Raw genomic sequence first — 144,179 nt, 5'->3', positions numbered from 1 at the left:
AATTTGAGGGGATATATTTAGGGCAGAGATGAGGAGTAATTACTTTGATAATTGATCATGAGTTTATTGTCATACATATAGTGCAATGTCCATTTGCACCATAATTCTTACTTGCTGCATCTGAACAGGTACTTGTTCAGTAATAAAATAGTAATATAATAGTAAAATTCAAATAAAAGAGCAAAAAAAATACAAAAGATATATGATAAATATTCACATTGATGCAAAAAAAGTGACTTTCCCCCAATGAGGAGCAAATCTATGGAAATCTCTACCCCAGAGAGAAGTAGAGGCTGCTTTGATAAATATATAGGACAGAGTTAGATAGATTTTTGCTATTTTTGGAGGAAATAGTCCACATGCTGAGTCCACAGGCAGACCAGCCACGGCCAAATTAAATGGGTCACCCACCCCTGTGTCTACTTCCCAAGTTCTCCTCTGTGGTGCGTCAATTTCTTCCCATATACCAAAGGTGTGCTCGTTGTTAACTGATTATTTTAAATTACTCGAGTGCCGGTGGGTGGCAGAAGTAGAGGGAGTTGATGTGTATCCGAGAGAATAGGTTATAGGATAGTAAGTAGAGGAATGGGACAGATGGGAATGCTGCATGAGTCAAAAGAGGCTCGATAGGCTGAATCCTTTTTTATCATAAGAAAGTAGAGAGATAAAAATAGGAGAAAATCCATAAGGTGCATAAAGGTTCAAGGGTATGGAGCAAATAGGATTAGCCCAGAAAGAAAACTTAATCAACATTGTAGCGATTATTATCCATAAAAGCCGTTTGGAGGCTAGATGGGGCTCTTTACTCTGCCACATTTGATATAATCCACTAAGTTCAGATGAGTTTTTTTTTAAATAAACGGTTTATTGTTGAACACAAAGACTTGAAACAATTTATTATATTGTAGACCGAATATTCCAAGTAGCAATGTCTATGTTGAAACAATCTATTACACAATGATCCATAATAATAAAATTTTAATCCATGGGAACAGTCAACAGAAACCCTCGTCTCTATAACCACCAAATTGTTCAATGTGGGCTAACTAACTGCTCCAATCACGTGCAACTCCGGCACAGGCGCCAACCCCCCAGTCCATAGCGGAAGATACCGAAAGTGTGCCGCCTCTGTGTCCCAGTACGCTGCCGATATCGGCAGCCAGAGCAGCAATGGGAAGCAACGAGCCTTTGGGTCTCATAGGCATGGTTGAGTTAGGCAGAAGAGCTGGCTCTGTAACTGCTCCATGACTCAATGGATGTCATTCTTAACCATCTTTATCTATATATGCTTCCAAATCCACCAACATGGCCAACCCCTAAACGCTCTCATATCGAGGATGTTTATGGATGAAAAATAAATGAAACCCAACCAGCAAAATCCAAATCCGATGAATTAATGAGAACTCCCCACTGGAGATGACCACTCCAGGCCAAAACCAACAGGAACTAGCATCATTGAGTTCTGGGAGAATTGCTTGCCAACTGAAATATATTTGACCTTCTGTTGGAGTTTATTAGATTGGTAACTTGCTTTGAGATATTATGTTGAAGGCATAGCAATTTATAGAAAGAAGCAAATTAAATTTCACTGCACCATTGCACTTAAATTTATTTCAGTTTATTGGAACACCAACTGCGTCAACTATTCAATGCACTGAAAGCTGAAACACAAACAAATAAACAAAGGATATGAGAAGTAATTTCATCTCATGGCAATGCAGCCTTTGTAAACATGAACCATTTAAAGGTCAACTTGAAGAATAACTACACTGCAGGTTTTAAGTGCCTCAAAAACTCTCACATGACTTACCCAAGGACCCATGGATTACTCCACTGAAAACCAAAAGTACTGGTGGTATCTTTACTCAACCCCCCTTCCTTAACCAGTTTCAATCCTATTTGCTGCAAACACCATACACGTTACTAAATTCTGCATTCCAATATTCTGGTAAAAATGGACCTTTGGATGGTTTAAACTCTTGTCGAGAGTCCTCTCCAAATGGCTGAATGAATCATTTATTAAAAGGGATATCATATAAAGTTTTAAATTAATGATGTAAACTTGATAACTTCACTGAAAAGTCTCTGCCATTTTAAATGAACTTGGTTCATGGCCCGACCAGCTGATGTTCCTTAAGACTCTCTTGTTACTTTCCTTTTGGGGTTTTGAAAGCTATTACGACGACTATGCGAAAGGCACTAAGCTGAGGGAGCTCCTCCGTTGTCAATAGTGAGGTATTGCATCAAAATGCCATTTAGAAAATTACGTTTATGCGCATTCAGTGATCTCTGAACAATTAACACCTTAATATCTGAAAGGGAACCATCACTGGCATAGCTGAATGGCTGTGCACGACAGGAGTTGTCAGCAGACGAGCCTGCAGCTGACGTGGACATTACCCCTCCGTAAATCTTCGTCCGCGAAGCCAAGCCAAAGAAGAAAGACAGGAGTTGTAAATCTGGAATAAAATGGAAAATGCAGGAAACGTAGCACAGCAGAAAGCATCTGTAGATAGAAACTGTGGTTAATGTTTCTGGTCGACGATGGAAATAATTCACAGATTTTAAGCTTTTCCAGCAATTCTTGTTTTATTTTAGGATTCCTTCACCACTTTCCACATTTATGACTCCGGGAAATAATTCAGAGTGCTCTCAACACCATCATCATTGCACAAAATCCTTCTCATGTGCCAGCAAAAGGGTACTGCGATTTGTTCTAACTGTGTAGGTCTTGCCAAGATCTTTTACCTAAACTGCACAATTAGAAGGATCTGATCATTGCTAAGAGAATATTTCAGGGAATCATTTTGCAATTACCCATCTTTAGCATCGTTAGTCAGATTAATGAAGGGGATTGCTGGTTTTGTATGCATTTTTCATGATCAATTGAAGGGAAGGAGGTCAGGCACTGGGATGGAGAACAAGCCACTGAATATCATATTCCCATCAAGTAAGTGCTGTGGGCAATTTTACTGAATTCTAATTGAGCTAATGTCTTTCAAAGTCACTAAATCACAGAAATGAATAATTGCTTATCTGCAGAGAACAAAGTAATGAATGCTCTAGGCAAATAAATTAAACTGTTTGCACATGACAAAAAATGTCCACAGAAAGATACTATTAAGCGTCAATGTTCCTGCTACCATTGCCACAATCATCAGAAAGTTTACAGCAAATTAATTATCGTTATATGAAGACATTCCTTTGAATAATGACCCACATGTGATCCTACTTTAATCAATGAATTTTCTTTTTTTACAAACTAGGATGCTCTATTTTAGTTAGGCATAGACATACAGTGGATGGAACCTGAAACTGGTTAGAAGTACTTCCCAAAGGCAAAACCATGGATGAAAAAGTATTTGTATGAACAATACAAGAAAACCCATCAGGCATAAGAGCCAGTGCTTTGAGACTCAGACACCGGGCATTGCTGGTTTAATCAATCAAGGCAAACAAGTGGTGATTCTGGCAATAACGTACCAGTGTAAAATCGTGTCGTTCATATTGTGTTATGCACACACTCTGATACATCTCAGCATGACTAACAGTTACTTGCCCTTACAGACGGATACTTCATCTGACGATGCCAGTTAAAAGGGCATGTATCTGTCACAGTTGACTAGCAGTCCATGTGCGCTAACTGTGAAATGCATGTCCATAGTCTGCAAAAGCTAAGGTGGGGGGGAAGGGGTGGGTGAGCAGCTAGGCATCCATATTGATGGCAGTTGAAAACAGAACAAGTTTCAAGAATGATTAATGCAATTAGAGTTGATGCGACTACCTATGAACCTCAAGAAATCAATGAAGATTTTAAACAATTTTATTTTGCATTATATAAATCGGAATCGCAGAGAGACGATAATAAAATATATTTTCCGTCACAAATAAGGCTACCAAGGTTAACTTTACAAGAACAAGCAGAACTGGATGCCCCTTTCACCCTAATGGAGGTGAGCGAAGCATTGAGCTCATTATAAAGTAATAAATCTCCAGATGGTTTCCCACCTGAATTTCATAAAGAATTTAAAGATTTGCCGATTTCTCCTCTTATGGAAGTATTAGATCAGGCAGTGGTTACACACACTCTTCCAGGCTTCCAAACAGGGGATACATAGGTCCAGACAGCGATGGGAGACAGATTTAAATATTAACATAGATGAACCAAATTGGTCAGACTTATGTCAAGATAGCATGAAAAATATTATAAATGCTAGATACAGGTTAGTTCAATATAATATATTTTTAACATCAATCACATTTCACTCCACAAAAGTTAAATAGATTGAAATCAGATTTATCAGACCAGTGTTTTAGATGTAAGCAGGAGATAGATACTTTTTTTTACCTTCTACTTAGTCTCATCCTAAAATGAGATCTTTTTGGTTAAATTTGGCATTTTTTTTAAAGAACAGCTTACAGGAATTAAATTCCCACAAAACGCAATGTTATTTTTATTCGGTAATATTGAAGGGATAAGACCAAAATTGAAATTATTTATATAATTTAATTATATTTAATTATAATTTATATAATTTATATAAAAAAGAATTTGTAAAGATTGCCTTGACAGTAGCAATATTTAGCAGTAACATGGAAATTGGATACCCACCTAGGACCAGAGCGATGGAACGCAGAAATGCATCGCTGCATTCCTCGCGAGAAGATTACTTATAATCTGAGAAATAAATTCGATGCATTTTTGAAAATTTGGCGCCTGTATTTACAAATTGAGGGAATCAATTTATAGGTGTTTTCCTTAAGCTTTGAACCTCGGTAACCTCCTTTCAGCCGTGTTGTGAGGCGTGTCCTCTGGCAACCAAGTTTCTATTCTTGTTTCTATATGCTTTTCCTTATTTCTACTTCTTTTCTTTTTTGGGGATTTTGTTTAGAGGGGGGAGGGGGTTGTGGTTGGGGGGGGGGGGGTTGGTGTTTTATACCATCATGTATAATCAATTTGATACCAGTATTTGACCATTGTATTTTGCATTTGGCTATGATTTTGTGTGGAAAATGAGTAAATATTTTTTTTTAAATAGGTCACATGATGAGGAGGGAGTAATAAGACAGACTCCCAAGGCTCCCGAATCAAATTAAAAGAAAACCGTTAAAATAGAAAGTGCAGTACTTTAAAATAACTAAAATAAAACTATAAAAGACAATTCCTTAGAAAAATTTGGAAAACATAACAGGAGGAATACTGCTAAAATTGTAGGACTGAAAGAAGGTACAGAAGGGAGGGATCCAGTTACATTCTTCCAGAAATGGTTGCCTGAGATATTCGGGAGGGAGAAGCTAGGAGAGTCCAGGGAAGTAGAGTGGGCCCCATTGGTATTACTTCCCACATCTGGACCCCGGTCAAAGGCCACACTCGGTTTTGGTGAAGCTCTTGGGTCACCAGGACAGAGCAAAAATTTTAGGTGCGGTGGCTATCGGGGCAAAAATGAAAGGGGACTGATAGGGCTGGAAGGAAATAAAATTCTATTTTACCCGGACATTAGTGCTTCCTCACTGAAGCAAAGAAAAGAATTTGAACCAGCTAAAATAGCCAAGGAGAAGGGGTATGTGTATTAAGATACCTGGCAACATTGAAAATTTAGGGGTGGGGGGGGAGGAAAGAATAGAAAGTTTTTATCTGAAACCAAAAAAGGACAACAATTCGTCAAAACACTGCCAGTTCATCGATAGCAGCTGTTATATAAGACTGCAATGTAAATAATAGTTATAGGATGATTATTGATTTAACTGTTTAATGTAGAAAAACAAAATGGTTCAGGAGTGCCCAGGGGGTATGGGTAGAGGAGTGTGGAAAATTCACAACCTGTGGTGTAGAAGGAGATGGTGACAAATGGAAGGGGGCAACCATTGGAGAGGGTAGGAAGAGAGGAATGGAAGAAGTAGTATGGTGGGATGTTTTTGTGTTATATGTTGTCTTTTCTGTCTTTTTTATTATTTCTCCTTTCCAGGATTCATTACTGACTCAGTGGGCTGGAGCGCATGGCTGAAGGAAGTGGATTGGATGGATGGCAGACATGGGGCAGTGGGAAGACCCAGACGTGAGGAACACCTGGGGCAATGGCCAATAGCATCAAATGCACGTTTTAATGTAAACAGACTAAACAGGTGTGTGAAGAAGAAAAGAGACGTGTCACACATTTTAAAAAAAAGGGACAGATCTGGCCTTTCTCCAAGAAAGGCATTTAACAGAACAGGATCATCAAAAACTAAAAAGAGGATGGGTTGGCCAGGTGGTAGCCTCCTTGTTCAGTTCTAGTGCAAGGGGAGTTGATAAGAATTTTGATAAGAATGTTCCAGTAAGAATGGAGAAAGTGGTCACTGATACGGCTGGAAGATTTGTAATGGTTCGCTGTCAGATATATTCAGAATCCTAGTAAATATATACACCCCCAATGGCTTGAACTCTGTGGTTGATTTTGTATGTGACTATAATTATATTTGTAAATATTTTAATATGGAAACTGAGTTTGAGTTTGAAAAATTATATATACTCAAAAAATACAGATGGATAAATATTGATGATACATGTGCAAAGGGGAGAGGGTGAATTTTAGCTAAGTACTGTGGTTGGTGGAGTATGGAGATCTTGCCGATCATGTGAGGTCACTGGAATTTTTGCAGTACCCTAACTAGCTCCTTGCAACTTGACCCCTAACCTTAACCCTCACGCCTATTTAACCCACTGCCTTCTGAGTGAGTCTCATCTGCACCCTTGTAGATACAGGGCATCTCTCAGGCATTTCAATTCTATCAAGGTTTTTGATGCAATGTTGGAAATAGTCTTCCCACATTTCCTGGGTCAGACTAACTTCCTGTGTGACTGTCACCTCCTCTATGTTCAGTGTCGGCTGACTTTAAACTGGAGATTGACACACAAAACACTGACCTCTGATTTAAAGAATCTGGGGCCAGTTCCCCAGAAGGATGGGCCAATGTTGCTGGGTAATGAATCCATCTGCATTTATGACAACCTAGGATATTAATTTCAAATCTGAAATATCACACTTCATGGCAACACTGAAACTGTTACAAAACTGTCTGGCTCACTAATCCTCTTTCAGGAGTAAAAACTGATTAGATCGATATGTGACTCCAGTTCCATGCAATTTGGTCTGCCCGACATAATGCCTCAGCCAACCACTCAATTGTACAAAGTAGCTCAGAAAAGTGGTTCACCACCATCATCTCAGGGCAGCAACACCCACTCCCAGCAACGAATTAAAAAGAACGATAAGCAGTTAGCTTGAGAAGAATAAAATACATCCTTATTAATTAAAGGAAAAGCTGCAGTTGCCATGAAAAATATGATGTTCAATCTATCTCAACATATCCGGCCATGACTCAACCTGACTGGGAAGGTCTGGTGAACATTGAAACACTGTGTTGCAGATGGCTTTACAATGCAAGCAGACTGCAAATTATAAAGCTCCATTTAAATGAGACCCATGTCAGTTGTTGAAGAATTAATGAGGCTATAGTGGATGACTGAGTAAGCGCGACTGTGAGATATGAGACAGAGAGTTGATTGAAGTGACTATTCCAGTGTGGCAGCCATTCAATCTTAAAATGCAGCAAATAAATCATGGTTCGAGCTACCTGTCCATCCTGGGCAAACGATTCTGTTGGTAGTTTCTGTGACCATGAGGAACTTTGCACATATCCACAATTTTTTTCCCCCATGTGTGTAAAAAAAAAAAATTGTTGGACTGATAGAGGAAGATCAATCAAGAGGAATTATTTGGTGGCTCTTCTGAAATGCTGGCACAGTCACAGTGGGCTGAATGGCCTTCTTTCTGTGCTGGAGAAATGGTTCTAGTGCCAGGATTGCATTATACTTCAGTCTTCTGAGATCGTAAAACTAGTCTTCCCAACCTGGAGCAGAACGGTGATGTTGTTTTGCTTCTCTTGGAAAATGCTGATTAAGCATTTGTCACTCTTGATACTCCAGCAGACGGCCCAGAAAGGTGGTGGTATTCCCTGATCAATGCTCTTAGTGTGGCACTGTAGAAGAACCTGAACCATCTTTTTGTTTTTTGGGAAGCACTCACGGTCTTAAACAACAAAGTTTTAAAACCATAGCACTGACCCAGGAGTTAAGTTAAACAAAGAGCTAAATTCTTGGCATTGACCCCAACGCCCCCAACTTGGGCCAAAACTATTCCACCTCCAGCAACATAAGCACACCATATAACCAGGATATTCCCAACTTCATTGTCCCCCTTCATCCAATTCCCTGCAATCCAAACTCCTGTGTCTCTCTCCCCCTGACATCCCAGGGAGGGAGCTGTTGAGATGTCTACCTCTCCTCAGAAAGCGAAGACTGTAAGTGACCTCATTCTCCTTCCCTTTCAACTTCATCTCCCAGAGAGAATGCCATTGTCTCCAATCGCAGAATGTTTCAATTTCTTTGGAACAAATATCCCCAATGATCTGACCTTGGGAGAGATCCCAAAACACATCAACAGCTCTAACTTGGAAGTTCATCAAGTCCCTCAACCTCTTCTACAGATGCACCAGGCTTACTGGATGTACCACAGCATGGTATGGGGGCTGCTCCCCAAGGATGGAAGAAACCACAGGAGATGGCAAATGGAGCTCCAAATACATTGAAAACTTCCGGCCTCTCCGCAGACTCCAGCCACATCTCTCACTACCGAGGAAAGGGAGCCAACATACTGAAAGACCCATCACACCCTGGACACCCTCTCCTCTCATCAGGGAGGAGGTGCAAATGTGTGAAAACATGGCTTAAAGACAGTTTCTTCCCTGCAGCCGTCAGGCTCCTCAATGAACCCCATAAAAGTGCTCTCGTGCTGCCCTTACGATGCTAATTGATCTCCTTTTTCATTGTAATCCCAGTCTCTGTAAATCGTGTTTTATAAACAGCTGTATGTAATGTTAGATTATAACCTGTTGGTCTATTTGCAAAAGAGCCCTTCTCACTATACTCAGTATGTTGTGAGAAGCAAACTTAAAAAAAAAGAAATGTTGAGATTCTAAGTCCTCAGCCCCTCGAATGACTAAAGATCAGTTGGGGTTGTGGTTAATCTCATGAACCCCTCCAGAGCGACACAAGTTTGAGCACAGAATGTAATGTAGTAGGACAGCAAATGAGGCAGCCTTTGTCCCACCATCTGCACACCCTCATAACCGGACATCTGGGCGAGCTCAACATGATCAGTCCTCATTTGGTCGAACCCTCATCGAACTTGGTGCCTATAGATGTGCACGTGCATGACGTTGATCCTGGAGAACACAGCAATCGACCTAATGTGTGTTCCTCAGCATTCTGCTCAAATGACTTTCAGTCATTTTGATTTTACCTTTGCTATACCGTAGGTATTGTACTGCCCCATACACTGCACCTTGTTTTGTCACACTCAGATCTCGCCAACTTTTCCTCATTGTTCCCCGGCTGGAACCTTTACCCATTTCCACTGATACTTGTAGTCAATCTATTCAAAGCAAATTCACACATATTGTGACAATGACCATTTACAACTGCTCGAAAGAACATGGACCAACTAGGCCTTCTACTCTTGTAACTTAAAAATGCCCTCACGACATATTTTGGAAGATCGAAACACATAAAAGAATTTATAATCTAATAATGATTAATTGGTTTATTGGACTCCAGCAAGGTCCATTTACGAAACTGATTATTAAATGCACCCCATTGTGCGATAGACTAGTTCTAATGTGCGTGCAGCCACAAAGGTATTATCACATGGACATCCGAATCAGTATGAGAGGAAGTTGGGAAGATATTCCCATCTCTTGCGAGCTGATACCCTGACTGCTGCAGGGAATGAGCAGGCAGCGCTGCTTACTGCGGAATTATTGCTACTCTTTAGGTTTGTCACTTTTGGGCAGGCTTCTAAATACTGAAATGTGTAGGATAGTCACATTGCATTGAAAGCAATAAAAAATAATAGCCTGACAGTAATAATGTATCATTAACCTTACATTGGCTGTGCGTTGACCTGCCTCTTTGTGAACTCAGAGCTGTCATTGGAAATGCATTGGTCGGTGATAAATAGGCTTGGAGAGGTTTCAAGTTGTAATCCTGATGTTTACTCCAGGACAGCTTTCTCACTGCAAACCCTCCTAGGTGACCCTGGGAGCCTTTCACACAACACCATTATTTGCAGGTAATTCTGCAGCTCAGGATTTTAAGAGGGAGGAGGTGCCCGACTCCAGCGATGATGTCACGAGTGATGCAGTACGTACTTACCAGAAATCCAATTGTGCAGTTAGTAACGGAGAACGGATTTGATTTTCGACTGCTGGCAAGTCTCGTCAGCTATAGTTATCAATGCTGTGTTGGAAACACTGGCCGAAGAAGACTGCTGTTTCTTGGAGCACATGAGGAGAATCAGGGAGGAGGAAGAGGCAGATAGGCAGGCTGAGTTGTATATTTGTAAACGGAGGCTTATTTGGACTTAACTAGACACTGACAAATTTCCCGCCGCTGTGACGCATGCACGCAGGCACTGACGTCACTGGACTGGTAGTCATTTCATGCTGCTGGAAGGTGATTGATGAGTTAACTCAGCTGGGCTCAGACTCTTGCCCTCTCCATATATTAGAGCCCAGTTGAAATCTACTCACCCTGCCCAGTTATGTAATTTCACACCACATGGTTTGGCCCACGACATTGGCAGGTTAACTTAGAAAGGGGAAACTGATGATACTCACTGTTAACTCCACTGGAGTCAGAGAAGAAAGAAATTGAGGAAAGTCACTTCTACATTTCTTTAGTGCAGTTGAATATCTACTAGTCCCATAAATACAAACATAAAGGAGAAAGGATAATAATAAAATAAATATCGACTGTCCATTTCCTTCCACATATGTGACCTAGCCTGTTGAATCCATCCAGCTTCTCATACATGCAGGAGGAGGCTGTATGGCCTTCACCGGCACTTAATTCGATTTTGACCTCAGCTCCACTTGCCCTGTAATCCTGGACACCAAAAATTACCTGTGTCTCAAATGATTCAGCTTCCACATCTCTTTGTTCAGAATTCCAAACATTCATGAGTCTGTGAACGAAGAACATCGTGGTTGAAATTTAGACACCTCATTCTAGATTGTCCCATAAGAGGGAGCATCATCTCAGCATCTACCTTGTCAAGGCCCTTCAGGTAGGTCACAAAGGTAAAGGCCTCAACATCACAGTATAGGAGCAATGGGTTTGGGCTGGAGGGGGGGGGCTTAAGCGATTCACCAGGATGCTGTATGGATTGGAGGGTTCCAGTTATAAGGAGAAATTGGATAACTTGTTGTTTTCCCTGCAATGAAGAAGGATGAAGGCCTCATATGATGAGGTATATGAAATTATGGGAGGTATTGATGGGGTACATAGCAATGACCATTTTTTCCCATGTCAGAGTAAGATGGGAGAGAGGAGATTTGGAGTGGCATTTTTCAGACAGTGAATGATTTATATCTGGAACACTCTCCTGGAGAAAGGTAGTCTTACACAATAAAAGGGACACTTAGATAGCCAAAGTATAAGCCATAGACCAAGCGCTGGCAAATAGGATTATAGATGTGTACAATGATCAGCATGGATGTGATGGGCTGAGTGGCCTGTTTCTGAGCTGTGTGACTCAATAACTCAATACCTGGCTAAACTTGTAGCTCAGTGCCATTTTCCTTCACTCTCTTTATAACCTTAAATCCTTTCTTTTTTTTTCTTTCTTTGGCTTGGCTTCGCGGACGAAGATTTATGGAGGGGGTAAATGTCCACGTCAGCTGCAGGCTCGTTTGTGGCTGACAAGTCCGATGCGGGACAGGCAGACACGGTTGCAGTGGTTGCAGGGGAAAATTGGTTGGTTGGGGTTGGGTGTTGGGTTTTTCCTCCTTTGCCTTTTGTCAGTGAGGTGGGCTCTGCGGTCTTCTTCAAAGGAGGTTGCTGCCCGCCAAACTGTGAGGCGCCAAGATGCACGGTTTGAGGCGAGATCAGCCCACTGGCGGTGGTCAATGTGGCAGGCACCAAGAGATTTCTTTAGGCAGTCCTTGTACCTTTTCTTTGGTGCACCTCTGTCACGGTGGCCAATGGAGGGCTCGCCATATAACACGATCTTGGGAAGGCGATGGTCCTCCATTCTGGAGACGTGACCCACCCACCGCAGCTGGATCTTCAGCAGCGTGGACTCGATGCTGTCGACCTCTGCCATCTCGAGTACTTCGACGTTAGGGATGAAAGCGCTCCAATGAATGTTGAGGATGGAGCGGAGACAACGCTGGTGGAAGCGTTCTAGGAGCCGTAGGTGAAGCCGGTAGAGGACCCATGATTCGGAGCCGAACAGGAGTGTGGGTATGACAACGGCTCTGTATACGCTTATCTTTGTGAGGTTTTTCAGTTGGTTGTTTTTCCAGACTCTTTTGTGTAGTCTTCCAAAGGCGCTATATGCCTTGGTGAGTCTGTTGTCTATCTCGTTGTCGATCCTTGCATCTGATGAAATGGTGCAGCCGAGATAGGTAAACTGGTTGACCGTTTTGAGTTTTGTGTGCCCGATGGAGATGTGGGGGGGCTGGTAGTCATGGTGGGGAGCTGGCTGATGGAGGACCTCAGTTTTCTTCAGGCTGACTTCCAGGCCAAACATTTTGGCAGTTTCCACAAAACAGGACATCAAGCGCTGAAGAGCTGGCTCTGTATGGGCAACTAAAGCGGCATCGTCTGCAAAGAGTAGTTCACGGACAAGTTTCTCTTGTGTCTTGGTGTGAGCTTACAGACGCCTCAGATTGAAGAGACTGCCATCCGTGCGGTACCGGATGTAAACAGCGTCTTCATTGTTGAGGTCTTTCATGGCTTGGTTCAGCTTCATGCTGAAGAAGATTGAAAAGAGGGTTGGTGCGAGAACACAGCCTTGCTTCACGCCATTGTTAATGGAGAAGGGTTCAGAGAGCTCATTGCTGTATCTGACCCGACTATTTGGAATGAACGGAACCTCGCTGCCATCCAGGATAAAGCCCGCTGTCTTCTGCACAAAAAAAATTATAAAAATGGCCGAAATGGGTGCCAGCACTGGTGACAAGACCATTGTCCAGTAAATAGGAAGCTCCCATCTTGCAAGCTGCCTGATCTGTCATAAACGTAGTATGACAAGCAGATAAAATTCCCAAGGAACCATATCTCTGCTGTTTCTTGGTGGGTTCCTGCTGTTTCATACCAGGGAATGAAGGCAGCGAGAGAGGGAATTAGAGTCATAGAACAGAACACACTCTTTGGCCCAACTTGCCCTTGCTGACCAAGTTGGCGCTCTGGGTGAAGTCGTATTTACCTGCATCGACCCATATCCTTCCAACTCCTTCCAAGCTCACGAAGTTAAACTTAAAGAGCCTGCAGCAGGTGAATATGAATAAGACTGATGGATAGAGAATTGAAGTTTGTACAAGTTTTACTTCAAAACAGTGGGAGATCCCTACTGATCAGAGTTAGCTCTGATTTTTCAAAAGCTGCTCTACTGCTGAAAAACTTAATTAAAACTGATTTTAAAACAAGCACAGCATCCAACATTTGGATACCTTTCAGTTACTGCGCTACCAGGGTCTGCAAACTTCACTGAATGTCTGGAGGACAGAAAAAAATAAGGCCTTTACGATATTTCACAGGCTTCTGATCAGACCCACTTCCAATCCATGCTGAGCGAACTCCGCAATAAACAATTGTTTGCTCTGGACCACTGAAATCAACATTTTAAAGACAGGATACAAGGGTGAGAGCTGATCAAAAAGCTGGCTTTATTTATGCTCACATAGCATGGGACAAAATGCAGCGCTGCCCCCTTCTCCAAATGCAGAACAGTTAAAAAAAAACTATCAGGAAGCAGAACCTCCTATGAGTGGGTGTCCTTTGTGGGCGGAATTACACTTCAAGCTGCCACACGCTCACGCAAAAAGGAAATCGGCACACACTGGGAAACAGCCTAATGCAGCAATATTCACTGGAATCATGGAAACACAGCACAGAAAGAGGCCATTCGATCCATCATATCCATTCCAGGCAGTGTGCTTCCGCATTTTCCACTTGGCTGTGAGAAAGAGTTATCATACATTGTTTCCAATGAAATCAATCACTAATGTATTCTCTTCTCTCTGTCTGCCCCACCAACAGTCCTTCAGTCATTCTTTCTCTGTTTTTAATATATATATATATCACATATACAGTGTATATCTCGAGTACTTCAAGGTCGACAGCATCGAGTCCACGCTGCTGAAGATCCAGATGCGCTGGATGGGTCACGTCTCCAGAATGGAGGACCATCGCCTTCCCAAGATCGTGTTATATGGCGAGCTCTCCACTGGCCACCGTGACAGAGGTGCACCAAAGAAAAGGTACAAGGACTGCCTAAAGAAATCTCTTGGTGCCTGCCCCATTGACCACCGCCAGTGGGCTGATAACGCCTCAAACCATGCATCTTGGCGCCTCACAGTTTGGCGGGCAGCAACCTCCTTTGAAGAAGACCGCAGAGCCCACCTCACTGACAAAAGGCAAAGGAGGAAAAACCCAACACCCAACCCCAACCAACCAATTTTCCCCTGCAACCGCTGCAACCGTGTCTGCCTGTCCCGCATCGGACTTGTCAGCCACAAACGAGCCTGCAGCTGACGTGGACTTTTTACCCCCTCCATAAATCTTCGTCCGCGAAGCCAAGCCAAAGAAAAGAACAGTGTATATGAAATGGAGAGGCATGCCAATTTTAAACCTGTATTTTTTTTTACTTATTTATTTTCCATGAACTTTTTTGTCACTTTCTCGTCGCTTGAAGTCCGGATAACAAGGTTTTACTGTATTTACATTCACACACAGTCCTCCAGTCATTCATTCTCTCTCTCGCTCTCTCTTTCTGCACCCCCACCTCCCGGGGGAGAGGGCACAGCGGGAAGGGGGAGGGCTGGAGGATGGTGAGGGAAAGTGGCGGGGAGGAAGGAGCAGGGGAAGGGGTGGGGGGAAGAGGGACACACTGAGCTCCAGCGACCCAGCACCGAGCCAACGTGGCCAGGGCATTTGCACCGTTCTCCCCTCATCCCTCGGGGAGCTGCCGTTCCCGACCCCCACCCCCCAAAGTAAAGCCTCACCCGGTCGGGCCTGCGCGTTCCCCCCCAGAGGTCCGCGCAGGACCCCCTGATGTCCGCGCGGGTCCCCCCTGAGGACCGCACGTGCCGGCCCTGGGCTCACCCAGGGGAGTCAGTCACTCCAGGGGACGTCAGCTCGTGTGGAGTGAGTCAAGGGCGACGGCGATACCCCCACCCTGGAAAAATCCTCAGGTATTTTGTCCGATTTTTTTTCCTTTTTGCTTTGCCCGAATATTCCCCACCATTTTGTCCGAATTGGGAGGGCAGTTCCCCCCTCCTCCCCCCTCTCCCCCCCTTCCCCCCCCTCTACCCCCTTCCCCCCCTCCTCCCCTCTCCCCCTCCCCCCTCTGCCCCCTCTCCCCTTCCCCCCTCCCCCCCTTCCCCCCTCCCCCCTAATTATTTAATTAGATTGAAAAGCGTGTGCAGCTCTGCTCAGCACATGACAGGAAGAACATGATTGCTCTGGAGAGAGTATAGAGGATGTTGTGGGATCGGAGGACTTCATTTATGGGGAAAGATTGGAGAAGCCAGTCTTTTTCCATCAGGAGTGAAGATGTATAGAGGATTATGAGAGAATTGATACAAAAAAGAGTCAAATCTCTTTATTTCCTGTGGTAGGGTATCGAAAATTAGAGGGCATGTTTAAGATGAGAAGAGTGCGTTTTAAAGGGGATCTAAGGGGTAAGTGTTTCTCCACAGCAAGTAAAGATGGTTAAGGTAGAAACCACCAGGTTGTTTAATGGACACCTCGACAGAGGCAAAGCATGGAAGAATACAATCCTAACTTGGGAAAATGGGGTGTAAATCAGCAGAGGGTGGACATGGATGTGATGCACCAAAGAGCCCATTTCTGTGCTGAACGATGCCTGTCTCGGTGACCCAAGTTACGTTCTGAAATTCACTACCTGTCGGGATGAGGGATCACAATCATTGTCTTTGAGGAAGAATGATTTGCAGTGGGAATGAGTGGGATGATGGGGTTGGCCATTGGGCTGAATGGTCTTCAGCTGTACTAAATCCATGATGGTATGACTGTGCACGCTGCTGAAGTGTCTGTAAAGCTTGGATGATATTTGCAGGAAGCTAAGATTTTTAAATATTCAGAAATTACAGGCTCCTTGTTTCTTGGTTGCTAGTTTGACCTGAACTGACCTGATCTGGCCGATAATTCTGCTACTTGGATTTAATTTATCCCTCTGGTACCATTTCACGGAGAAGTGAAGCATCCAGACTGTACATGCTAGCTGTGAAAGGAGAAATGCCCCAGGCATGAGGATTAGTGAGGATGTGAATAACATTACAAATGCTTACACGGCACTTGCTCCTTTCTGAGTTCAGAAAGTGATACAAATGCAGGCTGCACCAAAAGAGATGATAAAGTACCTTCTACGGTACTTAATTTAAGTTGCTTGAGCTGAATGAGTAACTTGCAATTAGTCAGTAGCTTCAGTAAAAGCACAGAAAGCAATTTAAGTCTTTATTTCATTTTCATTGCAATTGCTTTGAACTTTCCGGCTAAACCACTATAATTTAGTACTTCCCCACAGGATGAAAATAAGCAATGATGTCTTCCATTGTAATTTTCTTTCACTGAACAACGGGCTTATCAGCATATCAACGATTCACTACTGTGCAACCTCAGGAAGAGGGGAAGCACGTACTGATAGTTTTTAAAATCCAAAATCAATTGTAACGTGACCTTACGATCATCGTGACACAGGCCTGTTTTAAGAATAAAATGACATGCTACCCTGAAATATCGTGGCCAATTACCAGGTAGTCACGGAGCTCAAAGCCTGCAGGAATTCTCCTTCCACTGTTCGAACACGCTAAAAGAAATCACACATAGGCATCATTCACTCTTCATTGCAGTGGAACCAAGTGAATCTCAGGCCAGAGGGACTGCCCAGGATATCGTAGGATTGGTGTGAAAACATAACTGTTAGAACTTCTCCATGGTTCCTTCTATTGTCAGATAGCACCAAGACAGCAGTAATAACTCCTTTCCTTAGTTTAGTTTCAGGATGTGAAGAACAAATCTTAAAGAACCCATGGAAGACAGTCAAATGATGAGATAATGACAAGTTTTGGGAATGAAAACTTGAGACAGTGTGCTGAACAGAAGTGTGGGTGGTTTTCTAATTTATTCCCTACCTGATATCCTTATCCTTCTGGTCGGGATATTTACAGTTCATCCTCTTACTGATGGAAGCCTGCCTGCTATTTCACAGTAGTAACTCCCAGCCTCTACCATCTATACTGAAGTCTTTTGCTATGAGATGCAGTGGCCTTGATTTCTCCCTACGTGAAGCGCTTGTCTAGTTAATCCAGATGGATCAAACATTAACTAAGACGTGCATAAAACAATTTCACCACATCAAAAGCATGTGGTGCCGCAGTAAATTTTGTACTAATGATTTCCAGTGGTAGGATTAATTCAGAAATTACCTCAAGGGCAAGCTTGCGACTGAACAACAGAAAAATTATATGACATTAAAGCCCCTGGTATGCCAAATAAGTGAATTTTTCAGTAGCTTGAGATTGTGTGATCAGTGAACGAGGCACACCAATTTTAAACTTCCATTTTTTTAACTATTTATTTTCTGTAATTTTTTTTTTGATGGTTGTTTGAGGATGCCGGTTGCTTGAGAATTCCAGATAACGGGGGTTTTACTCTACTATGAGAATGATGTTTATTTATTAAACCATCACAATTTTGTTTTTCACAATTACTCTTAAGTTTTGTGGGTTGTGATAATTTTTTAATTATCTGAAGGGTTTTTTAAAATCCCAGAATGGTGTGTAAGGCCACAAATAGGGGAGATCATCAATGATAATCTGAAGTGATCAGTTCTTTTATCATAATTATCTATCATTCTCTATGAGATACAATATAAGTATATCCAGTGAACCCAATTGTGGAGCCAATTTCCAACATGTCCACAATGTTATGGGCCTCCCAGTTTCTTCATGGCCAGGAACAGGGCTGTCATCACATCCAATCTCGCTGCAGACAATCACAGATTAGTTTGATCTGTTTTAACTATAAAATTTGGTACTGTCCACTGCCTCCATATAGTTCCCAACACTGTTTCGTAATGAATTTTAAGGCTAATTTGCAGCTTGCATTATGTCTATTTTCAAGCAATAAGGCCTTGTGCTCTTGAGAGCTATAACCTGAACGTAGTGTACGAGTGGCTAATGTAACACAGTAGATAGAATCGTATACTTCCTCCACATTAATATTAATCCCCATTCATTCCTGCAAAATGTTACAGAAGTGTGTCACCATTCATTCATGATGCTGAACCTACCTCCTGTAAAACTGTTACCATATGATGACAATTTTTTAGCCAAAGTGCAACAGATTGCCTACCAAACAAACTTGGATGACTGCATTGATTTGTGAATGAGATTGATTTGATGAGCAGAATTGACATGCAGCCATTCTCAGTGTATTTTTTGAACAAAAATGTCCTGTTTTTAGTGGGGAAAGTTGTCATTTCTGTTGTAATCGGGTTTCCTCAAGTTTGCATAACAGTGTCAATTAGTTGTAAGAAAATGGTGCTCTTTTCTATAACGCAGTGAAACCCCTCTGGAAAATTTGACATAAGCTTGAAGAATGGGATTAAGAGTTTTGCAGTCAAACCTTTCCTGCTATTCACATGAATTCTTGAAGCCAGTTGACTTCTATTTTTTCAAAGACTTTATTTATAAATTTGTAAACCACAATATAATTACATTCCATTCAATTGTAAACTGTTTTTTTTAAATATGTTGTTTTAAATATTGTACTCTCAACCCCCTTAACCCACCTCTTTAAAAAAAAAAGAAAAAAAGAAAAAAAATTAAAAACTGGAGAATGCCAAGAAATTAAAAATGTATATAGAGAAATCTATTGGAGGTTACCAAGAAGTGAGGTCTTTAGTGAATCAATCATACAGGCAAACTAAAATGTTGTAAATATGGGCTCCATATTTTCCAAAAAATATGATATTTATCTTGCAAATTATCTCCCTAATGGTATACAATTACAAAGTTCTACAAGTCCATCTTTCCATGTCTAAATCTATTTTTGGTTTCTATGATATTGCTGTACATTTCCTAGCAACTGCTAAAGCCATTAACACAAATTCAATTTGATAAATATTTAAATTTAATTTTGGCCTTATGACCTTAATATTACTCCGTAAAAATAGCATAGGGTCCTGTGGAAATTTGACCCCAATAATTTGTCCCCAAAAAATTGCCTACGCCTAACAAAAATTAGGACAATTTTTTTTCAATTCTTAAGATTTGGAGACAGAAGGGTATTAAGCGGATTGAAGATTGTTTTGAGGATGGAATATTTATAGCATTTGAAAGAATGAGGAAAATATTTAGTGTACCTAGTAATACTTTATTTTGTTATTACCAAATTTAATCTTTTTTAAATCTGGCAAAATAAGTTCTATTTTTAAGTTACCTAATCAAAGTGAATTAGAATTACTGATTTCTAACACTACTGTAAATAAATTTATTTCAGTAATGTATAATTTACTTCTAACTAAGGCCCCCAAAATTGGGGTGCATAAATCAAGATTGATGGGAATTAGATTTAAATACACAAATAAGTGAAAAGGATTGGATGGATTTGTGCAAGAATGATGTAACTAAATTTATAAATGTAAGATGTAGGTGAGTTCAATATTAATTTTTTCATCAGTTGTATTTGACTCTGCAAAAATTAAATAGATTAAATCTTGCTGTATCAGATTTATGTTTTAGATGTAGATTTGAGGTTGGAACTTTTTTTCATTCAACTTGGCAATGACCAGTTGACTTCTTCACCAATATATGAGATGCATGATTGACCATTGCACATTTGGTTTGTGGCCCAGCACTTTGCATGCAGCTCAGTCAGCTCATATGAGGATGGCTGTTGTGAAGGCTTCAATTTCCTCTGACAGATGGTCCTCGGGCCTTCCTGATGAGTGCTCTTAGATAAAGCGCAATATGGTCTTTCCATGTGGGCTGTATTACCGAGGAGACACACAGGTTTCTGTCTGTGAACTTTGGCTGCCAGTCAGAACTGGCTTGATTACAGCAGTAACATGATGAAGCCTTCCGCAATTCCCTTGCATAATCTAAACTGTTGGCAGATTCATTGTTTGCCTAGAGAATATGCACGGCCTTCCAAAAATGCTGAAAGACAAAATACAAGTTTATGGAGGCCAAAGGTAGTTTTGATTGTCCAGAATTCAAGCAACCAGCAAAAACTTACAGAAAATAAATACAAACATTTAAAATTGGCACCTCCCCCAGCCGTAGCTTCACCAATCATGGAACACACAATCTCAAACCACCAGAAAATTCATTTATCCAGCATCTACAATCCCCATAGGTGCCATAAATTGGGGGTTTTACAGTAGTTTCATTCTCAGGGCCAATTTCACTATTGTTCTGACATTATTTATTTTCTTTCAATTATTCACAATCTTCTTTGGCTTGGCTTCGCGGACGAAGATTTATGGAGGGGGTAAAAGTCCACGTCAGCTGCAGGCTCGTTTGTGGCTGACAAGTCCGATGCGGGACAGGCAGACACGGTTGCAGCGGCTGCAGGGGAAAATTGGTTGGTTGGGGTTGGGTGTTGGGTTTTTCCTCCTTTGCCTTTTGTCAGTGAGGTGGGCTCTGCGGTCTTCTTCAAAGGAGGTTGCTGCCCGCCAAACTGTGAGGTGCCAAGATGCACGGTTTGAGGCGATATCAGCCCACTGGCGGTGGTCAATGTGGCAGGCACCAAGAGATTTCTTTAGGCAGTCCTTGTACCTTTTCTTTGGTGCACCTCTGTCACGGTGGCCAGTGGAGAGCTCGCCATATAACACGATCTTGGGAAGGCGATGATCCTCCATTCTGGAGACGTGACCCACCCAGCGCAGCTGGATCTTCAGCAGCGTGGACTCGATGCTGTCGACCTCTGCCATCTCGAGTACTTCGACGTTAGGGATGAAAGCACTCCAATGGATGTTGAGGATGGAGCGGAGACAACGCTGGTGGAAGCGTTCTAGGAGCCGTAGGTGATGCCGGTAGAGGACCCATGATTTGGAGCCGAACAGGAGTGTGGGTATGACAACGGCTCAGTATACGCTTATCTTTGTGAGGTTTTTCAGTTGGTTGTTTTTCCAGACTCTTTTGTGTAGTCTTCCAAAGGCACTATTTGCCTTGGCAAGTCTGTTGTCTATCCATTTTAAGATTTGCTCAATTTTATTTTTAGTTAAGGGTAGGTGCAGATGTGCATATTACTTGTAGTAGTCAGGTTCATTTCAGCCTCCCCCCCCTCCCCCTCGCCCCCGACTTAGGGCAGGTATTTCATTTCATGAACTCAATTACAACACTCCCATGCAAACTAGAAATGATTTGGAATCCTCTGGTGATAAATGACCATGGGTTGTTTGAAGGGCTAGCAACCAACTATAATTGTGGGTTGGAGGGGTTTTCAGTTGGCCTTTTTATGGTGCAACCCCATATTAAACCCGGCTGAATGGCCGAAATAAAAGGTGAATTCACTTTTTTATGCAGAAGGTCTATAAGGCAGATCCAGCATTGCCTTCTTCTGGAGCTGTCTTCCAGAGCTGAAGGAGTTGGGGCGAGTGGTGCAGTAGCATCGCCCGTTGCTGCGCATCCGTATGCTCCAGCAAGTGAAAAATTAATGCAGACATTCTCTCCCACCCAAAAATAACAAAAAACTTTAGCCATGAGCAATGATGTTGAATAATAAGTATCTGAACCCACTGAGTGCTTTAAAATTCCTGCTCCTGGGTCGCGGGCTGACGATGTCATCAGCCGGCCCCTTTGCAACCGCTTTCAGCGGCATTGCCTTTGTGGTGGAGGTGGATCAAGTCGCCCTACCTCTGTGTGTACCACCTAGACGGATTGGAGTTTTCCTGGTGAATCCGCCCTCAGAACTTTTATGAAGGTAAATGAAGCGATTGTAAAGATGGAGAATATCTGCCTTTGCATTCATTTTTTTTTTAAACTCTGTAAAATGGCCTAAAGGGAAGCCATGCATTATGTCAAGAAGCAAAAACACAATGTTAGAGATGCAATGTTTTTTACTTCAACCACAGTTTCAGAATGTAGCAAAAATATGTATTATGTCAACCTGAAAATTAGAAGACAACTTGAGAATACAGCAAGGTACATAGAAATAAATAAATGTATTCCATTAGAAAAAATAACATATAATTTAAGAAATAACATCACAATATTCGAACAAATATGGGAACCGTACATGAAATACAATAGAGAAATCCTACCATGAACCTCCACCACCTAAAATGACAGAAGGAGAAGACAACGAAATGAACTGACTCAGTCTATAAGAGTAAAAGATAAAAATTTCTTTTTTATTTTATTAAATGATGACATTGTTTAACAGATTTAATGTATCTTATAGATTGAACTTTGAATAAATGGGAAGGGGGAGAGAGGGAGGGAGGGAAGGGAGGGGGGGAAAGGGGAGAAAATGACACTGTATATATTCAAGAGAAACATGTCTGTATGTATTTTGGTCAGTATGGTTTATTGTGTGAAAAATTAAAAATTTTTTAAAAACCACAGTGTCAGAAGACTTCTGTGTTTTACATTATGCCAAGAAGCATTGCTTTTGCTACCTGAAGACGTCCTGACATTCTATCCCATTAGATGAGCATCACACCAAACATAGTGGGATGATAGGAATCTGTTATCCTGCGTCAGGGGACTAAAGGCAAGTCAATAACCACAATTTTTAATTGGATGGATTTTCCCAGATAGTGGCCACTTAATTCTGTTTTGTATTCTTCTGGGTCAACCCACACAATCGGGAAATACAACCAAGGACTTCTAGACGCGAGTTATTCTTATGACCCCAATGTATTTCCCTTGCTAATAACAATGTGCAACCTTCCTGTGGCGCCATTGCAGGGGAACTTGTACTGTATTGGCCTTGGGCATTTCCAGCACAGTGATTGTTTTAACCTCTGCGAGTTGACCCCCCCGCCCCAAAACCTTCATGAAAAGGCACAAAGGATGCTGGAACCCAGAGCAAACTTCTGGAGGAAATCAGTGGAGGGGATGAAATGGTTAACATTTTGGGACAAGACCCTGATAGCAGAGAGGGATAATAAGCCAGCATACAGGGGAGTGGATCAGAGTGAGGAGGGGGCAGTAAATGAACCTTACTGGGGTTGAGGGCAGATGGGGGAGAGTTGGAGGGGAAAAGCTGGGAGGCGGGGGCTCGGAGATGGAATAAAAGTGGGAATAAATGAGGTGGGGGCAGAAACAGCAGAAAGATCCAGGTGGGGAGAGGGGAAGGTGATGAGTGGAGGCATGAGAGGTGCAAGTGCGGGGCTCTGATAAGTGAGGAAGGTGCAAATCAGCAGGTGCTTTCACTTAACACTCTCGACCTTCACCCTCCACTCTCTCTCCCAAATGACTGAGATGTGGGAGGAAACTGGAGTAGCTGAGGTAATTCTGTGTAGTCACAAGAGGAACATGCAAGCTCCACACAGACAACACAACACGTCAGCATTGAACCTCGTGACCACGTAGGTTTCCTCTGGATGCTTCAGTTTCTTCCCACATTTCAGACATTTGGGTTAGTTGATCCAATGAGGCAGTGCAGGCTTGTGGACCAGAAAGGCCTGCACTTCTAAAAGAAATCTCCTATTTTTCAGCATATGCTCCTCAAAAAATGTTGTCACTTTCCACACACACAATAAACCAGACTGGTTAATTTCTGCTGAGTTATCCAAATCTTGTCCAGCATCCAGTACTTAATGATCACAGGTACCCTCCGACCAAACACCGAGAATTCCGAGGATACAGTCCCTGCCGGAAGTGTCCTCTCCCTGTAAATTGTGTGAAACTAATCTTGACTCCAATTTTGATCTTTCTCAGCTCTGTGACATGAATATAATTGCAACTGCAATTTTCTTCAGCCCTTCATCCAGGGGTGGCCAAACCTTGTTTGGTTGTGGGCCACATAACAAAAGAATATAAGGAGTCAAGGGCCAAGAAATATTAAGCCCGGCAGTTTTCAACCATTTCCACTGCAAGAAATGTGATGTCTTTAGACCAGAACCCCCCGTACCATTGAAAATTAATTTTATATATAAAAAAAACTATACTACACTACTGAACAGTTTAACTATTGACATCACAGTAATTAATTAATGTGCTCACATTATAGGAGGCATTTCTGTATCTACTGCTCTCCAATTGAATTTAAATTAATACAATAAAACTTTTAAAACTTTGTCCACTTTAATGATTATAATGCAATGTTTAAATCTGGAGATAGGGTATTAAAGTTAGCAGATTCCTTGTAAATGAAACAAACACACTTCCCCTTGACCTTCTGTGGAAAAAGTATTCATCACCATGTCTGAAATTTTCGGCACTCCCTTGCTATTTTCCACCTTTTCAGATCCATCATTTTTAATCAACTGAGGTAAACATTTTTTTTTAAACTGAGGTAAACATTTTCATCAGTGAGTAACATTTCAGGGATTGGTCTAGTAGTTGTTCAACGTGGCATCTCGTGTTGAAACTATGAAGTGCAATTTACTGTTATAGACCATGTTCTAATGGGCCATATTCCATTTTATTTTTAAAAATTCACCCTGGGTAATGGGTTGCAGTTGGCACCGGGGCCGTAGTTTGGCTACCCTTGACTTAAACCCTCCAAGAAGCCAGCAGAGCTGTAATTCTGACCAGGAATTTAATTAGCTATGCAGTCAGCTACCAAGATCTCAAGCTCAGGATGTCTCTTTCAAAGCCTCTCCAGATCTTTTGTCCTTCAAGATGTATTAAAATCTTCCAATTCAATCAAACCTTTGGGCTTTTTTTTTGTCTTTGTATGTGCTTCATTAACTATTGGAATGTTTCTGCGATATTAAAGCTGCTATTTAAACGAAAGTCATTGTTTTTCCAGCAGACTTGACTGTACATTTGTGAAAGGATGTACTGTACTGGCCACGCTGCCAAATCCAGGAAAGGACGACCTGAACTGGGCTGAATTGCATCCTTCTGTGCTGCAACCGTTGTGTGAGTCTGTCATTAAGTTTCATCGGGATTCAGTCTTGGATGAAATCCTAAATTTCTTGAACAGCTGCAGAAGACGATTTTTGGATTCAGAAAACTTGTGCATTAAGGAGCGTGATTAAAGTGTTACATAAATAAAGTCGAGATCAGCTTCCTGTAAAGGAAGGAGTGATAACACGTGAATTTATTTTTATTCCCACAGTGGCAGGGAGGAGTGTTAGTTTTGTTGTAATAAACTTAGCACATGATGAGAATTCTGCCTTCACGTGGGACCAACTCCAATTTAAAGCAGAATGGAGGACAGGGACTAAACCTTCCCTCTATATGTATAAACACAGAATGACATAGCAGTGTAATGCATGCTTTTAGCTGTATAATAGTGCAGGTCAGGATTGGTGATTTAATTTAGATTATTTACATTCATTAATTATATTAAGTTTATCACACTGTTCGGGTAAAATTTCCAAGAATACTGGTGTTGCAATCAAAATTATAAAAGATGTAGTGAATATATGTATTCAATGCTGTTTCTGCCAGTGGGATACTGCAAAAGAGTTTTGTCAGATCCCAAGTTGGAAAGCATTGAGAATGTTTCTATGATTATATGAAGCATACAAATGTGTCAGGAATGTCCGAATTATGGAAAATTAATACATTATATTTATCAGAATCAGAATCAGAATTTATTTTCACGAACATTTCGTGAAATTTGCTTTTTATAGCAGTATTACAGATGCAAATATTGCTATAAATTGCATTTATTTAAAAACAATTGTGGAAAAAGAAGAGAAAATGAGGTAATGTCTGCCATTCATTGTCCATTCAGAAATCTAATGGCCGAGGGCAAGAAGCTGTTTTTGTGCCACTGGATATTTGTCTTCAGGCAACTGTACCTCCTCCGTGATGGTAGCAATGTGAAGATGGCATGGCCTGGGTTGTGGGGGGCCCTTAAGGAAAGAGACTGCTTTCTAAAGACATCGCATCTTGTAGATGTCCTCGATGGAGTGAACAATGATGTCCGAGATGGCGCTGGTTGTATTCACAATTCTCTGTGGTCTATTCCTGTCCTGTGCATTGGCACCTCCATGTTAGTCAGTGATGCCTCCGGTCGGAATGCTCTTCAAGGGATGTACACCTGTAGAAATTTGCAAGTCTTTGGTGAAAGTGCATTAAAACGGGTAGAATTAATAAAGCATTTTGAATTTAGCGATTTGTTTTGTTCAGTTCATTCCTGTTGTGCGCCTGTCGGAATCTGTCAAACAACATAAATGCCAACACTTGTAAGTAGGTAAAATAAAAATAATTTTGTATTAATGGGGAAACATTCAATTTATAGTAGGTGGAGTGAAAATTAGGCTTGTAAATGCAAAATGTTAGGCATGCTCTTTTCTCACAAGTCCCTTTGACAGATTCCAAATAATTACAAATGTAGAATTATGTAATATTGGTCATGGCAATGGCGGTTACCTTAAGGTTGGCACCCTCTCAGGATTCTGTCATGTGACTCAATGTTTGCAGGAAGCTCCAGGGGCAGTCTGTGAAAAGATTTTGAATAGACTACACTTTTCTCATTTCTCATGTAAAAGTCTGTATATTCTTCATTTCATTTGTTTTTATTCGTATCCCTTTGGGAGACCATCAAGATGAAGGTATGTGTGGTGCACTGTTAGCCAGAATCAGACACACACAAAGATAAAGACTGTACAACAGGCTTTAATCCACAAAGACTTCCACAGAGCCGGGCTGGCTGTGGCTGCAGCAACTCTGAGTGAGGACTCGGGAGGCCGACGCAGACTTATATCCTGGAGGGTGATTGACACCCGACTGAGTGGGGCTTGATTCATTCAGGCCAACTGATTGACAGCTGGCCAGGTGTTGTCCTGTCCCCTTACACTCCTGCAGGTACAGAGGTTTCCCCCTGCAGTAGGCCGGTGGTGTACCACCACAGTATGGAAAAAATAGTCTCCAAGAATGAGACTTCAGTGAAATTGGTCAAGAAGTTCTCAGGCATATGCGAAGTGCAATAGGAGGGAAGGGTTGGGTGCATAACTGTTTTACGCAAAATTCTATTGTGTTTGAGACATCGATGTGACAGTAATAATGTCAATTTCATGTGTACAGTTACCCTTTGTTAGCTCTGACGTTGCAGGCTCCTGTGGTGATGAGATTATGGACTCATGGGAGAGGATCAGAATAGGGTGGAAAGGATTAGGGTGGGGGAAGGGTGCTGTTGGAGGGAGAGGATAGAAGCCAGAGTTGAAGGTGGTGTTTTTCCCTGCCAGGGAAATGGGTTTAGAGAATTGGTAACGCATTTGTTTTGTACATAACCTAGATATTTCCTTATTCTCTGCTATGAATGCATTTAATTTCAAGCTGGAATGGAGACAACATCTCTTATACGAGGCTTACTTCGTGGAATATGAACTCGTGAATTAAATGTTGTGGCTAGACTGTCTTTCACACAGATAGGGAACAACAAAAAATAAACTTCTCATTAGTGATCATAGAGTGGGCTTGCTCTGTGAACAAGGAAGATGTAGAGGACAGTTGCCAACATTCACAATACTCCTTCAAAGTGAATACAGTAATGGAGAATGATAAATAAATTTATAACTCTCGAGTCTAATCAAGGGATTTGAAAGAAATCCTAAAGGTTGAACTTGAAAGTGATATATGAATGTCGGTACAACCCTTGAGGACAGTACAAGACAAGGGAACTTATTACAAGGGCACTAATGAGGCTACATTTAGAGTAACGTGAACACCTTGGCCCTTTATTTAAGTAAGAAATGAATGATTATCAGAGGCAGTTCAAAGAAGATTCACTGCATTTTGGATGATTAGGCTGGATTAGTAAAATGATGGCATCATACAGGTTTTATATAGTTTGGTTAATTTTTATTTAACATCAGCGAACCCTTGGAGGTCTGTGCCCAAAATGGAGGTGCCCATGCTTGGCAGTAGACCACTAGGTTTGTAGTCTCTGAGGGGTTCACCGGAATGGTGCAGGACACCTGAGCGGGGAGAACGCCACCATGTCCTGGGGGAGGATCCTATAGGGGAAGGCGACCACAGCAGCCAACCAGTGAGGGGATCAAAGGCTGAAAGACCCACTGCAGGCTGCTGGAGGCAGGCTCCAGAAAAATGGGATTCATGAAGGGGCAGACGGCGAGCAGTGCTCCTGAATTGTCTTGGATGTTAGCAGTTCCCTCATCGTATCGGAGGTCCGCCACTGGACCAAACAGGAGGCCATGCTGCCTTAGGGAAGCGCAGGAGGAAAATCTACTGACACTCAGACTCTCTTTTCCTTCTCTTTCTCTTATTGATGGGGGCACCGGGCTACTAGAGCCTCTTTGTTTGCCTTAAATTAGATGTACAGCAAGCAAGAGTTAACAATTTCTTGGCAATAAGGGAATCTTGAACCTTGATTACGAAGGCCTGTTTTAGTCTCCTGCTGGCCTCATGTCTGAAATTATGCTTAAAAGTGAAACTTGAAAATCTGGTGCCCATCACAGACTCTTTGGCTTGGCTTCGCGGACAAAGATTTATGGAGGGGGTAAATGTCCATGTCAGCTGCAGGCTCGTTTGTGGCTGACAACTCCGATGCGGGACAGGCAGACACGGTTGCAGCGGTTGCAGGGGAAAATTGGTGGGTTGGGGTTGGGTGTTGGGTTTTTCCTCCTTTGCCTTTTGTCAGTGAGGTGGGCTCTGCGGTCTTCTTCAAAGGAGGTTGCTGCCCGCCGAAGTGTGAGGCGCCAAGATGCACGGTTTGAGGTGAGATCAGCTCACTGGCGGTGGTCAATGGGGCAGGCACCAAGAGATTTCTTTAGGCAGTCCTTGTACCTTTTCTTTGGTGCACCTCCGTCACGGTGGCCAGTGGAGAGCTCGCCATATAACACGATCTTGGGAAGGCGATGGTCCTCCATTCTGGAGACGTGACCCACCCAGCGCAGCTGGATCTTCAGCAGCGTGGACTCGATGCTGTCGACCTCTGCCATCTCGAGTACTTCGACGTTAGGAATGAAAGCGCTGCAACGAATGTTGAGGATGGAGCGGAGACAACGCTGGTGGAAGCATTTTACTTATTATGGGCGTCAGATATTTCTCTCCCATTTAACGTCAAGGATCACTGTTGTAGGTGACTCCTTAACCCTCTCACAATCAACAGTATTTGGTCATTTTACATTGGAAAGGCTAAACAGAATAGACCGATTATTACACATTGTTCACTCGAGATTACATATTATTATTGTGTCCCAGTTTATTATTACACATTGTTCACTCGAGATTACATGTTACTATTGTGTCCCAGTTTATAGATGTGGAAGTATAACTATTCTGTTGGATTATCTGGCTTTAGGTAGAATCAGGTTTATTAAAAAGTTAAAATTAGTCACAAGCATGAAATACAGTGTATGTAGCACATCAAACAGATTAGAAGATTCCACGTACAATTTGCTTTATAAAACCCTACGAAGACAACCATACTAACTCCTTAATGACGCAGGCTGGGCATGTAACCATGACAGAACATGTATTCGTATTCCCACTGAGCTTTCACATGCTCACCTCTCCACAGGCTGTAGCTCATTAGAACACAAAGAACTAATGAGAAAGGTTTCCCACTGACTTTGTTGCTCTGTTCCTTTAATCTCAAAAATTGATTGACAGCCTGAAACCATGCACAATTGAAGGATGTTATCAGGTTAGATTAACAACTTCCTCAACCCCATGACAGGCATTGGACTCCAATCTGTTCACACCTGGTCCAAGTGTTTGAATTGGTTGGTTTATGACAAAACAAGTAGATTTTCTGCAATGATTCACCTCAGAGCACGTTAGGCATGATTATAGAATTACATGGTACAAAATGAGGCCATTCAGTCCACTGTGAATATACTGGCTCTTTAAGACAATTCATTCCCTGGTCATTCCTCTGAGCCTTCCAAAATTTTCCTTTTGTAGTATACCATAAAACCCCACCGGTAAAAAGCATCCCATGGGGATTAGCAGATGCTGGATAAGTGAATTTTACGGTTGCTTGAAGTTCTATGTTGCATGGATTAGCGAACTTACGGCGAGGCGTGACCATTTTAAACTTACGTATTTTTTTTACCTGTTTATTTTCCACAAAATTTTTTTACCGGTGGCTTGAATTCCAGATAATAAGGGGTTTTGCTGTATATCCTTCTCCCTTTTGCAGGCTCAGAAAATATATGCCGATGTAATGTAAACTGAATGCTATGTTTTGCACTGAGAAGGTTGACAGATGAGTGTACCCCGTCTGCAGGTGCTAGGATTGTCAAGCGATACGCAGAAGTGCTGGACGATCTCAGCAGCAGTACCAGATTAACGTAGTAGCAAAAGAAGGATATGCTGTGGGGGCCCCCGCATTTTCAAGGGCCCTGCGCTCATTGCTTGCACTATTACCAGACTACTGGTAATATCTATCTATTCCTATCGTACTATATTGCCTTCAATTTTTATGAATAACTGGTGTTTAATCAGGGTTATTAACAGTAATTAATGGGAGTGTGGTATCTATGTGATACATATACAATGCACAAATATGAAGGTATTTGAAACTGAAAGTCATAGCCACGGCACAGAGATGAAAACAAAAATGGAATCGCGCCTTAGGGTGGGAGGAAACAGGAACGCCTAGAGGATGGGAAACATGGGGAGAACATAAAAACTTTTTACAGACAGTACCAGATTCAAAGCCAGGATTCTGGCATTGTCATTAGGCCGCTTTCAGGTGCATTCTCCGCCAAGAAGCAGATTCAGACCTGTGGAATGGTCGTTCAGGTGGCAGCTCTGAAAGGGACAGCTGCACGGGAGGTGCCTCAGAGCGCATTCTGGCTACTGTCCCTTCGGGGTGTCAGTGCTGGGGCGGCCGGTGCAGGCTGTCCCCACACAGATCCCACTGCCCCATGCTCTCCCCACAGCCCTGTGTTGGTTCCCACACTGATCCCACTTCCCCACTCTCTCCCTACAGCCCCATGTCAATTCCCACACTGTTCCCACTGGCCCGCACTCTCCCCACAGCCCTGTGTTGGTTCCCACACTGATCCCACTTCCCCACTCTCTCCCTACAGCCCCATGTCAATTCCCACACTGTTCCCACTGGCCCGCACTCTCCCCACAGCCCTGTGTTGGTCCCCACATTGATCCCACTTCTCTGCTCTCTCCCCATAGCCTCATGTCGGTCCCCACACTGATCTCACTTCTCTGCTCTCTCCCCATAGCCCCATGTCGGTCCCCACACTGATCCCACTGCTCTCCTCTCTCCCCATAGCTCTGTGCTGGTCCCCACACCAATCCCACTGCTCTGTCCGTGGTGGCTGCCCCAGCATCCCATGACGGCCACTCCAGTGCTAATAGCCCGCACCGGCTGCCCCTGCCCTGATGTCCCGCGCTGGGGGGGAGGTGGCTGCTTTCAGGTGCCGGGGGTGGGGGGGACCTAAGTGCTCCGGCGATTATCCCTCCCGGAGGAGGGTTACCGATTGCGCCTCGCAGGCGCCTCCTGCGCTTTCAGGTGGCCTCCCGACAGCCGCATAGAGGTTAAATATGTGGCTTTACATCAGGGAATTTTGACCACCTAAAAGTGTCTATTGTATTGCACTAAAGCACTAAGCTAACCATGCTTCAGTAGCCTTCCATTAACTTTGCAACCTGCTGCTGTGTAGCACCTCCTTAGATGCAAATGCAAACCTCACACTTCTCTGGATTAAAGTTAGTTGGTATCTTTTCATTCAATTGTCCAGACCATCCATATTGTTTTGTAATCTAAAATGCTTAAAGTTCTCTATTCCTTTGGTTTCACTGCTGTGTCTAAGAGCATTTGCAGTTTCCTCCCTTGCTGCTTTTAAAAGCCTGGAAAACATTTCATCCATTTTCAGAGCTGCTCAAGTCTGTTATGTATCCCCTCTTGAATAGGGGAACTGGTTGACCAAAGACCAAGTCAAACATCAAATTTCCCTGATCTCTGCAGTTTGAGGTTTGTGCTGTTTTAATGTCTCATTTGCACAGTTGCAGATTAGGAGTGGGCAAGAAGCAGGGGCTGGCATTGGGCAAGAGGCCAGCAACGCTTGTGGTGTGGCCTTCAGAAAGCACTCTGCCTTCACTGAGCTGTGCAAGGCAATCAATAGGAAGTAGAATTGTTTTACCTGATTAGATTTCTTCCATGCTGGAAGTTTTAACTGGATATTTAAAAAGCACCCAGTTCATTTAAGAAAAACAATGTCAGATCTAATGACACTATTGCATATATGTTTTCTTCCAGCTTCTGCCTATATTCCGACACCAGAAATAATTAATTGCCTATAAAGCAGCCAGACTTATAAAATTCAATAGAATGTAGTGAACTGGACTAAAAGAATTGATGGGACCATTTATTTTCATTGTCACATTCGACAAAAAAATTCACTAAAAAAAAGTTTCATCACAGTTCTACATATTAGTATGCACAAATCGTTTCTTTCTTTCAAGGCCACTTTTAATTGCCAAACTGAAATCTTTGCAGTCTTTTTTTTTGCTGCATAATTACCAGACTCTTCAAGCTGAGAATGAAGCGCTTGCAGGCACGAGAGGTTAAGTAATATAACAAGATCCTGAAGATTCCATTGCTGGTAAAGAAATCAGATGAGCAGGTACAGTAGGCAATTAACTCTGTGGCTGGGAAGAGCATCTCCTTAACCCATCTTGTATGGAAACTGCAAGAGATGGGCTGTTCACTGAAAGCTGTGGCATCTTCAAGGGTTAGTATAATGGCAAAGTGCAAGAAGACAGAAGTGTTCTGAAGCCACATGACCCACCTTACACTGAAGCTAATTGGACTACATAACTGAAGGCTGTTGACTGCAATGACTTCTGAAAGGACCCTTGATAATCAAGTTGATCATGTTAATTGTAGTCAGTGGATTCAAGTCAAGTCAAATTTATTGCCATCTGATTGAACAAGTACAACCTGACGAAGTAGTGTTCATCGGACCTCAGTGCAAAACATGCAGACCCACAACCAAACCCTAACACACATACAGATAAATAATACATATGCAGGATAAGTATTCATATGTACAAATAAATGAACATTATTTTGTAAAAATTAGCATTTCGAATGGTTAGTGCGAGCAGTTCCTTTGGTCGTTCATCAGTCTCACTGCAGGTGGGAAGAAGCTGTTCCTCAGCCTGGTGGTGCTGGCTCTGATCCTCCTGTATCTCTTTCCCGATGGGAGCAGCTGAAAGCTGCTGTGAGTGAGGTGGAGGGATCCTCAATGATTTTGTGTCCCTCTTCAGACAACAATCCCGGTAGGTTACATTGATGGGTGGGGGAGGGGAGAAGGAGACTCCAGTGATCCTCTCTGCCACTCTTATTGGCCCTGTGCATTGACCTCGATCCATTTCTCTACAGTAAGCACACCATGATGCAGCCATCCAGGTGATCCAGAGAAAAGGATTGGAGATTGAAACAAGCCTTTACCATACCTCTTAGTGAAAGTCAATGAACAATCACTGAAAGAATGAGCGAATAGATCATGAAATCAAGGCTATGCAAGACCAATTTCATGCCAGCGGCTGCTATCTTGGAGCATGGATATTTTTCATGGATATTTTTCATTGAGGTGAGTAGGAAGCACATTGCGGTGGGGGGGGGGGGGGGGGATGGTGGGGGGGGGGGAGAGGGTAGGGAGATGTACTTTTGATAAAATTTCACATGCTGCTCAGATGCCTAGAGATCAATTCCCTTGACTGAAGTACAGTGATTTGTTCTGCATCCAGGGCAGGTGTAGCAAACACCAGAGGACATTTGTGCAAAGTGAAGGGAGGCAAGTTAAGGTGAGACATCAGAGTTTAATTTTTCACACAGAGAGTTGTAGGTGCCTGGAATGTCTTGCCAGGGGTGATGGTGGATGCCAAAACAATAGAGGCATTTAAGAAACTCTTAGACAGGTACATGGATGGAAAATAAATTGAGGGTTTTAAGATTGGAAGGGTTTAAGTCCGTGGTTCTCAATTTTTTTCTTTCCAATCACATCCCACTTTAAGTAATCCCTATGCCATCGGAGCTCTATGATCAGTAAGGGATTGCTTAAGGTGGTATGCAGTTGGGAAGGGAAGGTTGCGAATCACTGCTCCAGACCCAATTGTTACTGAAATATTTTGTTTGAGAAAACTTGCCATTTCCTTCAGAGTTATGAAACCATGCACATAACGAGTCAATTAGATACAATTAAAACAGTGGTTTTCAAATTTTTTTCTTTCCACCCACATACCACCTTAAGCAATCCCTTACTAATCACAGAGCACCTATGACAAAGGGAATACTTAAAGTGGGTTGTGAGTGGATTAGGTTTTTTTTTGGTAGAACTATATAGATTGACACAACATCACGGGCCAAAAGAGCTGTACTGTTCAATGTTGTAACTCTGTAGAGTACAAAATTAACATTGATTCCACTCCTTCAGTACCCAGTCTTTGCTTAGTCCCTTATCTTTTTTTTATAATATATAAATAAACTTATGTTACACTGCATATAAATTACAATGATTCACCCTCTTAGTGCCTGTCAGCTGTCAGTCTTCCTGCAGTGCAGTGCTGCTGTTGGTGGATGGAGCATAACCATTAACTTTCAGTGCCTCATACAACACGGGATTCACAGAATTGCAGATGCTGGAATCTATGAGCAAACAATAAGACTATGGAGGGACTCTGCGGGTCAGGTTGTGTCCATGGAGAGGAAGGGTCAGCTTTCATTTTGGGTCAGGAACATCTAGCTGGTACCAGCCCAGCATGAGCAGCAATAGTTTTCGATGAGCTGGTTGACCCGCAGCTCGAGAGCACTGTGTGAGAAAGTTCTAGGCAGCATGTTCTAGTCAGCTGTTGGAAAGAGATTAATGTGTCCCCGTGACATCCTGCAAGCCAATCTACTCACTATTCCTGCCGTCATGACAGGAGAAGCCTGAGCTTCAGAGGTGTGGGCAGCTACAGCTGGTGCAGCAATGGAGGTGGCAACAGTGGTGTTTGTGCCAATGAAGTTGATCACAACATGCATGTTGCAAAGGATGGAGTCCAAGCATCTTCACAAAACACTGCTGACTTGGCACCAAGCTTTTCCTTGCACTTTTGATTCTGTACTTGGTCTTTCTGAGATTGGTAGATATGAAAGGAATCAAGAGATTCTGAATTATTGTTGGAAAGCATCACGAAGGTCAAAGATCAACTGTGATTTTACTGAAATGGGACAGCGAATATGAGGATCTGCTCCTGCTTTTTTTTTTAACGTCTTTTGGTCTAACAGGTGTGGATCAATCTTGGATTACAATCCCATGCCTGTTTCTGGGGGCTGTCAAATGTGGACACACTGCATTTCTTCATGCTAATAATAATTTATTTACTTTAATAAACTAGATTTATTAATCTTCATTTGTTTGGTTTTACCTGAGAGAATGTCTGAATGTATAATTTACAGATCTCTCTCGGTTCAAAGTGCACGAAACAGGGAGAAATGTATTCAAGGGTGCATTTATTGAGTTAGTTCTGGCTAATTTGTCAATGCCAAGCCCAGTTTTAGCAATTTAATTAAACTACCAGAGGTAGATACAAATGCAGTCCAACTTAATATAAGACAATGCCACCATCATCTTTTCTCATTGGTTCGGTGAAGTTATCAAATAAATGGTAGACTTTCAGACGATCTCTTGTTTGATCTAAACTCTCTCCTGATCTAATAGAAAGGACATTATAATTACCGGTAATCTGCATGCCACCAATGTTGGACTAAAGATGGAGAAATAGGTGTTCAAACACAACCATGACATCAAAATGATTTCAGTTCAGTTAATACAATTCTTCAGGATAAAAAAATACATTTGTAAAAAGTGGACGTTTAGTTGTTGGATTGTGGTAAAACCTCATCTGAGGGAAGGAAAGATATTCTCGTTCATTGTGTGACACCGAAGTATTCAGAAGACTACTAAGGCTGGAAATCTGAATCAGAAAGCGAAAATATTTGAAATGACCAGCAGGTCAGGCAAGATACAGGCAGGGTGGACTTTTTATCTTTTCTTCCGAACTGGTTTGCCAAGTATTTCTGTCACTTTAATCTTTTAGCCCAACATTAATGTGGGTGACAGGAATAGCTTGAGCAGCCATTAAATTGGACAAAACCACAGTGAAAGAATTCAGAAAACTGTGCATTTCCATTTTCTCAGGACAGTTAGGGATCTGGAATACTGATCTTGCTGGTGACTTCCAGGTCCGATGTGAGATAAAAGCCCTTTCACACTTACAAGTGATCCAAGGAATTAACGGGCATTCGGCCTAATGTGAAAGCAAAATCAGCTCAACGCCGGCATCAGATGACATAATCTCATGCCAAGGATTGATGGCCTCGACTCCTAGTACAATCACCGGTGTCTGCAGATGCCAGCATTGCGATCAGGCAAGTTTGGAACGGTTAATTGTGTTAATGACCCAAGTTTTAGCATGAGTGTAGGAACGTGAAGGAAGAAAAGATTAAAATGAAGGTATTAGAGAGAGAGAGAGAGAGAGAGAGAGAGAGAGAGAGAGAGAGAGAGAGAGAGAGAGAGAGAGAGAGAGAGAGAAGAAATATAGCAATAGTGTATAATTATTAAACAGCATGGGAAAGTTGGTACACTATAACGCACAATTTATAAAGACCTTGGGAAAATGCTACTAAATTTCCTACACTGTATAAATTGTCCACTAACTTTCCCATGCTGTTTAAAAATTGTCTGCTATGCTAGTACCTTCCCACAATTCCTCATAAAGGTTTATATAGGTCTGCACAACAACAACAATAGGTTTGAGGGCTCATAAAACTTAATTATGTAATAATTAGATGATTAATTTTGCTCAAATACAAGATCATAATACATTGATCAGAATTTAGGGCAGTTCCACCATCACTCGATGCGTCATGACGTCCCCGGTAGAAGGTAGATCAGTCCTAACCCCGGGGATGGCTCCTTGCTAGTGTGAAAGCGTTCAGTGTCTCAGTTAAAAATGGTCAAGCGTGAAAAGCCAAATCCCCCATTCCTATCCCGGGGCACAGAACGGCCAATTTAGTGGGATGCAAGTGTGAAAGGGACTAAAGAAGAAACAAAAAGCAGGAAAAGTCATTCAGGAACCCCTGTTCGTGACTCTTCATTTAATTATGTGGCCAGGAGATGGAAACAAGGCTAGAGATCAGACAGGTTACCTGAACTCTAATATTCATTCATAAATGACGAAAAATTGAACAAGAACTCCAAACACTGGGCCTGCTTGATCTTGCTGGTGACTTCCAGTAATGATCAGTAAGCTTTCAGAACTGGGCCTCAAAAACCAGTGGGGATTAAAAAAAAAAGAGTGGAGACACAAAAGAGACTGCAGAGGCTGGGGGGGCAACAAAAAAAAACTTATGGAGGACGTCAGCAGGTTGAACATCATCTGTGAGATGAAAAGAATGGTCAACATTTCGGGTTGAAGCCTTTCATCTTGATGAAGGGTTTGGATCTGAAACGTCGACCTTTATTTTCACCCTCTGATGCTCCGGAACAGTACTTTTTCCTCTGTGGATTTGACATTATAATTCAAAACATGCCAAATATTAAAATTAAACTTGTTAAATTGGCATATGTATAAGCTTGTAAATGAGATTGGACACAGTGCAAACTGATTGTGATTGTTTGAATAAAACTTTCACTCCAATGAATGAGACATTATGGACGATTTGAAAAAGCACAAAAGGGTAAGTGTTGAGTTGTACTTCAAGTGGCTGCTTACCCTCTTTTGTGGGTCCATTGGTTCCTTTTCACTTATTTATAGATACGTATGTGCTCTTGTAATTCCCTTCTCAGTACAATCCAAAAATTAAATCTAATAGGATTCCCAAAGTTGTTTCGAAGTACAGTAAAGCCCCTGGTATCCAGCACCAATGGGGATTGGTAGATGCCGGATAAGTGAATTTTCCCATTGCTTGAGATTGCGTGTTGAGTGATTGGTGAACTAACGGTGAAGTACGCCAATTTTTATATTCCATATTTTAAAACTTTTTTTTCCTGTGATTTTTTTTCCCCCCAGTTGCATGAGGCTGTCGGTTGCTTGAATTCCGGATAACAAAGGTTTTACTGTATTGTCCAAACCACAGTGGAGTTCACCTGAACACCAAGTGATTGGGATCAACCAAGAGTTGGAACCAGAGATGGAGAATATAAGGAACTACTGACCTGTTTATCTGTCAGGAAAAGGGAAAATGTCAAATCTAAACTGAAAGATACAGTAAGAAAAGATTTTGGAAAGAGATAACAATATTGAGTTGAGTAAAATAAAAACACAAATTACTAGGAAAAAGCTCCACAAGTTAGGCAGGATCTGTGGAAAGAGAAACAATCAACATTTTGCATCGTTTCGTGATTCTAGAGCCACTGATCTGAAATGCTGATTCTTTCTCTTTCCCCGTTGAGTGCTCTCAAAAATTCTTGCTTTTGTGTCCAAGATTCCAGCATCTGCAATTGCTTTGATTTTCATTTGATGTTTGGTAAAGGCAACATGAAAAGGAAAGCAACATTTGCTTAATCTACTGGGATCTTTTAAGGATATGACTTGTAGAATAGGAAAACCGGAACCTGCGTATTAAATTTAGACATACAGCACGGTAACTGGACATTTTGGCCCATGAGTCCGTGCCGCCTAATTTATATCCAATTAACCTACACCCCCAGTACATTTTGAAGGATGGGAGGAAACTGGAGCCCCCAGAGGAAACCCATGCAGACACTGGGAGAATGTTCAAACTCCTTACAGACAGTAGGAGATTCGAACTCTAATCCCGATCACGGGCGCTGTAAAGGTGTTTTTCTAACCGTTACACCAAATGTGTCACCACTGTATGCAAAGTGGACAGGGAAAAAGGCACTTTGAAAAAGTAGGCATGCATGCACAGACAATGGAGAACAATCACGTGGCATATGACTTGGTACTGTGCGACCAATCTCCAGCCAACGATAAGTACAAAGCTATCAAAGCTCTTCTTTCTCGTACTTTCGGAGTTTTCCACAGCAGCAAGGCTGCTTCATATGGAAGGCCTAGACGACCACATGCCTTCTGCACCAATGAATGAGATGCTGGCACTCATGGACGGGCACAGGCCCTGTTTTCTTTGCAAGCAAATTTTCCGGAAACTTGTGTCCGAAGACATCCATCTGCTCCTTACAGCAATCCCCAATGACTGGCTGCTCACATGGACGAGCTATGGCATGTTAAACAGCACAGGGAAGCTGTGGTGGCACCATGCTAAAGGGCGTGAGCTATACCTACTCCTGACAGGGTGCAGGGTCAGACTTGGCGGCGAGAGAGAACAGTGGTGCTATTATCACCAAAGGTGAGGAGCTACAGCTTTCCTGCACACACCTGGGAAATGCCGAGGCCAGCCATCAGTAGTAGCAACAACGGCTGGCCACGAGGACAGCCTCCTCTACCTGTGGGATTGACATTCAGGTTGGCATTTTCTCATTGACACTGGAGCAGAGGTCAGTGTTAGTCCCCCTCTGGCCTGGATACACATTCTAGAAAGAAAAGGGTCCTTCCCTGACAGTCCCCAACAGCCTCAGATGGTCCTTTACCATCGCTGACATGTCTCAGCCACTGCTGGGCACTAAATTTCTACAAGCACACTGCCTTCTAATGGATCTGAAAGGTCACCATCTGGTTAATTCCAAGATGTTTGAGTCACTCACTTTACGACCTGCTGCATTACCTGTATCATATCTTGACTCCGTGACCCTCTTGGAGAATGAGTAAGCCAAAATCCTGGCCAACTTTCCAAGTATCGTTGCTCCATAGTTCGTGGCGGCCCACCCCAAGCATGGAGTACAGCACCATATTCTGATGATTGCCAGCCTCTTCATGCATAAGCGCGCAGGCTGCCTCCAGATAAACTGCAGTTGGCCCAAGTGAAATTCAGAAGAATGGAGGAGATGGGCATAGTTTGACACTCCGATAGCCCGTGGGCGCTCCCACTTCATACAGTTCCCAAAGTATCTGGTGGCTGGAGGCCTTATGGAGACTATTGTCATCTCAACGAGATTTCAGCGGCAGATTGGTACATAGTTACCCACATCCAGGACTTTACAGCAAACCTACAAGGCACTAAGATCTTTTCCAAGATTGACCTGGTACATGCTTACCATCAAATCCCTGTTCATCCAGATGACATTCCAAAAACAGCCCTCATTACCCCCATTTGGACTTTTCTCCGTATGCCTTTTGGTATAGCCCAGACCTGTCAGCAACTCATGGATACGGTAGCCTGGGGCCTGGACTTTGTGTTTATATATTTGGATGGCATCCTCATCGTCAGCTGCTCCCATCGGGAGTACCAGGCATATCTTTGTCAGCTCTGTCAGTGGGACAACGAGCATGGCGTAGCAATTAATCTTGCCAAATGCCAGTTTGGCCTAATGTCCGTTGACTTCTTCGGTCATCCCATTGATCACACAGGGTGATCCCACGACCATCCAAGGTCAAGGCCATCCATAAGTTCCCCAAACCATCTACCATTAAGAGGCTGAAGGTATCTGTTGGCATGATAAATTTCAGAATAATGCAGCCACTTTTCAAGCTCTTGTCTGGACAACCTAAAGAGCTGGTGGAACTAAGAGCCCACAGCTGCGTTTGGAAAAAGCCAAAGTAGCACTGGCGAAAGCAATTATGCTGGTGCACCCACGGATCGATGTGCCGATGGCTCTCACCGTCAACGCATCAAGCACGGTTCTAGGTGGAGTACAGCTGATCAATGGCGCCTGGAAAGCCCTGGCCTTTTTCAGTTGCTACCTGAGGCAGCCTGAACAAAAGTACAGCATTTTTGACAGAGAATTCCTTGCTCTCTACCTTGCCATTCGACATTTTCATTACTTTCTGGAGGGCAGGGAGTTCACTGTTTTTACAGTCCACAAGCCGCTCATATTTGCTTTTGCCAAGATGTTGGATCCTTGCTCAGCCTGACAGCAATGACATCTCTCGTATATCTCGGAGTTCACACTTCTATACAGCACATTGCGGGGAGAGATAATCTGGTCACTGACACATTATCTCACCCAACCATTGCATCAGTCCATTCTCCAGTTCAAGGAATAGACTATATGGCTTTGGCAGTGGCTCAGCAAGAAGACGATGAGATGGTTGCATATCGCACTGCCATCTTAGACCTGAAATTAGAGAAAATTCCACATTGCTTTGTGATGTGTCAACCGGACAACAAAGGCTACTACCTGGCGACATTGGGTATTCGATGTCATATACAGTTTGGCTCTTAGTGGACAAATTCATGTGGTATAAATTGCCAAGTATGTTGGAGTTTGGTGAAGAACATGTATCTAATGTCAAACCTCCAAAGTTCAGCGCCACATCAAGCCTTCACTACAGACTTTCACCCTGACACAGAGATGGTTGATCATATCCACCTTTTCACTGTGGTGGATAGATGTACAAGATGGCCAGACATTGTTCCATTCTCGACACGTCCACTACAGCTTGTGCTCATTGACTATCCTGTTTCGGTTTCCCTATGGGCATCTCCTCGAATAGAGGGGCACAGTTCATGACCCAGCTATGGACTGCAATTACACAGTTACTGGGTATGCGGTTGTGCTGTACTACAGCCCATCATTCCCCACCTAATGGTATAGTGGAGCATTTTCATCGACACATGAAGACAGCTCTCAGGGCACACCTCAAGCATCCAGTTTGGATGGACAAATTAGCCTGGGTATTGTTAGGTATATGTACCGCACCAAAAGAAAATCTCATTACTTCCTCAGCTAAATTGGTGTAAGGAGTCTCCTCTAAGAATCCCAGGTGATTTCATCTCAACAGTGCTTGGGCATCAGGAGTCTCCTACTTCTTTTCTGACACACCCGAGAAAGAGGATAGGTGCATTGGCACGTCCCGACCACCCAGCATAGACTTCCAACTTCTGACTGAGCTTAAGCACTGCCAGTATGTGTTCCTTCATAGGGATGCCCACAGGATGCCATTGCATCAGCCATACGAGGGCCCTTTTAAGGTTCTGCAGAATGGCGCCACAACGTTTGTTCTCGACATGGGCGGTAAACAAGAGACTGTTTATCAACTTAAGCCAGCACATTTGGATGTGGAGCAACCAGTACAGGTCGCATGCTCCCCGGCACAGAGGGCCATATTAGTGAGACCGTGGTGTCACCTCCAAACTCCAGTTCTGGGTGGGGGGGGTTCATGTGGCAAGCCACACCACTCCATTATTGAAATGGCATCTGTGGTTGCGGGGCCCCCGTAGGATCTGGAGTTCCAGATGGCTGGGGAGTGCAAAGGACTCTGGGAGGTGAGTGACTTTCAGGGTCAGATGATGGTGATAGCGTGCCAACTGTTTTTATTTGAACTCCTTCAAAGGTTCCATTAAACAGTTCTGTTGGTTCATCTCACACACGACTCCTGTTGTGCTTTGTTCACTACACCACATGTTACAGGATATAAATTTTTTGGAATGTATTTGTATATACATTCATTAAGTGCTTTTTGAGTGATTTTGAAAAAAGGAAGTTTTCTAAACCAATATACGGAGGTACCAACTGGAGAGAGTGCAATACTGGAACACATATTGGGGAACGAGACAGGATAGGTGACAGAAATATGTGTAGGGGAACATTTTGGGTCCAGTGATCATAATGCCATTAGTTTCAAGTTAATTTTGGAGAAGGATGGGTGTCGGACTTGGGTTGAGATTCAAAATTGGATAAAGACCAATTTTGAGGAAATGTGAAAGGATCTCCAATGAGTGGATTGGGATAAGTTGTTTTCCGGCAAGGATGTGTGAGGTAAATGGAGGACCTTCAAAGTTGAAATTTTGAGAGTACAATGTATGTTTCAGTCAGGATCAAAGGCAAGGTTAGAAGGTATAGGGAACCTTAGTTTTCAATAGATTTTTGGGATCTGGTTCAGAAAAAGAGAGAGGTGTATAACAGGTATCGGTGATGTAGAGCAAATGAGGTATTTGAGAGTATTAAAAAATGCAATAAAAACATCAAGAAAGAAATCGGGAAGGTTAAAAGAAGACATGAGGTTGTTTTGGCAGACAATATGAGGGAAATCCTAAGGGTTTCTCTTGGTATATTAAAAGCAAAAGGATAGTAAATGATAACATTGGTCCCCTTGAAGATCAGAGTGGTCAGCTTTGTATGGAGCCAAAAGAAATGGTATATTTTTTTTAAACTCAGGAAACGGGCACAGAATTGTGGGAAATAAGGAAACCAAACAGTGAGGTCATGGAACCTATACAGATTAAAGAGGAGGATTAAAGTGCTTGCTGTCTTAAAGGAAATAAAGGTCGATAAATCTGCAGGGCCTGACAGGCCTTGGCTAGTGTAGAAATTGCAGAGCTCTGGCAGAAATAATTAAAATGTCCTTAGCTATGGCTGTGGTGCCAGAGGACTGGAAGGTAGCTTACATTGTTCCATTATTTTATAAAAAGGCTCCAAAAGTAACCCTGGAAATTATACGTCGGTGGGCCTGACATCAGTAGTAGGTAAATTATTGGAAAGTGTTCGAAGAGATTGGATCTACAATTATTTTGATAGCCAGGGACTGATTCACAATAATCAACATAGCTTTATACATGGTAGGTTATGTTTAACCAATCTTCGAGTTTATTGAGGAGGTTACCAGGAAAGTTGGCAAAGAAAAGGCTGTGGCTGTTGTCTACATGGACTTTAGTAAAGTCTTTGACAAGATCCTGCATGATTATTCAGGAAGGTTCAGACATTTGGTATTCATGGTATAGTACTGAACTGGATTCAACAGTGGCTGGACGGGAGAAGCCAGAGAGTGGTGGTGGATGATTGCTTATCACATTGGAGGCCTGTGACTAGTGGTGTGCCTCAGGGATTGGTCCTGGGACCATTGTTGTTTATCATCTATATTAGTGACCTGGATGATAAAGTGGTAAGTTGGATCAGCAAGTTTTTGCAGATGACACTGAGATTGGAGGTAGAGAGGACAGTGAAGAAGGTTTTCAAAGCTTGCAGAGAGATCTCGACCAGCTGGTAAAATGGGATTTTTTTTTATAAAACTGGCAGATGGAATTTAATGCAGACAAATGTAAGGTGTTGCATTTTGGAAAGACAAACCAAGAGAGGACATACACTGTAAATGGTAGGGCACTGGGGATTGCGGTAGAACAGAGGGATCTGGGAATACAGATATATAATTCGCTGAAAGCGGCATCACAAGCGGATATGGTTGTAAAGAAAGCTTTTGGCATATTGGCCTTCATAAATCAAAGGTTTGAGTACAGAAGTTGGGATGTTTGTTGAAGTTGTATAAGTCATTGGTGAGACCAAATTTGGAGTATTGTGTGCAGTTTTGGTCACCGAACTACAGGAAAGATGTCAATAAGATGGAAAGAGTGCAGAGAAGATTTATTAGGACGTTGGCCAGACTTCAGGAACTTAGTTACAGGGAAAGGTTAAACAGGTTTGGACTTTATTCCCTGGGGCATAGAATAATGAGGAGAGATTTTGGAAAGGTATTTAAAATTATGAAGGATAGACAAGAGTAAATGTAGATAGGCTTTTTTACATTCAGAGTAGGTGAGATTCAAACAAGAGGACATGGGCTAAGGGTGAAAGGGGAAAAGTTTAGGGGGAATGTGAGGGGAAACCTTCACACAGAGAGTGGTGGGAGAGTGGAATGAACTTCCAGCTGAAGTGGTAAGTTTTAACATTTAGGGGGTATTTGGACAGGTACATGGATGGGAGAGGTATGGATGGCTATGGGTTGGATACAGGTCACTGGGACAAGGCAAAAATTGGTTTGGGACAGACTCGAGGGGCTGAGGAGGCCTGTTTCTGTGCTGTTATTGTTCCATGGTTCTATTGAGTACAGGAATTGGGATATTACGGTTAAGTTTTATGAGACATTGGTGAGGCCATATCCAGAGGATTGTGTGCAGTTTTAGTCACCTAACTTCAGGGAAGCTATCAATAAGATTGAAAGAATACACAGAAGATTTACTAGGATGTTGCTTGGACTTCAGGGACTGAGTTACAAGGAATGGTTAAACAAGTTAGGACTTTATTTCCTGGAATGTTGAAGAGTGAGGGGAGATTTGATAGAGGTATTTAAAATTCTGAGGTGGATAGATAGAGTAAATGTAGACAGCATTTTTTCCACTGAGGATAGGTAAGACACAAACCTAATGGTGAAAGGGGAACCGTTCTGGGGAAACATGGTGGCAGCTTCACACAGAGTGGTGGGAGAGTGGAACAAGCTGTCAGTTGAAGTGATGAATGTGGGCTCTAATTTCCCATTGAAGAAGAATTTGGACAAGCACATGGAGGGTTATAGACTGGGTGAAGGTTAGTGGGACTAGGAAGAGCAGAGTTGAAGGACCAAAGGACTTGTTTTCTGCATTGTAATGTTCTATGGTTTTAACAGAGGCAGTATGAGTGGGATGTACACTTAACTATCCCCTTTGGTGCACAGAACAGAAAGGCAGAATCTATTTTACATCATGCACAATTAAATAATGTTGGCCTTCAAATGGAACTCAAGTGTTCTTGCCATGTTTACCTCCTCGGGATGTGGCACGACCTGCTGAGTTCCACACTTTTGTGTATTGTATGAGACCCCTGCACCTGCAGAATTCCTTGTATTCTTGTACATGAGTCACTGAAGCCAAGCATGCAGGAGCAGTGGGTAATTAGGATGGCATTTATCGTGAATGTTACAATGTTAAAGACAATTGCATAGATCATCAGTGAAACTCCACATGAATTATTGTGTAGAGTCTTTGTCTCTTCATCCAAAACAGGGTCGACTTGTAACAGGGGAAGAGTGTAAAGGACTGGTCGCAGAGATGGGAGAATTGCCAGAGGACAGAAGATTAAGTTGTCCAGACATGAATTCTCTTGAGTTTAGAAGAATAAGAGGAGATCTCGTTGCAAAACTACAAAATTCGTAAAGGGCTCGATAGACTGATGAAGAAGTCTGGATCCAGGGGGACGTGATCTCAGAGTGAGGACTATTTACGATGGAACTGAGGGGACATTTCTTCACAGAGAGAATGGTGAATGTCTGAACTCTCTTTTGACTCAGTCATCGATAGCATTCAAAACCGAGATCAATAGATTTCTGAATATGAAAGGAATTGAGAGTGTTATTGAGATAGAAGATTAGGCATGAATGGTTGAACAGGATAAACAGGCCAAAATGACTTATTCTTGTTCCCATTTCTTTGCTTTTGTGTTCTCAGGTGGTGAGGTAGCAGAAAAATAGTGGAACAGACAGTGGGTATGAAATGGCTAATCTCCAAGCTTCATTTTCTTTCCGAGACAACTGCTTGCTCATCTTCAAGGTGAGGATTTAGCCTTCTGTTCTCTGATAATATGCTCTTCAACCGGACGTGAGTAACAATTCGAGCGAACAATAAGTTTAGCCTTGACTGGTAGATTATAAGTGCCTGAAGTAAAATGATACATCATGAACAGAATTTACGCCTCTGCTGTATACAAATTTCTTGCGCTTCCCTGCAACTAGAATTATTTCATGATTGTTGAAACAAAGTATTGCATTTTGAATTCTGCATTGTCCTTTATGTTCCGAAGTTATCCACCCACAATGACAGTTAAAACATACACTTCCCTCAGCAATTGCATTATTTACTATCTTAGATCTTGGTCCTTGGATGAGAAAGAGGACAACGGCAGAAACTTGACTGTCTTAGCTAATGCTGGTACTTCTTCTGCAAGGAAATTTATAATCACATGAACAGAAAATGGCATCATCTCAGGGAACTGTTTTCGAATGGGAGAAATTCATCTTGAGGTGAGGGGAAAAACTGGGCATTATTTTCCGTACTTCATATGTGTAATTTTTTTTTTTCTTTGGCTTGGCTTCGCGGACGAAGATTTATGGAGGGGGTAATATATATTTACTAAACATAAGTACTTGTACAAACATTACATAAAATGACTAAGATTGCAAAATATTGGTGTGGATCAAATTTTTTGAGCCTCTGAAGTATAGTTCCTCGGGCGCAGCTCTTTGAGTAGCTTACAATCTAACAGGTGTTAAATTACAGATTGTGCGGATGGAACGCATTCTTTGACAGCACTCTTGCGATTTTGAGTTTCATTTTTGGCCAATTATATGAAAATTCTGGGAGGTTACTTGGCTGACCTGACTTGGGGGCAGTGTGAAGTGTCAGTTGGTCAGCTTATGTAGGCTTAAAAGACTAAATTTCTGATTCAGGACAGAGGGAGGAATTTGCTACTAAGTTTTCTATTTATACTTCATGGATAAGCAGTTTATTGGCACTGAAATGCCTCCTGGCAAATTTATGTGCCATGAACTGTGTTAACCAGTGGAAATCTCAGGGCCCATCGACATTTTGCATCAAGGTTTGCTTTGACAAAGGAGCCGTGAACATTGGTCAGTACATCAGAATCAATACTGACCAAAGTGCTTTCAATATCACCCAGCAGGAGATGTAGGTGTTTAAGTGCTCACTTAAAGTGCTCACTTATGCAGAAAAATAAAAGGTAGTTGATGGACACCTCAACTGGATGATATTAAAGGGGGCTCGCAAAGCCATGGCGGACCCCTACCAGCATCTTCCAGCTGCTCCTATTGGGGGGGAAAGATATAGAAGTATCAGACCCTGAACCACTAAGGTGAGGAACAGCTGCTTCCCACAGGCAGGGAGACTGCTGAACGACTACTTAAACAGCTCTGTGTCTCTGCTACTTATTAATAATGTTTATTTTAATATATGTACCTGTTCTATGGCGAGCTCTCCACTGGCCACCGAGACAGAGGTGCACCAAAGAAGAGGTACAAGGACTGCTTAAAGAAATCTCTTGGTGCCTGCCCCATTGACCACCGCCAGTGGGCTGATCTCGCCTCCAACCGTGCATCTTGGCGCCTCACAGTTCGGCAGGTAGTAACTTCCTTTGAAGAAGACCTCAGAGCCCACCTCACTGACAAAAGATAAAGGAGGAAAAACCCAACACACCAATTTTCCCTTGCAACCGCTGCAACCGTGTCTGCCTGTCCAGCATCGGACTTGTCAGCCACAAACGAGCCTGCAGCTGACGTGGACATTACCCCCTCCATTAATCTTCGTGCGCGAAGCCAAGCCAAAGAAGAAGAAAGAAGATATGTGAGGTACATCTGTATGCGTGTTTTATATTGCTCTGTACTGGTGAACGCTGTTCCATCGAGTTGCACAATCAGATGACAAATAAACGTGAACTATGATTTATTCGTTCTTTTATGAGCAAACCCCTAACACAGCCTCCTCATTCCATTGCATTTTTGAACAGCTTTCTTCATAGGTAATATTTCATGAGTTTCTTTAAAATATTGTTACATTTTGAATTGATGCTCTCCCAATTGAGACGATACAAAGTTCAATGGTCACATTGATATCCTCTTCTGCTGGTCATTAATGGACTGTTAGCCATTGATGTCCGGCAAGTGATCTATAAATGAAAGCAAATGCAGCAGGTTTTACATTAACCTGACTGCAACTCATCCATTCTGTTGTGTCAGCTTGAAACATAGAATTTTGATTTTGAAATATGATGTGTGCTGTATCTAATGAGTTTCTTTGCCCTTCCAGCAAGTTCATTCCATTGAACTCAATGCCATCTCATCTCCTCTTACAAGCATCAATAAAGGAAGCATGTTAACTATGACTGTTGTGTTACTCCATCCATAAAATGTTTGTAGTGAGATCCTTTGCCCAGAAGGATATTTAGTGGCAGGAGATCAATGCATTGTTCCATTATATAAACATTTGTAGCAACATCATAAGGATAAGCCTGGGAGAAGGCCTTACAGATGAGACCAGCGAGGGGCTCAGTGGCCAGAGGGCTAATCTGGTATTGAGGCCTGGATTTGCGAGAGTTCTGATGGCGAACAGGACCCCCAAAGAGCCTCAGGAGTTAACAGTTTCCTAAATGTTTCTGGGGTTTGGCTGAGGAGGGTGACTTGGATGTGTGGAGCTCAGGTTCATCACCAGAGCAAATTGGAGGCCTGCACTTCCCTTTGGAGGTTAGGGGAGTGCAGGAGACAGTGACATCGGCGGAGGTGGAGGGATCGGTGGAGATTCAATGAAGGGACTCACTTTTTGTTTCTCTTTCTCTTCTTAGTTGGGGTGCTGAACGAGAGGGACTCTGTATGCTTTTATGGGCAACAAAGTAAACAGATTTTGAGTAAAGGATCATGATCAGAATCTAATGTAAAGTGATGCCGAGAAGAAATACGAGAGGTATAATTGGAGATCATTAAAAACATGCCAAATCCATAATTGTGGTGTATTAGCTGAGTGACTTTGACCTTTACTCTTCCACAACACTACAGACAAACTGAATAAATTGGGTTTTCAAGAAAATATGTGAGTATGCTTACCATTAACATCAGAATGTATTTTCATTATCAGTGTAGCGGATAGCTTGGTTTGGAATCAGATTAGAGAATCTAACATGATAGAAGTTCAAATCTAATTATAAATTAATAGTGACTAAATCACAATGAGAAATATTGATGAAATATCCTAATTTTAATCTCTAATTGGGTAAAAAAATGTCTGCCATGGAATAGTCAGGTGCTCTGAGTGGGGGATTATGGGTAACAAAAATGGCCATTGATCCTTCTTCCAGCTCTATAGTGAGATGCTGCATCATAAACTTTTAAATGTTCTGTTTTTCTTCATCCACCCCCACCCCCAAAACATTTATCCCCATATGCCTCATAGAAGGCGCCTCTGGACTGTGCCAAGTGGCATCTCTACACTTATGTAATAACAAACGGCTCCATGGCATCTACACATACGTGTTAATGTGATGATTACTTTTAACGCCACAGTGATCATCCCATTAGTGAACCGTTATCCTCCATTTACTTAAGCATTGTTGTTGCTGGGGAGTGTAACTGCCGCTGGTCATCACTGGGGACTGGAGCAGTTTCCTGCCCACCTCACTGACACCCTTGTCGGCCTGCTGAAGGTTCATCTCCCCCACTTCTTCCAGATCCAGCAGGTGACTCACCATGAAATTCTTTTTAGATTGTAAATTGACCCTATTGGCTGTAATAGTGTTCTTCCTGCTACAACGGCTGGGCCCTGGGCCCATTGTGACATCATCAGCCCACCCCTAGCCAGCCGGTTACAGCGGGAGTACATTTTATGATGCGAGGAGGAGCGCTGCGCTCCACCGCTGACACAAGAGGGATCGGAGTCGGCGCCTTGGAGCCACTCATGGAGCATTTATGAAGGTAAGGTCTGCGACATAAGGGCGGAGGATTTGCTATTATGATTGCCTTTTTAAAAAATCTCTATAAAAGGGCCTGGAGATTCAGGGGCCAATTGGTGATAGGAGGACATGGAGGGTGATGGATGGGATGAGGTGGGTGATGAGTGGAGTTGGGAGATCGAGGTAGGTAGGTGATAGGGGGAATGGAAGCAGAGAAGGAAAACAAAAGGCAGATGGAACCAGGCGGTTAAACGGGAGGGTGAAGGTGGAGACAGCTGCTGGAAGGTGATTAACCAGAGACACAAAGTCCAGCAGTGCTGGATTCTGCTAAATAAGCAAGGTGGTAATGCAAACCATAAGGGAAGAGATGAAGGGCAGATGGAACCAGTGGATAGAAGGGTGTGTGTGTGTGTGTGTGTGTGTGTGTGTGTGTGTGTGTGTGTGTGTGTGTGTGTGTGTGTGTGTGTGTGTGTGTGTGTGTGTGTGTGTGTGTGTGTGTGTGTGTGTGTGTGTGTGTGTGATGGAAAGGGGAAGGAGGGAAAAGGAGAGAGAGGGAGAAAAATGGAAAAGGAGAGAGAGGGAGAAAGATGGAAAAGGAGCGAGAGGGAGAAAGATGGAAAAGGAGCGAGAGGGAGAAAGATGGAAAAGGAGCGAGAGGGAGAAAGATGGAAAGGGAGCGAGAGGGAGAAAGATGGAAAGGGAGCGAGAGGGAGAAAGATGGAAAGGGAGCGAGAGGGAGAAAGATGGAAAGGGAGAGAGAGGGAGAAAGATGGAAAGGGAGAGAGAGGGAGAAAGATGGAAAGGGAGAGAGGGAGAAAGATGGAAAGGGAGCGAGAGGGAGAAAGATGGAAAGGGAGCGAGAGGGAGAAAGATGGAAAGGGAGCGAGAGGGAGAAAGATGGAAAGGGAGAGAGAGGGAGAAAGATGGAAAGGGAGCGAGAGGGAGAAAGATGGAAAGGGAGCGAGAGGGAGAAAGATGGAAAGGGAGCGAGAGGGAGAAAGATGGAAAGGGAGCGAGAGGGAAAAAGATGGAAAGGGAGCGAGAGGGAGAAAGATGGAAAGGGAGCGAGAGGGAGAAAGATGGAAAGGGAGCGAGAGGGAGAAAGATGGAAAGGGAGCGAGAGGGAGAAAGATGGAAAGGGAGCGAGAGGGAGAAAGATGGAAAGGGAGAGAGAGGGAGAAAGATGGAAAGGGAGAGAGAGGGAGAAAGATGGAAAGGGAGCGAGAGGGAGAAAGATGGAAAGGGAGAGAGGGAGAAAGATGGAAAGGGAGCGAGAGGGAGAAAGATGGAAAGGGAGCGAGAGGGAGAAAGATGGAAAGGGAGCGAGAGGGAGAAAGATGGAAAGGGAGAGAGAGGGAGAAAGATGGAAAGGGAGCGAGAGGGAGAAAGATGGAAAGGGAGCGAGAGGGAGAAAGATGGAAAGGGAGCGAGAGGGAGAAAGATGGAAAGGGAGAGAGAGGGAGAAAGATGGAAAGGGAGCGAGAGGGAGAAAGATGGAAAGGGAGCGAGAGGGAGAAAGATGGAAAGGGAGCGAGAGGGAGAAAGATGGAAAGGGAGCGAGAGGGAGAAAGATGGAAAGGGAGCGAGAGGGAGAAAGATGGAAAGGGAGCGAGAGGGAGAAAGATGGAAAGGGAGCGAGAGGGAGAAAGATGGAAAGGGAGCGAGAGGGAGAAAGATGGAAAGGGAGCGAGAGGGAGAAAGATGGAAAGGGAGCGAGAGGGAGAAAGATGGAAAGGGAGCAGGAGGGAGAAAGATGGAAAGGGAGCGAGAGGGAGAAAGATGGAAAAGGAGCGAGAGGGAGAAAGATGGAAAAGGAGCGAGAGGGAGAAAGATGGAAAGGGAGCGAGAGGGAGAAAGATGGAAAGGGAGCGAGAGGGAGAAAGATGGAAAAGGAGCGAGAGGGAGAAAGATGGAAAGGGAGCGAGAGGGAGAAAGATGGAAAGGGAGCGAGAGGGAGAAAGATGGAAAAGGAGCGAGAGGGAGAAAGATGGAAAAGGAGCAAGAGGGAGAAAGATAGAAAGGGAGCGAGAGGGAAAAAGATCGAAAGGGAGAGAGAGATGGTAAGAGAAAGATTCTAGGTTGAACAGGAGCAGAAGAATTTTGCCATTGCACATAAAGCTTTGAAATTGGCCCAGTATGTTGAGGGAATGATATGCTAAGTATGTGACCTCAGATTTCATAACTAGTGGCAGAGAGTAGAAAAACAGGAAGGATATAATGAATTGTTGTAAACCTGGTTTGATACTAGCATTATGTCCAGCTTTGATCTCTTAACTTGAGAAAGGATATTTCCTTGGAGCAGAGAAATCTCAAGTTTGATCAAGTTGTATGGGATTATGATAGTTTCAGGTGGATTAAATAAAAGAGCTTGGTTCAGCATCATGCTGAAGAAGATTGAAAAGAGGGTTGGTGCGAGAACACAGCCTTGCTTCACGCCATTGTTAATGGAGAAGGGTTCAGAGAGCTCATTGCTGTATCTGACCCGACCTTGTTAGTTTTCGTGCAGTTGGATAATCATGTTGAGGAACTTTGGGGGACATCCGATGCGCTCTAGTATTTGCCAAAGCCCTTTCCTGCTCACGGTGTCGAAGGCTTTGTTGAGGTCAACAAAGGTGATGTAGAGTCCTTTGTTTTGTTCTCTGCATTTTTCTTGGAGCTGTCTGAGGGCAAAGACCATGTCAGTAGTTCCTCTGTTTGCGCGAAAGCCGCACTGTGATTCTGGGAGAATATTCTCGGCGACACTAGGTATTATTCTATTTAGTAGAATCCTAGCGAAGATTTTGCCTGCAATGGAGAGCAACGTGATTCCCCTGTAGTTTGAGCAGTCTGATTGCTCGCCTTTGTTTTTGTACAGGGTGATGATGGTGGCATCACGAAGATCCTGAGGCAGTTTACCTTGGTCCCAACAAAGCTTGAAAAACTCATGCAGTTTGGCATGCAGAGTTTTGCCGCCAGCCTTCCAGACTTCTGGGGGGATTCCATCCATACCTGCTGCTTTGCCACTTTTCAGTTGTTCGATTGCCTGAAATGTCTCATCCAGGGTGGGAATCTCATCCAGCTCTAGCCTTAGGGGCTGTTGAGGGAGCTGGAGCAGGGCGGAATCTTGGACTGAGCGGTTGGCACTGAAAAGAGATTGGAAGTGTTCTGACCATCGGTTGAGGATGGAGATCTTGTCGCTGAGGAGGACTTTGCCGTCTGAGCTGCGCAGCGGGCTTTGGACTTGGGGTGAGGGGCCGTACACAGCCTTTAGAGCCTCGTAGAAACCCCTGAAGTCGCCAATGTCCGCGCTGAGCTGGGTTCGTTTGGCGAGGCTAGTCCACCACTCATTTTGGATCTCCTGGAGTTTGCGCTGAAGATGGCTGCATGCGCGACGGAAGGCTTGTTTCTTCTCTGGACAGGACGGCTTTGTAAGGTGAGCCTGGTGGGCAGCTCGCTTCTTTGCCAGCAGCTTCTGGATTTCCTGGCTGTTTTCGTCAAACCAGTCCTTGTTTTTCCTGGAGGAGAAGCCCAGTACCTCTTCAGTGGATTGCAGTATGGTAGTCTTCAACTGATCCCAGAGGGTTTCAGGGGACGGGTCCGTGAGGCGGGTTGCATCGTCGAGCTTTGCTTTGAGGTTTGCCTGGAAGTTTCCTCTCGCTTCGTCTGACTGCAGGTTTCCAACATTGAACCTCTTTCTGGGGGCTTTATTGTTCCTGGGCTTTGGTTTGAAGTGAAGGTTGAGCTTGCAGCGAACCAGCCGGTGGTCAGTGTGGCATTCCGCGCTAGGCATGACCCTGGTGTGGAGCACATCTCGTTTGTCACTTTCTCGCACCAGGATGTAGTCCAGGAGGTGCCAGTGTTTGGATCGGGGATGCATCCAGGTGGTCTTAAGGCTGTCCCTCTGCTGAAAAAGGGTGTTTGTAATGACAAGTCGCTGTTCTGCGCAGAGCTCCAACAGGAGGCGCCCATTGTCGTTGCACTTGCCGACGCCATGCTTGCCCAGGATTCCTGGCCAGGTTTCTGAGACTTTGCCGACATGAGCGTTGAAGTCGCCCAGGATGACAACCTTGTCGGCTGTAGGGGTGCGTTGGATGAGGTTGCGCAGGTCGGTGCATGATGCTGAACCAAGCCATGAAAGACCCCAACAATGAAGACGCTGTTTACATCCGGTACCGCACAGATGGCAGTCTCTTCAATCTGAGGCGCCTGCAAGCTCACACCAAGACACAAGAGAAACTTGTCCGTGAACTACTCTTTGCAGACGATGCCGCTTTAGTTGCCCATTCAGAGCCAGCTCTTCAGCGCTTGACGTCCTGCTTTGCGGAAACTGCCAAAATGTTTGGCCTGGAAGTCAGCCTGAAGAAAACTGAGGTCCTCCATCAGCCAGCTCCCCACCATGATTACCAGCCCCCCCACATCTCCATCGGGCACACAAAACTCAAAACGGTCAACCAGTTTACCTATCTCGGCTGCACCATTTCATCAGATGCAAGGATCGACAATGAGATAGACAACAGACTCGCCAAGGCAAATAGCGCCTTTGGAAGACTACACAAAAGAGTCTGGAAAAACAACCAACTGAAAAACCTCACAAAGATAAGCGTATACAGAGCCGTTGTCATACCCACACTCCTGTTCGGCTCCGAATCATGGGTCCTCTACCGGCACCACCTACGGCTCCTAGAACGCTTCCACCAGCGTTGTCTCCGCTCCATCCTCAACATCCATTGGAGCGCTTACATCCCTAACGTCGAAGTACTCGAGATGGCAGAGGTCGACAGCATCGAGTCCACGCTGCTGAAGATCCAGCTGCGCTGGATGGGTCACGTCTCCAGAATGGAGGACCATCGCCTTCCCAAGATCGTGTTATATGGCGAGCTCTCCACTGGCCACCGTGACAGAGGTGCACCAAAGAAAAGGTACAAGGACTGCCTAAAGAAATCTCTTGGTGCCTGCCACATTGACCACCGCCAGTGTGCTGATAACGCCTCAAACCGTGCATCTTGGCGCCTCACAGTTTGGCGGGCAGCAACCTCCTTTGAAGAAGACCGCAGAGCCTACCTCACTGACAAAAGGCAAAGGAGGAAAAACCCAACACCCAACCCCAACCAACCAATTTTCCCCTGCAACCGCTGCAATCGTGTCTGCCTGTCCCGCATCGGACTTGTCAGCCACAAACGAGCCTGCAGCTGACGTGAACTTTTTTACCCCCTCCATAAATCTTCGTCCGCGAAGCCAAGCCAAAGAAATAAAAGAGCAGTTACTCTTGAAGGATACTCTAAAATATGGAATACAAATTTAATGAGCAAACTGAGGGAAATTGAGGAGAATCTTGGGTTTTCAAAAAGAAATTAGATTGGCGTGGATTAAAAAAACACCATGATATTTCTGTCTATAGGAATGGGACTGAATGATTTTTTCTGAAATGAATAGGCACAGCTTCAATGGATCAAATGGCTTCCATTCCATGATCCTCTAATTCCAAGAGTTACTGTATAAAAAAAATATATTGCTCATCAGCCCCCTCTCTTGATATCTGGATCTGTCCTTCATTATAGTCTTCACACTGAAGCCTACGTTTTACTACTTGGCCTGTAGCAGCCATTCTCAATTTTTTTTTACTGAGTCAAACGCCACCCCCCCCACCAAACTAGGGACACTGCTCAGTTTAAGGGCCTCCTTCCCTGTGAAGCAATCAGATTTTGGTTTCTTCTGTACATAACAAACAAACATTTCAAAAAATTGCTTTTGTGAGGTGTGTAATTAAAACAAAATGAGACATTTACTTAAATGTGCTGTGGCTCCCACTGAGAATGACTTGTTTATAGAACAGTGGCACAGGAGGCCACACTGCTGCTTCGCAGATCCATCAACCGAGATCGACTTACAACTTCTAGCGCTGCCTGAGGAACATGCACATTTCTCCTATGATGGCATGGATTCCCTCTGGAACTCCGTTTGCCCCAAAATCCCTAAGGTATGTTGGTAGATTCATTAGCTATTCATAATTGAACCTCCGTGTAAGTAGGTGGTGAGAGAATGAGAGTGGAGTGGATGTGGAGTGGAGAGAGGCAGGGAAGTAGGGAAATGTGTGGCAGAATAAGTGGCTGGGAACTGACAGACACTGGATGGCTCAAAGGACTTCTTTCTATGTTGCAAAACTAAGTGTGGGATGAGAAGACCAGGCATGCACACAGCAGGGGTTAAAGGGGAGGCCTTAGGCTTTTGTAATATGTCCATGAGGACCAGGAGAGAAGAAGTGAATCCGACTCCTTTCTCAATGCAGCACCAGCAAATAAAAAAGCTTCTAGAAACCTCTCTGAAATCGCGGACATGGCCACAGGGAAAGAACTGCGAAGAATTTGCAGTCAATCCAAGCTACTTAAAGATGCTGAGAATGGAATTTTAATTGAGTACATTAAATGCATTAAAAATAATATCATTAATGGGATTTATTTTAAAGTATTAAAAGCAGTTTCTCCTTCTTCAGGCCTGCTTTGGAAAATTAAATGGGATTTTACCAAGGCCAACACTGGATTATATTGATGTACTGCAACTGTAACCCTGCAAGTAAAGGTGGGAAGGTTAAAAGGTTAATCCGACAAACGAGTAGGTGCAGTTAGACTACCTGGATTGATGTACAGAGACCCGGGCAATAGAAGTGGCACCACAGGAGCTGGAGGGATCATGCAATGTCAATCTGCAGAAGCTTCCTGGATTGGATGGTTATGCTCACTTCTGTGGACAGCCTGTGCAGCATTCTTACAGGGACAAGGCTGGTACAATGGAATCATCTCCAAATCTAGACATGGCCCTTCAAGCTCCAAATGGCTGACAATCTGGATCTGAAGAGCTCTGCACTTGACAGTGTAAGCCATCTTGTAAACCTTCTCAAATCTTTTTCAGAAATCTTTTAATTCTTTGGAAAGTGAAAGGTGAAGCTAATGGCACCAGGATGTATTGCCTATTCCTAACAGACTTTGAGAAAGCGGTCAGTGAGTTGTGTGTTGAAAGAACTCCTGCAATGTTGTTGAAGTACTTCAGATTTCTGATCCAGCGACAATGAAGGAATAATTGCATTTTCTTCAAGAGAGGATGTAGTATGACTAGACCAAGAATCCTGCAGATGGGATTTTCTGATTTGTTTGCTCTCCTTATCCCAAGCAGTTCAGCTCTTGGATTGGGAAGGAGTGAACATTTACCCTGAATGATGTTGAGGTCTCGAGTATCATTGTCATTGAGACAAGTGAAGAGTATCCATGATGAGTTTTCTGGATTGTGGGAGGACTTTGGGGAGTCACAAGACCAGTCAATCATTGCTGAATAACTAGTCTATGACTGGCCTCTATGGCCACAGTATTTACATGCATGATGGAGTTAGACTTATCCACCAATGTAATAGCATTGAATAACAAGCTGAGATGATTAAACATATAGCCTGGTCCTTGTATGGCACAAATATCCCTTACATGTGTTATGCTGGCCTTGTCCAAAAGAGGCATGGGGAGATTCCTTACCCAAGGAATTGCAAGTATAAATGGACTCAAGTCCTTCACAAACATTCCCTTATTATACGATGGTCATTGATAAAGCAGACAAAAAGTTTTAGGTTAGAATCCGCCCTGAGCAACTCCTGCAATGATGTCCATTGCATATTACAAATGCATAACATTTTTGCCTCGTGGGGGTTAGAATCCAATAAGTAAAAAAGTGAATTTTGATTAACTTCTCATGTTGCCATACAAAGTCTAGCTTCTCATCCCTCTACTGAAAATAAAAATGGAAATACATAGATAGATTACGATCAAATAAGGAAAAACGTTTCCAAATGTTCCAAGCTCAGAAAAGCTGCTGCTTTTGCAGTTGTTGAACAAATGTTCATTTTGGAATTTAATGGGGATAAATCCCAATTACCCCAAAATAATTGTGAATAAGAGCTGATGTTCCAGAATCAGGATTTAGACGACCATTTGTCATGTCTTATTCAAAGATACATCTATTTTCTGGAGTACATGCCTTTAGGAAAATAATGCGACACGGAACATATTCAGTTATGATTTTTTTAAAAATACATGCCGTATGAAACAAAAGCAGAAAATGCTGAGAAAACTCAGCAGGTTAGATGGCATCTGTGGAAAGATAAATAGAGTTTCAGGTAGAAACTCGTCATCTTAACACATTCCAACATATTGTAACTATTAAACCTGCACAGGGAACTGGAATAATTTTCCACTTTTTATTTCCACAGTCACTGTCGCCATTAAACATACTCCAATCAAAAATATTCCATTGCAGGTTAAAGTTCACTCTGTTCGTACCATCATACCAGCAGAATATCTAAATCGCAGTAATTCCCAGTGCCCCAACAGATTTTAATTACAAATTTCTGTCAAATTTTAATCAAAAGAACTGTTTTCACACCAGCTATGAAACACTGTCACCACTGAAGGTGTAAATGTCAGCAGAGTGGATTATTCAGTAGAGAACAGCAGAATCTTTTCTTGAAAACAAAACTGACAGACCTTCATCCTGCATGTAATTAAGAAACAACTTCCAAAAGTCCTTTGATTTTTCAACAGCGCATTTCAACGTATCAGCTCCTCGTCCATCGCTCTTTTCCAGGGGCAGAGTGTGAAGATTTGATCACCGTTCTTTCTAAAATAGTCTAAAAGCCTAATTGTAGAGAGGTGCAGCACAGAGACAACCACCTGCCAAGCAATCACTTTACAATAGCCCTACATGAATACCATTTTAGGTAAAAGACAAAAGTCTGCAGACACCGTGGTTGAAGTAAAAACACATGCTGGAGAAACTCAGCAAGTCAAACTGTTCTTTATACAGCAAAGAAAAAGATACATAACCAACGTTTCAGCTTTTGCCCTTCATCAAGGTTCAAGCTAGTAACACTGGTTATGTGTTTATCTTAACTATATAAAGTATACCGTTTGACCTGCTGAGTTTCTCCAGCATTGTGTTATAATAATACCATTTTATTGACCTCCACATTTTACTAGTCATCTACACATTAAGTTCAATTTGTATTGGTTTAAAACCCATCAGCTCTGGGAGGTGAGGGGAAACAGGAGCACCAGGGGAAATCCACCGTATGGTTGTTCAGTAATGAAGCCTTTTCTTTAAGAAAACAACGTCTTCCGAATAAAGTTTATGGGTCATATTTAGAGTAGGAGAAAATGAAGGCAGAATTTTTTAAATATCAAGATTTCCTTTATTGTTTAAACTAATATATTCCAGAGACATATTGTTTTCAAAGTGTCTCCAGGGTGTTCAAGCTCTTATGAATGAGCACTTCGCAGCTTGACAACCTCATTTATTCTGAAATGCTCCCAATGCACCTTCTGGCCTACATCACGGATTTCTGCAATCATTTTAAATGGAACCAGGTTCAAATAGGTTGCAAAATATACCTTCCATATCAATGGTTGAATAATTTCAGACATTTGTGAGGACTTCTCTGAAATCTCCACAGAATTCTATGCACAATTGGAACAACTGAAAGCTTTCCTCAAGATTTATTACCCAAGACACTATCTTTACCAGATGGATGGTATTCTTGAACTGCATTGTATTGTGTGTCTACAAACTGTAAAAACATTCTTCTGTGAATTTTGAGATAGTACACTTGGATATCTAACATCCAAAGAAAGGCTGAAGTAATCTGATATCAACTGTTTTCTTTAAAGGAATAGTAATGTTTGAATTATGTAAGGTTTGATAGAGTGATCATGTTAAGAGAACTAAAAATCAAAAGATTGTGCTACCTTTGAACAGAAGCATTGGGTAAATCAAGAGAAATGTGGAGGTCATCACCATTTCTGTTTCCTGGCCGTCCAATGTGAACCAATCTCTTAATCTCTCCATAATATCTATCTGTGACATGACCTTCCTGCATTCCTGCTTCAGTCTATTTGCTGCAGGATCTCTTGTTCTTTTGTAACCACCACCCTTGATACAAACACGAGAAATAGGAGCAGGAGCAGGCCCATCGAGCCTACACTACTACTCAATACGATCATTGCTGACCTGGCTGTGGACTCAGCTTCATTTACCTGTCTGTTCCCCAGGGTGACTAATCCCCCTATTCAAAAATCCATCTCCCTTGTAAATACATTCAATGAGGCAAGTTATACTGCTTTCTTGGCAGAAAATTCCACAGATTCACTACTTGTGAGGAGGAGCAATCCTTCCTTATCTCTGTCATCCGTCTACTCCCATTTCCCTGCCACTGAAAACACCCTCCCAGCTTCTATCTTAATTATTTTGATGTCTTCTGTTTTATTTGCTCCTTCACCTTACACCTCACCATAAATTTCAAACTCTTAAAATTCAGTTGCACACATCCTTCCTTCCTGTGTTTGCTAATTTGCTTTGGTTCCTGGCCCACCAACACTTTTGAACTCAAGGAGGAAGATTGGAAGTTCTGAGTGGTGACGATCATTACCTTGCTCTCCTTTTGCCTCTGCATGCTCTGTGTTGGACTCGTGTTACAAGTTGGCAACAAGTATTACTCTGTGTGGTGCACTGTTAGACAGAATCAGACATACACAAGGTAAAGACTGTACAACAGGCTTTAATCCACAAAGACTTCCACAGAGCCAGGCTGGCTGTGGCTGCAGCAACTCAGTGCGAGGCCTCGGGAGGCCGGCGCAGGCTTATATCCCGGAGGGTGATTGACACCCGACCGGGTGGGGCTTGATCCATTCAGGCCAACAGATTAACAGCTGGCCAGGTGTTGTCCTGTCCCCTTACACTCCTGCAGGTACAGAGGTTGCCCCTTGCAGTAGGCCAATGGTGTACCACCACACTTTGAAAGTCAGTCGCAGCCGATAATCTAAAATACCAGTAAAAACACAATGCTGGAGGAAGCCTCCAGGTCAAACAGCGTACTTTATATGGCAAAGATAAAGATACAACGTTTCGAGCTTGAGCCCTTCATTGTAGGCAGGCACCCAATCAAAATGGTAGGGGGGAGGAGCACAGTCCCACCGGCAGAAGCTAGAACATGGATAAGGGAGGCAGGGTGCACCAGCAAGCAGGGGGAGGGGTGGGGTGGAGGCTCTGTTAATGGAGAGAGAGAGAAGGGGGGGTGAAGAGTGGAAGGAAAGAGGTAGAGAGAATGAGAAAGGAGGGATAATGGGGAATAGGCTAGCAGAAACCGGAGAAGTCACTGTCAGGTTGGAGAGTGCCCAAATGGAACATGAAGCATTGCTCTTTCAATTTACCGGTTGTCTTGGTTTGGCCATGACAGGCATGTCAGCATGCGAGTGGGGCACAGAATTGAAATGGATGGCCACTGGGAGACCCCTGCCACTGACACAGACAGACTGAAGGTGCTCAGCGAAATAATCTCCCAGTCTGCATCCATTCTCTTTGACCGCAGCAGAGGCACTGGGTGCAGTAGATGGCTCCCGGAGATTCATAAGTGAAGTGCTACTTTACTTAAAAGGACTGTTTGGGGCCCCAAATGATGGTGAAGGAGCAGCTGCAGGGGAAGGTGCCAAAGAGCCATTAACGTGAAGGGATGAGTGGGCGGGGGAGCCACGGAGGGAGCGTGGACACTTCAATCCAAAGTGCCATACTACTGTAGCATGATGTACTTCTCCTCTAACATCGCGCCAAAATAACCTTTCTGAGTCAATGCACCTGAGAGAGATATTTGACTGATGTACCAGCCCTCATCACCTCATGTAATCCAAAAGAAATCTGAATCTAGGAGAAAGCACCAGAGTAAAAAAATCAAAGATTATAAATACAATTGTTCGGTTTTCCCTGGGGTGGCCCCATTATCTCATATAGCACTTTAAACCCCAGAGCAGCATGTGATTCCCAAAAGCTTCTGGAAGCAGATCTTCATCCTTGTCGAGGAAACTGGGAATTCTGTGGGTGGACAATATCCAGTGCGGAGAATTGCACCTTGACTTTGTCCTCTTAGGACAAGTTTTCACTTCTTAAAATGATTACTGCAGCACGAGGTCAGCTCCTCCTTCCCTGCTGCCATCAGATTCCTGAATGATCAATGAACAAAAGACACTGCCTTGCTTTGCGTGCACTACAATTTATTTATTTATTTTTGTATTATTTTTGCAAGATGGCTCATAATATAAATGTTTGCACTGCACTGAATTTCAGACTGATTCATGTCCATAAATTCTGATTCTCAATGGAAACATTGAAGTTGAGAGGCCATAGTAAAAACGCATTGAAATGGTGGAGAAACTCAGTCGGTCTTTTGCTTCCTTGCTTTCCTTTATAATTCCTACTGGGTATCACAGTAAGTGAGCAAATGTGATACTTTGGGCATCTTTCTTCAGTGCACTTTTTCTCCAAAGACACTGCCTTACATTTTGTGCATTATTATTTTAATTTTTTTAATATATTTCATATATAACCATATCACCATATACAGCACAGAACAGGCCAGTTTGGCCCTACTAGTCCATGCCTGAACAAATCCCCACCCTCCTAGTCCCACTGACCAGCACCTGGTCCATACCCCTCCAATCCTCTCCCCTCCATGTAAATATCCAGTCTTTCCTTAAATGTAAGTAACGTTCCTGCTTCAACCACCTCCGCCGGAAGCTTATTCCACATCCCAACCACCCTTTGCATGAAAAAATTTCCCCTCATGTTCCCCTTATAATTTTTTCCTTTCAATCTCAATCCATGGCCTCTGGTTTGAATATCCCCCACTCTTAATTGAAAAAGCCTATCCATGTTGACTCTCTCTGACCCTTTTTAAAATCTTGAACACCTCCATCAAATCCCCCCTCAATCTTCTACGCTCCAGAGAAAAAAGCCCCAGGCTGCTCAACCTTCCTCTGTCACTCAAACCCTGACATCCTGTCAGCATTCTCATAAACCTTCTCTGCACTCTCTCTATTTTGTTTATATCCTTCCTATAATTTGGTGATGTTGTAAGATGGTTTATAATATGAATGTTTGTTTGCACTATTGATGCTACCTCAAAACAATGAATTTTGTGACTGATTCTGATTCTGACATTGAGTTGGGTAAGTTTTGCTGGCTCGTTGAATGCCATTAACCGTCAAAATAAACACTACTGTGTAGAAACATAACCTGTGGCATTTACTGAGCTACACTAACCGCAGAAATAAAACAATGCTCAAACACTTGAGGAAAAGTTTCAAAATTGCTGTCACAATCTTTTAAGCAATAGCATTAATAATTTTACCTGTTGGCCTTGCAGAACAATTGGTCTAATTCAATTCTTCTGACACAATATAGCTTTGGGTCTAAGAAATTGCGATGTCACTCCCAGTAACACATATATGGTGTACATTTATAACATGCAATTTATGCCCACCAGATTAAATAACCAGTAGCTTTACTCTCACAACTCACTCTTAATGGATTTTATAACCATATGATAGGATTTACTTCCTTACTAGACTTCAGGCAGCATGCCAAGTCCTATTCTACAGCAATAAAACACATACAAATTAAAGCATCTCATGTGTAAAATTCATTCAAGAACCACAAAAGCAAAATAAATGGTAATTACCTCATCCACAATGTGGTCATAATCAAAGCAAGACTGAAGAGTATTTGCAAATGTATGGTTTTATTTTAACAACTGAGGTAATTACGTGTTATGGAAATTAATAACTGGTGCAACATGCAAAAGAAGTTCATCGATAGCAATGTCCAGTTTATAACAGGTTAATTCGCTAAGAAAAAAAAAGAGTCAAGCGCAGGAGGTATTTAAACATCAGTACTCGAACATCTATTCGCAGAATCAATCATAAATATTTGCAAATAGCATGTCGGTTTTTTCACCTCCGAGGTATAATTTCACACTTGAAGGCTACTGATGTGAACTCCATGCGTTCAAAATGAGTTTGCTTAGCTTTATTTGTTAAACATAATGGGTTTCAATAAAAAGCCTGAATAATAATCGTTTTAAACTATCAAGCTGGTACTAGCTTGACAAAAGGCCCCTTCCTTGATTCGGGAATGTATTCAGAACTTAATTCATAAATAAACAAGCAGAAAAAAATGCATGTATGAACAATTACACGTTGCATAAAAAGCAAGGAAACATTTTAAGCTTAATAATAATTCCTATGCTGTAGAAACTCAGCAGGTCCCCGGCGTCCATAACGCAAAGGTATATAATCAACGTCTCAGGTCTGAGTCCTTAATCATACATTAGCAAAGGGCTCAGACCTGACATTTTGGTAAAATGCCTTTGCTTTGTGGATGCTGCGTGACCTACTGAATTTCTTCCACGCATTTGTGCATTCCACCACAAAATTAACATTTTCTTTTGAAAGAAATTGAATGTGATCTGAAAGTGAATTTAAAACAATCACTGACTGAATTTTAATGCTGACACCTTGAAAGAAGCTATGATGTTACGGTCTCAATTCGAATGAAAAAAGATTTGGAATAAAAATAAGCTTAATTTGCTGTTATAACCTGTTTTACTATGGGCTCCTAAATAAATGTGTTGGAGACCTGGTAACTTAGTTTCGTCATTGATAATTATGAAGATCATAATTTTAAAAAATACAATACAATCACTGCTCTATATTGGAAATGAGCAGGGCGTGTAAAATCTTCAGATAAAGCCTGTGATAAAAAAAATTTTGCTAACTTCTTTCTCAACTGAACCATCTTGTGGCAATTAATCATTATAACAAGACAATTATGCAGTCACACACCACAAAGCAAAGTCAACAGACCACACAAAGGTACGTTCAACTATGTTTCCCCTCAGGCTCAATCCTTTCATACTTATGTTCCTTTAGAGTCCTTCCCGTGTATGGGTAAGTCTAAACAATTCCCATTTGGTCTCTCTGTAATCATGTCTGTGATTAGGGACTTTTTTTTATTTGTAGAGCCTTGGGCTGTACTCATTCTCAAAGTGCACTGTGGCACAGTACATCAAAGCAATATACAATTGTACAGTAGCATCTGATAGTTTGATATGTTGAATATCTCAATATATCCATAGGGTTAGACCATGGTGTATTTTACAGCAATTAAAAAATGGAGGACCATCGCCTTCCCAAGATCGTGTTATATGGCGAGCTCTCCACTGGCCACCGTGACAGAGGTGCACCAAAGAAAAGGTACAAGGACTGCCTAAAGAAATCTCTTGGCGCCTGCCCCATTGACCACCGCCAGTGGGCTGATCTCGCCTCAAACCGTGCATCTTGGCGCCTCACAGTTCGGCGGGCAGCAACCTCCTTTGAAGAAGACCGCAGAGCCCACCTCACTGACAAAAGGCAAAGGAGGAAAAACCCAACACCCAACCCCAACCCACCAATTTTCCCCTGCAACCGCTGCAACCGTGTCTGCCTGTCCCGCTTCGGACTTGTCAGCCACAAACGAGCCTGCAGCTGACGTGGACATTTACCCCCTCCATAAATCTTCGTCCGCGAAGCCAAGCCAAAGAAGAAGAAGAATTTAAATTTAAATGTAGTCATGCAGCACGCTAACAGGCCCTTCTGGCCCATGAGCCCGTGCCACCCAAATACCCCAATTAACTTACAACCCCCGTACATTTTGAAAGGTGGGAGAAAACAGAGAGCCTGGCAGAAATCCATGCAGACTAGGGGAGAATGTGCAAACACCTTACAGAGAGTGCCAGATTCAAAACCAGGTCACTTGTCCTGCAATAGATTCGCACTATCTGCTACTCGAAGTGCTGGATCAAACATTGGAGTTATGTAGAACAGAGTGAGACTAAACAGAATGGACTCTGGCCCATGCAGAATAGGAATAGGATGGTGGCCAAATTTAAATATATATATATTTTTTAAAGATGGAGATACGTGTGAGTGAGTAAAAGAAAGAAGAGACGGCAGATTTGAAAGGCCGACATGGCCTGTTTCCGCTCCGTAAATGGTTATATGGTTATATGAAGTCTTTGTCTTTTGTACTTCGAACGTGAATATGTAGGAATAGATGTGTGAGGTGCCTTGCATTTTCAATGCGAAAGTCAAGCTATTTGTTGCGATGTGAAAATCTAAGTTGCAGTTTCTGCATCACATAACTTGGTAAAATGTTTCATCTTCATTGGGCGAACATAGAAATCTAATTGATTCTGCATTTGGTAAGAATAATTTTAGTATCAATTTTGTGCACCTTGAAGTTGAAATACACAATAACAATTTGAAGATCAAAATAAATCAGCAAGTCAAAAAATATCAGCATAATCTTTCATTACAGGTCTGTCTATCCTGACCATCTTATTTTCTTATTTTAATAATACACGTATAAATTGTGAATACTCGAATTATAAAAATGTGCTTTTGCGAAGAAAGCAGTGTTCACTTTTACCAAAGGATTTGAATAGGTTTTTGTTTTTTTTGTGAAAATAACCAATTGGGTGGCACATGTTTAAATGGCCAGAATCAGCTTCTACTGTGTTGCAATTTTTTTTTAAAAATGGCTTCTTTAAAGTGGCTTGCCACCTGTACAGTAGAAAAATCACCAAAATGCTGGAGGAACTCAGCTGGTCTTTTCAGCATCCATAGGAGACAAAGATCTATTGCTGATGTTTTGGGCCTGAGCCCTTCTTCAAGGAAAAATCAAGAAAGATCAGAAAGTCTCAGAATTCAAGCAATGAGGGAGGAATCCAGACCAACAAAAGGTGGTAATTGGATGTGAAGGGACTAGGTAGAATTTATCACGTCTGTGCAAAAGGAGACAGGGAATGGAGAGACAATGAGGGAAGCAGGGAGTTGTGAGGGGTGGGCGTGGGGGGAGGTGGGAATTACGAAAGCCAGAGAAGTCAATATTAATGCCATCTGGTTGGAGGGTGGCTAGTCAGAAGATGTTCCTCTAATTTACGGGTGGTCTTAGTCTGGCAATACATGAGACCATGGACAGACAAGGGAATGGGTTGGAGAATTGAAATGGGTGGCCACAGTACAGACCGTTTGCGACTCACATTCCTAGAAAGTGACCAAAATTTAATGTCTTCATGTGTATTGAGAGAACCAAAGGTTTCCGTAAATGTATAAATTTTGAGAAGAGATATAGAAAGTTGAAGAGGGAAGCAGGTTTAATTCTGTCTTCTCTTCTCTGACACCCCCACCCCTTCTGTGACCTTTGACTGTTCAAGTCCATAATAATTAGGGCTCCTGTCTGCTCTTAAAAATGCTCATACTCACACACAGCCAAATTAAAAACCATTAAAAGAGCACTTCAGCTAACGACTTTAGTGTTGCAAAAATTGAAATCCCACATAAATCAAAACTAGTTTTGTGTACATATACCAATTCATATTAGACCTAGACACAGAGCCTTACAGTTCTGTACAGGCCCTTCAGCCCATGATGTTATGCCGACCTAAATTAAGCTAATTTCAATAAAGGAAAGCAGATGATGGCTCTGGAGGGAGGGGGCTGAATATGGAGAAGGTCTTGAATTTAGTACTTTCACAACTGAAGTGTCATTTCATTGAAGCTTTTACCACTTTAAGAGAAATCCCATTGTAATTATAATCCTATTGGATTTTTTCAAATTACATTTCACTCTCTCAAATGCTATTCAAAATTGAGGTTTTATAACACGTTAAAATTGTATCAAATGTCTAGCATGTACACCAGACATGAGATAGGGAGTGTATGAATAGAACTGAAACCTTTACTCAAAAATATAGAATAGGAGCATGAGTAGACCACCTCCTCAAACCTCTCTCGCCATTCAATATGACCACGGCTGATCGATGTGAACGCCTGCGTCAGTTCCCTATCACCCTCAAGTCCTCAATGGTTCAAATATTTATCTATCCCCACCTTAGAACTAGCCAAGAATCTGCCTCCTTTGCCCAAGGAGAAGAGGATTCCAGAGATTCAACACCCTCCGAGTGAACAAATTTCTATGCACCTCTTTTAAATAATTGGCCTTTTATTTTGAAGCCCTGTCCCCTTGCATCTGATTTCCCCCAATAGTGCAAGCATTCCTATATTTGTCAAGTACCCTTAGGATCCTGTATGTTTAAATAAGATCATGCCTCATTTTACAGAGCACTAAGCAAACCAAACTGTACAAACTCTAAATAGGAGAATTCTGTCATCCCAGAAATTAGCCTGGGAAATCTCCTCTGGACCACCTCCAGGTGAAGAATGAGAAGAATTGTCAAATTTACTGTTAGGTCAAAGGCAAAGCTGCAATTTCATCTCTAAACAGCCACTGTATTTTTCCCTTAAATACAAAACCCATGTGGGCACTCCAGAAGTGAAAGTCACTCACCAGCAGTTGTCATCACATAGACAGTTGAGACAGTGGTCAGTCATTGGAAGAAGTCACGTTTCATCAGATCATAACCATATAACGTATAACCATATAACAATTCATGGGAATGACTTCATCTCCAACATCGAAGTACTCGAGATGGTAGCAGAGTCCGCAAGCTTCGAATCCATGCTGCTGAAGACCCAACTGCGCTGGGTGGGTCACGTCTCCAGAATGGAGGACCATCGCCTTCCCAAAATCATGTTATATGGCGAGCTCTCCACTGGCCACCGAGACAGAGGTGCACCAAAGAAGAGGTACAAGGACTGCCTAAAGAAAGCTCTTGGTGCCTGCCCCATTGACCTCCGCCAGTGGGCTGATCTCGCCTCCAACCGCGCATCTTGGCGCCTCACAGTTCGGCGGGCAGCAACCTCCTTTGAAGAAGGCCGCAGAGCCCACCTCACTGACAAAAGACAAAGGAGGAAAAAACCCAACACCCAACCCACCAATTTTCCCCTGCAACCACTGCAACCGTGCCTGCCTGTCCCGCATCGGACTTGTCAGTCACCAACGAGCCTGCAGCAGACGTTGACATACCCCTCCATAAATCTTCGTCCGCGAAGCCAAGCCAAAGAAGAAGAAAGATATAACAATTACGGTACGGAAACAGGCCATGTTGGCCCTTCTCGTCCAGACCAAGTTATGTGAAAATCCAACTAGTTCCACCTACCTATTCCCTGCCCATAACCCTCCAACCCCCTCACATCCATGTATTCATCTAACCTCTTCTTAAAAGACAGAATTGACCCTGCCGCAACTACCAATTAATTGAAACCCAGTGCTGTTACATATGCTCGTTGGTGTGCTCATTGCACAGAGGTATAGAGAGAAAGCATGGCTACCATCGCATTACCTGTTACATAAACTACTGTAATCTCTCAACCTCAAATAAAGGTATATCTCCAGAAAATAATGTTTGTTGCCATTTATTAAATCCCTACTCAGGACTCCTTCACAGCTGGTGGTAGTGCAATCAGTGGGATTGCGTCCATGTCTTTGGGGTTGACCCTTCTCACTGTTGTGTAGCTTGTTGAGACGAGAGGATCTCACTCCTCTCTGTCAATTGATCCCTCCAGGACCATATCTGATCATCATGAATTTCTGCTCTAAGCAGTTGTCAACTTGCTTCCAATGTCATTTGCTTCCTACAATTATAGCTCTCCTTTGAGAGAGACAAGCAATGACATCCATTAATAAAGCTAAAGCCAACTTGACTAAGCTACTGACCAAATTGGATGGCGTGGAGTTTTAATGAGGTCAGCGTCAGAACAGTCCACATAGGCTGGGTGATAAACCGGAGGATTGTTAACTCCACCTGCAATTTCACAGGAACCAGTCTTCACTCCATCGAGGATATCTACAAGTGGAGGTATTTTAAGAAAGCAGCCTTTATCCTCAAGGACCTCCCCCCAACCAACCACGCCCTGTTCACTCCGATATCACTGGAAAAAAGGTACAAGAGCATAAAGACGAGCACACAGCAGCACAAGGACAGCTTCTTCCCCTCTGCTGTCATCAGATTCCTGAATGAACAATGAACCACAGACTTTTCCTTGCACTATTTTTATTTATTTTGTAAGGTGCCTTATATAAATGTTTGCACTGGGATGCTACTTGTTGTGTTTGGAAGAGTATCAGGTTCGGTGGGTTCATAGAGACGAGTCTGGACACAAGTGTTACAATCACAAGTACCTTTAATAAACACACAGGAAACAAACAGGGGAGAACGTCAAACAGTATATTACTAAACAACTATTTAGACATTCACATCAGACCCAGGTTGGACTCTGATACCGGTGGCTGCTTATACGCTACACACTCACACATGTGTACACACTCTACAGACAGGGACTTTTACACACACTCCCTGGTTCCCTGTACCAACGGGGACAAGACTCTCTGCAAGCGCTGATCTATCGCTGTACTACGGCTCAGCTTAAGTGTAGTGCACACCTTATCTGTGACACTTCCATAGATGTCTGCAGTAGCAACCTCGTGTGGAGAGATGCCCGGGGGTTGTACCACGAGGCAGGGAGAAAGAAATGCGTCGATGTTTTATACAGTTCTGAGCTGGGCATCCAGCTAGCGATGAGCCTAAGTAATTTAAACGAGCAAACAGCAAGGTGTGCACTAACGGGTCCTACCTTAACTGACAAGTGACACGACTTGCAAATAAGATTGAGACAGGGAGGTCACGTGACCATCTGCAATCAGCAATCAGATAGGGAGGCCGCATGTTCCTCCACAATCCACATATAACCCTACTGTAAAACAATGAATTTCATGACAAAAAAATTCTGATTCCGATTCTGAAACGCTTTGCAATAAATTGCAAATTTATATTTGGAGTTTGGTCTCCTCTGCATTACTGCCCCATTGTACAATTTCAGTGCCTCCAGGCTAGCTCTCATAATAAAGAGAATGACCAGCATTTCTATAACTTCTCCACCAGGTAACTGCACAGTTAAGAGACAACATGGTGGCTACACGCACTGAAGATCAAATGATTTAAAATATATTTGCTTGAACATCTTCAAAAGAGGATACCCCAGTGCTTGGCAAATCCTTACTGAAAACAGCTTTGCTCATTTCAGAAACCTGCTGCCAAAACACATTTATCTGCCTTGTCAAAAGCTTTTTGTTCCCCCACAGTGAGAGAGCCTGCCAAGATCACAATACAAGAAGAGTGACAGCAGTGAGTAAGGTTAATGAATCCTCCAAGCAAAAGTTCTGGTTCTGAAAACATTCCTCTATTTCTTTAAGATTAACAAAATAAAACTAAAGTAACCAGGAAATCAGCCAATATTTTGGCAAGGACATTAACAGCTGCATTAAAAGAGGCAAACAGATATGTAGCTGCAGTAACAGGGTTTGGTAGTGCCAATGGTTGTGTGAAATTGATACTTGCTGCACATTTCTTGCTTCAGAAATAATAACATAATAAGGTTTGGCCATAAATCCGAGATTTAAATTGTGACATGAATCCTATGGTAAAATGAGCAATTATCTCAAATTGAAGTAATTGTGTTAAGGATGAAGAGCCCATTTTTTTGCACATCACTGATGCCTGTCCCGCATCGGACTTGTCAGCCACAAACGAGCCTGCAGCTGAAGTGGACTTTTTACCCCCTCCATAAATCTTCGTCCGCGAAGCCAAGCCAAAGAAGAAAAAAAAATGATTTACAGGAGTGGACTGCAGATGAAAATATGATGAAGTCACGATATAAATACAATACTATTCAGAAGCAACGTTCTCTGAGAGGATGAAATTGATCTTGTTGATGCAATGTCTGTGCAAGAGCAATGCATGTGGGAGACCAAATTAATTAGTTGATCTGCTATCCACCATTTTTCTGAGGCTGGTTGAAGGGTTAGCTTTGCGATTAAAGCAAAGTTCTTTAGAGGCGCCAGGGCCCAGGGTTCGAATCCGGCGCTGTCTTTAAGGAATTTTGCATGTTCTCCCCATTGGGTTTTCTACAGCAGCTCCGGTTTTTCCCCACCCTTCAAATGTGTATGGGAATTGTAGGTCAATTTGGTGTAATTTGGCGCACAGCCTCGTGGGCCAAAAGGGCCCATACATGGGTGCAGTGCTGTATGTCTATATTCAAAAATTTTAATTAATTTCACATTTTAAAAAAGTTGGGCCATAACCAAACAAGCTGGCTTGACACTTAAATTGGAGAAATCAAGTTATTGCACCAATTAAATTATATCATGGAGTTCAAGAAATTCACTGTAAGACCATTGAAAATTAGAAGAAGCATATTCCATATTCAGTTATTTAAAGAAATTGAAATGACTCCCATAACATTTAATCATGGAAGATCGACAATTGGATAGGGTTCAAACATTGATGTGATGAGGTAATGAACTAACACTTGTTCATTGCACTGAGGAGAAGATGGATTCCACCTACTAATTTCCATGAGGATCATTGTGCACACAAAGCTACTTACAATGTTGCTCAAGTCATCGGAGACTAAATTTTAGGAGTTGCTGGCCATTTATATATGTGGTCCACCTCGCATAAAAGGAGAATTGCATTGTGACTGATAATGGTATCAGGAATTGAATGGTTTTTGAATTTTTTTCCATTCCTGTAGCTTATATTATCACAGAGCACAAACCAAAATATTTTTATCCATGTACAGAGAGTTTCAAGGCAAGTTGTATAAAAGAGATTTCCATGTCATGTTATCCTCAAGACATCTTGGGTGCAGAGAAGAGATGTATGGAAGAATTTAGCTCTAAAACATGGGTACAGTGTAGGACTCTTTCCATCTTAAAATACTATAACCTCCCACATACACTATTAATCTCATCTGCTTCCACATCATTACATCTTCTTCACATTCCTGCATTTGCTTATTACACTGGTCTTTTTTTTCTCCAAAATATTTGCTTCCTGAAAAAAAAACTAGGGATTATGAGACAACTTCAAACTAAACACAAAGATGATTTCAGATTTGCTGTATTAAGAAGGATGTTGGAGAAACATTAAACTAATTTTTATTGAATTTAGCATTGTGTATAATTGCCACAAATGTAAGGCGGCAATGCAGCTGTTGCGACATTGGCAAGATATTTGTGCTGTATTGAAACTTCATGATGACTATAAATGAATACATGCTTTTTTTTTAAGTACACTCACTATGCAATTGCCTGAAGAACATGTGCACCAATGTAATACACAGCATCTATGAGCATATGTGAGCTGCTTTTATAACATGTCTGCATCTATCCTGACTAAGCATGCCCAGGCCAAAGACAACATTTGCATAGCATCTGCACTGACTTACTCACTTGGCAACAACAACCAGTTGGCACTTTTCAAGTAAATATAGTTCTCATATCTCTCTGCTGTTCCTAAAATCAGAAAATGTCAGTCATCAAAATCCCTTGACAAACACTTCACTCAAACTACAGTTCGAAGAGAAAATTGTCAAGAGAAAACAGCTCTCACATCCCTCTTTATTTCCAAAGTTCTGACCACAGCAAATATGGGCATAACTTTGCCGTTTATGACCATTGGCATGACTTCCAACTCCTGTGTTTAAAATAAAGGTTTCACCATCAATATTTTTAAGGCAGAGATGGAGAAATTCTTAATGATGCAACCAAGGAATGCAAAGTCAAATGACAGTCAGTTTAGCAATGATCTTACTGAGTGATGGAACTGGCTCAAAGGTCCAAGTGACCAACCCCTGCATGTGTAACTATGATTCCTGGTAACATTTAGAAATAATCTGAATTATTTTCTGCCAGCTATAATCTCACATCTTGTTCCCTTTCCTCCTGTTCCTTGCATTTTCACCTCTTCTTGGTTGCAATAATGTTGGCGGGTCCTTAAATTTGGCCAGAATGTGAAGCATTCCCACAACTCATCAAATTTTCTCTTCCAGGAGCTGGTGTTTGACTTGGTCCAAATACAGAACATGGTAGATTTGCCGACGCTCCAGTATTGAACAGGAGGCTCCATACTTCAAGCAGAATTTAATAATTCTGTGTGAAATATGCAGGCACTGAACTTCCAGAATTTTGCAGTTTTGACTTTATGACCATGCATAAAGCCCCACCCACAGCAACTTTGGCCACCACTCCTGCAAAGCTCTTCTTGCTAAGGATTTTCATTTTACTGCTCTGAAGGAGAAGCTTAGAGCAGGAGAGAAGCAGGGAAGATGGAGGGGTGGAAAGGAGGAGAGGATAGAAGAAACGAGGAAGGAGATGCAGGGATGGGAAGAGGGGTAAGGTGAGTTCATTGGGCATGAATATAGGGATACCAAGGGAAAGAGACAGGGAGGGCTGAGTGGAGGGAAGAGGAACAGGGAGTGAAGAAGGTACGGAATTTTGTATGAGAGTGAGGGTTGGGCAGAGGTGGATCAGGTGGTGCAAGATAAGAGTTGGGATAGAGGGGAGATTGAGGAAGTGTCATATATTCAATGAGATGATTAATGTTTAAATAAAAAACTGTCTAACCTACCAGGCATCAGTAACTTTGTCCTTTGACCATGAATAATTGATTCTCAGCGAACCATCCTTGGTACTGGGTTGAGGTCTTAGTTGTGAACAGTCTTTATCTTGGAATACATGGGTCCTTTACCTGCATCACCTACGGCTCCTAGAATGCTTCCACCAGCGTTGTCTCCGCTCCATCCTCAACATTCATTGGAGCGACTTCATCTCCAACATCTAAGTACTCGAGATGGCAGAGGCCGACAGCATCGAATCCACGCTGCTGAAGATCCAACTGCGCTGGGTGGGTCACGTCTCCAGAATGGAGGACCATCGCCTTCCAAAGATCGTGTTATATAGCGAGCTCTCCACTGGCCACCGAGACAGAGGTGCACCAAAGAAGAGGTACAAGGACTGCCTAAAGAAAGCTCTTGGTGACTGCCACATTGACCATCACCAGTGGGCTGATATCACCTCAAACCATGCATCTTGGCGCCTCACAGTTCGGCGGGCAGCAACCTCCTTTGAAGAAGACCGCAGAGCCCACCTCACTGTCAAAAGACAAAGGAGGAAAAACCCAACACCCAACCCCAACCAACCAATTTTCCCTTGCAACCACTGCAACCGTGTCTGCCTGTCCCGCATCGGACTGGTCAGCCACAAACGAGCCTGCAGCTGACGTGGACATTACCCCATCATAAATCTTCATCCGCAAAGCCAAGCCAAAGAAAAAAAAAGAAGAAGGCTGTGTTGGTGTATTGGGGACAATGGTGGGTCTTATCATTACTTTCACAAACACGGAGCCAGGCAGCATAGAAACAGGTGCTTTGGCCCCATTCATCAATGCTGAGCAAGTTGCTTCTCTGAGCTAGTCCCATTTACCTTCTCTGTGCACCTTTTAAATGTCTACATTGCATCACCAACTGGTGATTCACATTAACCAGGTCTGGTCATGGAGCTTAATTGTGAGGGTGGCAGTGCTGAGATTTGAGGGCAGTTTGGTGAATGATTACTGTGCTCCAGATATCTGCTGTGAAGCCCACGCTTTCACACACTTGCACAATGAACAAGGCGGTATCAGCCTTTGACCACAGTTCCTCGATGACTGAGTTTGAGTTGTGAGGTTAACCTTGGTTATGTAGTAGAAATTACAAAGATGAAGAATATTGCTCTTGTCCTGCAGATTAATTCCATTCCAGTGGCCATCTTGCTGGACTTGTGAGGAAGATTGAAAAGAAGATTAGAAGGCAGTGCAGCCTTGTCTTCACATTTCCCGTCAAAGCGAACCAGAAAGGTCATCTGTAGATGCATTACGTGAAGTCAATCGATTTATGTATTCCCACCAAAATAAAATTTTAGCTCCACAAAAGGATCTTTTAATCAATATTTCCATTCATTTACAAATACCTCAAACTGCAGGCCACAAACACATCGGTGTATTGATTTAGGAGTTATCCAACCATGAGGCTACTCAAAAACTCCAAAAAAACTCAAAAAGTTTGTTAACAATTAAGCACAAATTGAACTAAATGCTCTCAGCAGCTTTGGATTGTCATGGCTTGGGGATATATAGTTAGGATATTTATAACCAAATTATGTAAACCTTAGATAAGGTCAGATGGTCAAGGACTTATTAATGGTGGATGGTACTTTATTAGGGCGCATATCATTAGTTTATCCAAAAGCACAGCAGTTGACTGATTGAACAATCAAGGATACTTTCAGATATTGCATTTGATTTTCCACGATTAATGAGAGGAAATGATTGGCAATCAACCACTGGCAGCGTGCGAGACTCAATCAGTTTCACAGGGCCTGGGAAGTTATGAGTTTTTCAGCACTTATTTGATGATTACAGGAGAAACTTGTCCGTGAACTACTCTTTGCAGACGATGCCGCTTTAGTTGCCCATTCAGAGCCAGCTCTTCAGCGCTTGACATCCTGTTTTGCGGAAACTGCCAAAATGTTTGGCCTGGAAGTCAGCCTGAAGAAAACTGAGGTCCTCCATCAGCCAGCTCCCCACCATGACTACCAGCCCCCCCATATCTCCATCGGGCACACAAAACTCAAAACGGTCAACCAGTTTACCTATCTCGGCTGCACCATTTCATCAGATGCAAGGATCGACAACGAGATAGACAACAGACTCGCCAAGGCAAATAGCGCCAGGCAAAGAGTCTGGAAAAACAACCAACTGAAAAACCTCACAAAGATAAGCGTATACAGAGCCGATGTCATACCCACACTCCTGTTCGGCTCCGAATCATGGGTCCTCTACCGGCATCACCTACGGCTCCTAGAACGCTTCCACCAGCGTTGTCTCCGCTCCATCCTCAACATTCATTGGAGCGACTTCATCCTTAACATCGAAGTACTCGAGATGGCAGAGGCCGACAGCATCGAATCCACGCTGCTGAAGATCCAGCTGCGCTGGGTGGGTCTCGTCTCCAGAATGGAGGACCATCGCCTTCCCAAGATCGTGTTATATGGCGAGCTCTCCACTGGCCACCATGACAGAGGTGCACCAAAGAAGAGGTACAAGGACTGCCTAAAGAAATCTCTTGGTGCCTGCCCCATTGACCACCGCCAGTGGGCTGATATCGCCTCAAACCGTACATTTTGGCACCTCGCAGTTCGGCGGGCAGCAACCTCCTTTGAAGAAAACCTCAATGACAAAAGACAAAGGAGGAAAAACCCAACACACAACCCCAACCCACCAATTTTCCCCTGCAACCACTGCAACCGTGTCTGCCTGTCCCGCATCAGACTTGTCAGCCACCAACGAGCCTGCAGCTGACGTGGACATTTACCCCCTCCATAAATCTTCGTCCGCAAAGCCGCCAAAGAGAAGAGAAGACAGGGGAAACAGTAATGGAAATAGAGAAAATGAGAAACATATCTCGGTTAGCGTAGAGGGTATTACAGTGCCAGTGACCTGGGTTCGAATCTGCCGCTGTCTCTAAGGAGTTTCCACATCCTCCCCATGTCCACGAAGGTTTTCTTTGTGATTTTCTGTACCCACGTACAGGAGTGGGTAGGTGAATTGGTCACATGGGTGTATTTATGAGGCAACAACTTGGAGGCAGCAGAACCTGATGCCGTGTCTCTAACTTTAAAAAATAACAAGTGGGCCATCAAACATTTATTCATTTCAGCTGAGCAGTTAAGCTTTGCTCTTCAGGTATCAACAAAAATAAATGGATGAAGCCGAGAGTTTTCCAACAGAAGCAAAGTGGAACTTCCTCCCATTCTTGGCATCCTGGGCCAGCAAGAAAGCAAACTTCAAATGTTCAGTTCAGTTGAAGGAACTGGGTGGTAGATCAAAATTTTGCTCCAATTACCGATCCACTAACTCTTCGCCGTGACAGATTCTATTCCCTCTGCAGCCTGTGACAAATTTAGCAACAAATATTTGCACTTTCGTGAACCGTTCTGAACTAAGTGCTTTTAATGCAGGAGATTCTTGCAGAAATATTAACAAGACAAAGTAGTGTTTTATGACGGGTTCCATTTTAAAAATCATTCACTGATTCAGTTCTACAGTTTGCTGTTTTATAATCTATTATTCCCCCAGGTGGAAAAATAATTTACATTTATATACTGTGCATTCCAAGCATGAACCAAGCTAATTCATTTCTAACAAGCTGTTCTAATGCAGAAAATGCAGCTACGTTTTTACGGCAGAGTTGCACAGAAAGAAATACAATAATGGCCCACTTAATCTACTTTAATAATATTGGTTGAGGGATCATGATTGGGCTTTCATACACGAGAACATACAAACATAGAACTCAAACCTATTCTACCATTTAATCAAGGTTCTGGAAATAATACCAGAAAACCTAAACTATGCACGATAATCATCAAATTTTGTCTGCCGTGAAGGCAAGCCAAGAGTTGCTATTGGCATTGTCCAGCGCCCCCAATAATAAGAGAGAGGGAAGCAAAGGAGAGTCTCTACAATGCTGACCGGCTGCTTCACGAACTGGTATGGGAACACCAATACCCCAGAGCGTAAAGCCCTCCAAAAGGTAGTGGACTCAGCACAGGACATTAGAGGCAAAACTCTGCCCACGATTGAGCACATCTCTGGAATTAGATTTCAGACTCAGATTTATTGTCAGAGTATATACGTGACATCACATACAACCCTGAGATTCTTTTCTCCTGCAGGCGCGGCAGAATTCCCACTAATTGGTAGTGCACAGCGTAAACATGTAAACAAACAACTGTAAATGGATAACAAATGCAAACAAACCAACTGTGCAATTCAGAGAGAACAAAGAAAAATCAATAAAGTGCACAAGTAAGAATCCTTAAATGAGTCTCTGATTGGGTTATTGAGGAGTCTGATGGTGGAGGGGTAACAAGTGGTGCGAGTCTTGTGGCACCTAGACCTCTTTCCTGATGGCAGCAGCAAGAACAGAGCATGTGCTGGGTGGTGGGGGTCTTTGATGATTGCTGCTGCTCTCTGACAGTAGTGTTCCCTGTGGATGTACTCAATAGGGGGATGGGTTTTGCTCAGGCTGTCTTCACTACCTTTTGGAGGGCTTTATGCTCAGGGATATAAAACAGGACAATACCAGAAATAATCAACGTCAGGTAGCATCTGTGGAGAGAAGAACAAAGTTTACCTTTCATGTTTACAGAACTTCAAAAATTTTTTACAGAGATCTGTAATTTGTAATTACAAATTAATTTGTAATCTGCAATCTGTAATTTTACAGGAATAGCAATTCCACCTGTTCTCAACCCCCAACCCAAACCCCCACCTTGCCTGGCATTCTGGTGACAGCCTATGAAACTGTGAATGGCCACCTAATTACATCGACTTAACTCCTTCCATCAATATGCTATTAAATGAGGATGCTTTTTACACAACCACTTTGTTCCAGGAAATAATGCCCATTTTTCCAGAACATTGTAAAAACCACAGAACTGGAATGTGGGTGCCATTCCAGTCCAGTCTTTGTTTACGCCATGTTCTAAGTAATTTTCTAATGTGCAAACTGCACGGCAGGTATTCCGGGACCAACTCGGGTCATGATGTGTATTGTGTACGTGATATTATTACTGCTGCCTGCTCTCTCCTGCGGCCCTCAGATCCGCTCTGTCCCGGTGGTCCACTGCTGTGGCCTGCTAATCCTAACCCTAAGACTGTGGGCAAGCTTGTCTGTGGGTTTGTCCTAAGTTTGAATCATCTGAAGCGGTGGAATGTGAGTGGAAAGAAAATATTTGAAATCCACTTCCATCAATCAATACTTGCAGTAGATTTTCCTATGCAATTTTATACATTGTGTGAGTGATTTATTAAATTGTGTACATTTTTTCCCACACTCTATACATAGTGCACAAATTGTTTTATTCCCGCTATGATTTTCCCATGCTCTTCTATTAATTGCGTGTTAATAAAAGTAATGTTTGGTGGCAAACCCTCATGTCCAGACTTGTCTCTCATGGACCTGACACTTTCTCAACACAACAGTGACCAGTGCGGGGACCGACAGCCTTACTGTCAACGTTACTCCCCAAGATCACCCTAATTTCAGCCTGGCATACAAGCCATTGTTTGGGAAAAAACAAGTGGGTCCAACATGCCATCAAATATGGTGTGTTATACGTGGCACTACACACAGACGCCGACACGGTTGAGTTACACAACCCACCCCTTTTGTTCATGGAATGACGGCTCGCTGTGTAAAAAGACGCACTGACCCGTAAAAAATGCAAATGACTAATGCCAGTGTATCAGAGCTCTTCACGATGGAAAAATCCCATGGAAGCCATGTTGTAAAGTCAGAAGATCAACAGCTGAGTTTCAGCCATAAACTGCAGTGTTTGTTGACTTGTGATTGTATCCTGTTCCCTTCTATTGTCAGCTTGCTTTGGATAAATGGAACCAAGAGAGTAGGGTACAGTGTTCTACTTGTACAGTTTCTCATGGCCTTTCTTCTGTGACAAACACACCAGTCTGTGGTAGATTCACCCAGATGCCATTCCACCACATGGAAGTGAATGGGATGAGTGGGTCCAGTGTTCCTGTGTCATTTATATTCACACAGCTTCATCCACAAGACCACTAGAAATACAGAAGTCTTAAGATGAACAATGCAACAGCTCCTCTGAGGCCTTTTACACAATATTACGCAACACCTTAGAGAACCATTGCACATCCATTCCTTCCACAGTGGTAACCACTATATACTTTCAAAAATAGTGCTCAGTTTGGAAATGTAGGTAGGCTCTTTAGTGATTTTGTAGACAACACAATAATTGGTGAAGTTGTGGATAGGAATAAGTTTATCAGAAAGTACATCAGGATTATAGATCAAGTTTAAGTTCAGGATTATTATCATCCAATTGAAGGTGGCATGGTTGGCATACAGGTTAGTGGAATGCCTTTACAGTACCAGCAATTGTTGAGGGCACTCATCGATTTTGCAAGCCTTCTTCAAACAACAATCTGAATAGATCACATCAATGAGGGAGAGGGAGACCCCAGTGGTCCTCTCTCCTGCTCTTATGGTCCTGTGGATTGACCTCCAACCTAATGCTCTGCAGCAATCATCCCATACTGTGTTGCAGCCAGCCAGGATTCACTTGATAAAAAGCTCCTGTAGAAGGTTGACAGGAGGGTGGCTGGTAGCCTTGCCCACCTCAGTCTTCTCAGGAACTGCAGTCACTGTTGTGCCTTCCTGACAAGGGAGGTGATGTTGTGTGGCTAGGGTAGATCACTCCTTAAGTGGATTTCGATGAACTCCATGCTATTTACTCTCTCCACTACTGAGCTATTAATGTGTGTGCAGGATGGTTGTTCCTGGTCTTACTGAAGTCCATAATCATCCCCTTTGTCTTCTCCATGTCAAGTCTCAGGTTGTTTTTCTTGCACCATATCATGAGATGTTCAATCTCTTTTCGGTTGTTGTTGCTGACAAGGCCAACGACTGTCAGGTCATCTGCAAACTTGATGACACTGCTGGAGCTGGATCTGAAGATGCAGTCCTGGCTCAGTAGCATGAAGAGGAGTAGGCTGAGCACATAACCCTGAAGATGTCCATAAGGGCCTCCATCAGTTGTTCTATGCAGCCCTCTGTACTTGACCAGGTGTTTTGTCTGATTCCACTGCCTGATGTAGGTTCACCTTGGACATGTTTTTCTTCACCTTGGCTGCAACTATGCAAGAGGCCTGTTCATCACAGAGCTTTATTTGGAATCAGCCTGTTCTTCTCAACGAACCATGCATGGAAGATATTCAATCTGTCTGGAAGGGAGGCATAATTATCTTTGACTCACAAGGTTGGCTTGTGAACCCTTATGGTCTTGATCCCGTGCCACATGCGTCTCATGTTGCCAATTGTGCACAGCTGTCTATAGATCTTCTGTGCACACCACACTTGGCTTCTGGATTGAATGGGAGAGTTCAACCCTGGCTGATCTTAGTTCCATTTTGTCTCCTGTCTGGAAGGCAACATCACGAGCTCCGAGAAGTGCCTGGATCTCTGCATCCAACCATAATTTATGGTTCACCCTGCCTGTGAATCATTTAATCTTGGTGACATCCTCAATCAATCGGCGATATGGGTTCCAATCAAAGGAACAGCAATAGAAAATTCACCAGACAATGGTAAATTCAAAATGACAGTTTTTATTAAACTATTAATAACATTTCTTACTTCTCTTAAACTTAATTCTAACTTAATTCCCACTCTGAGCAAATGTAGATATGTGTGTCAAAATCCAAACCATTACAGTTTGAGCTTGTCTGAAAAGTCACTTTTAAACTTCAGCATCAAACATCGTGTGTTGCCTGAAGTTTTTTAAATTGCAGCTCAGAAGTAATTATGAAGTACTTTTATACTTCATGTTTTTAGATCTCTTTAAACTCACAAGTCTTTCAGAGAGAAAATATTCATACAAGTGTTTTCACAAGTTTCCCCCTTATCTTGTTAGGGGTATGGAACTGTGATCTTCACTTTGATTTCTTTCTTAATCAAGAGCGAAGTTGTCTTACTTACTTTAAAGCCACTTATTTTGAGTATCTCATGATAAGGATAATACAATACAGAACAGCATATCTCTCTCTCTTTCTCTCCAAAAACTACTGTTTTATCCTTGTGTCTTTCATAAGATGGTCATTTTCTTCAGTATGGCTTTTAATTGTCTCTCTTTGCCTTCAGTTATGTGTTTATCTGAAATCATGTGACAGGACATCACCACTGTTTCAGTTTCATTTCTGACCAAAACACAAATCATGGTAGATGACCTTTTGCCTTCTTTCAAATTATCACTTCACAACCACAAAAACATCTGGCCTCATATTTGTTCAAGAGATTTGTGTCTCCATAACATCGGAGTACATGTCACTCAAAGAAGAACTTTCTTAATTGCACAGCTGCCAGCAAAATGCTTTGTATACACATCCATTGTCCTAGAATCAATTAAGACCTACTTCAGTTTCATTATAATCTCATTTTTCCAGACTTGGCAATTCCAAAATAAACTATCTCTCTGAGTCTCTGTAAATGTGATGTGACCTGTGTGTGACCCTGTATCCAGCCCACTATTCCCTCACGAGAAATATATTTAATTCTATAACTTAACTTTACTAAGAAATATATATTTTATAACTAAAGATTTTAACTTAAAAGATTAATATTAACACCAATCCATTGCAGTAGAGAAATGATAGATAGAGATAATCCAAACAAGGGTGAGATGTTGCAAGAGCTAAAATGACAGTAAATAGTAGGACTTTCCAGAGGATTGATGTGCAGAAGCATCTTTGGATAGTCCCTGAAAGCAGTTACACAAGTGAAAAGGCATGAGATTGCCCTATCATTTGGAGAATTGAACACAAAAGTCGGGAAGTCATTTTGCAGCTGTTTAAAACTTTAAAACAAATAGCGCCTTTGGAAGACTACACAAAAGAGTCTGGAAAAACAACCAACTGAAAAACCTCACAAAGATAAGCGTATACAGAGCCGTTGTCATACCCACACTCCTGTTCGGCTCCGAATCATGGGTCCTCTACCGGCATCGCCTACGGCTCCTAGAACGCTTCCACCAGCGTTGTCTCCGCTCCATCCTCAACATCCATTGGAGCGCTTTCATCCCTAACGTCGAAGTACTCGAGATGGCAGAGGTCGACAGCATCGAGTCCACGCTGCTGAAGATCCAGCTGCGCTGGGTGGGTCACGTCTCCAGAATGGAGGACCATCGCCTTCCCAAGATCGTGTTATATAGCGACCGTGACAGAGGTGCACCAAAGAAAAGGTACAAGGACTGCCTAAAGAAATCTCTTGGTGCCTGCCCCATTGACCACTGCCAGTGGGCTGATCTCGCCTCAAACCTTGCATCTTGGCGCCTCACAGTTCGGCGGGCAGCAACCTCCTTTGAAGAAGACCGCAGAGCCCACCTCACTGACAAAAGGCAAAGGAGGAATAACCCAACCAACCAATTTTCCCCTGCAACCGCTGCAACCGTGTCTGCCTGTCCCGCAACGGACTTGTCAGCCACAAACGAGCCTGCAGCTGACGTGGACATTTACCCCCTCCATAAATCTTCGTCCGCGAAGCCAAGCCAAAGAAGAAAAAAAGAAAACTTTGGAGTAATCCGCACAGATCTCGTCACTGGATTACAGCAGAAATGTAGAGGCTCTGTGGCGGGGTGCACAAATCCAAGTTGTTGCCTGAATAGGATGATATTAGTTACAAGGAGAGGTTGGACCTACTTGAATTTTAGATCATGTGCAGGCAGATGGGATTGGTTTAAATTGGCATCATGGCTGGCAGAGACATTGTGGGCTGAAAGGTCTGTTCCTGTACTGTACTGATTTATGCTTTCTATTTGATGTTTGTGGCTGTCCTGTGTAATAGTGTTGCTTTGTTTCCTATTACACATGCACATTGTTTCATGGGATAACCACTCTCAGTGGCATGTCCTCTAACTGGCTGATTCCTTTACAATTTTTATTGTGTTCTCAAAGATCAAATCCACCTCTTAAAATAACCTTCTCTCATTGCACAGGCTAACCTGGCTCTTAGAATTTGAGAGAACGTGCTGACATAATTACACCATAATTTCCTCAATTCAGCTACACACAGCTATAGTTTTATTCAATCATTGGATTAAAGTAATTCTTCACTTTATGAAACAGGGCGGCCCATTTAGTGTAGCAGTTAGGACGACGTTATTACAGCGCAAATCCCACGCTGTTTGTAAGCAGTTTGTACGTTCTCCCTGGGTCTGCATGGGTTTCCTCTGGTTGTTCCGGTTTCATCCCTCCCTACAAAACCTATAGGGATTGTATGTTAATTGGGTTATCTGGGTGGCAAGGACTCATGGGCCAAAAAGGATTGTTACCATGCTGTAAGCCTAAATTTTAAAAAATTGAATTAAAAAAATTAAAATTCAACAAGTCCACCAAAAAAAGAATTTATTGTTTAAAAAATCAGTATCCACCATCATCGTCTGAGGCAAAGAACTCAGCAAACACATCGGGAGTCTCACTGTTTACACCGTCATCATACGGGTCCCAGTCTGAACCTGGTGATTGGCTTCGACTTCTTTGTCAGTGTCCCACAATAAATCATCCTCTGTACCATCCATTGCGCTAGAGATGCCACACTTGTTGAAAGATTTTATTACAGTCTCTACTTTCACTTTATCCCTTGCTTTGATCACAAAATCACACAGCACATCAGGTGATGCAGCTCGCATTCCCCCGCCTTTTGAAAAGGATTTATCAGCTCGTCCTCCAATTATTCCATTCTTCACGCACATGATCTTTAAATGGCTTGTTGAAGCGGACATCTAGAGGTTGCAATAGAGAAGACAAACCACGTAGTATAACTGCAATCTCAGTATTATTCTGTGCTGATCTCTTTTTAGTGTTATCAGTTAAATGACTGCCAAACAAATCCAAGATCAAAAAACTCCATTCCTTGTGTATACAGCCTGGCTGCCTGTTCCATACATTGTCCATAGTTTTAAATTAAAACTAGCTTCATGCATTCTGCACTTTGCTGGTGGCTCCATGATAGCAAATTAATTAAAAAAAATTAAACTGGCTAAGGCAGAAGCGAGCAAACATGAATCACTTTGTAACGGTGCTTCACCCACCGCCTCGGTCAACACGACACCAGCTCAGTCAACACACCTATGGTCCTGGTGCGTTGGGGGGGGGGGGGGGTCGTCTTGTACCACCAATATGAGCTAAAACCAGAAAATTCAGACTGAAATTGGGGTCTCGTTTTTTAAGGTCGCTTTATCCACCAAAAATACGGTATTTTCCCATTCTTAATCCATTCTTCATTTAAAAACAGATGGCTGTTTTTATTTATTTTCTCTCTTGTTCTTATTTTTAGAAAAGTTTCAGTTTTGTCTTAGGGATTTCAAAAATAATCTTCCTCATTGCTAATATTTATATCTTATGAAGCATGAAAAGTGAATGCTGAGCCTTGTCTTTTACAAGTTTATTTCTTTTCTTCAAGCTTGCTGACAGTACGTTTGAAAATGCAGTCTTTACAGCAATCGATCGAAGTAAAGTCTGCCAAGGAACAAAACAGTGATGTAAAAATAACCTCGTTTCTCCCCCACCCCCGCCAAAAAATGACACGTTGCCTTGGAGGGAGTGTATATAAAGATTTATACATATAAATCACCTCAGGTATTATTTATTGTCAGATTTCAGATTTATTTTCAGAGTACGTACATGACAACACATATAGACCTGAGATTCTGTTTCCAGTAGCACAAAAATCTGTGCACAGCACACACATGTAAACAAATAAAGAAAATTTAAAAAATAAAATAAATAAAGACATAAATTGATTGTGCAATACAGAGAGAGAGAGAAAAAAATCAATAAAGTGCAAAAGTAAGAGACCTAAAATGAGTCCCTGATTGTGTTTGTTGTTGTGTCTGATGGCGGAGGGGTAGCAGCTGTTCCTGAATCTGGTGGTGCGAGCCTTGTGGCATCTCTAACTCTTTCCTGATGCAGCAGCGAGAACAGAGACGTGTGCTGGGTGATGTGGAACCTTAATGATTGCTGCTGCTCTTCAGTGGCAGCGTTCCCTGAGGATGTTCTCAATGGTGGGGAGAGATTGGCTGTGATCCCCTGGACTGTGTCCATTACCTTTTGCAGGGCTTTATGCTCAGGGGTATACCAGATCATGATCCAGCTGGTGAGCACACTTTCCACCACTCATCTGTAGAAAAGTTTCTGATATCAAACTCCTGAGGAAATAGGCACGCTGATGTACTTTCTTCACAATGCCATAGTGTGTTGGGTCCAGGGGAAATCTTCCATGATAGTGACTCCCAAGAACTTAAATTTGCTCACCCTCTCTGATTCCCCCAATGATCTCTGGATTGTACACCTCTGGTTTTCCCTTCTGAAGTCAAAGAGCAGCTTGTTGGTTTTGGTGACGTTGAGTGCGAGGTTATTGCTGGTGCACCTCCCCATCCTGAAAGCTGACTCATCAACCCCTTTTAATACAACCCACTACAGTGGGTTATGTAATAAAATAGAAATATAATATTACAAAAAACTGTCTTCAGTCTGCCATAAGGCAGACAAAAATTCACCGTTAGCATTGCCTGGTGCTCCTTGCAGTCAGAGGAAGTAAAGCAAAAGAGAGACCCTCAGAGTCACTGAGTATCCATGGATTCATCTCCAGCGTCTTCGCAGCCTCTGCAGCTGTACAAGACTCTTTTCAGTTCAAAACATTGGCAATCCAAGCCAGGATCCAAACCTCCGACAAACAATGAGGATCTTTCAGGAGGCATTCCTTGTCCTCAGCACCCTCTGGAATCCCAATTCCATTACTTGGTTCTAATGAGCCTGTCTCCAGCAGTCCACAGCCTGGTGTGAGTCTTTTGCCTTCAACTCTCCAGCAGTCCACGTCCTGTCCCAATAGCTCGCCACGTGTGTGGGTCTTTCAGCTGCAGAGTCTCTTGCTGGTCCACTACTGTGATCACCATCCTTAAACTCACCTCCTCTGCCTCTCCTACTCAATAGTGGGTGTTCACCACATTATTGCTGCCTCGGAGTCTGCAGTCCATCGAGGCCTCTACCAAACACAGTCGCTGCCTTCTTGGACCTAGACCCTGCGCTGGCAGGATTTTAAATAAAACTTCATTGGCTCCTTTAACAGGCCATTCAGAGACTGTACAGAGCCTTTGGCAATAGAATGGGTAGTAGGACCCTATGGCGGAGTGCTGTGTCTCTGTAGTTACAGCGGCTCTGGCAGCACCGCTTGTCTTTTTTAATCAATAAATAAATACAAACACACCACATCAATGTGTGTGTGTGTGTGTGTGAGTGTGTGTGTGTGTGTGTGTGTGAGAGAGAGAGAGAGAGAGAGAGAGAGAGAGAGAGAGATACACACGTACACATAGATAGACAGAAGAGAGGAAGAGAGAGAGTGTGTGAGAGAGAGAGATTATTTACATGACAACACTTTCCAGAAGACAGACATCCACTGAAACACTAGTAATCAGATATATTATATCTGACAACTCATAGCAATACTCTTCCTCTCTCAATCATTTTCCTGCACTGGGGCTGTGTATCAAAACAAAATGTGAGCACCTTCAATCATCTACAAAGTAATTGCCATGCCACACCAGTTCTCAAATTGTGATAATACATCAGGCAGTGGTTTTACTACTGAGGCATTTATTGACAACACAACACTGCGTTGAACTGGAGATGAAGGGAGGACATATGATTTGTGACAACAATCTTCTGGTCAACAAACATTAAACTAATCATTTGCATTTTGGTCAGCTGTAGCAATGTTACTCCTTGCACCCTTTATCCACCTGTACCTCATGTTGCACAGGAATGACTGCCAGGAAATGGCAGGGGTAAAATAGCCATGCAGTAGAATGATTTGAATGAGAGGTTAAGTCTTGTTAAGTCATGTTTAAAAGGACTTCTGTATGATACAAAGAGGCCTTGGGAAATTAAAAGGATGTCATGGGAAACAGAACCTTGTGGAATTGGTTGACAGATAGCAAATTAAGCTCAAAATTTTGAAATGTGAGGGTGCACCTTGGGTTATAAAATGGCAAATGGAGAATACAGAAGGAAGAAAGCAAGTAGGGAAGGATGATGAAGTAAATGGGTGAAAAGGAAGAGTGTGGAATCCAAATACCAAATTAATTGATGGTGTAACTGTAGAATAGCTTAAAAATAATAAAATGGGCATGAAATAACACATGAGTAGAACACAAATGCTTGGCTCAAAGGATAGCCCCCATTGAGGTAAACAAGAAATCTGGGATCTGGTGCAGTACACAAATGCCGGAGAAAGTCAGCAGGTGGGCAGCATCTGTGGTGATACAACCACCACACTGGCTGCACTGCTACCGGCCTACTGCAGGGGGTAACCACTGTACCTGCAGGAAGGCAACCTGGGAAGCTGGCCCCATCTGCCTGCTTGTCAATCACCGGCCCATATAAAGACTCAAGCCGGCCCCTTTGGGAGCAGTTGGGCACGTGGAACCAGGTGGATGCAGAGACCTGGTGTGTACAAGTTGAAGTTGATTAAAGCCTGTTGTACAGTCTGTGGACTTTGTGTCTGAATTCTTCGCACAGCAGTGCTCACAGCATCCATGGAGGGAAACAAACAGGATGAAACCCTACTTCTGTCAGGGATGATGTCTGACTCAATGAGATCCCCCAGCATCTCTTGCACCTCACATTTTGTTTTCTGTTAATTATAGCTCCGAATCTCATCTTGGCATGGAAGCATTTCTGTTCCTTCTGCTGTGATCAGTTTCTGCCTGAAGTTTGCGTTAGCAATTCCTGCCCCTCTCACTAAACGGCAGCAACTGGATAAGTTATTAAAAGCAAGGCATGTGGGACCGCATCATCAAAACAGAACAAGCACTGAACTCCGCACACTATACTAAGGGAACGGTGACCTTTCTGGAAATACCATTGAAGACTACACACCCTGGCAGCAGCCATTCCCCATCCTTCACCACATATGTTTTAAGAACGCCTCACATCCAATCTAATAATCAGAAGAGAAGCAAACATGGCACAAACATAGAGGCATGAAAGAAAGGCTAATGCAGTAGTGCAATATGCCTTCAAAATTAATCTAGTAACTCATGAGCTCTAGGAATATTGTTCTAACTGGCAAAAAGGAGAGCTGGCAATGAATTTGCTTTGATAAATGTTGTCTGGGTAGTTGCAGAACGTCATCTTGAAATAATCTATTTTAGGATAGAGCTGAATGATCCTTGTGGTTTCTTTTTATGACTTTAACAAATATCCTCTGCTGTGAATTATTTTCTTTTCATTCACTCATAGGAACCAGGATTAGAATAGAATTTAAAAGCAAGAAGCAGGAATGAACCATATAGGCCTTCAAACTTGTGCTATCATTCAGTAACATCATGGGCGATCCGCTGCTTCAAGTAAACTTGCACGAGGCTGGAGGAAATGCAGGTCAGTGACTGCTTCATATGCTTGGGGTCCTGCAAAGGAAGAGGAAAAAGATGGGTTGTGGCATCACCTGGGTTCGCATGCGAAGTGCTGTGAAAAAGGGAACGTTTGCAGGCGGTGACAGAGCAACCAGGGAATTCCAAAGAGGATGGCCCCTCTGGAATGGTGAAAGGGCTAGAATTGCCTGGTGATGGAATAAAGAGGCTGGTGGGATGCATGGTAAGAACCAGAGAAGCCCTCTCCCTACTCTGACCAGAAGGGGAAGGGCTGGGCTCTGTGAAGGAAGAAGTAGGTAAGATGTGGCCGAGGGTTTCATCAGCTGTGCAGAGGAGAAATGGCTGTTCAGGAAGAAGGAAAGCCTCTCATTGGCACCTTGTGCTTGACCTTCTGCATGTTTCCAGTATTTTCTGTGAAACACAAAAGTCTGCAGACACTGTGATTGTAGTAAAAACACAGGAATGCTGGAGAAACTCAGCCAGTCTTGCAGCATGCATGCGAGACACTTGCCTACTTTTTGCTTACACCTTGAAGAAGGGCTCAGGCCCGAAACGTCGCTAATATATCTTTACCTCCTAGGGACACTGTGAGACCGGCTAAGTTCCACCAGTATTTTCTGCTTTCATTTCAGATTTCCAACGTATGGAGTTTTTTGATTTGTATTTCCTGTACGAATCTTGTTGTTTATAAAATGAAAATAAAATTTTATGAGGCAAGTAGACATGGTAAACAATAGAAGAGAAGTAAAAATGAAATGAAATAAAATTTGTCATCCCTCTTGAGTCAGAGAAACACAGGGAAGATAGGAATCAACAACGTTAAACAAGAAAATCTGAAGATGCATGAATCAAGTGTAATACATAAATAAGCTGGAGAACTCAGCTGGTCACATATAGTCAACTGAATAAAGAAGTGGGAGGAAAGGGGAGGAGAGGAGAAGAGGAGAGGGGAGGAGGGGAGGGGAGGGGAGGGAAGGAGAGGAGAGGAGAAGGGGAGAGGAGAGGAGAGAGTGGAGGAGAGCAGAGGGTAGAGGAGGAGGGAGGGGAAAGGAGGGGAGCGAAAGGGAAGAGAGGAGAGAAGGGGAAGCAAAGGGAGAAGAGGGAAGGGGGAAGGGAAAAGAGGGGAGTGGAGAGGCGAGGAGGGGAAAGAGAGAGTGGAGAGGAGAGGAGAGAATAGGAGAGGAGAGGAGGGAAGGGGGAGGGAGGAGAGGAAGTGGATCACTAGCTAACAGGTAAGAGATAATAGGTGCAAGCAGGTGAAAGGGCAGAAGAGAAAGAGGCTAAGAAATGATCAGGGATCAAGGATGGAATAATTTGTAACAAAGTTTGCTTGAGTAAAGTTCAAATTTGCTGCAAAGAAAAAAAATTCCCCAGTTCTGAACTGGATCCAGAAGCAGTTCCAATGCAGTTATCAATGGACCAAAAAAAAATGATTAAGGGCAGAGGACTGAGTAAGGCTAATACAAGATCCATTATGTTTTCTACAGAGTCAAGCATAGTGTGAGCCCACAGGAGTTCCCATAGTTAAACCATTGTCAGTCTCTGTCTGGAAACATGAACACTTTCTCTTTCCATGGAAGCTGCCCAAACCTCTGAGTATTTTGACTATTATTTTGTTTCAAGATCAACCAGTGATCTTTCAACATTTCATGGATTGGAATTATTTCTAGCTGAATCAAAATTCTCATCCCCTCATTCTCTGAGCATAAAATAAATGGGTTTTCTTACAGACACTCCAGTTCAACACAAAAGATCAATGCACTGCGTATGAGCGAAATAAAAAGCAGAAAATACCGGAAGATTAGGCGATGTCTGTGGAGGGAGAAGCACTGTTAACATTTCAGGTCACCACTCAGCAAAATTCAATCACTAATCCTCTTGCTAAATTTTTAGACATGCTGTGCGTAACCTGCCCTCCAGAACATGCAACACATAATCTCAAGCAACCGGCAAATTCACTTATCCGACATCTACCAATTTTTAGACATGGACCACAGTAACAGGTCATTTCGGCTTGCACTCAATTAACCTGCAACCCCCCATTCGTTTCGGAGGAAACCAGAGCCCCCCCAGGGAAAACCCACCCATAGATGGGGAGAACATACAAATTCCTTACAGATAGCGTGGGATTCGAACCCCAGTCCTAATTGCTGGTGCTGTAAAGGTGTTGTGCTAACCGCTACGCCACTTGTGCCGTTGCAATACCCATAGGTATTGGATACCGGGGATTCACTGTATTTATAAATCACAAGACCAGAAATCATCATTTAACAGCATGTTCATGACAAAATGCTTATCCCTCCCTGATATTAACGCTAAAATGGAAATCAACTAAATCAGAAATGTTAAGTGTATTTTTAAAGTGCTAATCAGCATGTTAACATTCTAAATTTAGTCGTGCTGGTTCTACTGAAAGACCCATTATATCCTGGACACATTCTTTTCTCCCTCCTCCAATCAGGGAGAAGGATTAAGAGTGTGTAAACACACATCGACCATCTTAGACAGTTTCTTCCCAACAGCTATTAGGTTCCTGATTGAACCCCAAAATAATGTTCTCATGCTGCCTTTTAATTGTAATCCAAACTCTGTAAATTGTGCACTTTACACAGCTTTGCAAATTTAGATATCCTGCTAGCCTGCTCACAGAAGAATGTGTGTGTGTGTGTGTGTGTGCGCGTGCGTGTGTATGTGTGCGTGTGTATGTGTGTGCATGTGTGTGTATGTGTGTGTATGTGTGCGTTTGTGTGTATGTGTGAGAGTGTTTGTGCGTGTGTGTGTATGTGTGTGTATATGTTTGTTTGTGTGTATGTGTGTGCGTGTGTGTGCTTGTGTGTGTATGCATGTGTGTATAAATGTGTGTGTATATGTGTGTGTGTGTGTGCATGTGTGTATGTGTGTGCGTGTGTGTGAGTGTGTGCATGCATATGTGTGTATGTGTGTGCTTGCAGTGTGTGTATGTGTATGCGTGTGAGTGCATTGTGTGTATGTGCATGCGAGTGTGTGTGCACGTGCATGTGTGCATGCGTGTACGTGTGCGTGTGTGTGTGAATGAGTTTTCATCATCATCTTTGAGTTAGTGATTTGTATGCAGGTACTGAATGACCACTGGTAGCATTTATAGAATTAATCAGTATGTGGCATAACGTTGACAACACAGTTGAAATATTTAGATATCAAACTGGATATATTAGCAGAGCAGTTAGATTAATAAACTGGTAGCTCGATGACTGGATTATTTATCGAGAGATATGAGCTCAAATCCTAACAAGGCAGATAAAGGAATTTAAATTCAGGACATAGTTTTTGTTGGTTATTCATTTTTCAGGGTCTGAGCATCACTGCGAAGTCTAGAATTTGTTGCCCACCCCCACTGCTAAGCCATTTAGTATCAGCGTGATTACAGGTACTCCTCTACTTATGATGGGTTTGCCTTCCAACAAAGCCATTGTAAGTTGATAAAGAATAGGTTCTGTCAGGCCTGGATTAACCACTAAGCAAAATAAGCATGTGTTTAGACCACCAAGGGAAGGGGGCACCACAGAGTTTTTTCCAGTGCCAGATTTACCATGGTGCATCTGAACTAGGGCCCCACAAAAAGGCATCCCCCCCCAATCCACAATAAGTGAAAAAAAACCTGGTTATATTTAATATAGTGGTGCGGTCTGGCCTGGAAGAAAACTGAATTGTTAATCTATTATTTCACATTCATCACTTATCTGAGTCTTAATGACTTGTTAGTTAGACAATGGAGGGGGACGAGGGGGAACCATTGTTGGGCTGTGCTTAGGGATTCAGTCGGCCTTAATCCAACCCTAGGTACTGTATAGTACCTGGGTTTGGTGGCGTTGCTGTCGATTCGTTCCCACCCGGATCTAGACAACTACCCAGAACGAGGAGATGAACTGTAAAATGGTAAGCATACACACTGTATCACCAAGTACATATGATTTAAATTATAGTCTTTAAATAGAATAGACAATAAAACCAATATCATCAACGCTCCGTGTTTGTGAACAGTGAAACAATTCCAGCATCATCACTGAGTGCCTTATGGCTTTCTGTTCCCTCATCACCAGATTCCTTTTATTTTGATAAAGCTCGAACTTGAAGTAAAACAGCTGACGGGAATTTGAGAGATATCAACCAACATGTCACCGGTGTCACTTATATTGACAACAATGTAATCCATATCAAGCACATTACAGTGGAGTCTTTGAACTGGCTGCTACAATTGCTGAACCCAGAGTTCAGCTCAGAAGGTTTAAGATGTCTTTTGCGTTTCTCTCGAGAAACTCAGCCATTGACATCGTAACTTTGAAAAACCTTAAGTCGAAGCATTGTAAGTGGGGAAGTACATAGGTACTAGTCTAGCAACTCAGCCAGCTGCACCTACACCAGAATGAACTCCATAGCCTTATTAGATATATTAGGAATTCAAAATTCAGTCTCTTTCACTGTGATCCATTAACTAATAGGATGTTGAAAGACCAAATTTGAGTCTATTGTTTTTAGGTCAGGAAATCTGCCAATCTTCCTGGGTCTGACTTGGATGTGACACTTCGTTGACCAAGTCTTATCTGGATAAGGGTTGGACGGTGAATGCTGGCTTTGCCGACAATACCCCCATCCTGTTCAGAAGCAATGCATTGTGTTAGCCCAGGTGACTGTGTGTCTCAATGATGTAGCAAATATAAAATTGATTGTTTATTATCATTGCTGTTTCAAGGCCACACTTTTTTTAAGAATTACATGATGTGTTCAACTGCTCCCTCACATCACATCAAAGGTGGCAGAAATTGTGGAGGATAATACATTGGATACAGAGGCTGGTGGGGTGGTAGGTGAAGACCAGGAGAATCCTATCTTTATTATGTCTCGGAGTCAAGGCAGATGTGCAGGGCAGTCAGGTAAGGGTTAAATTGATGGTGGTTGAGGGGCCATATTTTTTTTGAATAAAGAGAGCACCTCAGATATTCTAGATTAGAAGACTTCATCCTGTGAGCAGATGTGATGGAGATGGAGCAATTGAGAGAGAGGAATAGAATCCTTGCAGGGGACAGGTTCTGGTGTAGTCGAGGTAACTGTGGGAAATGCTGGGTTTGTAGAAAATGTCTGTAGAAGATTTGAGTGATTGAGAAGGGAATTGTGTGGCAGAGATGGACCATGTGAATTTGAGGTTGGGATGAAAGCAGTGAAGTAGATAAAGCTAAATAACAAATCAAGGATGCATGAGGTAGCACCAATGTAGCTATCAATGTAGTGGAGGAAGAGTTGAGTAGCATGGATTGCTCCACATAGCCAACAAATAGGCAGGCACAGCCTGTACCCCTTTGACTTGGAGAAAGTGGGATGAGTCAAAGGAGAAGTTATTGAGGGTGAGAACAAGCTCTGCCAGGTGGAGGAGGGTGGTGGTGGAGGGGGATGTAGGGCCTGTTGTTGAGAAATAAATGAAGGGCTTTGAGTATTGGGGATGGAGACAGTGCGGGATTTGAAACTTGGTCCCGATTGCTGGCACTGTAAAGGTGTCACGCTAACTGCTACGCCAAGCGTGCCACCCGGAATGTGAGGCATCATAATTAGGGAGGTATTGTACTGGGAGCCAAGGTAAATGATATCAGTTCGGTGGGGCTGGAGCACATGGAAAACAATGGGTCTACTGGGACATCTGGGATTGTGGATCTTGGGTAGGAGATTGAACTGAACAATCCATTGATTGGGAAGCAGAGGACATGGTAGGTAATGTTCAGAGATGGTATGTGAGATGGTGGCTCAATGTTTTGTGGTGTGTTTCTGTTCAAGGAGTAAGTGAGAGGAGGTGTCCTCTGGCCTCGGGAAGGAAGAGGTCAGTTCCACAGACTGCAACAGCACTCCCCCTTCTCTGCAGGTTTGATCGTAAGATGATTGGCGTGGAGAGAGTGGGGGACAGTGCATTCTAAGGGGATGAGATTGAATAAGTGAGGGGAGTGGTGAAGTCGAGATGGTTGATGTCTCGGTGGCAGCTGGAAATATAAAAATCCAGAGTGGGGAGAAGGCCTGAATGAGGTGTCCAAGAGGAGGAAGATGGCTTGGAGGGAGAAGGAGTCATCAGTGGGAGGTGGAGAATCAAGGTGGTAGAAGTAAGCATTGAGATGGAGACAACGCAAGAAGAGTTTGGCATCGTGACATGTGCGGAACCGGTGGTGTGTGGCGAAAGAGGACAAGGGTGGTCCCTCTACTGGTTGGGAGGTGAGAGGGGGAGGGGGAGGGTTGGGGTCAGGGGGAGGAGGATCCTTGGGGAGGTCAGAGGGGGTGGTGGAGGCTTAGGGAGGTGAGATGAGGAGATGGACGGCTCAGGAGGTCAGAGAGGGAGGGTGGAGTGTTGGGGGGGGGACAGAGGGGGAAGATGGAGGGTTAGGGAGGTCAGAGGAGGAGGTGGGTGGTTGGCGGGGTCAGAGGGGGAGATACCGGGGGTGTCGGCTAATTGCGCGGCAAGGACTTGTGGGCCGAAATGTGCTGAATGTATAAATAAATAAATAGAAGCGAAGAGAGCAACAGTCAATGTAGTGTAGGCATCTTGTTTTAATTTAGACATGCAGTACAGTATGGTCATAGGCCCTTCCGGCCTATGAGCATGTGCTGGCCAAATCTCGCAATTAACCTGGCAACCCCATATGTTTTGAAGGGTGGGAGGAAACCTGAGCACACAGATGTGGGGAGAAGATATAAACTCCTTACAGAGAGTGTCATTCCTGGCACTGAAATAGCATTGCATATTTGCGTTGTGCCACCGTATCTGAGATGCTGGTATTGCTGTAGCTATCCTTGTGTTTCAACGTAGAATTTCTGCTCAACCGAAGATACCAGCAAAACAAATTTGAAACCATGAAGCAGTTCAGAGAAGTGGTGTTTTTAGTCGTATTTTCAGATTATGTTATATTATTCCTGAATCTTAGAGAGTCATGCTGCGTCAAAAATATCCCCATCCATCATCCAGTTCCACAAATTAATTGTGGGCAGATTAGTTGTTGTATTCTGATCACCTGCTTCTCTGTGTTTGCTCAATTTTTTCATCAATCGGGCTGCTGCGGCTGTAATGGGGCAAGCGGACAAAGGACACAGCTGACAGAGACCAGAATCAGAGTCGGCTAAATCAGTGGAATGACTTGAATAATGCAAACTGCAAAGCACAGTCTCTGCGCTGCTCTTGTATCCTGACCTGTATCCCATCTCTTACCTTGTCCGTGGCTGTCAGGGATTGAATAAAACATGCTCCAAAATACCAGTACATTTCCAGGCGGTCGTGTGTGAAAATGCTTCATCAATTCCTAATTTTTCCCTGATGTTTGAGAAAACTTATCCTGCAGAAATATTGAATGTGTCCAAAAATCTTCATTGCAATTCAGGATTTGTTTATTTATGTTTAATGGCATCAAATTCCACACTCCAATTTCTCCTTTAGGATGAATTGCCTCTTGGTGCATAGTTAAAATACTCAATATACTCGATGATGATATTTGTCCAAAGATAACGTACAGGTCTGCTTAAATTTAAAACCAATAATGTTCCTGATCTTTGCCAAGGCCAATCTGAATGCAAGAGCTTATAGTCCCTTCCATACCTGTCCCAACCCTGAAGTATTTGCACATTATTCCCCAAGCACTGACAGCTTTGTTATCCATGCCGACAAATAGCACCCTCAGCTCAGATGGATGTCAGAATCAGAATCAGAATTTATTGTCACGAGCATGTTATGAAATAGATTGTTTTGTGGTAAGATCACAGTGCAAACATTTATATGAACGACATTACCAAATAAATAAAAAATAGTGCAACAAAAAGAAAAGGTCAATATAAGGAAGTGTTCATCGTTCAATCAGAAAACTGATGATACAGTGGAGGAAGACCTTGTGCCTCTAAGTGTTCATCTTCAGGCTCCTGTACCTTTTCCCCCAATGGTAGCAGAGTGAAGAGGGCATGACCTGGGTAGTGGGGATCCTTGAAGACAGAGACTGCTTTCTTGACACCACCTATTGTAGATGTCCTCAATGGAGTGAAGTCTGGTGCCCGTGATGTCACAGGCCGAGTTAACAACCCTCTGGAGTTTTTTCCTTTCCTGAGCTTTGGCATCTCCATACTAGGCAATGATGCAACCAACCAGAATGGTCACTATAGTATACCTGTAGAAGTTTTCAAGAGTCTTTCGTGACATCTCTTGAAAACTTCTACAGGTATACATGACATCACATACAATCCTGAGATCCTTTTTCCTGCCGGTGAGGAAGAATTACCACTTATTGGTAGTGCAAAAAATACTGTACGCTATGTACACATGTAAACAAATAAAGAAATGTAAATAAACTAACAACCTTCTGGATTTTTTTCTTGTCCTGAGTATTGGCACCTCCGTACCAGATAGTGATGCAACCAGCCAGAATGCTCTCCATGGTACACATGTAGAAGTTTTCAAGAATTGTCAGTGATATACTGAATCCCCTCAAGTACCTCACAAAGTATAGCCGCTGGCGAGCCTTCTTCACGATTACATCAACATGGGGGCCCCAGGACAGATCCTCAGAGATGTTGACACCCAGGAATTTGACGTCACCACACAACCTTGGCATCTGAGGCATAGGGTACCAAAGGTGGAGAAGGCACTTTCCATCTCCCCATCCACTTCATGACTGGATGTCACTTCCTGGCTGTGCACTGAGGCAGACTTAAATCTGAGGCCAGAAAAAAAATACAACAACACATGCCCAGCGGAAGCAAGGTGACACATATATGATCTTGCAGAATGTTACACAATATCCCCTGTACCAAGCCTTGCTCGACAAAAATGCCCAACAAAGGCACTCCAGGCCCAGGTGAAGTTCTTCGTCCACCCCTCCTGCTGCCTGGCCAAGGGACTAAGTCCAACATGAAGCCAACAAATATATCCAAGCCTGTGCAACACTCCACACCCATTCCCTTTCTTGGTATCACAAGCTGCAGCTTTGGGCAAATTGAGACTGATGCTCAAACCCTAGCAAGCTCTTTCACCATTGCCTTTCCCAGATCTCACAGCCTGCCAAGGAACTTCCCTCAAAAATCATCCTTGATTCTTAGGGCAAAGTCCCTGGTTTACTCACTTGTCCAGTGTCTGTTTAGCACAGCTGACGCCATAACCAAGTATTTCATCCAAATGAAATCCTGGTCTCCCCATCATAGGATGGATGTGGAAACTTTGGAAATGATAGATAAGATGTTTACCAACGGGTTATTTTCTCTGGAGCATCAAAGTCTGATAGAAGTTTATAAAATTATAAGAGTCATTAATCAGAGAGGCAGTCAGAATCTTTTTCACCAGGGTAAAAATGCAATAACGAGAGTACACGGCATTGGTGGAGTTGGGGATGGTGGGAAGGAGATACACGGGGCAGTAGGTGTCTGGAACTGGCTTCCAGGAGAATGGAAGCAGATACAATCATAGCAGTTAAGTGGTTACTAGATACACACACACACATACACACACACACACCCACACACACACACCCACGCACACACACACACAAACACACACACGCACACTCACACACATGCACACACACGCGCACGCACACACACGCGCGCATGCGCGCGCACACACACACACACACATACACACACACGCGCATGCACACACACAAACGCACACACACACACGCACAGACACACACACACACGCACAGACACACACACACACTCACACACATACACACACATGCACACGCACACACACGCACGCACACACACATACACACACACGCGCATGCGCACACACACACGCGCACGCACACACGCGCGCGCATGCGCGCGCACACACACACGCACAGACACACACACACGCACAGACACACACACACACACAGACACACACACGCACACTCACACACATACACACACGCACACGCGCACACACACATACACACACGCGCATGCGCGCACACACACACACACACACACACACACACACACACACACACACACACACACACACACACACACGCACACGCACAGACACACACCAAAAAACCATTTAATAATACAAATAAAAAGAAAGTAGTAAAGGATAAAAACTCAAACCCTTTACCTGAACCACATTGCCAGATGCTGTATATGGATTGGTATTAAAAAGGAAAACAAAGGTAAAAAAAAATATTTATATATATATGGAGGTCATTTATGATTCACTACCTTAATTTATAATTTTACTCCAATATAATTAATATATTGGAGTAAAATATATATGTAAGATATTATATATATAACATAATATAATATATATTAAAATAATATAATATAATATATATTATATAATATGTATTATATATTATATATTATATATATATATTATATATTTAAAGAACATGAAGATACGAGTCGGACAATTTAATTATATTGGAGTAAAATTATAAAGTAAGATAGTGAATCATAAATGACCCCCATAACTTCTGGAATCTTATATCTGAATTCTTAATTGAATAACGAATCTTTTCCATCTTCAAACGAAACATGAGGTCACACGGTCACTGATCGTGAGGAGGCAGGGCAGCTTCTTCCATTTAAGTAAAATTGCACGCCTCGCCAAAAGAGAGTCCAATGAAATAGCACGACTCTGAACCAGAGATAAAGAAGAATCATTCTCTCCCCACTGTCCTATGTTCTATATTCTGTGAAACTGATTTTGGGTGAAGTACTCAGCTGGACTGACAGGAACTCAATGACATTCTGTGAAGCTAGGGTAAGATAGCCAGACATTTCAAATGATCAGAAATCTGTCCTTAAATTTGCAAGTCTCCCCTTATTAAATCCACCCAAGCTTGTTAAAGCTGTAAGTATAGAAAAACTCAATTATCCAGCTGTGGGAAATCTGAAATTATTCTGAATTGCTTGGAATATTTGTTTAAAAATCAAGTATTACTAAGTGAATTGAATGGCTCTGGTATTGTTGGAGTATTTTTATCATCTCTCTTGAATGAGTGAAATTTCAAATGCTATTTGCAGGGGTCTTTTTATCACTCACTGTGAAGTTAGGAGTCAGCGAGATCAATGCATCTGGAGTCATATACTCTATAACCCAAACTAAGTAAGAACGGCAGATTACCTTCCTGAAATAGATCAGCAAATCAGATGGGATTTTAATGGTATTATTGTTTTTTTTAAATACATTTCAAGACAGAGTTCAGTTAATTGTTTGAACTTAAATTCCTCAACTGTTGTCAAGGGAATGAATGTCACTAGATCAAAACTGGATATGAGTATGGTAACTTAAAACATATACATCATCATGTTTGTATCAAAGCTGAGAAAGCCAATGACATTTTAGTAAAGTGAGTGAATGGCTGTGACATCAGTGTCATTGTCAAATGGGAATCATGACAGCATTTTATTAAACTACTCCATTTTAAAAATATGGCTATGCATTCCTTTCATACTGTCTTCAATTCCTCTATCAAAACTTTTTTTCCCCTATTATCTGTTTATATGAATTAGAAGCTGGAACAGGAGAAGCCCATATTCCCCTTGAGAACACCACACTATTTAATAATATCTTAGTTATCTGACGGCAAGTTCAGCACTAGATTACGATCCTGTTTACCCTGGTAACTTTTCACCAGTTGCTTATAAAGAATCTTTCTCGGTCTGCCTTCAAAAGATTGAAAGACCCTGCTTCCACGATCATTTTAGAAGGGCGGCAGGGTTGGGGTAACAGTTAGCCCATTGCCTTTACAGCACTAGCGATTGGGACCAGGGTTCAAATCCTGCACTGTCTGCAAGGAGTTGGTACGTTCTCCTCCTGTTTGCATGGGTTTTCCCCGATAGCTCTGGTTTCCTCTCACCATTTGAAATATACCGGGGGTATAGGTTAATGGGTGTAAATTGGAAATAGCACGCACACTCACACACATACACAAATGGCTGTTACCGTGATGTAGGTCTAAATTTAAAAAAAAAGAGAATTGTGTCCCTCTGGATGAAAAGTCTTCATCTCAACCCTGCCTAATATGAGCACTCAATATCTTTTGATGCTCTTCAACTCCTAATTTTTTTTCAAGCATCTTTCTCTCTCTCTCTCTCTCTCTCTCTCTCTCTCTCTCCCCCCCCCCCCCCCCATTCTCTCTCTCTCTCCTTCCCCCCCTCTCTCTCTCTCTCTGAGGGTAACATTAATAAAGTAGTTCATCGTAGGTTCTGGCTTAAATTAATGAAGTGAATATCTTAAACTTAACTACCACTTACATTATACCACAGTTAGTCCATGATAATTTATCAAGACAAAGTGAAAATTACATCTTTTTACAAACTTCAGTGGATTCCACTGCAACATTTAAATTCATTTAAAGTATTTTGTGTTGGCTCAGTGGTAACACTTTTGTATATTTTGTATATTTCAGATGTGACTAATTGGGCCTACTAGTGAATATTTTGCCATGAATGGTGGTGTATGTTGTATTGGTGCAGAGATTGGCAAGTGAGGTATGCAGATCAGACAACCATGGCATCAGCCAACACACCACTCTAACTGTGAACGAACTACTTCCTCAGGAGTTTGCGGAGGTTTGGTATGACACTAGAAACCCTGGCAAATTTCTTCAGATGTGTGATGGAAAGTGTGCTGACTGGCTGCATCATGGTCTGCCATGGGGGCACCAATATCCCTGAGCATAAATCCCTGCAAAAGGTAGTGGACACAGGCCAGGACATCACAGGCAAAACCCTCCCCACTATCAAGAATCTCTACAGGGAACGCTGCTGTCGGAGAGCAGCAGCAATCATCAAGGATCCACACCACCCAGCGCAAGCTCTGTTCTCACTGTTATCATCAAGAAGAGGTATAGGTGCTGCAAGACTCACTCCACTAGGTTCATCAGACCATCACCATCAGACTCCTCAATGACAAACTCAATCAGGGACTCATTTAAGACTCATGCATTTTTTTGATTTTTTAAATTCTCTTGGTATTGCACATCAGTTTGTTTACATTTGTCATCTGTTTACAGTTCTTATTTATTTGCATGTATACACTCTGTAAAGCTTTTTTTGCTCTACCAATAAATGGTAGTTCTGCCTTACCCACAGAAAAAAGAATCTCAGGGCTGTATGTGATGTCATGTTCAATCAATCTGAAATTTGAATCCTCTGGAGTCCGAGCACTCCAGCTAATGTGGTCTTTTAACCACACCCCAAATTAACAGGGAAGAAGAGGGGGAGGGAGGGAGGTGAAAGAACAAATTATATTTTTATGTGAACGGACCTCTTGCAATTCCCTTTAGTAATTTTTTTTAGACATAGCCCTTCTGACCCACGAGCCTGTGCTGACCAATTATACTAATTGACCTACAACCCCAATATATTTTGACGAGTAGGAGGAAAACAAGGCACCCAGGCTTGAGGAGAAGGAACAGACTTCTTGCAGGCAGTGCCGGATTCGAACATTAGTCACTGGCACTGTAATGCTAAACATGCCACTCTGGTGTATCATTTGGAGAGATGACTAGATTGCTGGAAATTATGAGCTGCAACACTTTGCACAAACTGCTGATGGACTCCTCCGCCCTCTTGACTCGCTCCACAAATGTTCTCTGGCCAGCTTCCCAAAGCACTCAACATTTCACCCCGTTGCCTTCTCCCATTGGCTGCCTCTTAAAGCCAAATCTTCTGCTCTGCGGCTGGTGTTTGGCCTCAATGTCAAGCACTCTTCTTGCCTGCTCCTGATGGGTGAGAGAGAGGGAGAAAAAAAAAGTCATCTCCAATCCCAGGATCTGAGGCATGGGTAGCAGAAATGGATCAGTGAGGGCAAGACCCCATTGGTTGTCAGTGGCAATTTAAGAATGGGGTCCAATGAGTGCAGAAGTTTGTGAGTGTATTATTAATCTAACCCCCCCCCCCCCCCTCATTCCCATCAATAAGCAGTTAAACTTTAATTTCTTTGCTCATCCATATTGTTCTCCCCTGTCCAATTGGATCAGGCTGTAAAGATGTGCTGAGGGTAAACTAGTTCTTCAATAAGATGTGAAGTTATTAATCTATTTTGATATTTCTTTATTACTTTTTCAATCACCACATTGTTGCCAGTTCTGATCAACCACTCAAGTGTATTTTGCATGAAGGGTCTTACGCAGATATTTTTTGTGGTTAATCTTGCTGTACAAACTTTTGGTTTTTGTTGAAGAAGTTTTTTCTCTTTAATTTTCATCATCACAATCCAGTTTCTTTTAAAAAACTTGCAATGGTCACAGCGCTTCTTCACCATCAGAGATTATGCTGTGCTCTCTGTTGACCTCTGCAATGCAGAGACAATGAACAAATTGTAATTCATCCTAAAAATCCAAACTATGTTCTTTATAAAGTGCTGACAGGAGCCTCCAGGGAACCCGAGCTCCAGATTCGAATGTCAGCCAAAGACAGAAATGACTATTTCCATCCTGATTGCTATGCTTGACGGCACAACCCAAATTTAAATCAATGTAATTAGAGTCCAAAGAGAGGCTCACTGTGAAATAGTCCTTCGTTTGAATCATTTCTTAAACCTAAATCATTGCTTTTGCTATTTCTCACACAATAAAGTAAATTATTTCACGTGAACGGAAAATCCACCAAATTGCTATATGTGTGGAAGGGGCATCTCAAAGGAGCAAGGTGTTTGCTAGATGTTAATTTATAGAAATATCATAATCATGTTATGGGATGACATCCACTTTGTTCAGGTAAGTTATTTCATCTGTATAACATGAAAGTCTGCAGACACTGTGGTTGAAGTAAAAACACAAGGCTGGAGAAACTCAGCAGGTCAAGCCGTGTCCTTTATGCAGTAAAGGTAAAAATATATAACCGACGTTTCAGGTTTGAGCCCTTCATCAAGGTACGGAAAAATGTTGGCAAGCGTCTGAAATCCCCACCCCTCCCACTCTTTGTTCAGACGCCTGCCAACATTTTTCTATACCTTGATGGCGGGCTCTCGCCCGAAACGTCGGAAACATATTTTTACCTTTGCTATATAAAGGACACTGCTTGACCTGTTGAGTTTCTCCAGCACTGTGATTTTAGTTATTTCACCTTCCCAAATTCTGTAAAGTAATGATTTGTCAGAATTGTGTTGGGTGACAGTTCGCTCATTCCAAATTATAATCCATTTTGATGGCTATGTCCTGAAAAAAAAAATGAATGTTACTTTCAACTTCAGTAGATACATTCTATTCTTCGTACATGACACTGCCTTGTGGACGTTATTAAGGAAAGACCCACCAAAGTCTTACATTACCAGTCAATTGTCCCGATATACTGCACTATCTGAAGCAGGCTCAGTATTGACCGATATTTCTACTATGGTTGCCATGGAAACAGGAAAACCCCACTGTTTTGTTTGAAAAAAAATTACAAATGAATTTTAAAACACAAATACATTGAAATCAACCAACCTGTAAAAGCTAATGTGAAGAGGTAAGTGGAAGATGAAAAACATCCTGTCAATTTTGTTGGTTGTTAAGCTTCTTAATGTCTTCAGTTCAATTTGAAGGTAATGTCTGCCTCTTTCTATTCACTTTACAGAATAGTGCAAGGCATACACTTTCTTAGAAGCACACCTGCACAAGCTTGCTGTCAAATATGGACACAATTTTATTCAATTTTCTTCCAGCAAATAAAAGAAAGCTGCAGGAAGGATATGTTTTAACAGCCAGAGCTGTCATGAAATTTAACTTGGGCCTTTATGGCAAGAGGTAGAGTTTTACAAGACAACCTCATAGAGTCTAAAGAGAGGCTCACTGTGAAATAGTCCTTGGTTTGAACCATTACGTTTTTGGTGATTAGTGATGGAATAAAGACACTTGCATATTCTGACCATCCACTGTTGTAAATAAGCTTTGGTGGATTGGCTGTGACATCATTAAGGGATTCAGAGGAAAGCTTTTCCCTCAAAAAAATAATAATGCTTCAAATTTGAAATAAAAACAGAAAATACACAACAGGTCAGGAGGAAGAGAGCTAACATTTCAAGTCAATGACCTTTCATTAGTCAAAAAGCATTTAATTATGCATTTATTTAAATTTACCGTTGAACCCTATAATTGCACGCAAAATAATTTGTGTAGCTTTTCCAAAGTAATTTCAGTTAATTAAAATTGGTTTACCTGCATGTTGATTCTTCGGTTATTTTTATGATTAACTAATTTTCAGCGCTACTGATCAAACTTGGAAAGGTGAAGCTCAACAAAATGCGGGCTCTTTTACCACAGCATTTCATACAAGTGAACACAGCTGCATGGCTACACCATCCACAAATTTACTGGCAATAGCACGGGAATGGTTCTATAAAAGGTCAGCATACAGGAGGGAGATTGAAAGCTTGGCTGGATGGTCCACCAACAGCAAACCAAGCAAACCAAGGAACTGCTCAATGAGTTCAGGAAGGAAAAACCAGATCCAGTGATCACTGGGGGAATCAGAAGTGGAGAGGGTGAGCAAATTTAAGACCTCGGGAGTCACTATCTAGGAGGATCTTTCCTGGACCCAACACACTAATGATATCATGAAGAAAGCATGTCAGTGCCTCTACTTCCTCAGGAGTTTGTGGAGGTATGGCGTGAGATCGGAAACCCTGACAAATTTCCACAGATGTGTGGTGGGAAGTGTGCTGACCAGCTGCATCACGGTCTGGTATGGGGACACCAGCACCCCTGAGTGTAAAGCCCTGCAAAAGGTAGTGGACACAGCCCAGGACATCACAGGCAAAACCCTCCCCACCATCAAGAACATCTACCCGGAACCCTACCGTCAGAGAACAGCAGCAATCATCAAAGGCCCTCATCACCCAGCACACGGTCTGTTCTTGCTGCTGCCGTCAGGAAAGAGGTCTAGGTGCCACATGACTCACACCACCAGGTTCAGTAATAGCTGCTACCTCTCCACTATCAGACTCCTCAATGACCAACTCAATCAGGGACTCATTTAAGGTCTCTTATTTTTTCACTTTATTGATTTTTCTCTCTTTATTGCACAGTCAGTTTGTTTACTTTTCTTTATTTGTTTGCATTTATACATTGTGTATATTTTTTGCACTACTGATAAGTAGTAATTCTACCTCGCCCACAGGAAAAAGAGTCTCAGGGTTGTATGTGATGTGATGTGCACCTATAGAAGTTTTCGAGAGATGACACTGAAGACTCTTGAAAACTTTTACAGGTATACTGCGGTGAGCATTCTGTCTGGGTGCATCAGTGCCTGGAATGGAGTTGTCAATGTTCAGGACAGGAGAAAACTCAGCCATCAATGTCACTTCTTCGAGGACATTTGCAAGAGGCAGTGTCTTAAGAGAGCAGCCTCTATCCTCAAGGACCCCCACCTCCAGACCACACCCCTTTCACTCTGCTACCATGGGGTAAAAGGTACAGGAGCCTGACGTCGAGCATTCAGTGGCTCGAGGACAACTTCCTCCCCCCTGCCATCAGATTTCAGAATGAAAAATAAGCCACAAACACCATCTTAGTTTGATCTTTTCTTTATCTTGCACTATTTTTATTTATTTGGTAAAGTGGTTGATGTAAATGTTTGCGCTGCGATATCACAAAACAACAAATTTTGTGACATGTTCATGGCAATAAATTTTGATTCTGATTCTGATGTAGATCCTCTGACAACAAATCTGAAATTTGAATCTGACTGAATTTCCCAAAAGGTGCCAAAATGTTAAAAACTGGCAGCAGGAGTTCTACAACTTAGCCATATCTTAATAAATTATGTCTTTTACCCAAAATAAAGATCTTTTTTATAAAAAAAAGAGGATTTGCATTCCCTAACCTTCTCAACTTTAGGATGTGCCATAGCAGTTGAAATGTAATTGTTGTGTAATGTGAGAAATGCTCCAGCAAGTTCCCACGTTTAGCAACATGATAAGACAAGGTAACCTATCTTCTTTATTCATTGTGTGTAAGGGATACATATTAATCAGAAAACGAAGGATTATTACCCTGTTCTCCCTCAAAGTATGAGCTTTTACTTCCTCCTTGGGGTCATGGTTTAACATAGCTTCTGAAGGACAGCTGTTATGTCTGTACAGCAACTTCCCAGTGCTGAACTAAGTCATCAGACACAATTGAAAATATTGTACTCCAGAATCTGGCACTGAATTGAAAGTTGTACAAAATGAGCCACAACTGACACAATGGGGGCTCTGAGTGTTTACAAATATCTCATTGAAATTAGACTATTGTTTCCGCTAATTGATAGTGGTTAAAAGTGAGCCCAGAATTATCTAGTAATTCTAGTGGGCGGCGCAGTTCGCGCAACGCTGTTACGGCGCTAGCAGCCCATTTTCAAATCCGCAGCTGTCTGAAATGTACGTTCTCCCCATGTCTGCATGGGTTTCCACCGGGTGTTCCTTCAAAACAAAAGGAGGGTTTGTAAGTCCAGGCGTCACAGGCTCATGGGCTGGAAGGGCCTGTTACTGTGCTGCTTGTCTAAACTTTTAAAAAAATTTAAAATGTTTAAAAAAAAAAGGGAGATATTAGAAGAGCATAGGAATTTGCCCATAACATCTAGATCAGTGATTCACAAGCTCACAAGAGAAAGGAACAGAAGCAGGCCACTAGGCCCATTGAGCCTGTTCCGTAAAATATCACTAAGCCTCTTTACACTAGTTCCAATTTTCGGCCTTTTACCCATATTCCTTTATGCCTTCACTATTGAGATACTTGTTTATTTCTTGTTTAAATACTCCTAGTGATCTGGCTTCCACTGCTGTATGTGGCAGTGAGTTCCACAGATCCATGACCCTCTGTCTAAAGAAGTTATTTCTAATCTCTGTTTTATATGGATAACCTCTAATTTTCAGACTATGACTCCTTGTCCTTGATTCACCCACCAAGGGAACCATCTTACCAGCATCCACCCTATCTAAACCTTTCAAAATACGAAATGCCTCTATGAGATCTCCTCTCATTCTCCTCTACTCCAATGAATAAAATCCAAGAGCTACCAAACGCTCCTCGTACGTTAGCCTTTGCATTCTGGGAATCACCCTCGTAAATCTCCTCTCCACCCTCTCCAACAACATCATATCCTTTCAAAGATAGGGGGCCCAAAACGGCACACAATATTCCAAATGAGGTCTCACCAGTGCCCCATAGAGCCTCATTAACAATTATTTTCTCTTATACACTATTCCTCTTGAAATGAATGCCAACATAGCATTCGCTTTCTACACTACCAATTTCACCTGGTCATTTACTTTTAGGTTTCCTTGCACGAGGATACTCAGGTCCCTTTGCACATCCGAGCTGTGAATATTCCCCCCATCCTAAGAGTATTTTGCCTCTTTGTTTCCACTGCCAAAGTGTACAACTGTACATTTCTCTATGTTAAATCTTGAACTATCTTTCCTCTCACATAAAACTTTAAGTAATCCCTTACTAACCACAGAGCACCTATACCACAGGATGCCAAAGGTGCTCTGTGATTAATAAGGGATTACTTAAGGTGGTATGTGAGTTGGAATAAAAGTTGAGAACCACTATCTTTCACCAATCACTTCAACCTAGTTAGACTTCATCCCCCCCCCACCTCCTGAGTGTATTAATTTCTGTTCATTCAGATTTCTTTTAATTTTTAAATTAAATTTAGACAACATGAGCCCATGTTGCCCAATAACACCTAAATGACCTACAACCCCAGTACATTTTGAACGGTGTGACAATACTCAGAGGAAACCCACACAACATGGGGAGAATGTACTGCTGTGTATATTGAATTTTAATCGATATTTTGATCCCAAGTCGTCAGGTCATCTTTATTTATTGTTCGAACCATGCTCGCATGGTAAAGACGAGATAGCGTTTCTCCAGGACCACGGAGCACATCTACATAAATACAAGTTAGAATAGTTGAACACATTAAAATATTAAGACGTATACTGTAAAAGTCCACAGTACCCTATCCACATATGTTCTGGGAATTCAGGAGTCTGATGGCTTGGGGGGGAAAACTGTTGCCCAATCTGGACGTAACAGCCCAAGTGCTAGATGGCAGAAGGGAGAACAGTTTATGTGAAGGGTGTGTGAAGTCCTTCACAATGTTTATTGCCTTTTGCCTGCATTGAGTGTTGCAGATGTCTTTCATGGGAGGAAGAGAGCCCCCAGTGATCTTTTCTGCTGACTTCACTATCCTCTGCAGGGAGCTGTGGTCCAAGGAGGTACAGGTTCCAAACCAGGTGATGATGCAGTTGCACAGGATGCTCCCGATACATCCTCTGTAGAATGTAGTGAGGATGGAGGGTGGGAGATGACCTTTTGCTCAACCTTCACAAGTAGAGGTGCTGCTGGGCTTTCTTGGCTGTGGAGCTGGTGTTAAGGGACCAGGTGAGAATGTTATATTCTCTGGTATATGGGAAGACAAGAAAATTAGTGGGGAATGAACAATGTTTCTGTTTAGAAAGTTTATTAGTCACAAATGATGTATTAGGTGGGGAAAGGGTTGTTTGACTGGATCAGTGCTAAGGCAGCATTTCTGGTTTAAATTCACTGAGGACTGTTACTTTAGTGGCATGTTTCACAAAGGAAACTCTGAGCTAAAGTGTGTCTCCTGCTGCAGCCATAATTGCAGCCTTGATTCAAGATATAGAGTGTACTGCTAGGGGCTGCCAAGGTCACTCCTACCTTACATTCAAGAGGCTCCTTCCAGACAACAGAGGGTGATGTTCATAGTAACTACCAATATAAGGATTATCAGTATCTCATTACATCCACATCCAAAGCCTAATTTGCATTAGCTATGAGAGGTGGTTCGGTTTCAGTACATACTGCAGGCGTGTACAGGCTCCCATGTACAGGCTCCCAAACCCACCATAGAATGTAAACACATTGTTTCAAGTCCAGGAACTGTTTTTGATAGGCGATTCAGAAAGAGAATTAGCTGTTCTCTCTCTCTTCTTTGCAACTCCCTTCAACATCTTCCTGGCAAATTTAATCACAGGGAGTAACAGAAACTGGAGTGGAAAATAACACTTGGACAAATTGCTCAAAATCCAAATGCTTTTCTGTCTTTCAGTCTTTAGAGAGCTGAAAATAATGCACCAAAAGCTTTTACAGAGCTCTCTTTACTTAATGCATTCACTCAACATTTTGGTTACATTTACATAAAAAATGGCTTGTCAGTTGTTACAGAGTTCTGTGTTGTGTGTTGGCCTATGTGTTGTGTGGTTTTATGTTAAAAGTGACAATTTGCCTTAGAGAGCCAAGGTGAAGGTGGACTGCTGAGAGAGTGGGAGGCGGACTGAGCATGTGCAGAAAATGATCTAGAAATTTCTGGACTTGGACGATAAACCACCACTGGGAGTGGAAGAAGGCCCAGAGCATGAGTCATGGTCTGGAGGACAGTTTAGAAAGTTGGGCATTTCAAAAGGGATGAAGATTCTGAAGGCAGCCAGAAGGATCCAGACCAAGCCAGCCAGTGGTTCTTCTCTCTGCAAACAACACAAGAAGACAACTTCAAATTTTGTGCGCTCTCTCTCTCTCTCTCTCTCTCTCACTCTTTCTCTCTCTCTCTCTCTCTCTCTCTCTTTCTCTCCCTCTCTCTCTCTCTCTCTCTCTCTCTCTCTCTCTCTCTTTCTCTCTCCCTCTCTCTCTCTCTCTCTCTCTCTCTCTCTCTCTCACTCTCTCTCAAAGATCTTTTGGCTTCAGTTTACCAAACAAACTGAATTTTGTTTACAATCTTTGCTTCAGTTGAGATCGAAGTTTTGTGAGTCTTGTGTGTTTTGTGTTTGTTTTGTGTCTAAGTTTTTCTGTGGGCTGGTTGGAAGTATAACTTAGACTTTAATTACATATGTTATATTTAGGCTGGGGAATTTATTAGTTTTACACTGTTATAGAAATTTGCATAGTAACCAGTGGGCATTGTTATAAAAGGGGGAGGTTTGAATTAAAGTTTGAAGGTGAATTTTTGTTAATAAACTAATCGTTCATCTTTACCCCTGTGTAATATGCCTTCTTTGTGGTTGCTGGTTTGATCTTGTACACCGTATTGAGACTGGATGTATTATGAACTCACTGTGAATTAGATACAAACCTCTCAATGTATTTGATTTGTTCTTGCCATATTAATAACTTAGCATTCTCCAGCCAGAATTAACAGGCAGTGAAGATGATGATGAAGAGTTCTTTGTCATACCTATTGAACAATGGGGGTTGGGGGTCTCTGTGAGTCACTGGCAGGCTGACGTCGCTGAACTTCGCCTCAGCCCTGCCACCTTGAGGTTACCCTCCAGGAGAGTAATGGCTTCCCAGATGTTTTTCCCAGTCGCAGTCCCATGAGGGACAAGACCACCCCTCTCAGGTCGGGGTGTGGGGTGGTGACTAAATAGCCCGCCAAAGCACCAGTCACTTTCATGATCCCTGTGAAGTGGTGCTCACAAGCACTGCCGTAGATACCCACAATCAGTGTCCACTCCTTCACCACCTGTGACCCTTCACCAACTGTTTGCCACTGCACTGACCATGCAGGCCCCATTTATAGGCAGGCAAGGGACCTGGCCCAGACCACAGTGATTTCACAGTGACCACATGTAAGCCAACCTGAGCTCCCACTATCTTCGGATACCTCCCCATTTTGGTGGTGGTGTGCCCTTGTGGCAAGTCTGGAACCGCCAGGCCACTGGTCGGGCTTGTAAAAGCTTGGGCACACCAGGGAGTGGATGTGTGTCATAGAATTAAGTTTCCTCATGTTCATTTCCATCCATCCACACATATCCATCCCCCAACTATGTGTCAATCCCATCCCCTCACTGGACAATGGCTTGGACTTTTCCTGGGTCAAGCTGCTAGCATTTCAATCAGCTTGGAAACTGCCTCCATGACTTTCATTTCTAGGTTGATCACTCACACTTGGGTAGACTCTGCTGCCTCCTGTAGTACACAACTGTTCTTTCTTTTTTCTTTGGCTTGGTTTCGCGGACGAAGATTTATGGAGGGGGTAAAAAGTCCACGTCAGCTGCAGGCTCGTTTGTGGCTGACCAGTCCAATGTGGGACAGGCAGACACGGTTGCAGCGGCTGCAGGGGAAAATTGGTTGGTTGGGGTTGGGTGTTGGGTTTTTCCTCCTTTGCCTTTTGTCAGTGAGGTGGGCTCTGCAGTCTTCTTCAAAGGAGGTTGCTGCCCGCCAAATTGTGAGGTGCCAAGATGCACGGTTTGAGGCGATATCAGCCCACTGGCGGTGGTCAATGTGGCAGGCACCAAGAGATTTCTTTAGGCAGTCCTTGTACCTTTTCTTTGGTGCACCTCTGTCACGGTGGCCAGTGGAGAGCTTGCCATATAACACAACTGTAGTACTGCAGGGATTCTCTCTCCCTATTTTTCTGTGCACCCTGTTGGCCTAATTCTCCTGCAATTTCATGTTGATGTCTCAGGAGAGACACCATAAGCCAAAGGGCCTCTCCATGACTTTCCTTGTTCTCTGGAAATCCTGATTTCTCAAGGAGGGTCACTACGTGGTTCTCTTTCTTTTCTCTGTGGAGGTCCAGCCTGTTGATTCAGTCAAACGGCTGAAGCCCTGGTGGTTGTCGGTCCAACAGGGATTTTATATTCTGACTCCCAGGGTTTCTTTACTAGCTGTGGGTCACCTCCTGCTGCCCCTGATGGTGAACAGGTCCACAGGAATGCACGCATCTGACAGGACACCAAGACACACACTCGTTAGCAGATGGTTAGTGCTCCATGTATGTCCAGCCGATACTCTTCGAACCATGCTCGCAGCACCAATTGTCGTGATTGGTTGACAAGTGTTGTGCCTTCTGAATAAGTTTCAGATAAGGAGGTCACGTGACCACCCACAACCATAATGTTCCAGTCAGGCAGAGAGTTCACGCGTTCCTCCACAATCCACATATAGTATGAGTCCAGCAACATTTTCTGATAAAATCTGCACCAATTAAATGCACTTTACAGTCCTCATTTCGTAAAGGTCAACTGAGATGCATAATTATTGTCTTTTAAACACTACATTCAAGGCATGGGAGTATCTATTAGAAGGAGATAAGACAGGAGCAGTGGAACTGACTGAAGCATTAATGAGCAATACTTGAGATATGTCACCTATTAGCCACTTCCAAACGTATGCTACGTGTTTTATGGAGGGATTAAACCAGCATCCACAGTGATTGTAAGTGCATAGACAATGCTATCTGTAGGACGTTGAAGCTCAGAATTAATCCAGAGGTAGTGTTCGACTGAATAGCAGACATATTGTGGCTGCTGCAGCAGATCTTTGGCTGCATGTGGCAAAGGCCTTGCTCCCAATACTCTCCATCTTGGGCTCTCCTTGGCCAGATGATGAAGTGATTTCCTGTCCCCATTGTTCTGCTTATATCTGTCGGGGCATCACACAACAAATGTGGGTCTTTCATGTGATTGGTTGAATATAAATTATTCATAGCTGGTGTGTGTGTGTGTGTGTGTGTGTGTGTGTGTGTGTGTGTGTGTGTGTGTGTGTGTGTGTGTGTGTGTGTGTGTACGTGGGTGTGTGTGTGTGTGTGTGTGGGTGGGTGTGTGTGTGTGTGTGTGTTTGTGTGTGTGTGTGTGTGTGTGTGTGTGGAGGAAGCCATTCAACTGGATCAAGGGTGAATTTTACATTAGCGTTTGTCTCTACTTCATTGGACTATGTCACAATAAACGAACTCGTTCTAACTAAGAAAATTCCATAGCCTATACCAATTGTTAGTTTAGATGCTCCTCGACTTATGACGGAGTTGTGTTCCAATAAATCCATTGTGAGTGGAAAAGTCATGTCAAAAAAGAATATGCACCTACTGAACATCATAGCCTAGCCTAGTCTACCTTAAACATGCTCAAAACATGTACTGTAGCCTACAGTTGGGCAAAATCATCTAACACAAAGCCTATTTTATAATCAAGTGTTGAATATCTCATGTATTTTATTGAATGCTGAAAGAATTTTTGTTCATCTTAGGCTAGCTAGCCTGGGCTAGTCTACCTTAAATATGCTCAGACCACTTATCATAGCCTACAGCAGGGCAAATTTATCTAAAACAAAGTGGGAGACACACATGGGCATTTAGTAGACGTGATGGGATGCGAAAGCACAAAATTAAAAAAAAGATGCTTCCAACACAGTATCATTTGTTTACACTTGTTCGTGTGACCAGTACAGAGACTGTGAGCATAGCTGAATTGATGCTGCTGCTCTCTGCCATCACCCAGCACTGAGAGAGGGCATCATACTGGATATCGCAAGCGCAAGAGCAGATCAAAATTCAACCGAATGTGTATTGCTATTGAACCATCATAACTTTGAAAGGCGAACCATCGTAAGTAGAGGCACATCTGTACTGTCTTCTTTCCTTTTCAATATTTTTTTATTGAAATTGACACTAGCTCTGGATTAACTCTGACCTTCAACATCCTGCAGATAGCATTGTCTATCCACTTACAATCACTGTGGATGCTGGTTTAATCCCTCCATAAAATACATAGCATAAGTTTGGAAGTGGCTAATATGTGACATACCTCAAGTATTGTTCATTAATGCTTCAGTCAAAAAAATAATAAATACACTCTTCTTTCCTTCGATCACATTTTATCCAGAGGGAGCCAAGCTGTAGAGTTGCACAGAAGTGCAAAGGGGAGCCAATGCAGATGATGTTCATGGTCCCACTCTGACAGTCTGCGACCAACTTGTCTTCACGAACAGAAGAGTGATGATTGACAACTACATGGATTGCAGCAGCTGGCTGGGGAACAGTGCAGATGAATGATCACACTCCAGTTACCTGTCAGAAAATAGTACCCCGTCCAGGCATAGAATGAAGTTAGCCAAATGTTACCCTCCATAGTAATCGTGCACCCTTGGATAGAGGAGCTTCACAGCAGATGCAGACCCATCCTTCTGTCCTGTTGGCTAAAGGTGTCCATGGGCAACTTGATTTAAATGGCTAAATGTGCACCCATCACTTGTTGAAAGCAAGTCTATTTCTCTCCTCAACTGTGATCAGCTACTAGCGCTTGACAATACATTTAGGTCAAGAAACTCCCACCAAAATAATTCTATTAGGCATTTAGTCATTATTGCCAACAGCGAGCTTACAAAGCAGAAGTCATTTTGAAAATGTTTTGCCCTTTACGTATGGCAGCATCTTTTCTTATCCCTGAAGCAATTGGGATCCCTGCAAGAAGTCTCACATTTCTTAACATTGACAAATTTAGCTTGCCACTGGTCTGCTGTCAGTCCTGCAGGAAATTACTTCAGAATATATGCTTATGCACTCCCACAGCTGTTGTTTCGTACAATAACTGATGTTCTGACAAACTAAACAGATTCAGCATGAAGGTCACACTGCGCTCAATGGCTGTCATTCCCTTGTACAACCTGTGAAGAGCAGTGAAACCAGCTTGGAAAGGTATTAACAGTTGAATCCCCATTAACTGGAATTCAATCAACCAGAATCCCCAACAACCCTAATCAAGGAAATAAATAGAATTAAAAGTCAATAAGAAAAAATAAAGTTTCGTATAAAAGTTTAAAATTGTAAAAGTCAATGTTCTCCGAAGCAACACACAACCCCGAGGTGAAGATGGGGGCAAACGTTCAGCCAGCAGAGCGCCCCAACTGTGCCTTGCTCACAGCAGCTGTTGGAATAAAGTTTTGTTTGATTAAACTGGCGACGCCTGGGATGAAGAGCCGGCCAATGCCGATCGCTGCTGGGGTGACGCTCACAAAGTGTCTCCCTATCCCCGCCTAGTAAGTATCCTTATCTTTATTCATCTTTATCTGCAAACTTGGGGGAGGGAGTTAATTATGACGGCAGCACGATTAGCGTAGATGTTAGCGCAAAGCTGTTATATTCGAATAAGTCACAGGAATTACCTGATTAAAGTGAACTTTACATAATTAAATACTACAATAATGTTTTCTTTTCAAATTACTTTGGATTTTGCACTGTCTTTTGTCTTTAACCAGAAAATTTGCATATGCGGCATCTGCGATCCCCCTAAGTGCCAGATAATGGGTATTCTACTGTAATTTAAAGATTCTCTCATTCCGCCATTAAGCACAGACACTCGGAAATCTTGGGGGTTAATCACAGTTTTGTGTTGCTGGTTCAAGAAGATTTCCCATCAGCAGTTCCATCTGAGATGTACAGAAAGTGCACAATGGCCATACCGAACTTCTTTAATGCAATGCTATCGAACAAGGCCCCAATTCCAGCAGTGCAGGTGTGCAAACATGCCTGCTATATTTTTGCCCTGGTAGTTCTTTTCGATTCAAAGCTGCAGCTTTTTTGCATAATTTCAAATTAAACGCTTATTAATAATTCTGCTTTAATCTCTACAACATATAGGCAGCCAATAGATAGAGCTTTATTTTGATGCCACGTTCGGAGATTGAAAAGCCCAAAATGATGTGTTTATAATTGCAAACTGCAAAATTCTCAGATCAATCAAGAAAAAAAAATTCCCTAATTGTTATGATTGTAATTGGAAGTGAAGAGCATCGTCTACAAATTACAGTGAGCAATATTACTATACAATTGCTAGGAAAATTTATACAAAATTAATTGAAACAGGCTGATGCTTTGCCAAAAAAAAGGTAACTCTTTTTATTGGCAGGGCAATGAGGCAGCGATTACATGGACCCAGGTCAATACTGACCTTGAGCGCTCTCTGTGTGGAAATTTCATCATTGTATCTGCTCGTTCCGGTTCCACCTGCAGCCCAAGTATATCCTAGTTGATCTTTGCAGCTGTAAAATCCCTCTAAGTACAGGTTATTAGCAAAACAAAAGCCTCAAAAGTGAGTTGATGAGCATGTGTGAGAGAAAATAAGGGTGCAAGTAAGTGAGAAGGAAGGAAAGGACTGATAAGACTGCTCCCCAGGAGTCAGCAGGCCTCATTAGGGCTGAATGGCCTCCTTCAGTGTCACAATGCTATTATCAAGGCAGGCAGCCGGGTTTGAATCCTGCGCGGTCGGTAAGGAGTTTGCACGTTCTCGCCATGTCTGTGAGGGTTGCCCCCGGGTGCTCCAGTTTCCACCAACCCTCCGAAACGTACGGGGCTCTGGGTCAGTTGGGTGAAATTAGATGGTATGGGTTTAAATAGCCTGAATCACTTTTGACTGTGTTGTAAATTTTTTTTAATTACATTTAAAAAATTCCTCAGGTTCAGAGTTCAATAAATCTTCATATGTTATTAGTTTCCTAGAATCAAGAGGAATTGTCACATGCTGAAAATATTCTTGCCACTGCTTTTCAGATCACACTTTTTAAGATATTTCCTCTTTTGATCATCTTTCACTTTGAAAGGCAGTAGAATGAACTGTAATATTGAATATACAGTTCAATAATAAATGACACTCAATAATGAAGGATATCTTAAAAGAAGGAATAGCCATGTTCGGTCATTACCTTGTAGAAAGAGACACAACTATCACTTTCACTGAGTGGCAAAAGTTCAGATACTCTTTATTTTCCTTTGCTGGTTACGTGGTGCACTGTTAGCCAGAATCAGACACACACAAAGATAAAGACTGTACAACAGGCTTTAATCCACAAAGACTTCCACAGAGCCGGGCTGGCTGTGGCTGCAGCAACTCTGAGTGAGGCCTCGGGAGGCCGGCAGAGGCTTATATCCCAGAGGGTGACTGACACCCAATCGGGTGTTATCCTGTCCCTTACACTCCTGCAGGTACAGAGGTTGTCCCCTGCAGTAGGCCAGTGGTGTACCATCATATTCACCCCCTTCTTTAAAATTGTCCCGGGGGGGGGGGGCAGTAACAAGGAATCACACCCACTATGTACATACAATATTTACAAGTTGAGACGATTCAGCGGCTGCCGGGGTCTCTGTGACCATCGTAGGACTGGTTCCTGGTCGCTAATCAAAGGGGAAGTGGGGGGGCTGGCAGCAGGGGTGTGTGGCTGGTGTGGTGCCGCACGGAGGGGTGGCCAGGGTCGACGTATGTGGGTCGTTTTGGATGGGTGGGGGGGTGGGTTCGTCTTCTAAGGCTGAAGCGGGCCCCTGGTGGTCAAGGAGGCCCTGTGCCCCATAGCTGCATGGGGATGGGGATGTATGCCCGGTCAGTGTCGTCCTGGACTGGAGGGTGGCGTGGTGTGGTGGGTGCTCCTGCTAGTGCCGGGTCCCTGGTTGAGACGGTGTCCACCCTGTCACTGTCAAACCTAACGTAAGCGTAGTTGTGGTTTGCATGAAGGAGGAAAACCTGCTCGAGCAGAGCTTTGGCCTTGTGTGTCTGTACATGCTTATGCAGAAGCACGGACCCAGGGATGTGAGCCATGCTGGATGGGACATTTCAGTCGCCGACCTCCTGGGGAATGAGAACAGACGTTCGTGAGGGGTCTCATTGGTAGCCGTGCACAGCAGTGACCGAATGGCATGGAGCGCCTCGGGCAGGGTGTCCTGCCAGTACCCAAAGGCCCACCCTTTTGACCTGAGAGCCAGGAGGACTGCCTTCCAGACCACCCCATTCTCGCATTCCACTTGCCCGCTGCCTCTCGGCTTATAGCTTGTCGTGCGACTGGTCGCGATGCCCCTCGCTGTCAGGTACTGGCGCAGCTCATTGCTCATGAAACTAGACTCTCGGTCACTGTGGATGAAGGCGGGATAGCCAAACATGGCGAAAATCTGCCCCAAGGCCCTGATGATGGTGGCCGCCGTGGAGGTGTCCAGACAAGGGATGGCGAAAGGGAAGCGTGAGTACTCATCCACTACTGTGAGGAAGTAGACATTTTGGTTCATGGAAGGCAGGGGCCCTTTAAAGTCCATGCCGAAACGCTCAAAAGGCTGAGTAGCCTTTACAACGTGGGCCTGGGGTGGGGGGGGGGGGGGCGGAAGAAGCAGGGTTTACACTCCACACAGACTCGACAGGCCTTGGTCATGTCCCTAACGTCCCTGATGGTGTACGGCATATTTCGGGACTTAATGAAATGGTACATCGGGTGATGCCCGGATGGCAGAAGGTATCATGCAATGCTTGCAACCTGTGGTCATGCATAGACGCGCGGGTGTGAGAGAGGGCATCAGGGGAGTCATAGCTGTAGGTTGCCAGATGGACTCTCCAGTGCAGGATCTTGTCATTCTTGATCTTGCTCCTGTGGGGAGTGTTAAACATGAATGCCACAGCCCGATGGTCTGTGAGGAGCGTGAATCACATGCTGGCCAGGTAGTGGTGCCAGTGGCGGACCGCTTCCACAATCGCCTGGGCCTCCTTTTCAATGGTGGAGTGCCCTAGCTTGCAGCCGTGGAGGGTCCTGGAGAAGAAGGCGATGGGGCACCCCCTTTGGTTGAGGGTAGCAGCAAGCGCCACTTGGAGGCATTGCTCTCCACCTCGAAGTGGGAGTCCTCATCCACAGCCTGCATTGTGGCGTCTGCGAAGACTTGCCTAATGCGGGTGAAGGCTGCCTGCATCTTAGGTGGGAGGGGAAAAGTTGTGGCTTGCGCCAGTAGGTGGACCTTGTCTGAGAAGCGAGGGACCCACTGCAAGAGAACAGCCCCAGGCACCTGCGTGGGGGGGGGGGGGGGGGAGGTGTAACTCCATTAATGGGCGCATCCTCCGGATCTGGGCCGACGACTCCATGGGTCACGATGTACCCCAGGATGGTGAGGAGGGTGGTGCTGAACACACAGGTTCAGCTCCGCGGCCGTTTGGAGGAATTTTTCCAGGTTAGCATCGTGGTCCTGCTGGTCACGGCCGCAGATAGTGACGTTATCCAGATATGGGAACGCTGCCTTCAGCTTGTGCCGGTCTACCATGCGATCCATCTCCCGCTAGAAGACGGAGACCCCGTTCGTGACCCCAAAAGGAACCCGGCAGAACTGGTACAGGCGCCAGTCCACCTCAAAGGCGGTGTAGGGCTTGTCCTTCGGGTGGATAGGTATTTGGTGATATGCCAACTTCAGGTCAATCGTGGAGAAAACCTGGTAGCGGGCTATCTCACTGACCATGTCGGCGATCCTCAGCGGGTGTAGGCATCCAGCTGGGTGTACCGGTTAATGGTCTGGCTGTAATCCACGACCATCCTCGGCTTACTTCCCCCTTTGAGCACCAGGACTTGGGCTCTCCAAGGGCTGTTACTGGGCTCTATAACACCTTCCGCCAGGAGTCACCGCACCTCCGCCTTGATGAAGTCTCTGTCTGCAGCGCAATAGTACTTACTCCTTGTGGCGATTGGCTTGCAGCCTAGCGCAAGATGTGGAAAGAGCGCCGTTGGGGTGATGCGCAGTGTGGAGAGGCTGCAGATTGGCTGGGGCTGGTAGGTTGGCGTGCTGTGCAATGCGAGTGGAGGTTGGGGCCCTCCCGAAGGTAAGGGTGACACTCTGCAGGTAGCACTGAAAATCCAGGCCCAGGAGGAGTGGTGCGCAGAGTTTGGGCATGACCAGGAGCCTGAATCCTGTGTAAGTCTCCCCTCCCACCATTATATCGACCGAGCAGTGCCCAAGGGTACCAACAGTCTTATCCTTGGTGGCGAGGGTGATCGAGCAGATGGTGGGGTGGACCTTTAACCTTAGGGACTGGGCCACGCTCAGGTGAATGAAGCTCTCCGTGCTGCCACTGTCCAACAAGCACTTTGTTACCTGCCCTTTGATTCACACGTCCTTCATCGAGTGCCCAAGATCGTGGGGGATGCCCTTGGTCAGCATGGTGGCGGCCAGGACAATCTCGGAGTCGGAGTCGTCACTATCCGGAGGGATGGGGAGCGTTGATAGGGTAGCCTGGTCATTGCTCGTGTTGACCATGTTGACATCGGTCATGAGGTGCAGTGTGCAGTAGCCGATGTCCTCCGGAGACATGGGGAGCATCGGTAGAATGGCCTTGTCATAGCCCATGTTGACCACGTTGCCATTGGTCGCTGGGTGCGGCGTGCGGCAGCTGATGGCACCCAGAGGCATGGAGAGCATCGGTAGGGCGGCTTGATCATCGCCCATATTGACCACATCGTTCTCGATGTTGTCCGGGCCCTCCATGTTGGGTGCTGCCTGGCCCAAGATGGCGGCAGCACGTGGGGGGCCGCTGCGTGGCTGGCCTCCTTCCCCAGCCATGTCCACCGTGCCAGGGGATGTGATATCATCATGGCCGGCGGCAGTGATGTCATTACGTCAGCCGGAAGTGACATCACGCCGTGAGCCGGTAGTGACATCGCTGTAGTTCTCAGTAAGCGGCGCCGGCGAGGGCGGGGGCTGGTGCAGATGCTTGGGGCACGTGCAGTGATGGTCGCTGGTGGGGCCAGATGTTGCGCGGTCAAAGTCGGGGAAGGGGGAAGTCGTCGCGAAGACAAATGCGCCGCCTGGCACGTGTACCTTTGGGGTCTACGAGGGAGTTGGGGAGGTCATAGAGGGCCGCTGAGCTGCCAGCAGGCTTTTGCAAAGTGGCCTTTCTTGCTACATCGGGAACAATACTGGTTCCTAGCTGGGCAGTTTTGGCGCGATCATCGATCTGACCCACACCAGTACCCATAGTACTTACAGGGGCGCCAGGCGCCTGCCGCAGCGATGTTCATCTCCCCAGCTCAGCGTGCGGATGCAGCTGAAGTGTGAGAGAGCCATGAGGGAGCCTGTGGGAACCTGGAATCAAAGACTTTGATGTGCAGTGCTGCTGCTTCCAGGGTTTGGACCACTTACACAATCCTGGTTAGGGCATAAATGTTGTCTTGCAGTAGCTTCTGCCGGATGGCTCTCGAGCATAGCCCTCGGATGAAGGCATCCCGGATCAGCCTCTCAACCTCCTCTACACCTACCCGGGATCAGCCAGACACAGTTGGGCAAACCTCGCAAGTGTCCCAGGTAAGACTCAGCCGTCTCCCCGACTTGCTGGGCTTGGGTGTTGAGGAGGTACCTTGCACAGACCACATTCATGGGGGGCTTGTACAAGTTCTCCAGAGTGTCCATTGTGCTCTTGTACGTGGAGCAACCTTTGGTTACCTGGAAGACATGGGGACCCAGCTTTGACCGGAGTAGGACCAACCTCTTCCGATTGGAGTCCAAGATTTCGCCCTCGTGTGCCTCGATGATTGCCTCGACCACGTACTGCCAGATTTCGAAGCGTGTCTGGGCTTCCAGGTGGCATGGGTCAACCTCAAGGCTCCCTGTGCACAGAAGTTCTTCCATAGCCGCTGTGGGAAAATTTTGTGGATTAAATTGCGGTGCACTGTTAGCCAGAATCAGACACACACAATGATAAAGACCGTACAACAGGCTTTAATCCACAAAGACTTCCACAGAGCCAGGCTGGCTGTGGCTGCAGCAACTCTGCATGAGGCCTCGGGAGGCCAGCGCAGGCTTATATCCCAGAAAGTGATTGACACCTGACCGGTTGGGGCTTGATCCTTTCAGACCAACTGATTGGCAGCCGGTCAGGTGTTGACCTGTCCCCTTACACTCCTGCAGGTACAAAGGTTGCCCCTTGCAGTAGGCCGGTTACATCGTTCCCATTGTAGGCACTGGCCACTCCTGAGGTGCCACTACCTGTGGGACATGAATTACTCTCCTCTGCTCAAGCAAAGCAGCCATCTGGCTCTTCAAGCTTTTATTCTCCTCTAGTTCACTTGGTAGTTTCAAGATTTCCCACACCAGACATGGTTCATGCACCATTACCCTACCTCATGCTGAGTGATTGCTCTTCAGACGACAACCAGTTCAAGTTCAGCCCATTGCCTTTTATTTGCAATATTCACATTCAGAGCCTTTTTGCGTCTCTTGTTTCCTTAAATGAAAATCAAGAATATTGAAGATGCAAAAAAATCCGAAGATAAACACTCCATTTTAGGTCAGGCAACGTATGTGGAAAGAGACACAGTTAACATTTCAGATCTAAGGCCATTTCAGTCCAACAGGTTTCAAGGAGACCAAAGTGCATCTTTCAGCAAGTTGATGGTCTTCCAGCAGTTCTGGATGTTTGAACTGTGTACATCTTGCTGCTGATGGGGATGAATAAGGACCTTTGCTTCCATCTCCACACACTCTTAGCGAATCTGCATTCTGCGAACAGGTGGGCAACTGTCTCCAGTCCACCGCAGTCATCTTGGGGGTCATTGTGCATTGTGGGTGATGTTCTGAATGTACAGGGAAGATCTGATTGGGTGGGCTCCTCTCACCGCCATCCAAGGCAAGTCCTGGTGCTTGTTGGTGAGCACTAGTGATGAGGAATTCCGCCAGATAACCTGGACAGTCTGCTCCAGGAACCACCCCCCACCGTGTCCATCAAGTCCTCATCTCTCAGTGTCTGCAAGATGTTATGTGCTGACCTCTTCTTGATGGCCTTGGGGTCAAAGGTGTTAGACTGTAAAAAAAATTCCATGAAGGATAGGTGATGTGCAAAGTCCAGCTGACAGGCCCATCCTTCTGGGACAGGTGAAAACTCAGCACAATGTGACACTTGGTGCCCTTATACTTTTGTTCCATACATAGCCACATCCGAAGGTGGTGATCAGAATAAGGGCTATACTGGGTATACCTTTGCCCCTGTTGTGTGGCAATTCTACGGCCCTGTTGTGTGGCAATTCTACGGACCCTTTAAATCTTGGATCCCCATATGAACTGAGTCAGTTCTGGTGACCGCCAGGGCAGATGTGAGGGGGATGGGCCACACCTGCGCCATGTACAGCAGTATTTAGATCACCTCGCATCTGATGACCAGATTCTTCCCTGGTATTGAGAGGGGGTCAGACCAGTTACCTAAGAGCATTGCTTCATTTTTCTTCCAGTTGACCCTGGCACCCAATGACCTGAGGGCCACCACTGCTTGGCAACGTCACTTCTCTTATGCCCTCATCCTTCCTGATGGATTCAGCAAAGGGTTCTATGCACCATACAGATAAGACTGGAGAGACTGTTCAACCCTGCCTGACTCCAGACTTGATGGGGAAGCTATCTGTTTTCCTCCCAATGATTATGCTACAGATGTCCAAGCAGAGCAGTTTAATTCAATTTCAGGTTTCTTCACCAAAAGCCCATTTTGGAGAGCACATCCATCATGTACATGTATGATATCCAGTCAAAAGCCTTTTCCAGATCTAAGCTGACGAGGGAGGTGTCCATTCCCTGGTACTGCACATGGCCGGTGGTATCCCTGAAGGTGTCACACAACAGTACGCCTCTTACTGTCTCCCACAGGAGTCTGGAGGAGCTGTCATCGATGATGCAGTTGAAGTCACCAGTCAGAATGACTGGCCTGGACATTGCCAGCCACAGTTGGGAGTTGCTGGAAGATGCCTAGTCTCTCACTTCACTCAGGCAAGGTGTACACATTGATCATCCAGAGCAGGTTATTCCAGAACATTAGATCCACCACAAGGAGACGCCCCCTGACCATTTCCTTAGCCTCTGTGATAGTATAGATTCTATCACCAATATGTATAGGTACAGATGGTAGTGTAGGATGACTGTGTTTGGCTGAGAGCGCAGCCACGCCTACTGGCAGGTCTTAAAGGATTGCTCCTAGCAAGACCAGGTCATTCTGCACTGGTTGACCTACTTGTGATATGTTCCAGTCTTTTAGTGAATAAAAGCCTTGGTTTGGATCAGAGTATTTGGTTCTTTCGACGCGCTCTACAGCCTCGTTCACTCATAAATGAACATGGGTGTTATGATTTGCTTCGCTTCTTGGTGAGGCCGAATGCACACTTCTGAACACCAGAATCAGAATCAGAATTTGTCATGAGCACGTGTCACAAAATTGTGACAGCATTACTGCTGCAAATGTTGGCGTAAATGACTTTTTTTAAAAAATAAATTAGTACAAAAGAAGGGGAGAAAGTGAGGTCGTGTCTGTGGTTCAGTGTCCATTCAGAAATCTGATGGCAAAGGAGAAGAAGAAGCCATTTTTGTACCATGACGTGTTCGGCTTCAGGCTCCTGTACCTCCTTCCTGATGTGAAGACGGCACAGCCTGGGTGGTGAAGGTCTTTGATGATAGAGGCTGCTTTCTTGTGGATGCACTTAACTCGGATCAAAAAAGAACACCCTTGTAGGATTTTAATATTTAAATATATTAAAGGACAATTCAAGTTTTGCTCAGAAGTATGATTTATTACAAATAATCCATCCTTGTCATGTTCTTGCTCAAGACAGGTTAAGTGGAAGACAGCCCTCTCTGGGTGACCTTAACTCTGGTACAAAGAACACAATAGAAATCTTAACATGCATTCACTTCCTCCCAACCCTTCAAGATGAGGTAGCTCTAAAGCCATGGTCCTCAACTTGTTTCTTTCCACTCACATCCCATTTTAAGTAATCCCTATGCCATCGGAGCTCTGTGATGAGTAAAGGATTGGGAAGGAAAGGTTGAGAACCACTGCTCTAGACCCAATTGTTAATGTAATATTTTGCTTGAGAAAAATTGTCATTGGCCCATTTCCTCTGGAGTGATGAAAACATGCACATAACAAGTCCATGAGGTACGATTAAAACAGTGGTTTTCAGACATTTTCTTTCCATCCACATCCCACCTTAAGCAATCCCTTACTGATCACAGAGCACTGATGGCATAGGGATTACTTAAAGTGGGATGTGAGTGGAAAGAAGAGAATCACTGATTTAGAGTGCCAAAAAATGAAAATTATAGGGGTCAGAGAGTGCTTCTGGTGAGTGGGACTTATTGACACAAAGATATAGGATGCGGGGATAGGATGGTGGTAAAATATTAAACGTGTTGGCACCAACGGTACAGTGCTGCACAATAAAATCCTACATTGTTCCATCAAAATAAACATCGCAACGCTATCCATTTTCGCGGTCATTTGAAACAAATTCCAAAATTGTTCGAAAGACTCCATAGATTAGACAGCGTCTATGGAAAGAGAAAAAGAGTCTTCATTTCAGGTCGAAGAACTTTCTACTAAACACTGGCTCTGGGTCATTATATGTCGCTCTTAGGGTTGGAACCGAACATTTTCATTGTTTGGAGTGGGAGGGATTCACTTTTTAGAGTAATTGACATTCCTAAATTGTTTTATAAATGGATCGTTCTCCTTAACCTCTTGGTCAATCTCATTTGTGAAGCAAAATCTCTGGCAAGGCCCAATATAGATGAGCAACAATTAGAACATATAAAACTTGATATTTACTTTTTAAAAATCCTCGATGTATTTAAAGCTGGTAATAGGGGTAGTTTATTAATATTTTTGAAAATAGATTTAATGCAAAAAAAAGGGTATCAGTTTTAACCAAATCCATCACTTCACCAAATGCCTATTCTATGGATACTGCCTGATCTGCTGAGGTCCTCCAGCAACTTGTGTGTTGCTCCAATTGTAAAGGAATAAAGTTAACTTTAAAAAATTATAGAGAGGCACTAACTGTTTCAGTGACATTTGGCAGTCAGCTTCATCATTTTTTTAATATAAAAAGATCTTAAACTGGATTTATTGGTCCAAGCAACAAAAAGAAATTTAATTTTAACCTTCCTTTCACACTTAGAAATGAGTATTATCAGACATTTTTTAGCGAAGGCCTGAGACATAATCAGGATCAAGCCTTTGGTCTTCAGCTTTTGTGGCAGGTCTCATCAAGTGGTCACCAAGTGCATGGCTAAAAATGAGCCGAAACTAATATCACCTGCAGGTATTTGACAATGAAATTCTCATGCATTTTGCAATGCTATTAAGGAATCCCCAAATGATAAACTTAATGGAGTTGCACATTATTTAAGACCTGTAAAACTCCCTTGTTGTACGCTAAGTCTCTGATCCATATATTACAGTTCGTTTTACATTTTCAGAGCCTTCGGTGAGATTTAAAAGTGAATGATGTTTGATGTTTACTTTTTAGCAATGTTTCAATATCATGCAACGTTTCTCCCCCCCCCCCCCCCCCCCCCCGCCTCTAATCCATTGTAATTAAATGGTGTTTTATGTGGATTGTGGAGGAACACTTGGCCTCCCTGTATGGAACATTGTGGATCGTGGGTGGTCATGACACCTCCCTGTCCAAAACTTATTCGGATGCCGCATCACCTGCCAATCAAGGTTGGCTCATTTAAATGATTCAGTGTCATAATTGGGCAGACACCCAGCTCAGAACAGTAGATATTTTAAAAAATCGACGCACACCCCATTTCTCACTCCCCGCCTCTTAGTCCAAGCCCCGGACATCGCTTCATGACAGGTCGCTACTGTGGTCATTGGTGGAGGAGTTGTGGGTAAGGTGTGCACTACACTTAAGTCAAGCCATAGTACTGCGATATATCACTGATTGCAGAGACCCGCACCACTGTTGGTACAGGAATCAGGAGTGTGTTTGAAACTCCCTATCTGTGAAGTGTGTACCCATGCAGGATCGTGTAGAAGGTAGGCAGCCGCTGATATCAGAGTCCAACCTGGGTCCAATATGAATATCTATATACTTGTTTAGTTGTAGAGTAATTAAATATCATTTGACTCTTCCCCTGTTTGTCTCCGAGGTGTTCAATAAAGTTACCTTTGATTGTAATACTTGTGTCCAGACTTGTCTCTCTCTGCACCCATCAAACCTGATATTTTCCCAAATACAACAACTGGCACTGCAGTCAGCATGTTAGATCCCACTCCAAAAGTGTGGGGAACCTGGCCTGCGCCACGGTCACCACTTGATCCCTCAATCGATCCCTTCAGGTGGCGCCCGCAGGGAGTTGTTGACCGTCTGCTGCACAGACTGACTGCCGGCCTTTAGGTGGGAGAGGCAAATATGGGAGTACCACACGGCTAAATGTTGACCCGACCGCTAGTGGTATCTGTTTGCTGGCTCGGTCAACTCCTTAGGGGAATATTCCTGGGTCTCTATGATCTTGTACCATTCCCTTGCCTGTTTGCTCGGACCCTCTCCGTTCCCCATTGTGGAAGGTCACAGGGGGTCCTCATGGTGGGACTGGGAGCGTACGGTTACCAGCTGGGCTTGCAGGGTATCTGGGACACGAGGAGGGGAGGGTTGGACGTGCCATACATCCCATCTCCCGACTATGCATCACTCTCTTCCTCCTGATTTTTATAGGATCGACCTGCCAGCCAGATCAGCAGGCCTCCTGAAGCTGCCATGACTAGCTAGCAGGCAGTTTCAGTGTACTTAGCCTCCAAGATGCTGATATGTCCTGTGCCTCATGCAGAGACCTGTGATGGAGCTTTAATGATTCAATCTGTTAATCTTTCTAGGTGCCCTGATTACTTAAATCAGACATGATGCACCACTGAGGCCTAAGTAACCAAAGGGCTCCCCCAAGACTCCCTCTCGTCTAGGAAAAGTCCAGTTCCTCCAGGAAGGTGCCCTCTCTTCTTTCCATGGTTATCCACCCTGTGGTTTTCCAGCCATGCCACCAAATGGCATGTACAGTCGTCATCCACATGGGGGTTTTATTTTCCAACTCCAGGGTTCCTTTACTAGCTGTGGGTTGCCTCCTGCTGCCCCTGTCGGTGAGCAGGTACAATAATAATGCATGCATCCGACAGGACATTGACATACACATCTATCAATGCAGTCTGCCGCACAGTTAGAACTCCACGTGTGTCCAGCCGAAGCTCTTTGAACCCTGCTTGCAGTGCCAATTGTGGTGCTTTGGAAAGTATCAGGTTCAGTGGGTTCACCAAGAGACAAGTCTGGACACAAGTGTTACAATCAAAGGTAACTTTATTGAACACATGGGAGACAAACAGGGGAAGATGTCAAACAATACTTAATTATTCTACTACTAAACACCTATACAGGGAGACCTCTTTTTACCAATATTCGCTTTATGAAAATTTGCTTTTATGAAGAAACCTGTATTTGCTTTTACAAAAAAGATTTTGAATGGGTTTTTGCTTTTACAAAAATAGCCTTCAATAGTTGTGAATGGGTCTTTGATTTACGTGATTTTGAATGATAAAATGTTTCAACCCTTGTGTCTTGTTGATCTACATTGGATACTAATTAAGCCACACCATGATTTTCAGGATCCCACTTTGATTCCAGATTGCTTCCTGATCTTATCCATGCCTGTCCTAGAAAGCGGCAGCCCATAACCTTCTAATAAATCATAGTGTTTACTCATGCAGTGTTATATCTTAACGTACAAAAAGGTGGAAGCTAAGGCTTATCCTGTATCATTTTTTTCAAGTCCACAGAGTACAAATGCATGCAAGCAGAGTCCTGATGGAGATCAAACAAAATGATGCCCGCCAAAGATTAAAACGGTGTCTTAAGCTCCAAAAGTACAATTATTTTTTGCTACCTCAGAAAACAATTATCTACCATATATTTTCAATTAGTTTGTAAACATTACCACATAAGTACCTCTAACTAACTTTGCACAGGTCATTAATGTGATCCAGCATAATAATGTCAAGATGAAGAAAGCACATCAGCCACTATTTCCTCAGGAGATTTTGCAGAGGTTTGGTATGTCATGAGAAACCTTAGGAAACTTCTACAAATTTGTGCTGGCTAGCGCATCGTGGCCTGGTTATGGAGATACCAATACCTCTGAGCTTAAAGCCCTGCAAAAGGTAATGGACACAGGCCAGTATATCACAGACAAAACCCTCCCAACCATCGAGAATATCTACATGGAATGCTGCCATCAAAGAGAAGTTGAACCATCAAGGATCCACACCACCCAGGACATGCACTGTTCTTGCTGCTACCTTCAGGAGAGAAGGTGTAGATGCCACAAGACTTGAATTGTCAGTTCAGGAACAATTGCTACCCCTCTACCATCAGACTCCTCAATGACCAACTCAAATAGAGACTCGTTGAAGGATGCTTATTTTGCACACATTTCATTATTGAATTTTTTTTTCTGTATTTGCACAGTCTGTTTGTTTAAATTTATTTCTTTATTTACATTCTCCCTTTTGAACACCTATTTTTTGGACTTGTGTACGGTTCACAATTACCAATAAATAGAAATTCTGCCTAGCCCACAGGGAAAAGAAACTCGGGGTTGAATGTGATGTCATGCATGTACTCTGACAATAAATTTTGAACTTTTGCCCTACCTCCAATATTTCTGCCAGACAAACCAAAGACACGTTGTCCATATCCTTGCTTGACAACTCAATCCTCCCAGCCATAATCCCCTGCCTCAGTCCTCACTGAATTCTCTGACGTGCCCCTGACCTGGTGAGAACATTTTTCCCTGTAGAAAAGTGCAAAACCCTTTCAGTAGCTCCTGAACTTTGAGCAACAGTGATGATTGTCCTAGAGATGGAGGAAATATTCTTCAGTTACCTGAATCTATGCATCTTCCTGAATAAAGCAAACAACCTGATTTATACCATATGGAAGAGTTATGGAATGATGTGGATATAGCAGGTATGAGAGTTAGTCAAGAAAATCTGCAGATGCTGTCTATCAATAATTGGGATATTTGTGTATCCAAAGAGTCATTCCTAACAAATTCTTGGGGCCTAAGTTTTTTTTCAGAAGCTTAAGGACCAACCATGTGAATTCATTTATCCAAGCAAAGCTGTTTGAACATTCAGTGGTGTCTTGTCATTTAAAGTATGCTCCCATTGTAAATATTTAAAATATGTAATTTAATGGAATCATTTGTCAGACTTAAAATACTGAGGTAAATAAACCACTGTGGTTTTTGAAATTAAATTGAATCACCTACTGTTGTCTTTGTTCTTAAAGTTATATAAAAAAAACCTCACAGTACTTTGTGTGGGTGGAGATTCCACCTTGAGTGTCTCCAAGGAAATGCCTGAATAAAGGCCTTTTGCATCTATCAGTTTTCAGTCTCCCGTGGCTTAGTTCACAGGCACAACAAATAACACTTGAAACATTCAGTGCCTCCACTATCTGAGCCAAGGTGACAGCGTGTGCATATACAAAATGATCTACAATTACCTGCCTGTAGACTCTGTCAATACCCTTAGCGTAAACTACGCTGGGACCCCCAAAAGATCTGCCTGCTTTATTTAAATGCCACTTTAGAAACTGCAACTGTGCACATTTTTTTAAAAATCTATCGTTATTTATTTATTTTGTTTTTCTCTGTCTCAAGGTATGGTATTTTAAATTACACTTTTGGTTGTTTGTGTGCTATATGGTTATGGTATATTGATGTAATTTATACTATTGTTATTGGTTTATCTTCAACATCTTCTCAGTTGTCAGGAAGGCACAACAGCAACTGCATTTCCTGAGAAGACTGAAGTGGACAAGGCTACCGGCCACCATTAAGTCGACCTTCTCCAGGAGCTTTATGAAGAGCGCTCTGGCTGGTTGCATCTGCAGAGATATGGATTGGAGGTCAATCCACAGGACCGTAGGAGTCGCAGTGAGCATCACTGTATTCTCCCTTCCCTCCTCCCTCCAAGCTCTCATTCCCTATCTCCCAGACCCATGAGCTACAGCACCAAGGAAGATGAGAGCAGCAGGCCCCTGGGAACAGATTTCCCTCCAGGTCACACACTGAAATATAATCACTATTATGTGATGGTTCCTTCATCAGTGGTGTTCCTTAATCTTGAGGGAGTATATTCACTGGAAGAATGGCAGCAAGTCAAGAAGGTAGGCTCCCACCATCTCTCAAGACCAATTAGGAGATGGCAATTGGCATAAATGTTTAAAAAAACAGGGAGGTGCTTATTTTGAGTTCCATGTGAAACCTAAATCAGAGAAAAATTTAGAACATGAAGGAATAATGACATAGGTCTTGATATTTACCAAAGCATTAGTCAGAAATGGAGAAGAGGACCATGGTCTGGCCACATGGAAGACAGTTAATTCCAAAGCTTGCATGAATTTAGTTTTGAAATTAAATTGAATCACCTACTGTTGTCTTTGTTCTTAAAGTTATATAAAAAGAACTCACACTACTTTGTGTGGGTGGAGATTCCATCTTGAGTGTCTCCAAGGAAATGCCTGGTTGTTCCGATGAATAAAGGCCTTTTGCATCTATTAGTTTTCGAGCTAGCTCATTCTGTATGCAGTATGTTAAGTTGCCTGGAAATTTAATAATAGGATGGATAAGTTGTTGTTGGGGAGTTAGGTAATGTGGAGGTTGGAAGAATTGTAAGAGGGTAGGCAGGGATGGGATAGTGGAAACAATGTCCAAGGCTGTTGGCAATTGTTGGGATCTGAAGAGTGTTGGAAGGAGGGTTTCATGGTTCACCCTGCAGTGCTAGAGGATTGGGGTTAGTTGTGATTACAGAGTTGAAGGGTTATGAGGAACCATTACGCACCCCCATGACTCCCGATAATCCTCTTCTGTCAGTATCCATTGCTGAGTGGTGTACCAATAACAACCTCGCGCTCAATGTCACCAAAACCAAGAAAGTTGATTGTGGATTTCAGGAGGGGAAACCAATGATTGTTCGATCCAGTGATCCTTGGGGGAATCAAAGGTGGAGAAGCAGATTTAAATTCCTGGATATCACTATCTCCGAGGACCTTTCCTGGACCCATCATACTAATCTCAGGAGTTTCCAGAGGTTTAGTATGTCAGCAGAATCCTACAGGGGTGTCGAGGAAAGTGTGCTGGCTGGTGGCATTATCGCCCGGTGTGGGAGCACCAATACCTCTGAGCCAAAAGCCCTGCAAAATGTAATGGACATAGCCCAGTTTGGCACAGGCAAATCTCTCCCCACCATCAAGAACATAATCTACATGGAAAACTTCCATCAGAGAGCAGCAGCAATCATCAAGGACCAACACCTCTCAGGACTTGTTCTCGCGGCTGCCATCAAGAAAAAGGCGTATGTGCCACACCTCATAATGTCAGATTGATGAACAGTGGCTACCCCTCCACCATCAGAGTCCTCAACAACAAACTCAGTCAGAAACTGCAGCATTTTTTTTTCTGCATTGCACATTCAGTTTGTTTACATTTCTCTCTTTTGTATATGTATTCTTTTTGAGTACAGTTTTTTTGCACTACCGATATGCAGAAATTCTGCCTGGCCCACAGGAAAAGGAATCCCAGGGTTGTATGTCATGTCATGTATATACTCTTAATAAATCTGAACTGAATATATCACAACTATAGTTGAGGGATTGATAACTGTTGCTTGAGAAGTCACCAATGAAAGTACATTTTTGGGGTTATATTGTGTTGCAGTGATGAGGTGTTGTGAGTGAAGAAACAGGTTTGGTAAGTCTCAATGGCAAGTGCTCTGAACACAGTACACACACACACACACACACACACACACACACACATTTCATGTTTTGCTAGCAGACCTGAATGTGGAACGCTCTCCAGTTAGCAGAGGATATTAAGACAACAACAGCTCTTTACTCTGAATCATCTGTTCACATGTCCTTGAGAACGTGGCAAAGGAGAGGCTTGGCTCTGACTGCCAATCAAATCAAACTGGTGACACCATATCCAAACCAAGTTGCCACACAACGTCTAATGAGAGAGAAAAAAATAGGCAAAATGTATTGTTTTTTTTACTTATATTTTATTTATTTTCCAAATAGATTCTACAAGAAAGAAGTTAATTCCATATCTCAAATTTTCTTCATAGTCTTTTGTGAATTGCGTAAAGGCAAGTTTTCATTACTTGAAACTGCCATAACATGGGGGTGACCTGCATGTCTTTTGTTTTCATCCTCTATGGGAATAGTGCAAGTTTTGATTTAAATGCTCAACCAGAAGATGGTTGACACAAGGGACACAAGGACTATTGGCCTTGATTTCTGTTCTCAAATCTCTGGAGAAAGGCTTGGTGGATCAGGAGTGAAGGAGCTATTACTATCGAAGACAATAGAACTGAAACTGAGTTGCTCAGTACGATGCAAAGTCACTACAAGTCACCAAGAAAGTATTTCTGTTCCGACATTTTGCTCTGAATTTGACTTTCTTGTTCACCCGTGAGGATTTATGTTTCCAATTTTTAGTGCTTTCTAAATATTTTTTAAATTTTATATCCTCCTTGAATGAAATGGAATGTTGGCAGATGTCAGAAACATTGAGAAACATTCAAGGTCATGATAGGTCTGGATTAAGAACCTGGGCGGCATGGTTAGCATAGCGCTTAGTACAACCAGTGATGTGGGTTCGAATCCGGCACTCTCTGTAAGGAGTTTGTTTATTCTCCCTGTGTCTGTGTGGATTTCCTCCAGGCACTCTAGTTTCCTCCCACCCTTCAAAATGTATGGGGGTAGGAGGTTAATTGGGCTGAAATAACCTATTACCATGTGTTTATCTAAATTTAAATTTAAAAACCAAAATTGAATGCCAATTTCTGTTATAGCACAAAGCTTGTATTCCATTTAAAGGTATGTTTAAAAACATTTTGGGATCATCCATAAAGTAATTTATCACCTATTAGAAATTTATCATATAACACGTTCAAGAAATATAGAAGCATCTATTTGTGCATAAATCCTGGTGAAAAACCACTGAAGATTTTGAAATTGTCTGATACAAGATGGCTTTCAATTGCACCATGCATTCAATGCATTTTGGACCCATATAAAGAACTAAAGCTTTCAACTAGTATAAGATGCAGAAAGAAATTACAATGCAGAGCGGCCGTTTAAGGAGTACTGTACACCGGAAAACAAGCTGTATCTTCTATTTCTATGGCCTATACTATTCAACGTCCAGAGTGAACTAACTGTTTGAGCTTGAAAACGTTAGCTCAATTAAATTGGTTGAAGAACTTATGGGCTTGTATCATGACATTATGGAACGGGTGATGCGACCAGCAACTGTTAATGGCAAGGACTTACGATAATACTAGCTTACGATATCAACAATCAAGCCAATCATCTTCCAGTTGGTGCAGTTAATTTCGGGATCGAATTCCACGTTATTGCTAGCAGACGTGAATGTTGACCGCTCTCCAGTGGCAGAGGATATTAAGATGCTGAGATGATCTCGTTGAGTTATTGAACCAGAAAAGGCTTCCATCAAGTGTCCAGCTGTTGGAATCATTAGCTGATTCGAGCCCGTCCATCGTTCTCAGTTCGAAAAAACCGCCCTTTGTCTAAGCTCTCGTTTTTGTCACTGTTCACAAGAAAAGAAAACCTTGGGCTGTTAGAATGACAGTAGAACAAACTTCATTTAAAGTCATGGTCAAACGTAGATGACGTGAATATTGAACAATTCTGGATCGATGTCATCAACCATACGGATGCAGCAGGTGAACAAGACTTACATGAAATAGGTATGTTTGCATTATTACTCTTGCCTTTCAGCATTGTGGCCTCTGAAAGAACTTTCTCTCAGATGAACCTTATCAAACCAAAACTGAGAAACAAGAATCCAACAAGAACCGCTGGAGGCAATATTAAACATTCGTGCATATGCATCCAGAAACAATTTCAACTGTAGTGGTCATGAGCCAACACCATCTATGCTGAGTTGTTTTACATCAGATATGTACAAATGTCAGGACAATAATGAACACAACTTAGATTTCTAGATTTTTCTAGCCTTGTTTAAGACTTTTTTGTATCCATATTTATTAGACACAGGATTTTTTTTTGTTGCGTGTCATGCAGGACTTGGTAGAGAATCTTCCGTAATTAATTGAATCTTGAAATTTCAATGTTGGGCTGGACTTTGTGACTAGTTGTGTGATAAAAATTTTGGACACCTGCCAACATTGCACTCCAGTGAGAACAGGCTCAGCAGGAGTGTGATCAGAGACTAGAGATGGTGAGCAGTTTGGTATCTGTAACTGTCTTGTGTTAACTGCCAGACTGCAATGAATATTGTTAAGAATCTTCATCTCACTCTCGTATTTGAACAGTTGAGCATTGCTCAGCAAATATTGACTCACCTTATGAGTGGAATATTCAGTCCCAATTACCCTGTCAAACCCATGGAAGAGTTTAAATTGTTGCCAATGAATTATGTATAAAAACTATCTAAATGCAGAGATTAATACTTTGAACCCCTGTGATAGTACAGATTCTATCACCAATGTGTCTATGTACAGATTGTAGTGTAGGATGACTGTGATTGGCTGAGAGTGTGGCCACACCTACTGGCAGGTCTTAAAGGATTGCTCCTAGGTCATTCTGGACTGGTCGACCTACATGTGATACACTCCAGTCTTCTAGTTAGTAAAAGCCTTGGTTTGGATCAACAAGTCTTTGGTTCTTTCGACGAGCTCTACAGTAGGATGACTGTGAGTGGCTGAGAGTGTAGCCACACCTACTGGCAGGTCTTAAAGGATTGCTCCTAGCCAGACCAGGTCATTCTGGACTGGTCGACCTACATGTGATACACTCCAGTCTTCTAGTTAAAAAAATTGTAGAGTGCGTCGAAAGAATCAAAGCCTTGGTTTGGATCAACAAGCCTTTGATTCTTTCGACACGCTCTACAACCCCCAAGAAAATGTATAAAATTGTTCCAACCTGCTTTTATCCCTTCGTCTGCTTCTTCCTTTGAACCAGATGATCCAATCTGATTGATGTATAAATTTTTGTTTTTCCTGAGGCAAAACTTGCTCATCAGTTCCCGTAAAACAGTTTATTCTGTCACTGGTAAATACATTTCTCATGGTTGAGGATGAGACAGTTACTTCAATGGACCTAATCTGTTCGAAATTGATTACTCCAAACTATCAAGAGACCAAAACCCATGCTTTTGTGCTTTTAAACACCCTACAACTATCCACAACTGTGTGAAATTCTTCTGCAAGGAATTGATATTATTGGATTCACTGTTCTTAATGGATTCTACCAAGTTGGAAACTTGTGCCTGGATTGCCTTCAAGAAGAAGATCCAGGACTTTTTGAAGTTTGGACCTGCCTTAAATGGTGGGGTAAAATTCTGGCTCTTTCTGACTGACCCCATCCATCAACGTCAAGTGATGTTTAGATGTTTAATTCAGAATGGAGCATTTGGCGTAAATCACAGCAGGCCAGGGAGATTGAACTGGAAAGTTTGTTCCAAGTCATTGAATAGGCAAAATTATTCTGCTAATTTCATAAATATTACATTTTAGAGGAAAATACCTGTCACAGAGGATGACAGCAGTGAATCAGAGAATTATTTTCAAGGCCCATCTTGAGGGTTCAAACTCAAATTAATATTGATGTTCCAGTGCAGTAGCTCAAGTATGTTACAGAGCTGACGGTGGAGATTCTTGAATGAGACATTAAATCAAAGTCTTGCATTGGGTGGACATAGATAATCCCATGGTTCTGCAACAGAGCAGAAGAATTCTTCCAGGTTTTCTTGCAATCAATTAGGCCTTGTCAAGCAGGTAATTATCAAACTGGTCTTTGGGAGTTACTACACTAAAGCCCCTTTCACACTGGAACCTTGTCCTAGGAATTGACGGCCAATCTACTGGTTAAGGGTCCAGTGTAAAAGCCCTTTAATCAGCAATTAGCCCAATGTGGAAGGGACACCAGGTATCCTGGGACAAATTGGTGTCATGCTGCTGACATTTTGCATGAGTGCGTCCAGCCACGTGCTTAAACAGTCTGCAGGAGTCTTCATATGAGATACAGGTGGGGTCTGAATTGATAGGTTTTATTGAAGTAAAATAAAAAATAATGGTCACAAACTGGGGGCAACAGGAAGGTGCAGGTGCTCCTCTCACTGAGGCTGGAGAAGGCTGAGACATTCGATCTAACGGGAACCGTTTTATAAAAGAATTGCAACCAGACTCAGGGGATGGGATTCTCCAGGGACAAGTCCCAGGTTGATAAATAAGCTGAAGATATTTTGGAGGAAGTTTCTGCAGGTTAAGGATCACAACGGGAGGAGTGGGAGGGAGTGGGTGGACTGGCCCTACTATACCCAGGCTTATAATATTTGGGGAACGGGTTAGCAGAGCTTTTGTCCCTGCTGACAAACATGGATCCCAGTGAGGGAACCCCTGTGTATTTACCAGACACCAGTTTGCGATCACAGGATGAGGAGCTAGAGGAGAGCAACCCTCCCTGTACCTCATCTGGTCCAGATCCCCCATCCATTCCTGGTCCCTCATCTGCCCCATGTGCCTTATCTTACCCCCCCCCCCCACCACCCCACAATCTCATTCACTTCCTCTACCACTGCCGCATCCACCCCCACTACCTCATCCACTAATGGTACCCCAGCCATCCAAAAGACATCAATGGCAAGTAAGGGGGGAGTGACCCAAACGTCTCATCTGCTGCGGAGCCAGATCCAGGTGGGAACTGCTTTTTGTGTCTTGTGAGTTCCTGCCCAAAGATGTGCCATCTCCTCTGTGCTGCACTGCAGTGCAGGAACCAAAGGGAAAAGAAAACAGAGGAAGCCTACGAAGACGCAGGAGGTGATGTCTGATATTCATGGCTCGACGCAAAGTTTCAAAGAGGACGCCCGTGAGCAAGATCGCCTGTGTTGGGATAGGCAGGCGGAGATGATGCAAATGTGCACCACAGGAATGCCAGTTCAATGCCGATAGCCTCTCCAGGGTCCCTCTCAATGCGACAGTTGCTTGGCACACCATCGTGCACACAGGGGAGACACCAAAAGAGAACACCGATTGATCGATTGGTAGCATACCACCACAGAACCATTGCAAGTCTGATCCAAGGCTCCACAGGCTTTTGGCAGTTGGTGCTCTTAAGCCTCAGCGCAGGCTCAAGCATAAATTCAATAGTGCTCCAAGTCATTCTAAGATTCTCACTCCACTGTTGATCATTGATCGAGTACTTGAACCCAGAACATGGGCCTCTGTGGTCTCTCCTTTCTCCATGTTCTTCTGTTATTATATATCCATTCAACATACAGCAAGATAAGCCGGCATCTTCTCCAACGGCTATCAGCTATCAACTAATGGCTATCAACTATCAGCTAATGGCTATTAATTATTAATGATCTCCAACAACTATCAGCTCAGCTCTGCATGCCTCCAAGGTTTTCCACAACTTATCAATGAAATTATCTAACCTACGAGCAGTTGGATGCTCTCTAGTAGGCTCCGTTATTGTCCTGCACAAACATGCCTATGAGTCCTGTCTGTCTGGTGAGAATCACACATTTTCAGGACTGAATAGTGAGCGAACTGACATCCACCATTGTAGAGAAGGAGTTGGTGTCATTTCCACCTAGTGCGTGTTATGTCACTCGGGACATCTCCGGAGGGACCATTATCCCTGGTGGTGAATGTGAAAAGACATTAGGAACCTGTTAACAGTGGTCCAGTGTGAAAAGCAAAAATGCTTCCTTAACCGGTTCACCGAATGCCCAATCTACTGGATCCCCAGCGTGAAAAGGGCTTTAAGCCTCACACAGACATATTATAGCTTCCATATGTTGTCAGTTACTCAATCAAGCCGGGCACGTCTATGGGAGTTCATGAAGTGTCTTACTTCAAACTAGTGGCCATGTCAGTCAGATCAGGTGACGACACCCTCTGACTGACTGACCACACTTGATGTGCTGTGTGAGTCCTGGTCACCAGCTATAGGAATGACGTGATTACATTGGAAAGGAGACAGAAGGGATTCAGAAGCAAATTATTCAGAGATCGCAGAAGAAATGGAATGGAAGGTCTGTGCGCACTATTAGGGTCAATGATCTCAGCATCATTGCTAGTCATGGGTTGTGACAGGCACTGCAGTATCAGCCAAGGTTTTCTTCTCAAATTGTATGACAAGTTGGAGCCGCCCTGCCCCCATATTTACCCCTGCTGATGCAGATCTGCACCACTTTTTCCTACAAGAGAGAGATAGGAGTGTCTTGCGATATATTTTCGTGATGTGTCTGCTATGGTTGAGTAGTTGGAAATATTTGGAAACCTTAATATGTTTGTGTGAGTCCCTCTCACACTGGCACTTTTACCCAGTAATTAACCACCAATCTACTGGTTCACCTGGGGGGGGGGGGGGGGGGGGGAATCGCCCAGGGGATGAATCACCTAGGTAGGGTGTATCATTAGTCATTTTTATGTCATAGCCCCTGGATAGCCGTCCAGGAACCCAGGTGCAATTCGTGGGCTAAAGGGGTTATCAACCCAGTAAATAACCAACACGGCAATGATGCAGTAGGTGACGCATTACGCAAACTATCGGTGGCCAGTCTCCCCCGTCACCCACACCCCCCACAAGCTGTCAGTCATCCACCACCATCAATCATGCTCCCCTCCCACCCTGCACCAGCCGACCCCTCTGCCCCCGCGGCAGCCGACCCCTCCGCCCCTGATCAAGCCAGGGTTACCTTGTGACGCCAGCACGCAAGCGCTGACATTGCAGGAGTAACTGGGTCAGCCATTTTTGTTTTCAAGCCACCAGTTGGCGCGACCTAGGTAAATTTAACTGGGTTCCCTGACTACCTCTGAGGTAGGGCAGGGACCCGGTTGATTTTGGGAGCCCGCTAACCAGGTAGGGTTCTTTCCAGCTGTCTTGTGAGTAGGCCGCTAATCGGGCAAATTGCCCAGTTAACCCCATTTTACCAGACAGCCTGTAAGCACCCATTACTGATGTATTTTGAATCGGTGTACTGTGCCACCCAATATGAAAGGGATATGCTGGATCCAATTAGTGACACGTTGATGCCATTCTTGCATGCATGCAGGAATGCAGGAATGTGAAGGAAACAAAAGATAATCTTCCAAATATCAAATCTGATTGTTATATACTGTGTTGTGAATGAGAATGTGTAATATTTGAGTGCCAAACACTAGTCCTGATTGATAGAAATTGTTAGATGGGCGGGGTGTGGTACTGGCAACAATGCGCAAGGATAATGGTGCCATTAGTTAGTGACTGCCCTTAAAGCTTATTAAACCTCTTGCCGCATTGAAGCACATATAGTTTGAAGCTTCACATTTTCTCTCTCCCATCACTACCACTCTGCCTTGGTGTCATCCTACCCCACACTGTTTTGCTTTCCTTCGTCTCACATCGTCCATGCAGAAATGGGTCAGAAAAGTGGACTTCTTCATCACCTCATCCTGTTGCCTCTCTCACCAAGTCACTATTGCCTTTGGAATTACTTCCGTTTGCCTCCTTCTGCTACATATTCATTAATTCAATCCTTGACAACTTGGGCTAGCTACTCACAATTAGTCATGTTTAGTTGTCATCTGACTGAGCAAGTACGACTCGACGAAACAGCATTCTCCGGTCCTCGGTGCAAAGCATGCAGACAGACAACCAGACATTACACACATACAGACAATCAAGACATATGCAGGTCAGGTATTTCATCTACAAAAATAAATCAATAAATTTTGTTTTGTGCAAGTGAGAGACCCGGAAGGTTAGTGTCAGCAGTTTCTATGGTCGTTCAGTTTCCCGTGGAAAACTGGTGGTGGTGGCTCTGATACTCCTGGATCTCTTCATCGACGGGAGCAGCTGAAAGCTGATGTGTGTGGGGTGGAAGGGGTCCTCCATTAGGCACTGAGGATAGGAAGTAAGCCAACAACCTATAGTTGAGCATTGCCCTTTTGCAGAAATCATGTTAATAAGCATGCAACACGAATCTTGTTAGCATTTTCCATCAGATAAAATTGTTTATTAATCACACGTCACGATCTTGGTACTAATTTGAATTAGTTTTTGAATTCCGTTGTAGGATTTCAAATGCATTCAATGTTATCCTTCCTATTAATTCTTCTGTGGTTTTCAGATTTTAATTTATATTTATGTTCAGTAGATTTAAATGATAAATACATGATATTGGCTAGTCTGAAAATCTGATGGACACATTTCAATGCCTTCTCTAAGTTTAAAGAAATGCAGGTTTGCTTGCTATCCTATTAAAGGTGATTCTGACCTTGTTATTTCTAATCTTTATTTTTCAATTTATCTGACCAAAGGTTTCTAAAGCCCCTTTCACACTTGCCAGTGATCCCAGAAATTGAACGCCAATCGGCCTTTAAAGTGGCAAGTGTGAAAGCAATTTCTGCTCAACGCCAGCGTGAGATGATGTCATCTCACGCCGGGGATTGACGGCCTTGACCCCAAGTACAATCCCCGGCATCTGCAGACGCCTGCTTTGAGATCAGGCAAGTGTGAAATGGGCAGTTGCATTGCAGGCACTTCCGACTGAAGGTAGAACAGACCAAATGTCGGGGATAAACCCTTGCAAGTATGAAAGCGTTCAGTGTCCCGGTTAGGAATGGTCTAGTGTGAAAGGCCAAAAATAACCTATTCCTATCCCCGGGATACTGAATGGCCGATTTACTGGGCTGAAAGTGTGAAAGAGGCTTAAGAATGTGATTGAAATAAAGATGGTAGCAAAACCTGGATGTAAATGTGATCATGATCCAAGTGCTGAGCTGGTGGATGAAACAGGCAGTCCATAATCTGTTAGCTGGAGTGTTGCACTCACATGGCCTTCAGTTCTTGAGTTCTATGCACATTTACAATGAGTATGTAACTGGTCCCCAATCAGATGTGATTGAAGGTTTATAAATAATGCAACATGCTCTTTAAAATGCAGATGTAAATAAAGAATTGATTTTCGTTTTCTGTAGAGGTAAATAAGACTAAATCTCTGTGGACAGCATCTGATCTGTAGCTTATGGTAACAGTTTCACCTGAACCTAGAACAATGTTGTTCCTAAGGATTCATAGTTACCCAGCTCGAAAGTACACGACAAGAATGAATCTCTTGATCAATTAGACCAGCTGAAACAAACAGCTAGTCAATTATTAAGTATTTCCATGAGAAGAATAACTGACACTTAAAAAATAAATTAGTCACAGAAGACTTCATTGTTAACAAGAAATTTTGCCTCACACCAAAGAATAGTGGCATAATAACACATAAACACTGAAGCAAAAGGAGACCATTCAGACCTTCATAGCTGTTCTCTTTTTTTTGGCTCAGCCTCACATTCCTGTAGATCCCCTGATCCTTTTGTATTCAAAGATCAATCAATCGACGTCACCTGAAACTCCACTGCCTGGTTTAGTAGGGAATTTCAAAGCTTCACTTTTGGCAAAACAATCCTGATAGGACTGTTCCTCTGGTTCCAGCCCAGTGCTGAAAGACCTACACTGGCGACTTGCGGTCGAAGGACTCACACAGGGTGCAAGCTGCTGGAGACTGGCTCATGTCACCGAGGTATCGGAACCGGGATTCAACAGGATGCTGAGGGCAGGATAGGCTCCCAAAGGGCCATGGGCACTGAAAGCTTCCTGATCAGATCAGTGGTTTGGATCTGGAGTTCGGATTTCCAATGGATTGAACAGG

At 43.2% G+C, this 144,179-nt stretch overlaps 1 long non-coding RNA gene across 4 annotated transcripts; it reads left to right on the top strand.

The window, feature by feature from the left end:
• The first annotated feature begins 42,649 nt into the window (after positions 1–42,649).
• On the top strand, positions 42,650–103,126 carry LOC138749209 (uncharacterized). Of its 4 annotated transcripts, none has more exons than XR_011348479.1 (5): positions 42,650–42,769; positions 46,457–46,558; positions 46,875–47,028; positions 90,007–90,144; positions 102,530–103,126. It is a non-coding gene; the product is annotated as an uncharacterized lncRNA (long non-coding RNA). The 4 variants fall into 4 exon arrangements; XR_011348477.1 differs by lacking the exon at positions 42,650–42,769 and adding an exon at positions 46,062–46,270; XR_011348478.1 differs by lacking the exons at positions 42,650–42,769; positions 90,007–90,144; positions 102,530–103,126 and adding exons at positions 46,062–46,270; positions 49,359–49,520.
• The last annotated feature ends 41,053 nt before the right edge of the window (positions 103,127–144,179 follow it).

The sequence above is a fragment of the Narcine bancroftii genome, chromosome 14, assembly GCF_036971445.1.
Source record: "Narcine bancroftii isolate sNarBan1 chromosome 14, sNarBan1.hap1, whole genome shotgun sequence".
Classification (NCBI taxonomy): Eukaryota; Metazoa; Chordata; class Chondrichthyes; order Torpediniformes; family Narcinidae; genus Narcine; species Narcine bancroftii.
Note: the sequence above shows the minus strand (reverse complement) of the source record. Positions and strands in the feature narration are given on the sequence as shown.